At 42.8% G+C, this 112253-nt stretch overlaps 1 protein-coding gene across 2 annotated transcripts; it reads right to left on the minus strand.

Annotated features, from left to right (window-relative positions):
* Window positions 1-1913: 1913 nt before the first annotated feature.
* On the minus strand, window positions 1914-99082 carry SHB (SH2 domain containing adaptor protein B). Of its 2 annotated transcripts, XM_082335851.1 has the most exons (7): window positions 98136-99082; window positions 79184-79301; window positions 54343-54558; window positions 45453-45624; window positions 40925-41044; window positions 15964-16187; window positions 1914-2046 (listed from the first exon to the last, which is right to left on the minus strand). In XM_082335851.1, exons 1-6 carry the CDS (start codon window positions 98715-98717, stop codon window positions 16004-16006), a joined length of 1392 nt encoding a protein of 463 aa, XP_082191977.1. In that variant the 5' UTR covers window positions 98718-99082; the 3' UTR covers window positions 1914-2046; window positions 15964-16003. The 2 variants fall into 2 exon arrangements, with proteins under 2 accessions (XP_082191977.1, XP_082191976.1); XM_082335850.1 differs by lacking the exon at window positions 1914-2046 and having other exon boundaries at window positions 13369-16187.
* Between the last annotated feature and the right edge of the window lie 13171 nt (window positions 99083-112253).

A 112253-nucleotide genomic window follows, 5' to 3' on the forward strand; every position in this document is an offset into this window, starting at 1 on the left:
ATTGCCAATGCATTTTTCTCTGTTCCTTTCGCAGCAGGAATTTTGCTTGAAAACAGTTTTGCTTTTGAAAACAGTTTGCTTTCCTGAAGGGATGTTCAATACACCTGGAATCGACTGCCCCAGGGGTGGAAGCACAGTCCTATGATTTGTCATGGACTAATTCAAGCTGCACTGGAACAGGGTGATCCCACTGAACATCTACCATACATCGATGTGGGGCAACAAAGCAGCGCTAGGTGGGCAGAACAGTCTTGGGGGGGGACTCTGGGATTTGATGTCTAAGGAATTGAGTAGCAGAGTCTCTAGGGGCTGTTCAATACACCTGGAATCAACTGCCCCAGGGGTGGAAGCACAGTCCTACGATTTGTCATGGACTAATTCAAGCTGCACTGGAACAGGGTGATCCTACTGAACATCTACCATACATCGATGTGGGGCAACAAAGCAGTGCTAGGTGGGCAGAACAGTCTGGGGGGGCACTCTGGGATTTGATGTCTAAGGAATTGGGTAGCAGAGTCTCTAGGGGCTGATGAAGAAGCCAAGACACCTGGTTCTTTTGTTATTAAGAAAACAGTTGGGGCTAGCTATTAGATTAGAGCAGGGGTAGTGAGCAGCAGGGCACCTGGACTTCCTGGAAAGCAGCAGGATCTAGTGCTCCTCTCCCCAGCCTCTCGTCTCACAAGATGGGGATCTCCTCCTAGCCATAGCTGTGCTGGTGGTCAAGGCTTATGTCTGCTTCCCTGGTGTTGCAGGTAGTTTTGCATCTAGATCCCATCACTCAGCTGAGCCTGGAGCCTGAAATGGCCCTGCGAATTCTGCCCCATGGGGGAGCTGAGTCCCCATGACAAAGAGATTCTGAGTAGGGTGATCCTCCAGTATATCAGCCCTAGACACCTGGAATGGGGCTGCAGGAATATCTCCCTTCCCTCTTACTGCGCTCCCTGGCCAGGGTGTGTCTCTACACAGTCCCCAGTTGTGCCACATAGAGACGTTGGAGCAGGGAACAGGAGGATTCAGGGCTGTGGGGGACAGGGGCATGTAAGCATAGGGGAACAATGGTCACTGCCTGTGGGAGGGGCTCCACCCCTGGAGGAATTTCCTTATGCTCTGTCCCTGTATCAGTCAGCAGTTCTGGGTAGAGCATGCAGCCCTACCCATTTCAGCCCCTCCAGAGTCCTGGGGGCTGCACTGTCTGACTGGGCCCATCGAGATCAAATGGGCTGGGAGTGGCCACACCAATCCAGGCTGGTCTGGAGAAGATGAAATAAATTAAAAGACAACATTTTCATTCTCACATCAAAACATGTATATTTTTTTAATTTTCCAAAACTGAAGCGAAATTATTTGGCATTTATATTTGAGCTTTTCCTGTGGGTGGCAAAACATGGAGGAATGGGAAATTAAGATGAAGGAAAGGAGAAATGCAGCTGGAGGGACAAACTGCAAAAACTGAAATGACCACAAGCAGGCTAAACGCAGTTTTTGTTTTCCTTGTTGCTCTTGTTGAAATAATCAAAATGCTAGGATTCAGTAACAAGAAAACTCAATAGGAAGAAAAAACTGGAATATGATGAACATTAAGTTAACATTAAGCTTAAATTAAAAAAAAATAATCACAATAGTCCCCACTATAATTGCTCTGGGCTTGGTTATTGGGGCTTTTCTTTAAAAGCAGGAAAACTTTGTTTTGCATGTGAACCAGTCGCTGGGCGGCACACGGCTTTAAATGGAAGAAATGCAAACAGTGAAGAAAGGATGCACACATGAGCAGCCAGCGGCTCCACATTGAAAAAAAACACAGCAGCTCCGCAGCTTTCGTGATCCCAGAATGGCGTCACAATGTGCGTTTTCAGGAAGGCTTTGGGCTTTGCAGAATGTTAGGAAAATGAAGGTAACTAGAGCTGCGTCTACGAACTCCATGAACCAGTTTGCAGCATGTCTGATGGTGTGAGGAACTGCTTTTTCCTGCAGCTGAGATGGTGATTGATGCTGTTGGTTGCTCTGTGTGTTCTGTCTCTCGGATAACACCTTCAGTGCTATGTAGTTCTGGAAACAACAACAGTGCAGTGAAATTAAAAAGGACAAGCACAACTCAACAGGGACTCAACAGACACGAAAGGAGCCAAAGGTCAAGTTTCAAGGTCAACAGTTTTGTCTTGAGCCTCTCACTGGCTGAATGCTTTCTTCTGCATTCAGAATTTGACCTTAAACGACCTCCATGTACAGACAGACATGGACAGAATATAGTTAGCCATTTGATATAATTGCACAGGGAAGCTCTCTTTAAAAAAGCAAACAAGCAAGCAAACAAAACCCAACCAACCAACCTAAACAACTTTCATCATTGTAATTCTTTTTCTCAACCTTGTAAAATTAAACTTAAGAAATATTATAACAGGGAAAATAACACTGCATATAGTCCTTCTTGAGCAGAATTTCTCCCTGCCTAGTTCTCCACTTACCCAGAATCAGTGATGTAAAAAAAAAAAAAAAAAGTCAAACAGATCAAAGATGCCAGTTTACTAGAATTGTTATAGACTAACTGAGGACACCCAAAAATATTGTTTCTGGTGCCACCAGATAAATTACAGTAGTTTTCATGAAGCCTTATGTGCAAACAGGAAGGAAGAACAAGGCAAAGTTGGAAGGATGCTGCTACTTCCAGCTGCATGTTCAAGGGCTGTTTCAAAAAGTGTATTATTCTTTACTGAAATGTAATCACATGTCCAGGAAAAGCAGCTCTACAACTGACCTTGTTCAGGCCACAGTTACAGTCCCATAAATGAGAAGTGAGTTTCTGAGTTAGTGAATTTGAACTGGATCCAGCTCTAGAATTACAAGGTACAGCACTGTAGATTCTGTGAGTGTGGTTGGGCTCAAACCATTGAAAACAGAGAAGAAACATAGCTGGCAGGAGAAAAAGGTAAAAAAAAGTACAGAACCACTGAACTAGTTAATGGTAACGATGGCTGCCTGAACACCTCTTTCCTGCTCAGCAGAGTGTGCTTACTGCAATCGAGGGTTCCAATAGGGTGTTGAGACTTGTGACATATTTTCCGGCTCCCACAGTTGCCTTTTTAGAGAAGACTTCCTGTTTTCATGGCTGAGGGCAGCCCTGCTACCCCACCATGGCAGAGGATTGCAGTGACCAAGGGGGAGAACATCCACAGGCCTGTCATTTCTCTTGCTCTTTCACAACACTCTTTCTTCCACCTCTGCTACAGCAGCATGTGGTGTGTGTCACGCATCACACTGCTGTGACAAGCAGCAAGCCCAGGTGCCTTTTAACTCACTGTCTTGACACTCTTTCCTTCACCTTCTTTCTGCTCCTCTGGTCCTGGTTTTATTGACACCCCCGCCAGCTGAAGCAAGCATAGTAAACACAGACTGTGCCAACTCTGCCAAATTGTTCCTTTCTCACTGAACAAAAAGGATAAGGATTAGTCCCAGTGCAATGGGGAGGGCTACAGTGCTGTAATCTTCTCTGTCAGTGCACAAAGAACCCTTTGTTGAACATGGATGGAAGATAGGGCATTGTGTGGAATTAACAATGAGATTTTCCATCAGAAGTTCTTCCTTTCTCGTATGGCTAGATTAACTCTTCAAGTGCTGCCAGGAAAAATGTGGGGAAAGCACTATGGCAAAATCAAAGCCTTTTGGATTTAGAGTAAGAAAGACAACTTTCTTGTCTCGTTCTCAGGGAATACATCCTTCAATACAGCCAAAATCCAGAAGTTGCTTTGGACCAGATATTTTGGGAAGACTGGCAGTTGTCTCAGCTGCCCTGGAGCTGTATTTTCATTTATGGGTAGGGGGCTGCTGCCATCTGATGAGGCCTGTGGAAGAACAGGACTCTACTCATCATAAAGTGTCTGACCTCAGATAGATAGTTCTTCCTCCTGAAAACTTCCAGGTAGCCATAATCTGCAGCCACTCACTTAGGACGTAGGGCAGTGTCTGGCTCTGAGTTTTGTTGTTCAGAATAAATTATGTCTTCCTTGGGATTTTACTGCAAATCCTGGCAGATGGAAGGAAGGTGCCTTCAATCCAGACAAATGGGAAGGGTTTATCCTTGACTCTGGGGCTTGGAGGACATTCCATCCATCCTACCCTAAGTCCTATGAGAATGCTAATTGCCTTTTGGAAAGCAGACTCTTTCTTCTTTATAACTCACAATTGCAGTTCAAAAGATTTTTTCTTATTGTTACAGTGAAAGTTTTCCCCAAATATTCAGCTAGGGTTTTGCCTTTTCCAAGTGTAGGGTAGTTTTTGTTTTCCTACCAAAAACATTCCTTGGTGGAAGAGTTTCAATGCCCCTTTTGCACTTCCTCATGTCTCCTTCTCATACATCTCTGTGGAAAATCCACATGTATCCAAACGCAACAGTGTTATTTCAGCAACCTCTTCTCTAGACTATTTGTAACCTCCAGGCTCCATGGGGACAGGCCCAGAAGAGACTACACCTCCCATACTGGTCTCCTGGAGCTTAGCAAGGCAAGGACACAGCTCCATACTTCAGCATTTCTCTTCCCTAGGACTTGGCCAAATGCAGATCTCCCTCCTCGAGCATGTTGAGTATGGAGATAACACTGGCCTGAAAGATTGTTCCAGAGTTGTGACAAAATTTGCGCTTCCCGAAAGGGGTGTGCCTAGCTGTGAGCTCAAGGATACTCCATCCCGTAAGGTGTCACAGCTCAGCTCTTCATTTAAGCTTTTCTTTCACTGCTATCATTGGAGAAGGTCTTCCAGCTCACGCTCTTCCCACATGGGTGGTAGAAATGGAAGAATTGGGCCAAGAAATGGAAATCAAATATTCTCTAGCAAAGCAGGCCTGGGCATACTGGGGAAGCCCAGGACCCAGGTAAGAATGATCCCAAACATCTGCCCTGCTGAGGTAGAACTACAGCCTCTGCCTGTGACAGGAGATAAAAAAAACTCAAACTCTGGGCTGCTTACATGTTAATATGTTCACCTGTCACACTGTCACCCCACTCCAGGAGAGCGGGGGCTTTCATCAGGTGCTGCTTAGCTGTGCAGCTCTTTCCTAGGCTGCCTGAGCATGAGATCCCAAAGCCCCTGCAGGCAGCTGCCAGGGAAGGGCAAATGGGCTCTGCCCTCTTTCTGTGGAAGAGGTCCCCTGCCCATGGGCAATGTCACTCCTTCCAGCAGGGTGCAGGGCAGGAGAATTTCTGTCTACTGCTCCTTGATCTGGTGGGAGTCAAGAAGACAGCATTGCTGGGATGGGGCCTAGCTCTTGCTCTTATCATTTCCCTGTCTTGAACGCACCCTCCTCCTGCCAGGGGTAGCCAATAGTTCTTCGCTTCACCTATGTCTCCTCAGGGGATTTTTTTCATCCATGTCTCTTCAGGGGATTTTTTTTGCATGCTCAAGATGTTGTGCTGAGCACACTAATGGATGCTAGCAACATGCTTTACAATGCTGCCATGGAGTGAAGTTCACTGTGCTCAGTGTGGTGAACATTCTTAGGGCCACCGTTTATGTCCACCAGCGGTGTCGGGTGCAAAGCAGCTCTGCTATCCTCTCCCAGGGCATGAGAATGGCTACTAAAACTTGAGTCCTCTCCCAGGAAGGGACACCATTGCTGACAAGCTCCGACCTCATCATTTTCACATGACCTCTAGAGAAACATGGCCTATGGCTGAAACAGGATGCAGGGTTTTTTTTCAGGCATGATTCTGAGTCAGCAAGTCAGTAAGTCAGTCTCAGTCCAGTGGAAAACAACAGGTCCATAGCAACATGGCAGGCCTGAGGTTAAGCCACGCAGCCAAGGCAATAGGTCAGGATTAGAGTCCGTATCAAGGAGGTACAAGGCAAGAAAGTACATAGGTATAGACACTACAAAGCTGTGATATGTAGCACAGGTGGGGGCCAGCAGTAAAGTCTCAGCTTAAAAGCAGCTTCCAAGCAGAGAGGCACGCTCTCACTTTTAGCTTTCTTTACAACAGCTCTTATCAGTGAAAGAACAGACCCTGGCCTCTGCAAGTCAAACTCTTCAACTCAGCCTGTACTCAGCACCTTGAAATCAGAATAATGCAGGCAGTCATGTGGTGACAACATAAAAGAAAAGTAGGGGAAGGGGCTGCTTAATTTGGTTTACAGAGGTGAAGAACAGCCTTAATAGCAGCAGAACTGGTGCAACTGATGGTTGGAGGATGTCTGGGGCATAGCAATCATTAAATGATAGTTTTTGATTCTTCGAGAATTAAAGAATGTGGTTAGTGGAACTGCTACCTTGGACTTCTGGAGGGCAGACTTTGGCCTCATTGGTAGAGTCCCTTGGGAGGCAGTCCTGAAGGGCAAAGGAGTCCAGGAAGGCTGGACATTCTTCCAGAATGATATCTTAAAGGTGCAGGAGCAGGCCATCCCTATGTGCCAAAAGACAAGCTGGCGAGGAAGAAGGCCAAGCCGGCTGAACAGAGACCTTTGGCTGGAAGTCCGAAAAAAAGGGGAGTTTATGACCTTTGGAAGAAGGGGCAGGCAACTCAGGAGGACTACAAAGATGTTATGAGCTTATATGGGGAGAAAATTAGAAGGGCCAAAGCCCAACTAGAACTTGACTACTGCAGTAAAAGACAATAAAAAATGTTTCTATAAATGCGTCTGCTGAGCTGGAAGACAGAGACAGGGAGCAGAAGTAAGCCTGCATAATTCAATGGGAAAGCGTTAGCGACCTGCTACACCACTTAGACACACACAACTCTATGGGGCCAGATGGGATCCACCCAAGGGTACTGAGGGAGCTGGTGGAAGTGCTCACCAAACCACTTTCAATCATTTATCAGCAGGCCTGGCTAACCAGGAGGTCCCAGTTGACTGGAGGTTAGCAAACGTGACACCGATCTACAAGAAGGGCCAGAAGGAGGATCTGCGGAACTACAGGCTTGTCAATCTGACCTTAGTGCTGGGGAAGGTTATGGAGCAGATCAGCCTGAGTGCCATCATGTGGCACATATGGGACAATCAGAGGACAGGGCCCAGTCAGCATGGGTTTATGAAAGGCAGGTCCCGCTTGACTGACCTGATCTCCTTCTATGACAAGGTGACCTGCTTAGTGGATGAGGGAAAGGCTTGTTATCTACCTGGACTTTAGTAAAGCCTTTGACACTGTTTCCTACTGCATTCTCGTGGAGAAATTGGCTGCTCATGGCTTGGACAGGCGTACTCTTCACTGGGTAAAAAACTTGCTGAATGGCCAGGCCCAAAGAGTTGTGGTGAATGGATTCAAATCCAGTTGGTGGCCAGTCACAAGTGGTGTTCCCCAGTGCTCAGTATTGGGGCCAGTTCTGTTTAATATCTTTATCAATGATCTGGATGAGGGGATCGAGTGCACCCTCAATCAGTTTGCAGAGAACACTGAGTTGGGAGGGAGTGTTGATCTGCTGGAGGGTAGGAAGGCTCTACGGAGGGATCTGGACAGGCTGGATCAATAGGCCGAGGCCAACTGTATGAGGTTCAACAAGGCTAAGTGCCAGGTCCTGCACTTTGGTCACAACAACCCCATGCAATGCCATGGGCTTGGGGAAGAGTGGCTGGAAGGCTGCCTGGAGGAAAGGACCTGGGGGTGCTGGTCAACAGCTGCCTGAATATGAGCCAGCAGTGTGCCCACGTAGCCAAGAAGGCCAATAGCATCCTGACTTGTGTCAGGAATAGTATGGCCAGCAGGACTAGGGAAGTGATTGTCCCCCTGTACTCAGCACTGGTGAGGCCGCGCCTCAAATACTGTGTTCAGTTTTGGGAACCTCACTACAAGACATTGAGGTGCTGGAGCGTGTCCAAAGAAGGGCAACGAGGCTGGTGAAGGGTCTAGAGAACAATTCTTATGAGGAGCAGCTGAGGGAACTGGGGTTGCTTAGTCTGGAGAAGAGGAGGCTGAGGGGAGACCTTGTTGCTCTCTACAACTACCTGGATGGAGGTTGTAACAAGGTGGTTGTCAGTCTCTTTTCCCAAGTAGCAAGTGATAGGACAAGAAGAAATGTCCCCAAGTTGCACCAGGGGAGGTTTAGATTGGATATTAGGAAAAATTTCTTCACTGAAAGGGTAGTCAGGCACTGGAACAGGCTGCCCAGGGAAGTAGTTGAGTCCCCATCCCTGGAGGTACTTAAAAGATGTGTAGGTGTGCTGCTTAGGGACATGGTTTAGTGGTGGACTTGGCAGTGCTGGGTTAACAGTTGGACTTGATGATCTTAAATGTCTTTTCCAACCTAAATGATTCTATGATTCTGTGAAAATAAGAATATTCTCCATCTGTGTACACAACAGACAGGTCGCAAAATCTTACAGGCCATTTTCTCCATTAATAGATCTAATGAATAAGATGATTTCAGAGGCAAGTTTACTTCACTTGTGCTGAAAGGAGGTTATGAATTAACAGCAAAAATCAAAGACGCTGTTTAAATGGCCCTTACTTTCACAGAACTGATGATACCCAGATTGAAAACATGGAGGCAGCAGAACAGGTAGCTTCTTCCAGGGCTTTAACTCTGAGTCCTTCCTGGCCATATGAAGTCACTATCCAGAATCCTTTTTATTGTAATGATTTAATACAATTATATCACATACATTTTTATTTGGAAATAATTGACAACAACAAGGAACAGAACATTAATTATTAATTAATAAGGAACAGGGAGCTCAGGGCTTGTTGCAGTTTAAGACCAAATTGACAGTGCAGAGAATAAATGGAGTCAGATACCAAAACACTCTAGTCGTGGATATGTGTGATGTTAACAATGAGTAACATGACTTCCCTGTTCCACAGGACAGATTGTGCAGTCCAGGAGAGAAGTTGGGTTGGTCACTATAGCAGTGCCTGACATAACTTCCTTGGCCTGTGTGGGAGACCACATGGTCTGGGAGAGAAGTCAGGTGAGTCAGTGTAGCAGTTCCAGTCCTGCTGTGTGTTGTCTGGGTTTAAGGACATGGGGTCCCCTCTGTTTCTCCCAAGGTATTCCTGTAATCTCCCCATTTTCTCTTCAGGGTTTTGCTTGTGGTGTCTTCCGAGTCTCTCTGGATTCTTCCCAGGTTTTTGTAGTCTCTTCCCATATTATCTCTCTCTGGGCTCTCCTTTGGAAGTCTCTTCCAGGTCTCTCTTCAGTGACTCCGGACAATACCAGTTATAGACTGGTAGAGAATGCCTGGTTCCTGATCGACTCATCCAAATTCTCCCAGTGTCTCACACTTGGCTCTTGCCTCACTGGCATTCACAGTCTGCCCATTCTAAAAGTATCTCCACACTTTCCCCATGACGTATTTGCAATTTTCATAGCAATTAACAGGTTGTTTATTCTTAAGTTGTTCCCTTATTCTTCTTTATTCATTTATAGCTAAATTTCAACCCATAACACCTGCCCTTATTCTATACACTATCCTGTAACTCTTCCTACAGATTCATTCCATGTAATCAGCAGCAGGTTCCAGTCATCCCCACGGCTTGCGCAACTAAGTAGGTTTCCAATCATCCTATCGATATTTCTACCATGGCTAGGACCATTGTTCCTTGGAAGCAGACTTGGGTAGTGGGTTAATATAGTCAACTTGCCAACAAGCTTCACCAAATTTCCACACATTCTTTCAGGTGTAGGCAATAAGCAATTTCCTCTGCCAGGCTTGCTGGGACATACTTCACAGTCCCAAATGACCTGGGTAGTCATTGCTCGTGGAAGATCTGTCCCTTATTCTCTCGTGCACTGATGGGAATGCTTGAGCTTCCATTTCGTTGGTGGCTTTGGGAAACATACTAATCTTTTCTACCACTTCACTGGATATGTCATCTTCCATCCATCCATCCATCCATCTATCCATCCATCCATCCATCCACTCTAGTAATTGTATTTCTATATTGGACTTCAGACTTCTTGATGGCACACCTTGCGTTCAGCAGGATTTTAATGACAGCTTAACCTTTTTTTCAAATATTTTGTCTTTTGTTTGTCCCCAGAGTATGATGTCATCAGTGTACCGCTGGTGTTCAAGGACGCTGCCCGTCTCTAAGGTTTCTTGAATCAGTCCAGTCCGCAGCAAATGGTAAGACTATGCTTTCACCTCTCGGGTAATCGATTCCAGGTGCACTGGATTCCTTCCCAGCTGAAAGCAACTGGAAGTCTATGTCCTTCCATTATGGGAACAGGGAAGAATATGTCGGCTATGTCAGTGCTGGCATACTATTGCACTAATTCTGCCTCCAACTCTTACTGCAGCTGGAGCATGTGTCTTAAACTAAACCCTGAAGTTATTCTCCTATTCTTGTCTACTTCCTTGTAACTAAAGCTTAGCCAAGTCCAAGCCAGGTCAACTGCCACACTGGCCAAAACAACAAAGCTTATTTTCAAGCCTGCATTGTGTCTGGGTCTGTGTAGTGTTCCATACGCTCCCCAATGCTAAACAGAGTGCCTTGCTCAAAACCCACTTTGACAGGCTGGTCCCTGCTGCTGCTTCAAACCAAATGGTAGCGATGACGATGGGGAAGGTGCTGGTAGCAGAAGAGGCCTAAGCAAACTCCTCCCCTCCATCAGATTGACTGACAGCAGAAAGGCTCTGCTAAAATCCCTACAACCCAATCCCGAACACTGAGCTTGCAGCACCAGAACACCATCAGTGGGCTCCAATGATACCTTCCAGAGCTCCCGTGGGGAAACTAGAGAGCAATATGGGAGAGAGAGCCTGAGGCAGCCTGAGGTGGTGCAAAGCACCAGATTAGAAGTAGCAGCAACATTCCTCTCCTTGTAGGCCGGCTACCCAGGCCCTGGAGTACCCTTCTTTTGCCTTGTCTTCTTCCAGCTAAACCAGCTTGATTCCCACTGCCAGTCCTCATACATCATGTGTTCCAACCCCCAGACCATCCTAGAGGTCCTGCTCTAAACTTCTTTCAGTTTGTTGACATCTCTCCTTGTACCCGGAGGCACTCAAACCATATGCAGTATCCAGATGCAGCCTCACCAGTGCTCTGTAGAGGAAATAATCACTTCCTTCCACCTACTGGCTACACTTCCGCTAAAGTTCTGACTGCAGTAGGCCTTCATGACTGCAAAGGCAGACTGCTGACTTCTGTTCAGCTCCTTGTTACTCTTCTCCCACCAGTGACCCCTCCAGTCTGTCCTTTTGCAAGGGGTCAGTACATCACAATGCAGGACTGCCTTTATGGAACTCCAGGACATTCATGCTGGCCTATTCCTTGTGCCAATCAAGATCCCTATCAACAGCTAACAGTCATCTCCAAAATATGGGCTGCGAGATGGAAGCCAGTCCAGGATGTCTGAGACACAGACATAGGAGAGTCATTGGATTTAATCTTGAATAAACACTTGGTCCACAAGCCCTGTATACTTTGAGCTTTAGCTGACAGGTAAACAGTCCCTTTCTGGTGGCAAAATGGCTTGACTCAAAACAGAGGAGATGCTGATATCAGTGCTCCAAAGTTACTTCTCTGAATGGTGTGGCTGGCAGTAGGAACCTTGAGATTTTTCTGTGGCTTGATAGTGCTGTAGGCTATGCTGTAGTAATTGCATAGACCCCAGAAATACAAGTAAATGACAGAAATGCGATATCAGCTTTGCTTATAGGTAGACATTGAGGGCCCTGTGTGCCACTCAGGGCAATACCAGGACCAAGGAAGGCATAGGCCGGCATAGAATGCAACATTTCAATTTTCCTACACTACTACTGCAAGTATCAACACTTAACTGTTACCTGTATCCAGTGCAATGTCACAGCAATACTAATGCCCAAACCAAGCTTAGAAAGAAAACTGAACCCTGCAAAACCTGCAATTAAGCTACTGTATTTGTGTTATGGAACTGTCAGCAGCAATAAATGCAATCCAGGGATCCTCAAAGACAATTGAGAAAGCATGGGCAATGTTTGGATTGATCTTGTCACCGAACTAACTACAAGGTCCAGAGCACTGAGGTCAACACAGCAACTCTGAATTGTGGGTACATGGTTCTCAGAGTAAGCTCAAGGCCTGAGACAGGCAATAACATGCTGCAGAAAATGGGATTATACATGGTCATCCCTTGCAACCTATGAACATCCTTTTTCAGTAGGACTTCTATTTGCTTCATTTCAGACCAACAACTTTGCTCAGCTGCTGCTATTTCCTTCCTTCCTTTCTTCTTCCTTTCTTACTGGGGACTCCAGCAAGAAGGAATAAAAGGAAGCGATTTGCAGTGTTTTATGTGGGATCATTGCAGATCATTAAAAAGGAAAGAATGTATGAAAACCAGTTGACTCTCCACTGTTCATTCCCTTTTCCCCTTGCTCAGACCAGGAGTGCAGACAGGTCTGTTTCATTTCTGTTTTCTTTTTCCACCTCTCCAAGGAGTGTGTTGGATGGGTTTTATTGATTTATTCATTTATTTATTTAAACAAGTGTTAAGACCTTGCTTGTTCTGCTCAGACAGTACCCTAGGTACAACCTGAGGACAGCATGAATAACTAACAGCAGCAGAGGACCAACTGCGTACTTCAGAGTGTAGCTTAGCAGTGCAGCAGGGTGAATATGGAATCACAGCCTGGATGAAAGACAGCATTTGCAGCCTCCACCAACATTGCCACACAGTGTTTGTGTTGCCAGCTTGAGCCATGACAGCAAGAGAAAGGGAAAATCCTGAACCCCATTGTGATGGTGAGGAGCAACACATGAATGTGTCATCCTCCAAGTAGCAACTAGTTTTCCTCAGAGCATAGACGCAGTCCATATTCTTTGAGAAGCTGGAAATGTGTGAGAACCCATGGTGATGACTGTACTTCCACAAAGCTTAATGATTTTTCCAGTTATGGAAAGTAGTGAGATGTAATCTTGGCCACTAAAACTCTCCTACCCATCATACAGATGTTCACAGCTTGGGAGCTTTCACCATTCTGTGAAATACTCATCAAAATAGAAGTCTAATTAACACCTCTTATAAAGTCTGCAAAAAGTGATTCACCAGTGTTACACTGTAAACAGCAATAACTGGATTCTTTGAGCACCTCAAGACATTGGACAGCAATGTCATTCACACACACATGTGTTGTTTTGTTTTGGCACAGCCCTTGCAAAGGTGCATATTGTCAAGAGAATTACTCAGGTCAGAACTGATTTTTCCAGATTATAGCCTAATGATTACTTTCACTACACAGTTAAGACACAAAAACACAAGTTGTTCTGAAAGGCCGCTTCAACTATTAGCTGTTCAAGATAATCCGAGTACACATTGACAATTAGAGGAAGAAAAGGGAGAGGTTCATAGTTTTTTTTTAAATAAACTTTTAATATGCTATATAGGCATGATCGCTATGAGATCTTCCACCTATACGCAACACTACATACTGCAACACACTGTATTTTCACTGTACATTAAAAGTCTGGGAAGAATATTCCTTTACTGGGAAAATATCATACAACCACTTAAATAAACAAAGACAACATTAAAGTGCAAATAAAATCCTGGTTTTTATTTATTCTGCAATTACTGAGTACTTTCTAAAAGTCTTTTTAAAAAATAATCAAAAATACCTTCCCACAGACAACCAACATTTTCTGAGATGATTTCTTCTTGCTGAACCAAGAATCCTGATCTGATCCTTGAAGCTGTAATAAACTGTATACACATTTGTATGATGCATATTGACCTGATTTGTATGAAGCAAGGGATCCCAAATCAAAATCTGCAGACACCAATAAAGTGGAACCTGCTGGCTTCAGCTGACCTTCAATCAGGCCCATGACAAGAAAGATTCAGTACAACAGTCATCTCCATGAGCTAAAGACAATGTGTTTAAGGAAGCCTGGCAAGGCCTTGGTTAGTGATAATGTTGGTTTCTACTGGTAATTGATGTTAGAGAGAGTAGGGGCTTATTTTTCCATTACAGAAGAAGAAAAACAGGCCATAGAGCAGCAACAATGCCAGATTCTCAAAAATGCACTTCAACAAGAAAAAGAAGAAATACAACATATTTCTGTCCCAAGGGGCATAACAGAGTCGCCAGAGCCCACACAGGCACAGACTCAGCAGCAGATGCAATCTGACTCCTAATCTCTGCGAGATCTGCCACCTTCATGAACTCCTACTCTGGTGAGAGAAGAATACGCTATCTTAAAAGTGCCTGTATGCTCTTGTCAATTGGGTGATGTTAAAAGAAGAATGAAGAGTTCTGCAAAGACCTTAGGGAAATAAAAGGTGTCATGTAGGTGAGTACATGAAAAAGGGGATGTTTGGTTTCACTTGGAGAGGAATGTTGTCTCTTTCTACTCCATTGTGCCACCCTTCTCTCAGAAAACCAGTAAGAACCTAGTCCAATGCAGCTTCAAATTATGGGTGAGATAGGGACAGCTTGACCCACTACGCTTGCTGCACAGAACAACACTGGGCTCCTCACATATGTGTGATCCACTCCTGTTCAAACTGTGTTGGATATCATACAAAGAACAAGGCAGGCTTAAAATGATGCAGAACATTCATCACTGATGACATTATATGGGACATCCTTGAGATTCTTAGCAGATTAGAAAATACAATGAAGCACTAATTTTACAGGCAATAAGTGGTTATTCTGTTACAGTTTTCAGATTTGCACTTCTTTCTAAGCATACATAAAAGGGAATAGTAGGTAAGAAATCTGAATTAAGTAACACACAATTTCACAGTCCTATTGCAGTCTGTAAAATACATCAACTGCATATAACCAGTTTGCTACTACAACAGCTGATGGGTTAACGCATAACATTCTAGACATAGGTGGGAAATGGCACAAAGTAAGGACTACCAGGCTATTGATACCCAAGTTCCAATTTCTGCACAATTATATTTTTTCTACTTATCCCATTCACTGAGCACACAGAGCATGTAGAAAATATCTCTCAAGTGGACAGGCACTGAGTTGGCAGGACTGAGGTACAGAGCAGCTTCTGCAGTCCTTCTGGCTGACAGTGACTGAAATACAGCAGGAGGCTTCTGCTCATGGTGAAAATGAACACTGGCCAGAAGGTATGTGTCAAGGGACCACGTTTTAAGAATGCCTTGGTACACCAGAAAAACAAACTCTGCTCTGCTACATACTGCACTTCTCATTTACACAGCTGCAAAAGCCATCTTATGGAAAGGCAGTGTGACACACACTTGTTAGTCTGCTACTTCAGTGGGACAACTGTTTGATCCAGATGAATGAGCAAGTGAAGATTTTGCCTACTAAAGCTTTATAAAAGCCTTTGACCACCCTCATGCATAAATACTAACCCACATATCAAAATGACTCATTCTCAACTACTTAAAATATTATGGTGTAACTGCCCCAAACAGAATTAGCTGCCTGCATCTATGAATAAAACTTGCAAATGAAGACAGAAAGATTATTGTACCAAAAAGGATAAAATATATAACAAACTACTTTTTAATTACATTCCCTATTCATAAATAATTGACCATGATTTGCTCTCACAAAATTATTTTAAGATTGTGTGCCTAATAGGAATTCAACATTTGGCTACCCCAAGAAACTGCATTAAAAAACCAAAGCCCACCAAGCTAAGTGACCAGAGCCACAGGAACTTGCCTGCTAAGCAGCTTCTTCTCAGGTCCACCAAGAACACCCTAGGGTATCTCAGAGTCAGGTTACTCTTTCACACGGATAAGTTTCTCAGGGTAGCAAGAGAATAAAAGTTGCTGCTGTTCTACTGCTGAGAAGAACTTGTTGATTCTGCTCAAAATGTGGAGGAAGAACTTTTGTTGGGAAGTACTTTCATTCATAGAGAACCTATGGGAAGCTTACCTGTTCTCCTTGCACTAAAATAAGATTTCTTTCTCTTATGTAGAAGCACAGTTCTAGAGGCATGCTGCAGCATAAGAGCACAGTCCCATGCACAACTCTGCAGAGCGCCTACGTTCCCAAGACTAAAGGCTGCCCCTCTCCATCACAGACTCAACCACTGAATTCTGGCAATGAATTCCGTGCAACCCAGCTTACCTCTCACCACCCATCCACAGGAAGGGGTGAGACCACGGTATTAGAGGGTCCGCACAGCCACAGGGTAGAGCAGTGACAAGTGTTCTGCTCCTTTAATAGGCAGCTTTTTTGTGGTGTAGTAGTGGATGACTTCAGGAACGCTGTTGAAGGGAGGGCTGTTCTGACCCAGGATGTATTTCTCTTTGGTTTTCATCAGTTTCATGTGCATAAAACCTTGACTGCTCCTGCAAGAGAAGCAAAGCATTAGTTCAGGCATGTGCATAGGGAAGAGGGGAGCAGCACAATCACATGGTCTTCTTCAGGATGTAGGAGAACAAAATGCAAGCAGTTGCTGGGTGACAGGCCAAGACACGGGCCAAACTCTGACAGACAGTGACTGCTAGCTGCAAACCCCCATGCACAGTCCAACACAAAGGCAGCCTAAGCTAGTATTTTGTTTTCACCACCTGTGCTCTCTGGATCCAGGTGCAAGGTTGTCTTACCCTGGAATTGACGCAGATGTATGCCAGAAGACAACCCCTTTCCTGTCCCCCCACAATATTTTCCTGTGAACATTTACTTTTCATTACAGCCAATCATTACTTCTGGAGCAAAAGGTATCATTGGTTTTGGCCTATCAGAGGTCTGAGGCTCTCTTCATAGACATAGGCAGGCCATGAGCCTCACTCAGATGAGGCAAGGCCTGGCCTGCCCTGCCCTGTCCTGCGGAGACCTCAGGACAGACCACACCCATCCCACCCTGGCAGCAACTGCCTAGAACATGGCTATGTGCAGAACCTGATGGCTTCAGCTGAGAAAACTTCCTCAGACGAGTCCATTCCCAAGATTAATGGCAGAAAGACTTTCACCTGCACTGTACTGAGCAAAGGCTGCTATCCTGCAGAATTTTTGCAGGCAGAAACCAGTCTGTGACTTCCACGCCAGAAGTACTTAATTCCTAGATTACCTGCTTGCCTGCACAGCATGCTGCCTCTTTTGAGGTAAGGCTCATGATTACACAGGGAAGAGTGTTGTGGTAACTGCCCTGTCTGCTCCTGCAAAAGCAACCCATCCAACATAATGCCACTCTGACGGGTAGCACCCACACTGCCATATAGTACACGGTAGAGCTGAACTCACCTCTTCCCAGCAATGACCCTTCAGTGTCTGCTGTCTTTAGCATGTCATAGAGATTATTTTAAGAGTGTAGAGTTTAGCCAGAAAAAACCAACAGCAAAGGACAGCTCCTACACTTAAAGATGTTAAATGAGGCCTAGAGGGTTTTTACAGCTTGCTTGATGTCCTACTCCCTAACTTTCTGTCTCCAAACCATTGTTTCTTCCAAGTGTGTCCAGGGACAAAGACAATTCTGTTAAAACTGGAGTTGGTCTATGTCAGCAAAGAAACTCAGTTTAAGATGACACAGAAAGCTACAGCAGGAAAACATATCACGCCATGTTAAAAGCAGCTTCTTTAAGAGCTGCCATTTTCTAGTTAGCAGGTGCAGCATTCCCTCCAGAAGTGCTTGTAGCACAATCATGCTCATATCTTTCAGATCTGTTCAACAATTCTGATGAAATGACTCTTTCTGGTGAGCAGAAACCACCAAATGGACTGTAATTATAGCTCTACACACTTAAAATCTTGCTTTAAATGTCAGTTTCTTAGAGGAAAAAAATATCTTTTGAATCATAATTGCTCTCTAAATTATTTCCTTTAAACAAGGGTGGCATCTTTAAATACTTTATTATGAGGACAGATGTATTGCTCCCTTGCTTCAGTTCACTATGCATCTGCTTTGCTACAAAATACCTTAAAAGTATGCAGATAAATTACTGGAATCACAGGTACATGGTGATTTCAGGAGTTTAGCAAGAACTGGAAAACAATCTGCCAGGTGCACTTTAATGCAGAAAGGGCAAGGACACATGCCCTTTTTAAAACAGAAAGAAAACATATAATGTAAACAAACTGCTACAAGCCATGTATCTATGACAGACAGCTGTTGCTTCCCTAATAAGGACCTATGTAGATACTTAAGTTTGTGCAGTACATAGTCACTGAGCCTACAGTATACAATGTTTATGGCTACCAGAATTCCACAAATTAACAAGAATCATCTCCTCTATATCATGACAGGTCAGCCTTTTGGGAGGCCACAGTGTGAAGGTGAGTAAAAAAGAATGTGACCTAGAAGTTATGGATAGCAGCCTAATGGAATTCAACCAAGGCAAATAGAAAAATTCTGCCCTTGGGATGGAATAAACCCAGGCAGCAGTGCAAGCTGGGGCATGCCTGGCCAGAATGGGAACTATGGTGTACAGGACATAGAACATGATTCAACGGTCTGCCCATGAAGGCCTACTGCGGCCTGGGCTGCATAGCAGAAGTGTAGCCAGCTGCTGGAAGAAAGCGACTGCTTCCTCTACAAAGCATTAGTGAGGTCACATCTGTATCTGTAACTGTAACTGGTGCGAGGGCCCCCCAATAAAAAAGTGAAGCCAACACTGGAGCAAGTCCAGAGCAGGGCCACTAAACATGGTCTGGGAGTGGGAGCACATGATGTACAAAGATAGGCTGAGGGAACTGTGTCTGTTCAGCCTGGAGAAGAAAAGGTGAGATGGAGGGTGTCATGTTGCAGTCATCCATTGCTTAAATGGGAGAGCTACAGAGAAGACAGAAGTTTCTCAGAGGTGCACAGTGAGTCAACAAGCACAAGCTGCAACAAAGAGAGTTCCCACTAGACACAGGGAAAAGCTTCTTCCTCATGAGAGTGGTGCAGCCCTGGGACCAGGCTCAGACAGGTTAGGAGGTCTCCATCCTCACAAGTTTTCCAAATTTGCCTGTACAAAGCACTCAGTAACCTGATGGGTGTGTCCCGCTTGGAGCAGGGCATTGGACTAGACACCTCCAGAAGTCCATTCCCAACTAGATCTCTCCAGGAGTCTACGATTAATCTTTACCATTTGTATATTTTCAGAAACTGCTAAGTAGAGCTTGTTCAACAACAATTTTGATTTGAAACATTTGTAAAAATCTACTATTAAAGAAAAAAGATCAAAGAATCAAAGAAAACTTCGAAATTAAATTTCAGGACTCCTAAGTAAAACTCTCCTAAAATTGAAAGTGTGTTTTTTCTGCAAGTACTTCACAAGAAATCACAATAAAATCCACCTCCATTTCAAGCTACGCACAAAACGCTGTTAAGGGAAGACCTGCAAAGGGAACAAGTTTTGACACCTGAGAGGTTCAAGAAAGTGAGAAGTCAAACCAGTGTGATGGCAGAGACTACAATGTGCAGGCTGCACAGCAGATTGTCACCTCCTGCTATTTGGATTTGCCCTTTGCTGACCAGCCAGCAGGGATGACATCACCTTGCAACTGTCTGTAGAGAAATCTTGCAGTTAATGGGGACAGAACTGTAGACAAGGTATTGTCCTGCACACAGGTCTATCCTAGTCTGACACAAATGCTGAGGAGCCAGCTATCCTAAACTGTGCAGAAGAGCAATTACTGACTCCTGGAAGCAGGGAATATGGCACTTTCCTGTGCACTTGTGCATTTTAGAATAACAAAGTTTTTTTTTATTTATTTGTTTTTATTTAGACCTGGGAAAGCAAAATCTGATTGCATGGAGAAAGGATGAAAACACTTTAGCATAATGGGCTTGCCAGACAAACACAGTGGGGACCATCTCTATCAATAAGCTAAAGCCAAGGCCAGCTGAGAGCCAGCTCCTTTGGGGTAAGTAACCTACTTCTATTCTATTCTATTCTATTCTATTCTATTCTATTCTATTCTATTCTATTCTATTCTGTTCTGTTCTGTTCTGTTCTGTTCTGTTCTGTTCTATTCTATTCTATTCGCCACTTCAGCTCCTTTTGGAACAGTGTTCTGGCTTGGCAGTCAGAGCTTCAGACTATTTGCTTACAAACAAGGGAATATTTCTGCTACTGTTTTTTCCCTTCACTGCAAAGCTGCTGAAGTATGGCATGAACTAATAGTTCTGTGATCATATTGTTTCACCAAAGCAATGTCTATGGCTCATAGTGATGCTGCACAAGGCAGCTCCAGCAGCCCTACTTCTTATCAAAAGAAGAATCTTGTCAATTTCTCTTCCTTTGATAAAGCATGTTTGAAGAGCAAGCTACAATCACGAACTCCCCAGCAGGTAACACATCTCATTAATGTATGCAATCTTTAATACAATTCACACCAATGCTGGATATTACTCCTTATCATAACAAAAAGAAATTTTTAATCAAGAAGACTATGAAATACTTCTAATGAAATTGACTCTCATAACAAAATCACATTTGTGATTACATTATGTGATTTTGCAGCTGCTGGTGCGTATTGCCGGCAGCAAACATGCACTTCTTACACCTCTTACTTTTCCTGGTAATCGCTCAATGAATTTTTCATGAAGAATATAGGGCAACACTTATACTAAATCAATTCCTTTCATGATAGAGGACTTAAAAACACTTGTATACAAAACTGATATGACTGGAGGTAGAGGAGTCACCCTTATCTCTCACAAACAGTAGTATGCAATCCACATAAAGTTTGCATTTTGAGGACCAAAACTCCATCACTGTTTTCTGAGATTTCTATCTTATTTCACAGCAATGGGATGTCACCTCACATCCCTTCTTTTCAGGCAGTTTGCATTACAATTTTTAAGGGGCATAGTCCTGCAATGTTAATATCAATAACAAAGCAAACTAACTTGTGGGGTAGAAGGATGAATGAAGGACCTCTCCCTGCATTCAGTGAATCATCATTTTATCATCACAGCCCTCTGTGACATTTGGCTCATCTAGTCATTGAAAGCTGACTGCCTAAGACTAACAAACCTGGAGGTTTTATTTGCACATATCTTTTCTGTTAAAATCAACTGCTAACCAGGATCCTTATGGAACATCACAGATGATTCAACTGTCAACTGGCTATGTGCAGATGAAAACATGTGAGGCTATCTTCATTCAGTTATGAGCAATCTTCAGTCACCTTCATTCTCAACTGTATCATTTGATTGTTCAGTGACATCTCTAACAGCCCTCAGTCAAGCACTACCTCCCATTTTCTTTTCAAGGCAGTATGTTGGAAGACTGGGAGGAAATGGATGGCCACCTAGCCTAGCATTTTGACTGTTGAAAAGCAGTTATTTCCCACCTCCATACTATCTCATGTCCTACCTTCTTTGTAACTTCTCCCCTTCAGCAAATGTGGTGTTTCTTCAGCTTTTAGAGTTAAAGCAGGTCACAACCTATAGTCTCCCTTTTGCAGGTCTTCCCCTTAGTAGTGTTTTGTGGCTGGTTTGAAATGGACGTGGGTTTTATTGTGGTTTCTTATAAAATTATTCCACAAAAATCACATCCTAATCTATTTCTTCCCATGTATTTCTATGGGTTTTTTTGGTTCTTCTAAAAAAAACAGATTGACTTTCATTAAGTAAAACCCAGTCTGAATGGAAATCCCTCAGAAATGGATTTCAGAGGTCATTTTGTGTGAAGGCTGAGGAAGAATAGAGGTGGCAACTGGGAGCTCTGTGAAATTGACCTTAAAGTTTTGCAATGTCAAGTATGCATATTTTCTGTTCACAAAGGAGAAGAACTGAGAGGCAAGAACATTTAGTCAATGAACTGATTTTACTGATTGCTAGTGTTTATAACCAATAGTTATCATGTTATAATGATGGGCTGAGTTCTAATTTCTATCCCAGCTACTTTTCTGGATGTCCAGAACTCTTTAAATTGAGCATTATTCCAGCTTACTGGTGGATAAAATCATAACATAAAAGATTATGTTTTCAAATAGTTTCCTCCTTCCTGCCTCCTTTTAGTTTCCAGAAACTACAGTGCAAATCTGTTATCTGCTTTCCTTGTTCCAAGTAGACCAACTGAGCTGGCACTAGTTGCAGCTGGAAATATCAAACCAGACATTTCTAATCTAGAACAAAGAGCAAATTAAGTTGGAAGAAAGCCAGCTTAGCATCTTGAAACCCTGCCCTTTAATTAAGCACTTCCAGGTGTACAGGATTTGAAACTGTTCACATCTACACTAAGGATCTTTCCTTGCTACCTCCCCTTCCCCATTTGTTCTTGAAATCTGTCTTACAGACTCCTCTCTTCTGGTATGTCTGGACTTATAGGGAATCAGTGCCTACTAGTAACTGGCAAGGGCAGAATGCATCTACACTTGTTTAACAGTACTGTTGCTGCTAGACCAATGACTAGGATTATAGGGACACGGTTCAGAAAGGAACCTGGAAGTTGTGCTGCTCCCTCTTCCTCCTCCAAACCCTTTTGATCCAAGCTCTGGTTTTAGTATGCAGAGAGATTACTGAAATTTCAGGTAGCAATGAGGAAAAAGCCTCATGGTTGAACTGGCTGTAAATCAGTTTCTGCTTAGTTTTCTAAGCACAGTTGGGGTCTACCTGAACAAGTACAAACAGAACATGTGCCTGATAGTGAGTAGTCCTGGTTTGGGAATATGGATTTCTCAGCTCTTTCAAAAGCAATAACTATTAGAACTTGCCAGGCCCAAGGTTTTCAAAGAGTAGAACCTAAATGGCAATCCCAAATTCACATATGTGAACACTGATGAAAGCTAGTGCCTTGAACAGATGAGACAGAAGTGTTCAAGGCCACGTTGGATGCGGCTTTGCGCAACCTGGTCTAGTGGAAAGTGTCTCAGCCCACGGCAGGGGGGTTGGAACCATATGATCTTTAAGGTGCCTTCCAACCCAAATGGTTCTATGATTCTATGATACATATTTTGCAAGACAAGATGCTAGGACCTGACCTAAGTCATGTGATATTTTTACTATGCGAATTCTGAATGTCACTATGGTTTCTCAAATGTTACAATAATTCTTTCCCAAGTTTTTGTTCAGCTGAGGGAAAACAGTGACAAAACAGTGCCACCACAGACAATACTCATTCCTTCCTTCCCTTATTGCAACCATTCCCATGAGTTTCAAATACAGAACAGGAGAATTCCTAGTTGCTAATCCCTGCAACAAATTGCTTTGGAACTTTCAAGCACAGATGTTTACACAAACACAATACTTGATATATGACTAATAGTCACACCTTGCTTAAAATGTTTTACAACACAACCATAAAACGAAGTAACTTTGAGTTACAGCTTTCCTACACATTTTCCTTCAGTTTTCAAAACCCCGTAAGGGTGGGAAAGGAATTGTGCAGACAGCCCATCAGACTATGCTTTTTTTGATCTTATGTCTGAAGTGTGATACAAGAATGTTCAACAAGTATTAATTAGATATTAAACCTAGTATTTTTTCCAGAAAATGTTAATGGCTTTGAAACATTATTCATATTCACAATCAGAAAAATTAGCCAAGCCTTCTGATCACTGTTTTTTGCTGAAGAAAGTGCTGTTTTGTCAGAACAGATTTTCTGCATTCATTTTGATGAAATGTCACTTGGACAAGGAAAAAAGCAACAACTTTGCAGTAACATCAGAAAAAAATATTCTAGCAATGTAGGAAACACATATTGTGTTGGTTTGTTTTTCCATTCTGAAATACCTTTCTATTTCAAAATTTTATTTTATATTATATGCTGTTACTTTGAACAAAACCTATAACTTTTCATGCCAACTTACAGCAACAAAGAAATAAATTAAAATCTCCTCTGAAAATAAAAACTCTTTTTTCTTTTTTTTCCCCAGGTGAGTGATTACTTCAAAAAATCCTTTACTGGAGACATTCAGAGGCTGACCTGTCCACTGCTTTTCCTGTCACAGCTCTCTTTTTCAAGCACAGAATACACAACACTGTCATTCTATATCTGACGGCCACTGTCTCCATGGTACAATACATGATGTCTCTTCCCTACCAGCAAGGGCTAGCAGTGTCCCTTTCCTACTGCATCCAACACATGTGAAGACCACCCTATTGAGCCCAGGCTCCATTCTCTATATCCAGTTCCCATCTGCTGCTTTGAAGGTAGTAAGGATGTTTAGCTTGTTTGAGTTCTGTAGAAGTGACAGAATCCTTGCTGTTTGCTAACAGCAGACTGTTTAGGCCAACAGCAGACTAGTAATACACTTTTAAATACTTTTATTCAACTGCTGATTTAGAGAACCATCAAAAATTCCACTACCTCTGTATAAATTATATTGACAGGAAGAAACTTGTATTTTTTTTTACAATATCACAACAGTTACATTCCAAGAATATATGACGTGTTTTAAATCAACTAAAATGTAGCAAGTCCAGCATTAATCCAAAACTCAGAACCTACCCAAAGTCTATATTCTCCACTTTGGAAAAAAGGACCTCTTCTACAGATCAATCCTGCATTTTCATGAAGATGAAAAACTTTGCTTGCAGTCCTCTTTGCTCTTTAGGGAAAACCACATGCCTGTCCACAGGATCAGGATGTCAGTAGACACCATACTTTCTGAATTCAGCTCTGTTCTCCCTCCAGTGGCAATGACTATGCAGAAATTATCTGACAGAGCACAAAGCAAAGCCCATTACTGTTTTTACTCACAGTTTGCACATTTAGCTGACTTGTGAAATAATCCTAATCTAAAATTGAGAATAGCCACATTTCCTGAAATTGAAATGTGAGTCAGGAAATGAAGTGGTGCACACTGCTGCAAAAAGCCTTGGGAAGGGGAAATCCTGATTGAAATAATAAGCTATTAGAGCCCAGCCGGTGGCTGGCCTTCATTGAGCAAGATTGAAACATAATGTCCTATACCAAGATGTTGTTCTATTGTTACATTAGGAAGGCACCTCTATGAGCTTGATGTGCAGTGAAGTCATTGCTGAACACCTAAAACACACTTATAAGTGAGATGGCTCTCTTCTTCCCTTTGCACATCTACTTCCACTTCTTTCACCAGCCTTCTTGCTAGTAAAGAACAAACCTAATACAAGGAGCTTGCAACTAAGCATTTCAATGGCAGCCAGAAACTGGGAGCCCTGGTCACAACACAATTACCAGGAGTATGGATCTCCAGTTTTTAACCAACCTTATACGATTAAAATGGGTTTAAGGAACGAGTGGGAGGGTATGCGTGAGCCAAATACCTACAACCCTGAAGGAATACAGAGAAGAGGAAACACAAGTAACAGTGCAGGGCTGCTGGAGGAGGTACAAAAGAATGCATAGCTGCCCCTCAGGCCTTTGGGATCATTTTGTTCTGGGAAGGTAGATCATATGCCTTCCCTCTTCTGCTGTTGAGAATGCTGACAAGGAGGCCCAGCTCTCTGGATCACAGTCCATAGAAAGATGCTTTTTGCCTCAAACACTTCTCATCAACAGTAACAATTCCTTGTTTCTAACTGAGATGAATCTGTACATCATAAAGACCTTCTCTGATGCCCCTAGAGGTAGCCAATTCACATGCAATTAGTTTTCCCTGGGTAAACTATGGTTTCTCAAAATAACTGACATTGACATGAGCCGCTTAAACTACCCTGATGAATGTTTTATCTACAGATGCATTTTAATTTGATAACGAAGCAACTTTGATGCTTGTTTCATACATTTGGAATGGTCATTTTTGGAATTTGAATCAGATAAATACCTCATATGCAAATTCCCCATGCCACTTAACCCTGTCTGGCCCTCTCAAAGTCTACAGAACACAGAAAGCTTTCCTGCTATTGGAAAAGATCGTCTTCAGAGACATCTCTATTGTGCAATATTCAATTATATTAACTGAAATTGAGTAAGTGATACCACCTTTTAACTTTTCAAATACAGGTAATATTTGTGTAGATTCTCATTGTCACACATTGCTGTGTTTTGGGAAACCTAAAGTTAGTCTTTTGTTACTAGAGAAAAGAAAACCATAAACTAGAGTAAAAGGTTTTTTGTTTTTTGTTTTTTTTTTTAAATAGCTTGCCACATGAAACTAAAGAATAGACTTTAAATCACTGTCACTTAATCTCAATAAAAAATCAGGGTGTCATTCTTCCTTTTCCCCTGAATCAGAAAAGTATGATATTTAACTGAAAAAAATGCTGACTCACACATGATGGTGAAGGTCCCTGAGAAGCACAAACACACCTAAAAGACAGTGGTGAATATGAATGCTTGGAGGATGCGTGCAACATTTAGATAGGAACAGATGCTGCAATTTCTGCCCAAGAATGATCTTAGAGACACCGAGCTACACAATTATCAGAGCTTACCTCACCCCACAAAGCAATTCCACATCCCATTGACCTACAGATCAGCTACTTTCGCATTTCTATGACTAAGTAGAATCATTTTGGCCTAAACAACAACAATAATAAAGAAAACACAGGGTCATCGATCAAGCAATGCAACCACAGATGACAAAATTAACTCACTGGATTTCAGCATCAACCCAATCAGATATCAGAACCCTTACTTTAATGAACCAAAATGGAAAAAGGTAGTGCTCCTACATATTGAAACACAAGTGCCTTTGGCTGCTTTAGCACTCAGGTAGGCTTGGAACTGCATTTTAGAAAAGTCTGTTTCAGCTGTCTAATTTTGTCCAATTGTAGCCATCATTCTCTCAGTCTCTTGACAACCTATTTCAACAGGTTGATTTTTTTTTTTAAACCCAAATTAAATCCCTATCTTTCTACTCTTTAATGTGATTGATTTATGCAGTTACACAACAAAGACCATTTTATTATTTGTCCCAGAATGTGCCAACAATTTTTACACATTTTGCAGTGAGAGCACTAGTAGTACAGTGCTAGAAACTTAATATTGGAGTTCACTGCCTTTTTCCAGTCAACCTTCATATATATAAACATATAAATAATCCACATTCATAGCAGAATTTGCTCTCAACACAGATTAAATAATTTGCCAGCAGATGACAATTTACAGTCAAGTGCTTCACACAAAACAAGGGGGAACTGTGAGTTCATTCCTGTGTATGTGTGTGGGTTTGTGTAAATTCAGCTTTTCCAAATATTTTCCCTAGATGACATCTTTCCCTCACAGATACTTCAATATGTGTGCCCCTTTATTTCATGTGGTCATTCATACAGATATTCTGCCTGCCCCTTACCTGTCCCTATCATAGGCTGAGATATATCTGTCAACTATCCCATTTGCTATAAGAGCCAGCTGGAGACTGCCTATCCTTTCTTATCTCATGGATCATGGATTGTCCATAAAAACATCATATTGCTTCTGTTCCTGTTGCTGATCCACTACCTGATCCCGAGGAGGTCATCACCTCTCTGCCCTCATCCTCCTGGTCATACAACATACCTGTGCCACTTCTGGAGCTCTCCTGTTGTGCCTGCCTACATATTATGATGGTAAAGATGCAAAAGCATCAGTCCAAGCATACAATATAAACAGCAGGTTTCGTCAGTTATTGGGGGGAGGGGAAGAGACCAGACCCCACACCACCAAAAAAACACCAAACAGGGGGCTTGCACTCACTAGAGTTTTCCCACCAGTGAGTTTAGCTTGTCCCCTGCTCACGAATTGCTATGAAAAGCTCATATACTGCACAAAACACTGCAAGAGCAACATAGTTGCTGTTATTAAACACAGGTTCTCAGGCCTGCCACACTTCTATCAGCTAAACCAATGTAAAAAAGTAGAAAAAACCTACAGCCTGATGGAAGGATGCAGGCAACAGACAGTCAAGTGCTTTTCAGAACACAATAGCCAACAAGTGAAAGGTGACTGCAGTCATTTGAAAGTACTTCATTAAGGCTTCTGCAGCCAGTCATAATTTTTAATCAATGTCTCTAAACAGTGAAGTAATCTCTCCTCAAAGTTATTACACTTAAAGAAAGTAACAGCAAGACATCACACTTGATTAGATAACCAAGAACATATTCAATAATCACTTTAGGAATCTAGTTCAATACACTGTCAGAGCAAGCCTGAACGGCTCATCGCTGTAGCCTCACAGCATAATCTTCAGCACTGCTTTCCCATGTTCAAAGTACAGTCACAGCAGACGCATATCCATTGCTTCACCATATGCATTGCTTCAGGCATCTGTTGCTGCCTGAATTTCCATTTCGACATAGCTGAATTGGGAAACAGACCTTAAGGGGACACCCAGAAGCAGCTCTAGTGTTCCTGAAGAAAATACCCAATCAAGCTGGACTCCAGGAGATGCAAATCTAGTATACATCCTAGTTCCCTGTTGTAACATGAACGCCTTCAACTTGGCTGGTGAAAATTTGCCTTACACCAACAGGTTTTACTTTGTTTACTGTGCCCAGCTGTGGGGTAGTACTCTTTTCTCTCCTAAACATCAGAGAGTCTTCCAGACCATCATGTGGAAGGTCCTAGCTAAAGACAACTCCATTTGCTTTTACCAGTTTGACAACATTCTTTTTCGGAGGGGTTGGTTTTCACATAACCAACATACATACAGGCCTTAAGGTCACATTCAGTCTGCCATGAAACCACACAGCTGATAGAGGACTTTGTGCTCTACCCTGGCAATTCCCCTACCTAATAAGTAGGGGGAATGCTCTTAGGAACAACATAGGAAGAAAAGCAGAAAGTCACAAGGAGATTTGACAGAGGTGGGGAAGATGAGAGATGTTGCGGTTGAGATCCAGTAAATCTTTTTATTTCAGATGTTCCTAGGAAGCCTTTGTTCTCCTCCGCTCTCTTGCTTCTGGCAAGGAACGCAGCCAAGCATGTGCTCTTGTGAATCACAGGTAACTTACTATTTGAACAAACACATCAGCTCAAGGACATACAACAGCAGCAGTGGTCCAAACCCCAGCCCCCTCCCTTTGGTTCCAACAAGCCAACAGAAGGAGCTATGTACTTTAATGGAAATCAAGCAGAACCCAAATGAGTTTGTCCCAGGCAAGGGGTTTTAGGACAACCTTGCTCCATAGGGCTTTCATAGCACTGTGCAACAGCCCATGGACATTGCGTCTAGTTTCCATTGCACCAGCACATCTCCTGGCACTGGCAGAAAGCACCAAGCATGCAGATGCAAGAGAAAGACAGGCTTCAAGTAGAGGGGGAACTGGAAATAGCTAAGGATAGTAGCCCTTCAGTTCTGTCAGAGAGTAAAAGCCTATGCTGCTCTTACGCCTCCCCAGACTACTTAAGATCTGCTGTGTGGCACACAGTGGTCTCTGGCTAAGTAGTGTGGAGACCCTGAGGATAGGCATGCTTGGGCCTTTTATCATTTGGAGGGGATCAGGCTGCCCAGCACTTGATCTAGAGATCTTTAGGGTCCCATGAGATAACAGGCAGCCTTAACACATTGCTGAGATCATTCTGGCATTTCAGTTCACAAGGTCAGAGCTCAGTCACAGCCTGCCTGTGTTAAGTCATTCTATATGGTTTTTGAATCAATGCACTGAGGAGGTGGGATTAAATTATTAGATGAAGGCATAAGGGAAGTGTCCAAATATGCAAAGCCTGCTGGGGCTAAACTTAGAGGGTAGCCATGGGGCACAAGGAGCCCTACTGGCTGTGACAAGTACCTGTTATGCTTGTGGACCTAGCAGCAAGCCAAATTGAGATTCACTGATCCATTCTGGGAGACAGAGCTATAACTATAGCTAGTCTTTCCTGCAAAACATACCACCATGTGTGGCGGTGTGCTCCACCCCACCCAACCTTTTCCTATGGCAGTTGTGATGGATGTGTCTGGTCATGAGGGATGCATCCAGCTCAAAGTGGATTCGGGGGAGACAGAAAACAACGTAATAGCCAAAGGCTAATTTATGGCAATGCGTCCACCTAACCACACTGCTGGTCAATGTCCAATTCAAGCCAAATTCGGATGAAACTAACATCTGCAGTCAGTATGTAAATATGGCTACAGGTCAATCATCTTACCCCCATAAATAATGGAACAGCCCAAGAGCCCTTTGAGCTCTCCTGCACAGCAGCAGGCTGCATGCCAGGACCTCTCCTTGAGTAGGGGCATCTCTGAAGGTTACTCCTAGAGGTTGAGAGATTAGTTGCTGCAACAAATCCTCGGTAAGTGACTAACAGCATACTAAACTTTGAAATCTCAGCTAATTGATATAAAGGATTGATTGTGCATACATAATACTTTATACATAAACTGTTGACCAAGTCTGGGACTAGGATTGGGTCCAGCTGCACGTAGACTCCTCTCTGAGAAGGAGTTTAGAAAACAATGGGGTCGTCTCTGAACTTCATGACTCAATGGGAGGGTCTCCCTGACAGTTTTGTCTGACCCTGTCCTCTATGCAGTAAATAATCAAGTGTACCTTGCCATTGAATTTTGTTAAACCACTGTTGCATTTACCATTGAACCTTGTTAACTCACTGGTTAATATCAATAAAGTATATTTTTGCTTCTTTCTCACTCCATCCATGACACCATGGGGCTGGCAATCAGGATGCCCCTTAATTTTCAAGATAAGGAAAATGTACTAACAGGAAGAGAGAAAAAATAGTAAGGTGTGGAGAGTAAGGTGTTATCCAGCAAGCAGCTTATGCAGAAAAAAATCAAATAGAAGTTACTGTAATTCTGCCACAAGCATGGACACTTGCACAGTTTTTGGGAAACAGGGGCAGTATACCTCTAATCAAAAGGCCTCTAAGAAAAACATATCAAACATCTGGCAGCCACTCCCACAGGCCACAATGACTAGAAGAGAGTCACAAAATGTGGGCCTTGAGGCCCCTGCCTATATTCCCTACAACCTCTTATCATCAGCTTCAATTTGCATAGCAAAGAATTTGCTGAAATCATGGCAAGAAACAATTAAAACTACAGTCAGCTTCCAAGCCAGTAGTTGCATATTAGCATATGCCTGCACTCTAACATTAGTGTCACAGAGTTCTTTCTGAGATGTCATTCCATGGAAACACAAGCCATACAGTATGTGCTAAGCAGGGACACTGTACAGACCATATCAAAGCAGGACATAGGACAAGGCCCTAGGGCAAGTATCAGCAGAAGCACGGAGTCCAACCAGCATGGACATTCAGAAATTCCTCACACAGAACAGCTGCTCATTTTTCCCACTGTAGCATCTATGAACTCCAGAGCTGGGATCCGAGAACCATATCCTAATGCAGTTATTGTAGGTTAATGAAATAACTGTCAAGGTTGCAAGTTTATAACAAGTAAATTACACATAGCTGGTCAGACTTAATTTTGTGCTACAGCTTTATTAACAAGTATCCCCCATAAGTACCATGTGTCTTTATGGTGTGCTGCCAGATGCTCTGCAGCCAGTGCTTTTCATGTCACACACCATAAATGCACCAGTAAAATGAAACAGAAGTTTGATGCTGAAAGGGTCTGTTCTGAACATCATTTGACTATGCACATTCAACAGCAACATTCAAAAGCCTCCATCTTTTGTAGGTATCTCACACCCACAGAAGACCTCAAGTACCCTCAAGCCTGCCTCTTAAATGAAAAGTGAGCAAAGCCTGTTTTTATACCATCCTATGATTCCAATCCTGATGTTAGCCCCATGATGCAAGGGGGTCACTGGATTGGTATGGCAACACATAGACAGGTGCTCTGCAGCCGTTGTAGGACAAGTACATTATTCCAAAGAGTGTCTTATTCAGTTGGCATTATCAAAACCAATGAGGCACCTACACACAACCCCAACCATGCTCATAGCAGCAGCCCAATGCCTGCAGCTTCTTTACATTTTTTTTAAAAGCAAAGTCCAGTTGCATACCCTACTCATATCCTAGTGATCATAATGGAAATTAACTGCCTGCCAGTGACATCAGCCAGCAATTAAAGTCTACAATTGAATGTTTCAGGGGATTTTTTCTATAAATAGAAGTAATTTTATTTCCAGCAGTGGGATCACCACCATGAACTAGGCTATACACATCCTCAGTACAATCTGAGGAGGGGATGGCTGGTTGCTGCTGTGTTTATGGTTAACTCTGCCAACTACCCCATGCACACCTTGTTTGAGCACTTCTATACAAGCCATACATCTGTCCTGGTGAAAATGGGAGGTGAAACAGAGTGTCTTATATAAACGTCACTGAAAGATGAAGTACTGGGGAGAGTACAAAGTCACCTAAACACTGGCTGCACCACTGGTAGACTTAGCCTATTCACTGAAGTCAACAAAACTGTGAAAGAACACAGAGGCTTGAAGTCTCTCTTACCATCACACACTGCTTATGCTAGAAACCCACTGGGACACAAAGTACATCAGGAATAGAACCACAGAATCATAGAATAGTTTGGGTTGGAAGGGACCTTTAAAGGTCATCTAGTCCAATACCCCCTGCAATGAGCAGGGACATCCTCAACTAGATCAGGTTGCTCAAAGACCCGTCCAACCTGACCATGAATGTTTCCAGGGATGGGGCAACCTTTCTGGGCAACCTCTTCCAGCGTTTCACCACCCTCATCATAAAAAATTTCTTCCTTATATCTAGTCTGAATCTACACTCTTTCAGTTTAAAACCATCACCCCTTGTCCTGCCACTACAGGCCCTACTAAAAAGGCTGTCCCCATCTTTCTTATAAGCCCCCTTACTTACAGTATTGAATGAAAGGCTGCAATAAGGTCGCCCCAAGCCTTCTCTTCTCCAGGCTGAACAACCCCAGGTCTCAGCCTGTACTCATAGGTGAGGTGTTCCGTCCCTCTGATCATTTTTGTGGCCCTCCTCTGGACCTGCTCCGACAGGTCCTTGTCTTTCTTGTACTGAGGACTCCAGACCTGGACGCAGTACTCCAAGTGGCGTCTCACCAGAGCGGCAGAATCACCTCCCTCGACCTGCTGGACATGCTTCTTTTTATGCTGCCCAGGATATGGTTGGCTTTCTGGGCTGCAAGCACACGTTACCAGCTCATAGAATCATAGAATATCCTGAGTTGGAAGGGACCCACAAGGATCATCAAGTCCAACTCCTGTCCCTACATAGGACAACCCCCAAATTCACACCATATGTCTGAGGGTATTGTCCAATTGCTTCTTGAATGTTGTCAGGCTTGGCACCATGACTACCTCCTGGGGGAGCTTGTTTCAATGCTCCACCACCCTTTGGGTGAAGAACCTTTTCCTAATGTCTAACCTAAAACTCCCCTGGCGTATCTTCCTGCCGTGCTCTCGGGTCCTGTCATTGGTCATCAGAGAGAAGAGATCAGCACCTGCCCCTCCTCCTTCACTCGTGAGGAAGCTGTAAAATGCAATGAGGTCTCCCCTCAGTCTCCTCTTCTCCAGGCTGAACAAACCAAGTGACTTCAGCCACTCCTCATACGGCTTCCCCTCTAAACTCTTCACCATGTTTGTGGCTCTCCTCTGGACACTCTCTAGTAGTTTTATATCTTTCTTGTACTGTGGCACCCAAAACTGCACACAGTACTCAAGATGAGGCCACACCAGTGCAGAGTAGAGCAGGACAATCGCCCCCCTCGACCAGCTAGCAATACAGTGCTTGGTGGACCCCAGGACACAGTTGGCCCTCTTGGCTGCCAGGTCACACTATCGGCTCATGTTCAACTTGCCATCAACCAGAACCCCCAGACCCCTCTCCACGAGGCTGGTCTCCAGCTTCTCATTCCCTAGTCTGTATGTACTTCCAGGGTTGCCATGTCCCAGGTGCAAAATCCGGCACTTGCCCTTGTTAAACATCATATGGTTGGTGATTGCCCAGCTCTCTAATTTGTCCAGATCTCTCTGCAGGGCCTCTCTGCCCTCGAGACTGTCAACGGCTCCTCCCAGTTTTGTGTCATCAGCAAACTTTGATAACAAACCTTCAAGTCCTGCATCCAAGTCATTTATGAAGATATTGAAGAGCACTGGCCCTAAGATGGATCGCTGCAGAAGCCCGCTAGTGACTGGTCACCAGGCCGATGTAACCCCATTTACTATAACCCTTTGAGCCCGACCCATCAGCCAATTCTCACTCATCGCATTATGTGTTTATCCAGCTGTATGCTGGATATTTTGTCCAGGAGGATACTGTGAGAGACAGTATCGAAAGCTTTACTGAAGTCCAAAAATATTACATTGACTGGCTTCCCTTGGCCAGCTACGTGGGAAATCAATTTTGTCAAGCAGGACTTTCCCCTCATGAATCCATGCTGGCTGGGACGAATGACTGTGTTGTCTTTCAGGTGTTTTTTCAATAACTCCCAGAATAATCTTCTGCATGATTTTGCCAGGCACAGAGGTGAGACTGACAGGCCTGTAGTTACTGGGGTCATCCCTGTTGCCCTTTTTGAAGACTGGGACAATGTTTGCCAGCTTCCAGTCAACTGGGACCTCTCCAGATTCCCAAGAGCATTGAAAAATCATTGAGAGAGGTCTTGCGATGACATCAGTCAGCTTATTAAGTATGCTCGGATGAATCCCATGGGGTCCCATTGACTTATAGGGATCCAGCTGGAATAGCAAATCCTGCACAAGTTCAGGGTTTGTTGAGAGTTTATCATTCTCACAGTTGTGATTCTCTAGCCCATGGCTCTGAGACCCCCAGAGCCCATCATTGGTGTTGAAGACTGAGGTGAAGAAATCATTAAACGCCTCTGCTTTGTTTATGTCCCTGTTCGTGAGGTGACCATGCTCATCAAGTAAAGGGCCAATGTTATTTCTGGCCTGCTTTTTGCTATTTATATATTTTTAAAAGCTCTTTTTATTGTCCTTCACAGTACGGGCTGGCTTCAGCTCTAGTTGAGCTTTGGCCACGTGTATTTCCTCCCTACAGTGGCGAACACCATCTCTGTAGTCTTCCCATGTCACCTGACCTTGCTTCCACTGGTCATACATTTTCTTTTTTTGTCTTAGTTCTAGCACAAGATCCCTACTCAGCAAAGCCGGCCTTCTACCTTGCCTGCTTGACTTCTGACATTTTGGAATTGCCTGCTCCTGTGCTCTTAGGAGGTGGTACTTAAAAAGTGATCAGCACTGATGGACCTAGCACGTTCAAAAGCTTTTTTCTGTGGGACCTTACTAAGTAGTTTCCTGAGCAGCTTTTCATCCACCAGTACTCCCAAGTCCTTCTCTGTAGGCATGCTTTCAATCCCTTCGTCCCCCAGCCTGTACTGATACCAGGGGTTGCCCAGACCCAGATGCAGGACCTTGCATTTGGCCTTGTTGAACCTCATAAGGTTCACACAGGCCCACTTCTCAAGATTGTCCAGGTCCCTCTGGATGGCATCCCGTCCCTCAAGCATGTCAACTGCACCACTCAGCTTGGTGTCACCTGCAAATCTGCTGAGGGTGCACTTGATCCCCTGTTTATGTCATTGATGAAGACATTAAACAGTACTGGTCCCAGTATGGACCCCTGAGGGACACCACTCGTCACTGATCTCCATCTGGACATTGAGCTGTTGACCACTACTCTCTGGATGTGACCATCCAGCCAATGCCATATCCACCCAACTGTCCACCCATCATATCCATATCCTTCCAATTTAGAGAGAGGGATGTTGTGGGGGACTGTAACAAAAGCCTTACAGAAGTCCAGATAGATGTCATCTGTACCTCTTCCCTTGTCCACTGATGTAGTCACTCCATTGTAGAAGGCCACTAGGTTGGTCAGGGAAGAATTTCCCTTGGTGAAGCTATGCTGGCTGTCCTGAATCACCTCCCTGTCCTCTATGTGCCTTAACATAGCTTCTAGGGGGATCTGTTCCGTGATCTTCCCAGGCACAGAGATGAGGCTGACAGGTCGGTAGTTCCCAGGGTCCTCCTTTCTAACCTCTTGAAAAATGGGTGCAATGTTTCCTTTTTCCAGTCACTGGGGACTTCACCTGACTGCCATGACTTTTCAAATATCATGGGGAGTGGCTTTGCAACTACATCAGCCAGTTCCCTCAGGGGATTCCCACTGGGATGCATCTCGACAGGTCCCATAGACTTAATATGTTCAGGTTTCTCAGGTGGTCTCGAACCTGATCTTCTCTTACAGTGCAACAGACTTTGTTTCCCTAGTCCCTGCCTTGAGGTTCATCCACTTGAGAGGTGTGGGAAGAGAGATTGCCAGAAAAGACTGAAGCAAAAAAGTTGTTGAGTACCGCAGCCTTCTCCTCATCTGCTGTTACCAGTTTGCCAGTCGTGTTCATCAGGAGGGGTACACTTTCTTTGACCTTCCTTTTCTGTCTGACATACCTATAGAAGCCCTTCTTATTATTCTTTGCATCCCTTGCCAAGTTCAGCTCCAGCCACGCCTTGGCCTTCCTGAGCCCATCCCTACACAACCAGGCAGTGTCCCTATACTATTCCTAGGATACCTGTCCCTGCTTCTGCTACCTGTGCATTTCTTTCTTGCTCTTTAGTTTGACCAACAGGTCTTGAGTCATCCATGCCGCTCTCTTCCCTTCCTTACCTGATTTCTGACACATGGGTACTGAGAGCTCTTGCACTCTCTGGAAAGCATCCTTAAAGCTCCGTCAGCTTTGTTTTCCCTTGTCCCTGAGGGCAGTTTCCCAGGGGGTCCTATGGACTAACTCCTTGAACAGCTGGAATTTTGCTTTACTAAAATTCAGGGTCCTGACTTCACACTTCACCTAAACCATATCCCTCAGGACTGTGAACTCCACCATGGCATGATCACTGCAGCCCAGGCTGCCTCCCATCTTGATGTCTCTGCTTAGCTCACTTGCGTTAATGACCATCAGGTACAGTATTCCATCCCCTCTGGTAGGGCTGTCTATTATTTGGCTTAAGAAGTTATCCTAAATGCACTCCAGGAGTCTCCTGCGTTGCCTACAGCTCGCCAAGCTACTTTTCCAGCAGGTGTCAGGGTGGTTGAAGTCCCCCAGCAGGATGAGAGCCTGCGAGCACAATGCCTCCTGTGGCTGGAGTAAGAAGGCTTCGTCAATAGGCTCTCCTTGATCAGGTGGCCTGTGGTAAACACCAACTACAAGGTTCCCTTTGTTGCCTCAGTCTCGAATTCTTACCCATAAGCTTTCAGCCTGCTCATGGCTATTCTTCAGAGAGAGCTCTTCACAATCTATTAATTTCTTGATGTAGAGGGAAACCCCTTCGCCCCTCCTTCCTTGTCTGTCCCTTCTGAACAGCCTGTAGCCATCGATAGCCACATCCCAGTCATGGGATTCATCCCACCAAGTTTCAGTAATGGCAACTAGGTCGTAGCTTTCTAGCAGCACAGTGGCTTCCAGCTCCTCCTGTTTGTTGCCCATGCTGGCTGTGTTGGTGCAGGGGCACTTCAGCTGGGTTGTTGGCCATGTCACCTTCTTAGAAAACATACCTTAATTCCTTTGAGGTATTTCACTGGTGTTCCCTGTTGGCTTCTATTACCTCAGGAGCCCCTGGCTCATCTCCATAAGCCTTCAGGTGAGCTCCAGTATACCCAGCATGTCTCAGAGCAACAGGCTAAGGGCCCTCACTAGCACCCCATCCCTCTAACCTTGGCTTGTCATCCCACAGCTTGTCATGGGAAAGCCTGAAATTATCCCCCTCCCCTTTCAAGTCTAAAGTTCTGTCAGTGAGCCCCACTAGCTTGTGAGCAAAGATCCTCTTCCCCCTTTGAGAAAGGTGAATTCCATCTGATGCCAACAGGCCTGCTGCTGTGTAGACCATCCCTCTATCGAAAAAGCTGAAATTGTGGCGGTGACACCAGCCACAGAGTCATTATTAACAGACTGAGTGCATCTGTTTCTTCCAGTGTTGCTGTGCGCATCTGGAAGGATAGAGGAAAAAATTACCTGTGCTCCAGACTCCCTTGCCAACTGTCCCAAGGCCCTGAAGTCTCTTTTGATCGCCCTTGGGCTAGATGTTGCGGCTTCATTGCCACCCACATGGAAGAGTAATAATGGGTAACATTCTGAGGGCCGTACAAGGCTAGGAAGCCTCCTGGTGATATCCTTAACCCAGGCCCCAGGGAGGCAGCAGACTTCCCTAAGAAGTGGGTCTGTCCAGCATATTGGACCCTCTGTTCCCCTCAGAAGGGAGTCACCTACAACTATAACCAGTCTTTTCTTCCTCATTGAGGTGGTCATGATACAGGGGGTAGGCTTTTCTGACCTTGGCAACACTTCTGGACCATTATCCACATCATCCATTGACTGACCTTCCACATCCAGAGCCTCATATCTGTTGCATAGAGGCACCTGGGAAGGCAAGGTAGGCAAGGAGGGGGTTTGCCTGCTGGCTTGAGCATGGACTTGCCTGCACTCCTTTCCTTTAAGCTACTGCCTTCTGCCTGGCAGGAAGAAGATACACGATCCCCTTAATCTTGGGGCTTTTCTGGTGGCTGTTCCTGTTTCTGTCTCAGGGAGGGCAGAGCATGTTTCCACTAGCCTGTCTCTTTCTCAGACTCCCTGATGCTCTCTAACCTTTCTACTTCCTCTCGTAGCCCTGCCACCGGGCTGAGCAGATCACCCACTTGGTCACACCTCAAGCAGCTGTTCTCGCTACTGCCATCCATTACTAGTGAAAGGCTCTGTGTTCACATTTAAACAAAAGATGAAGGAAGCAGGAGGTCCTGCAAGTCAAATAGTAATGAGGCTGTAAGATTGCACAGCAATGAATGATTTCTGTTGGATTTCTGGCTGACCTCAAGGTAAGCATGCATATGTGCAAAATAACCTCATCACAGACTGATCAGATGCCTCTAGGCAAGGGAGTCAGAACACGAAATAGTATCATGTGTTTGGCACTTTGAAGGGGTAGCTTCCCACAGCTAAAAGTAGTCATAAACCAGGCTGATTGTGAGGAAGTATTTCAACCAAGGATTGTGAGTATAAGCTGAGCACTGCCCAATAACTCAACTCTTTGAGCTTAAGGAACAAGATCTCCACAGTTACCAAAACTCTTCAAAACCTTACTTTGATTGGAAAACCATCTTCATTAAGGAGAGGATTAGAAAACAATGAATTACAAATTCAGTGTCCTAAATAGGGACAGAAGGGGAAAAGAGCCATATGGCAGTGAGTAAAAATCAGATGTGAACAACAGCATCAAACATAACTTTGTCAGTAGTTTGCAGATGGTAACGGTCAGTGAGATGGCAAGTAAAACAGAAGCAGGTTTCTAGCAAAGGAAGCAGGTTTGCATGATAACTTAAGTGTGGTTAAATGACATGATCCTTTATTCAGCTAGATACTTTGAGAGAAAACACCGATTGTATTTGCAGGCTATCCGGAGAGCTCCTGCAAAAAAAGAAAACTGATCACCACCTAATGGACAGGACATGAATTCCAACTGCAATACCATGGGCTTAAGAGGATTATGTGAGCTTTGGAGGGGCCATAGGAGAATGATCATCATCACAGGGGACTGGTATACAGAATTAAATAGACTGCATCAAGGGGCCAGAGTCAGCACTAGACAAATGTATGGCAGAAGAGCTGAAGAGTACTGAAAAAATCTTATGCTCCAGAAAACACAGATTAGAGGAAGTCAGTCATTTAGCTACCTTACTATAGAGCAAGTTATGGGGAGACTTAAAATAAGTACCACCAGGAAATCTGGTTTAAAAAACTTTGGACTACAACAGGTAAAGGGACTACAACATGCAAAAGGACATTAAAGGCCTGCATCTAGATGTCCAAAATTGCAAAATATAAATTTAACTGTCACCTTTTTCTCTTGAAGTTATGCTCTGGCTGAATAACAAAAATCATTGTGCTGATGCAAGAATTAAGTGAAATACCGAAAAACAGAAGTTATATTCCAAGATTTACATGAATTTAAGGGAAAAATTAAGCCTGCATATATCTGAAGCATGTGTCATTAACACTTCAATGTCTGAAAATATCTAGAGGACTACTATGTCAGAGAATACACAGATCAAATGACAAAAGGGACAACAGGAGCTGAACCACGTTTCTAAAGTGGGTACATTCCAGTTCAAGGTGGACCTCTGTATTACAGAGAGATCCCAACAATAATAGCAAAGGAATCAAGATTTAAAAAATAGTCCTACAAAATATTTTTCTTAAGTCCTAGAAGAGAATCTTAAAAGTAGTTGAACTGATGCACTTCTACTCAACCCAAAGTGGGGATATAAAACCAATCTGAAATTTACTGTTTAGACCATCAGACTAACCCAGGGTAAATGTGGCCCTTTATTTCTAGTCAACCTAAGAACGTAAAAAGGATCAGGTTTCGTGCTGTCTATGGAAGTGTTACCTTGTTACCATCAAATATTACCATCATCCCAGCAGTAAAATGTGTCTCCAGAACAGACCTATGAAGAAATCAAGTAAAAGCCAAACTATCAGGAGTAATGCTAGTAAAAAACGCAAGTAGGCCTGTGTCCCAGACCTACTTGGAAGGGTAGGTTCCACATCAGACCCTATCCTGGAAGAGGGAAAGAAAAGAAACAATTTCTCTTTGCACTTGTACAGCCTATACCAAGGTCAAGGGGCTTCTTGTTCTCCTGCACGGAAAACCTGGAAACTTTTCCTCTGCTGGAAATGTAAGTGAGCTTATGTCCCTGCCCGTGGCAGGAGGTTTGGACTGCATGATCTTTGAAGGTCCCTTCCAGTCCAAACCATTCTATGCTTCTGTTCTATGATGTGTCGAAGCCAATAGCTGTAACATACCCTGATCAGCCTAAGGTAGGTGAGGCAAGTTCAAAGCAGCACTAAGACTGGAACAATGCTCATTTCCTAGTTCTGTAGATCCTTTATCCTTGATCCTGGGCTTTTTATTTTCAAGAATTGTAGCAATACTGTACAGCTCTACCACCGTAAACCACATGAAGCCTTCCTTCCATGTATGAAACAAAAAGAATAAAATCAACAAATGATACAGTTGGTTATTCAGCCTGAAGCAGAAGGAACATTTCAAATCAGAACCAGGAAAAAAAAAAAAATCCAAGTTTATTTATTCAAATGGGCACCAAATGAAGACGAAAAATCTCTTAACATTCCCAGATGGCAAGGTTCCAATTCAGTGACTGTCACTATACATCATGCAGACTGACAGTCTCAAACTCTCTGGGTGCCCTTCTGAGCTTAACCAGTGCAGCAACAGACTGGATCATTTTCTCTTCTTGCACCAGAGAAATTATGGCTTATAAATTACATTTATTATGTTTTACTGACAAGTACTTACTTCAGTGAAAGAGAATAGTCATGCTTGCTCGTTTGACTATTTCTTACAAGGTAGCTACATTCTTTACATAAACGTAACAGGTTTTCTGCATCTGTCCGACTGATTGCTCCATGATACCATCTAGGAAAAAGCAGAGATTAATACACACACATATTCCAACTCATACTCCTTTCACTACTTTGTTTCTTTAAGGTATGAATAATGGTTAATATCACATGAATATCTAAGATCTAGCATATTATGGATTAAAAGCAGATTGCTTGCATTATCTGAAGTTAACTTTACAACTTGTGGAGACCTGTAGTTCCTGCCAGCTGAAGGAAAAAAACTTAGATCAGGAGAACATGCAACAAGATTGGTGTACATATTTCTGTAAGAAATTCCCACTCAGAGCAACACATTATAATCTCTATCTTGCAAGCAGTAGATCCACAATATACACATTTACTCTGTTTCATTCCTGTGATATAACAGTATTTCAACTAATACACACAGGAACAAAAAGAAAACAAACAAAAGCAAACAAAACAAAAATGTCATCTGAAGCATATGAACACTTAATAGCGGAAAAGATTTGCTAAAATAAATCTTTGAGAAAGGAGAAAAGTAATTAAGTGTGAAGATCTATAACAAAGACAGCTAAACACAGCTGTGACAACTCAGAGCACTTTAAGTAAATCTCTGGTGGATCTGTGGAGTGGGTGTGATCAATTCAGGGAAGAAAGGAAATGGGGAGAAGAGCAGTGGGTCCTTTACTAAACTCACCGCTGCAAACAAAGAACCTCCTCAGCACATGCTGCTCTGTATCAGTGATTAAAATCTCACAGTCCAGTAGTAAACACTTTGACCCTTCCGCCAAGTTTCCCGAGCTATGTAATGTGCCTGGCCCTGCACTGGGTCAATCACAGCTCTGAGGAACATCTCTCCCTTCCTGCAATTGCCAGACGCACTTTGAAGCATGATGTGACACAACCATGCCTGCCTAAGCAGGATAATCCATACATCAGAAGTGCTCTCTGTCTGTTATTACCTGGAACTGTCACTGGCCTTGTGCAAAAAAGTTTTCTTCCATTTGTTCTCATTTTATTTCTCTGCTGAACTTAGTCTATGGGACATGTTCCAGCTAAAGGGTAAGTGAATAAAGACCAGAGGGATCCCTTTGCCAGAAGTCATGCTCTTAACTACCTTGTGCTGATGTCAGCTCCTTTGTCAAATCTGATGATTGTGCTAGACAAAAGTTGGTGCTCAAATTAAAAATTCATGTTGTGTCTGGTTACAACCAAAGTCTGCATTAGAGAAAGCTAAAAGGAGGGTTATACTATTGTATATTCAAGACAGACTAGAAAGGGAGGCCCTGACAGCCCCATCACTTCACAAGTAAAACTGAAGCACAGATGTGAATGTTTTCAGGCAGTGTTCTCCCTATCCTCCGTTAGATATTTACCGCTGAAGGATATTTCTCAACAAGCAATTTAAAGACTAGTTCTTCTGAGTGTAAGGGGAGAATATTAACACTAAGTGTAAATCAGAAAATGGATTTGGGAGAGTCTAAAAATTATTCCTATTAGCTATAAATAATTTTTCTTTCTTCTCTCTCCAAAAGGCCAAATGAAACCAAAATAAAATATGGCCTAGCCAAAACCAGGCAGGTACCCCAGACTCTGATATTTAGAGGGGAGTATTTCATGTATTCTTCAGATCTGGTGTTCCCCAGTTGGCAGAGAGGTTCACGGAAAAAGAATGCAGAGCTGATTCCAGGAAGCAAAACCTGCTTTTAAAACACTTAGAAGAAAAGCAGCACAGTATGAAAACAACTGCTGATGGGAGAACATCTGATTCAGCAGCGATGCCTGGAAGCTGTTTTGGCTACAGCTGAGAGTAAACAGCAGTATCCAGAAGTGTAATTGCTTGTGAATCATATGCCCATGTAAACGGGACACTCAGATTGCTCCTGTTCCAGATAGCTAGAGAGATAAGCATAGTGCTATAATCAGCTTGAAGTTCCTGACTAATTTGCTGTTTCAGCTGTATTGGGGCTGTTTGCCCTGGGTGTGTCCATTTTTTAAATGTCAACATATAGGTATTTGTGCTGAAAGGTCAAAGATTCAAATGTCAATGATGTGATCACAAAACAGTGAAATGACAACTTGTGAAAAATACCAATGCAAAAGCATGGGACATAAAAACCTGAAGACATGCATGTCTTCTAAGATATCCTGGAAAACATAGGCACACAATGCAAACCTGAAAGAAAAATTCAAACGCAATCACACACTTTGACCTTTATCAGGATCTCCTGCCACAATTGAAAGCATCCTGACTGTGGTTTATAGAACATTCTTTCTGATGTCCCTTACTTTCTCAATGGTCAGGTTTCAGCCCTTAAGTGACCACAGCTCCACTGAAGACAGGACAGCTGCATCAATTATACAGTAAGTATAATCAGTTCTTACAGCTCACATAATGCACAACACTACTCTGTTTCTGAATTGGTGAGAGCAAAACAGGAAGTCACCAAATCTTGTATACAAGCTGGGAGGGATTCACTGTCAATGAGACAATGGAAACAGCAGAACACACTTTCTTCTTTTCACTGTTATTGAGAAAATGGAACAAATTAATTCAATTCCCCTGGGTCCATGAGTTACTAAGTTCATAGTTACAGATTCCTTAATCACCGGCAACTAGAAATATTTTCTTGATATATTATCACATCTTAGTATTCCTGCCTGCTTGGGAAACTTCCTAACCTACCCATTAGAAATTCACTTGTCAATTTGCATGCTTCCTTTCCTCTAGATCTTTACTCCTCTTTAGAAAAACAGACTCCATTTTTGCAGAGAAAGATGGAATGGCTTGGCCTGTGCTGTGGAGAGGTCTCATGCTACTAAAACTCGAGCAGTTTGATTATGAATAATCTAGTGTACAACAAATGTAAACTCTTCCATTTTCTGACATATTATTGTTAATTGTGAATTCGTTTCAGGTTTGATCCTGCATAATGAAGAATCAAAAAGAATCTAATGTGGTTAAAACTTGAATAATTAAAGAAAGCAAAACTAGCCTGCAGTTTTCAGTTGTTATTATCAATTGCAGTTATATATAACTGCAGTTATATGAAAAGACAGATCTACACAACAATATATTTATGAGTCAAAAGTTAATTAACAGATGCTGAACTTCCTGCAGCATTTTAAGTGTATTTTTGGGGGGTATGGTGGGCTGGAACTACCCAAATATGAGAACCAAATTTTAGAGTCAAATTTATAGCCTTTTAGTCATTTACCTAACAGTACCAGTGAGTGATTTCACAATAGTGGTTGCTGCTTCCTCTGTTGGAGATAAGTGTACAATCTGTCAATGAGCAGAAGGTTCAAAGGTACTTGATTAGATGGAATATGACACCATGCAGATGATATTATTCTCTGTTTCAAGCTTAAGTTTCCAAATATTGCACATAAAAATAGAATGTCAAAGGAAAAGGAATTTCTGGAACTACTTCCTCTCAGACGCAACTGACAGAGGGGATTCTCTTCTACTGAGGATCTGAAGTGCAAAAGGATTGCTAATCCTCCCAGTACCACTACCATTGAGGAACAAAGTAGTCTCACAAAGACCACACTCACATCTATGCTAAATTATGCCCTCCCTCTCCTGTAAAAATAAATTCTGCATTTAACTTAGAATCACAGTGTCTGGAGTAGGACTGCCTTCAGGGACTCATGACACAGCTTCCTCACTTTACTGTGTGAATCCGTTGGGCTTCTCAGTGCTCACAAGTACCAGTGTAACCTATATAAATTGCTCCACAAGAAGATTTTTCTTTCTTTGTGTAACAGGGGGTTCTGGCCCCTTCTATGAGGCTGTGTCTTTGGTATGATACAGGACAGTGGTTCATTCCATCACACAAGCCAGTCTGTCCAAATAGTTCAAGGAAGGCTAACAATGAGGCAGGACAGAAGGCACCCTTGTGGATACCAGACGTTCACTCCAGGGAATTCCCCCAGAACTTGAGTTTGGGGCTAACAATACTGCCTCTAAATACCACCCTCAAGTTTGACACCACCACAGTAGAAATAACACTCTCTTTTCTGAAAGCTTTGTAAGCGATCTTATCAGTCTCTCCCTGGAGCAGTGTTACAGCCAGATGCAAGGCATGTCTGAGTTACTAGAAACATGCTATGCAGCCACAAAGACATGGAATCTGTGCAACTTTAAAGAACAATTTGTAGATATGTGATATACACTTGTTTTCCCTAATGCAATGTAATCAACATGGTTGAAAGTGGAATAACTGCATGTACTTGGCAGATAAAATTCACTGTTCCTGAGATGAGTTTCCTGTTTAACTCTATTTTGTCCCCCATGAAAGTTACTTACACTTTGCAGGATTAGTAAGAATAGTTTTTTGTGAGCACTAACAGAAGGAACACTGAGGAGGGAAAGCTGGACAGCAGGATCTGGGACACTTGTTGCTGCTGTAAGTGGGGAGGCAAAGAGCTAGAGAGCAATTACTGTGCTTACTTACATCTGCTTTTCCAGTTGAATAGTTGGATCTATTCTCTCTCCCAGGATCCCACAAAATTCTGGACTGCCATGTTTGATGGGTTTAAAGCCTCCTCCGGGTGTTCTTAACTGCCTGTGCTGGTCATTTGAGGGAGAAGGAGACGCTTGCCGTTTCTCACTTCCATTAAATTGGGCTGCAAGATACACAATAATTACCTCTCCAGGCAAGGTTAACAAGGACCAAAATAGTTGTAGCACTTAGAGAGGTTTCACGCTTCCCAGGGAGAATAAACAGGCATCCATTAGCATTAAGATGTGGTGGTTTTTCTACAAAGTTATATGTATCTTGTAAAGGTGTTTCTAACTATGCAAAACAGTCCTAAAACTCACTTGCTTTTCCAGTAACGAAATCCACCCTCTTCTAAACCTTGTTACAATAACTAGTGCTTATCTTAACATTTGATACTTTCTTCCCCAAGAGATGATACTGTTAAACAAGTAACAGTAACAAAGATAGGCTTTCAGTCACGCACCATAATTACAATAACAAACAAGTGAGAACCTCAAGAATCCAGCTTGCTTCAGTTTACGTGGAATCATCCTAACAGTGATCTGGATACAAATCCAGACAGCTAACACCCATCTAGCCACATCAGAAATACTGCAAAGCAGCAATGAATTAAAAGTGTATCCACTTATACAATGCTGGCACAAAGCTTTTGTCTTGAAACACTAGGGTACAAAGTGATGAAAAGGGAAAAAGGCATTTGTTAGTTTATCTCACAGACTATATTATTCCAAGAAAAGCAATAGGACTTGTTTTGCAAAGCTGTAATTTCTTAGAGCATTGCAACATCTGCAGCAAAGCACATACTAATGATGTCAGCATCCTCATTCTTACTACACTTACAGATTCTACATATCTATAATTTCAAAACATTAAAGGACAGAATATTGACAGAAACAGTGAAAGGTGCTACCCACACCATCTTCCTGACTCTCACCACCCTCTGTGGTTTGCGTCTTCATCAAATCTAATACTTCCAGCTGCAGATGGATTATTGTTTTAAGGTCATCTAGTGGGGACCCGGCAGAGAAAAGTTCACTGTATCAGGAGGCAAACATCACAATGCACACAAGCACACACAGCACAATCAGCTCCTCTGTGAGTTCCAACGGCAATATCAGAGAAAATGTTACAAGGACAATTAAAGGGACTCCCTACCACAGCATGTTGTAGATCTCATGCATTTAGGACTCAACTTATTATAACACACAGCCAGTTAGGCATGTGGCTGGTAGTACTTCCTGTTTTAAAGCAACGCTATTCTACAGGAAGACAGCTGTAATGTTCAAAAAGATAACGCATACAGAATAGAGATGTGTTGGACGTATAAAATATTTTTTTTGTTGTGGTTATTTTTATATGCTTTCCTCATGGGGCTTAGGACACTTCCAAATTTCCCCTCTACTCAGAGAAAGTAGGCACAAATTATTGCAAAAATTGGGCAAATGTATTAAATCATATTCTGAAGTGTGCATGGCAGAAATAGGCTGGTTATTTCTAAAATGGAAACTCAGATTTAACCTCATTACTGGGTAATGAAAGCTGATTAGCATCACAAGGAGAAACATTGCATGTGTGTACTTGCAGTGACATATATGAACAGCACTATTATTTCAACTGTAAGAAAAACACCTGGATTTAATTTGGGAACTCTATGAATACTGGTGAACCTAATGTCAGCCTCTGACCAAGCAACATCTTTCAGACACCAAAAAGTTCAGTTCGCAAAGCAAACATTAAATTCAGTTCTGATTGTAAACAGCAATATCTTTACAACATGATGGTTAGAAGTAGGATCTGTTCTCTGAAAAGAGCACAGACAAAGTTACATTTCAGATGCTTTTGAATGTTTTTTTCTGTCTGAAAAGCCCATACATGTCTCTGGATTCCTGCCCTATTTCTTTTTTTTTATTTTTTTTCAAGAATTAAATTGGCAGGAAGAAGCAGTCTGAAAGGGATATCCAGGCAGATTAAACTGACAAGCATGATGCCCAGTCAGGCACCAGCTCATGTAATGGTGTTATCAGGACTGAGTTTCAGCTGCTATAAGTCCCCTCTTAACCAAAACTGCAGTATATACAGTGAAGGTTCAGAAGCTCAATTCCACGCAGCTGGGAGTGTAAAGTTTTTTTTATTGCTATGGTATTTCTGTTTACACAGTCATTACAGTTATGGAACTGACTGCATACCTGACCCTTCCTTACTCTCCATGCATCCTCTCTTCCTCTGCCCTGTAGCTGGTGCCATAACCCTCTTGTGGTGGCATGCCAAAACTCCCCTGCTTGAAGTTCCCCAGGGTCCTAGGCACCAGCTTTCTGTGCAACAGCAGCTGCAACCAGGAGAGGTGACCAAGTCTGGCATCTACAGATCCTCCTTCAAGGAGTCCATGATCAGTGCTGGAAACTACTACCAGATGGCCTCTTCATAAGAGAGGCCCTATTCTTAACAGAGGGCCGCTTATTTTGTAAAGCAATACTAAGATGGGCTCTACAGACTTAACATACGTTTCCTTTTACCCAGAGGTTTGCCCACATGACAGCCTGGAAAAGCCTGATTTCTCACACACTCAAATGGGAGCCAGTGTCAGCCTGACATTCCTGAATGGGCTCTCTGGTGTTGCTATCTCCTTTTCCAGCCAGACTTATGTACCAGAAAGCTACTTTGCTCCTGTTACTTTGCCAACCTCAGCTCTTCTGGGCAAACCAGTTTGTCCAGCTCGGCAGGACCTCTAACAAGACCTGCCTACTTCCCATAAAAGCCACCAAAACCACATTTCAGCTTCAGCTGTACAGCCTCCAATGAAACAAAATCAAATTTGTTTGTGAAAGAATTCAAGCTGCAGACAGTAAAAATCCTGCACTCCAGCTCTGCTACACAGGGACACACCTTTCAGCACTGCAGTTAACAGCATGAGTCCCTGAGGAAGGCTATACATAGCTTGCTCCACAAGTGTCAGCATGACACCAGCCCCAGAGCCATGCTTAGGAGCCACAGTGCAGACATGCTCCCCTCAACCTGAACAGACTTCATGGCTTGTGCACACTTTCAGTCTGGCACACCTCTAACTCCAGTTTGGAGATAAACAGGTTCTATCCATGCTTCAGCAAAAAATCTTGAAATCATTGCAGAGGAACAAACGTTTTCCTTAAAAGACTTGCATGAGTAATTAACTTCATGATAATTCTACTGTTGCTTGCCATATTGCTTTGTTTCCTAGGTCTATCACCTGGCAAAACAAAAACATTGGTTGCATCAGTCTCTTTGTGTCTGCACTTCACATCACAAACATTTGTTGTTCCCTTCAGATGAACTTCTCAAAATAGGAAAGTTTTAGCAGAAAGTCCCTTCAGATTCACAGCCTCCACAGCTCCAAGTAGTTGGGGGATGGTAGTTGTGGACCTGTAAAGTGGGAATTGTCCATTGCTAGGATTTCTAATACCACTTAGATCAACATTGTGCTCTTCAGCGAAATCAACATCAGCTAAGAACTGAAAAAAACCCCACCTGGTCTAGTTACATTAGCTAGCTACATTACAGAACAACAGTATGCAATAAGCCAGAAAAGCACTTCACACATCTCAGCAGAGGGTCAATACTTTTCCATTGCAAACTTCCCACGGTTTCAAACTCAGAAGTTGGACCTCTTCTTTCCTTATTTTAAACATTTGTAATTCCTAGGAGTTAGATTAAGTATAGAGACACCAGATGAGACAGCAGTTTAAATCTATGCTTGCAGCTAATCCTTATGCATTGCTTTGTAACAAATAACCGGGTACCTAAGACATACTAAGTTATAACGAATGACAGATACAATTAAAAAAATCAAATTAATCTCAAAAAATGTTTACTCTCTTAGCATTTTAAAACAGAACGCTGCATGCTGAACCCATAAGAAATTCAGCCATATCATAATACTTTTTAATTAAACTTCTTTTTAGTCTGTTACTTTTGTAAAGCAATATTTTAATTTAGTATGCTTTCATGAGAGTTAACTACACAATGCTTAGAAGAATATTTACACATAGGGCAATCATAAAATCTCATATTGTATGGATTGTGCCTTATTAATTTACAGTCACATGTAGACAAACTAAAAACTACAGATGAATAAAAAATTTGACAAAACTAAGATTCTTTTCTTTAAAATCAACATTGAAAAAAACTATTTCAGAATTTACCTGATAAAGACCAAAAAGGTGGGTATGCAGACGATTACAGAGCTCAAAGACTTTACAAACACCAAATGAGTTGTGCACAAAAAAGTATGCAGTAGAAACTAATAAATCTGTTCTCTGGATTCAATGAATTAAAAACCAGCCGTTTCATATAATATGCACAATACATGAAGAACAAGGTCTAAGATTTCTCTATGCACGCATATGACTCTCAAAACAATAACTTTTAAAACTAAAAATCCCATTTCTGTGGCTGCTGTATTACTAATTGAGAAATCTGTAAAGCGTACTGGTCCCACAGCTTGTATCTTACTGTTGCTAAACAATGAAGTTTCTGGTTTAGGTATGTTGCATACTTGGAAAGAAAAATTACTTCTGGGTAGCACGCAATCACCATCCTTGTGCAGAAAGCTCACAATAACTCTGATGTTACTTTTTGCCTTTGGAAAATGATCAAAACTAACATGTAAAGAAAAACTGAACTCACAGAATCCCTGTCCTATGCTAAACCACAGAAGCAAGCTACAGAGAGATAAACAGCCCTGAAGAGTTCCACCTTTGAAGACTTAAGTGTCACTGGCTCAAGCTTTTGTTCCTCCCTGACCTTTTATGTAGACCAAGGGCTTTACTTACCCTTTCACTTTCAAAAAAAAATTATTTGCTCAAAAGTAGATCTAACCTCAAACTGTCCAAGAACATATACAAGAATGGCTGAACATGCCTCCAACCAAGCAAACACTGGACATGTTGGCAAAAAATAACTGAAAGCCTTTCAGCTAACACAGTCAGCAAGAATTAATTGTTCAGCTTCCTTTGTAGGAGCTCTTTAACAGCAATCTGTAGTCGCTGTAGCCCAGACATGGCATCTGGCCCAGCTCAGAGGGCTAGAAGGATGGAGATGAATGAGGAAGCACACCATCCTTCTTCCTTGTGGGCAGAAATGCACATACAGCTAATAAGAGAGGGTCTAGAGTGATAGGGAGCAGGTGTTTGAAGGTGGGAGAAGACAAATCTCAAGGATATGTAAGAAGGTAACAGAGTGGGACCAAGTGTCAGGTAGAAGGATGAATGAGCGAGTCTAGACATAGATGCAGTTCTGTAGGACAAAAGAAAGGGGAAAGGATGACTACAAAAAAAGAAGGAAAGATGAGTAAGATGCAGATGTGCTGGCAGAGGGAAAATGATGGAAAACCCTCCTGAATCTGTAATGGAGAACAAAGAAATTCCCTGAAAAACAATGCAGAGAGCAGCCTAAGACCCACTGCAAATGCACTGCACAGCCCCTACATGTGCTGTGGGTAGCTTGTGGATCCTTCCAGGTAGCAGACACCCTACCTCTACAAGAGTTACTGTAGACCATGCTGCTGTGTAGTAAGGCTCACCTGTCAGGAGATGAAGGCTGCACATATGCTCTAGGCAAAGGTAGCATTGCTGCCATCATAAGGTCACATGAAAAGGCATGGAAATATCTACTGAACTGGGACAGACACCAATGCCATAGCATAAACCCAAAGCAGGCGGCTTTACACACATACACCAGAGTGACATTCAGCATCTGCAAGACAGCCATTGTGGCACCAGAAATGTAGTCTCTGTTGATTAGACTGTCTTGACACACAATAGATATCCCAAATCATAGCCAGGATCTCACAGCCAGGCAATCTTCCAGCACAAGTCTTGCAAGCATTTCAATTGGTCCAGCAAAGCCTGAACCAAAGCCTGCTTCCACCACACAGAGCTCAGCAGCAGAACTGTATATCCTACTAGAAGCCACACAAGCAGGTTAGACTTTTGTGTGGAGTTCATGCTCTTTAGGGAGAGAGACTACCCAGCATCCATCTGCACAGCATCCAGCAGAACTGCATGGTGGTTTAGACGCAAGCTTGAAAGAACTATCAGCATAGGCTTAATGAGGAAGAAACTGAGCCTGGAACTCTGCAAGGTTATTAACAGCTCACATGCCAGAGCAAACCATGCTGCCAGGAAGTAGAAATCAGTTTTCTCTGTCCTGCTCTTCTGTTCCATAGGAGCCCAACAAGAGGAAAGGGGATGCTGGGCAAGACATTTCTTTTTAAGCAGCTGTTTTAGGTTCATCCATGTGTCTCTTGCTCCCACCCACATTTCACAGGATGGATAATACAGACATCAGCTTGGCTTGGAAACAAACCCAAATAAACTACAACCTAAAGACATAAGAACAAATGAAGCAGAGAGGCAGAATCACTCTCACAACAGATGGCCAATGCTATACTTCACTGTCCTAGAAGAGAAACACATTTCTGTCACCCACATATGCCTACCTGTTAGAGGATCAGGTCAGAAACACCCAAGAAGTGTATTGTCACAACAGGCTCTGTTTACAGAACAGCAGCCCCCTGTAGCTGTGGAGAGAAGTCACTTCTCATTTGTGCAGTGTGGCGCAGAGAATTGCAAAATCATAGAATAATTCAGGTGGAAAGGGACCATGGCAGGTGTCTAGTACAACCTGCACAAGGCAGGGTCTGCTATGTGATCAGATCAGGTTGTTCAGAATTTTATCCAGTCATCCCTTCACACAAAATGAAAAAATCTAAAGATGGAGACTGCAAAAGCTCACTGGACAATTGGTTCCAATGCTTGACTGTCCTTGCAGAGAAAATAAATTTTCCCCATATAGAGTCAGAACCTCTCCTGATTCAACTTATGTCTCATCTTCCCATCACACACCTGCTCATTTGTGAAGAACCTGGCTCCATCTTCTCAGAGATCTCCTCATAGGCATTGGAAAGTTGCTATTACATGCCCCCAAAGCTTTCTCTTCTCCAGGCTAAGCAAGCCCAATTCTCTCAGTGTCTCCTCACAAGTCATGTGCTGCAGTTTCCTGTCATTTTGGTGGCTCTCTGCTGACATCAACATTTATCGACAGCCTTCTTGCATCATAATACTGGACACGACATTACACACGTTGTGCAAGAAATGCAAAGAGGAACAGTCACTTTGCTTGATCTACTGCCTATGCTCCTGTTCACACAGGCCAGGATGTTGCTAGCCTTCGTCACTGCTGGGGAGCACTGCATTTAGTCCACTTTCCCCCAGGACTCCTTAAGCCCCTTCCAGCAAAGCTGTAACCCAGCAAGTCAGCCAGCCCTTGGTCCACATGATTGCAAGGGGTTAGTCTGCTCCAGGTGCAGGTCGTTGAGTTTGTCCTGGTTGGATTTTGTAAGTTTGTTGTCAGCCCATTTCTCCAGCCTGTTCAGGTCGCTCTCAATGGCTGCTCTGTACACACACAACCCCTCCCCCCCATCTGATATAATTCCTAACTTGATGAGGTGCATTTCCTCTCCTCCTCCTCTGGATTACCGATAAAGTCGTTGAACAGGAAGGGTTCCAGAAGAGATACTCTGAGGAATCAAACTTGTAACCAGACTCCAGGAAGAGTATGAATCACTAAGCCCTACTCTTTGCGTTCAGTGACCCTGACAGGTTTTCATGCATCTGGTAGTCCACTCATCTAGGCTACAGCATTCCAAACCAGGTAACACAGCTGATGCCACAGCATAACATGCTGAAGGCTAAAGTCAACATAGATGACACCTACTGCTCTCCTTCCATTAACAGATCTAGTAGTTTCAACGCAGAGAGCAAACAGGTTTATCAAGCAGGATTTACCCAGCCTAAATGAACATTGACTACTAATCATTGCCCTCAGGCTTCTTCCATACTCCTCCCAGAGCCACATCTGGTTTCTTCCCTTCTCATCCCCACAATCATCACCACACACAGCTCTCCAAGCTTTCTGCCAAGCTGACTCCTAAAACGGAAGGGGAACAACCCTGCTTCTAGACACAGCTTTTCCCTAGAACATGCCACTTGAGGGGAACGTCATAGAGCATGTACGACTCTAGCACCCCACAAGAACATCCTGGAACATGGTCAGACTACCTGATACACCTGGGCCTTGCTGGGCACACAGAAGCTCTATGAAAGAAAAAGCCTTGGCCTCTAGAATCACATCCTTGCTGAATAAAGCCCCCTCAGCCCTTTCCACAAAGTAACAGAAAGGAAAAAAGAGCAGTGTAACCAATGCCAAGCAGAGACATCCACAGAGACAAAAAACAGTTTGTGTCAGATCTCACTAACAAGTGCTGATGTGGGAGAACTTCAGCAGTTCAAAAGGATGAATCCAAAACCAAGTTCTACATATCCATAGAAATGCTTGCAATTACAATGAAAATACTCCAAATAGCAAGAAATTCATCACCGAGTAGAAGCATGTTACTGCATATACGTTACACAGATATTTTTTGTCCTGCCCCTTTAAGAATTGCCCCACAATTTAAGGACCTTGCAAAGCAGCTCCCTCATCATAGAGCCACTCAACAATAAACACTATCTACATCATGTCCATTAAAATGGGGGTAGGGGCAAGGAGCTGGAGAAACAGAAGGTTTACTAACATGAACCAAGTGCTGAGATAGTTGACAACAGGTCAGCTGAAGCACCAAACAAAAAGTGCAATGTTCCACATTTCTGCAGCAGGTAAAGATCTGAGACTACCCACATTTGCTTTTCAGAGATTTCTCCACACACACACACACCAAAAGAGCAGAAATACTTGAATTCTCCTAAAGGCAAGTACCTATGCTATGAGTGTGAGAGACAATTTCCTGGTTAGGATCTAGGAATCCTACCTGCCAGAGCTGGGATGGTGACTTTGTTCCACTCCCATGGCTGATCATACTCATCTGCAGGCCTGTCATCATCCTGTGGCAATTTGCTTTCTCGTAAACGGTGACTCACCACACTTTCAGAATCAGATTCCATACCACTGCCTTCTGGTTCATAGGGTGTGTCATAAAGCTGCATGTTTTTCTGATGGGACTTCATGCCTTCCTGCTTCTGAAACTCTGTTGGCAAGAAAGAAAATTGCATCAGCATCGCTACTAACCATGACTTATCATCACAGTCAATAATTTTAGAGCATTCAGCTTCCATCCGTTCCTTACTAGCCACATAATTATACAGATGGCAAGCTTGTACAAGACTTCAAAATTTTACCTCTACACTTGGTAACTGGCTGGAAGCAAAAGTTTGCTCCAGCTAACAATCACAGCACAAACAGTCTCATGCCTCCACCAACATTCCCCACCTTGCACAGAGCCAGATTACAGGAAGCACACAATCCCTGTCAGCCTGTATAAAGCATACTTACAAGCAACTGTACATAAATCCCCCAAAACACTGAAATTTGTGTATGCAGTCAGCTCCTCAAGAGGAGATCATTCAGAAGTGCAATTTGAAGATACAAAGATCACAAAAAATAAATCCCACAGTATAATTATATATGCTGATAAAAAAATTCTCTGCAATTATCTCTACAGAATATCAGCAGAAAATGAGCTAGGACTAGAGTAAGAACACTAAACAAAAGCATTGGTAATTAGAGCTTAGCTCACATTGTATTAAGGAACATGTATTTCTTTAAACTAACACTGACCTTATAAATTTTTTTAAACATGTTGAAGCTTCACAGAAAGGAACACTGTACTGCCCTCCTGAATACAGCAAACCAAAAACTGGGCTTTGTTAAGAGGAGTACAGGTAGCAAATCAAGGGGCAAGCTGTCATGCCTTCACCCTTGGCCCCAAAGAGGCAACACCCACCAACAGGTGGGTCCTACTGTGTCCAGTCTGCACACTCCCTATGAGGAGTGTGGAAGGAGTGAGCTAGTTCATAAAACTACAAAGGAGCCAGTGCAGAGCTACCAAGATAGTAGGGTCCTGGGGCCTATGATAAGGAGAGATGATTTTGGTTAATGTGATGAAGAGAAGGTCAAGGGGGATGTAACAGCAGCTTTCAGCTGCCTGAAAGGCAGTCAGAGCCAAATCCTTCTCCAGCAGTGTCAGAAGATGCAATAAGGAGAAACAGACACAAGATGTAGCTTGAGAGATCCAAGTGGGACATTGGGGGAACTGTCTTCCCCTGGTGTGCAGTGCAGCCCTGGGATAGGTCACCAGGTAGGTCATGGGAGGTGCCTTCAGTCTTTGGAGTTTGCAGAGCCTTGGCTAGACAAAGCCAGAGTTGCTCCATCTACTGATACAAAACTGGATGGAGCAGGTGATAGACCAGATGGTTGTGCTGCCATTTAGAGGGACCTGGAGATGCTGGAAAACTGCAAGCTAACTGGCTGGAAAGCAGCTCAGCAGAGAAGGACTTTGGGGTCCTGTATGACAGCAAGTTGAACATGACCCAGCAATGCACCCTCATGGTAAAGAGGGCCAGTACTAACCTGGGCTGCACTAGGAGGAGTGTTGAAAGCACGTGAGGGAAGGTGATTCTTCCCCTTTATACAGCACTGGTGAAGCCACATCTGGACGGCTGGGTCGAGTTCTCACCTCCCCAGTGCAAGAAAGACATACTGGAGTAAGTCCAGCAAAGGGCCATGAAGTTGATAATGGAACTGCAGCATTTTTCATATGAGGAGAGGCTGAGAGAGCTGGGACTGATCAGCATGGAGAAGATATGTTTCAGTGGGGATTTTACCAATGCATATAAATACCTGATGGAAGAGAGTGAAGATGGAGCCAGAATTTTATTGGCAGTGCCCAGTGACAGGACAAGAGGCAACAGGCACAAATGAAAATACATCAAACTCCATCTGAACACAAGAAAACACCTTTTTACTGTGATAATGGTCAAACACTGAAACAGCTTGCCCAGAGAGGCTGTGGAGTCTCCATCTGTGGAGATATTCAAGACCTGACTGGCCATAGCCATGGACAACCTGTTCTAGCTGACCCTGCTGAAACAGGGGTTTTTATTAGATAACATCAAGATGTCCCTCCCAACCTCAGCTGTTCTGTGATTATCCTGACTGCTGCAAGGAAAACAAGAATTTCATTAATTGTAGCAAATTGCAAAGTTAGTAAAAAAAAAATAAAAGGACTCAGGGAGAATGGGGAAAACTTTTTAACCTAAAAATGAAGTAAAGATTTAGAGCAGTTCTCTCCATTACTGTAATGAAGCCATTCATCAATTCATATATCAACAAGAACAGTATAACCAAGTAGTTGCTCTAAACCATTTCAAAAGTACTGTGAAATGTCTACAATACAATGCCGTTATTGCTTGAAAAAAAATATTAAGTTTATACATTACAAATACAGTAAACCTGAAGAAATATACACTAAAACCAATGATGTAAATACAAGCAAGGTAGGTTACAATAATTCCTAGTTATAAATTATAACCACATTATCACCTTTCCATACAAGCAAAACCTAAAAAAATGGTATCTTAAAGGACAGCTTATTTGAAAAGAGTGCTTTAAACCTTTTCAGTTAAAACACAGTCTTTGTCTTCCAGCTATCTTTTGAAAATAATCTTGCTCAAGGAAAAATGCTGCATTAAGAAAAAGCTGTATTAGAAAGAACACACAGCTGATACTCTCTTGAACGCTCCTGGATCAAAAAGATAAACATTTTATTTCTTCTAAAGTCAGAAATGTGGTATGTATCTGTCTGTCTTTCAGTACTGTGAAGCCAGCCACTGCTACACCAGGAAGTGTGCATTTCTGAGGAATAGAAGCCATGATCCTACCAAATCAAAGACTTTACAAAAAAAACCAAAAAAACCAAAAAAACACAAAACAAACTAAACTATTAATTTTAAGTGCCAAACACAGCTACACCACTGGCTCCTGGTGTGTGAGTATATTTCAATGCAGGAGCCCATGACCAACATTTTTCTTTTACCCACAGGACCAAAGCATCAGGCTGCACAGAAAAGATTACCTGTAAATAGAAGGCAGTATGTTACTGATTCATGGTTCATGTTCAGGGACCACAATTAGAAAAATTACAAATATTTGATCCTAAGGCAGAAGAGTTTTTCTAGGAAAAACTAAAACCTAGGGAGAGCAAAGAAGTGGAAGAAGGAGAATATATTATACATGCATATATAAAAATATATGTGTGTATACACATACACACTTATACACACATACTTACATACAGCCTCTTTTATAAAGCTTCCTATAATTTTTCTTGAAACTCCATCTTTTACTTATATATTGGAAGAGTATGTGTAAATAAAAGTCATTTTACTAAAAGTTAAATCAGAAACAGTTCCTTTCAATAACAGGCAGTAAAGCTGTATCTGTACCACAAGCAGTATTAGCATTATACACACTGATAGCTCAGTGCAGATTTGATATTCAAAAATTAGGTAGTTGAAGACAACAGAACATCTGTGATGAAGCATTTCTCATGTTTTTCACTCAATCTCTAACAATGACAGCTCCAAGTGCTAAAATAGTTACTGGAATGACCAGTGAGTCCAAAAATGTAAATTTCACTTTCTTGGATTTTTCACTTTTATTAATTTTATCCTTTGAACTCTTGCTGCTGATAAAGAAGAGTGCATTTTTATAGAATTATGCTCATGAAGTTAATTAGCTACTAGAATAAGAAATAACTGAAGTTTTTAAAGAACTCATTTTGCTAGGAGGCTGGAAGACCCCCACAATTAATTCTTATTCTCGCAGATTAGCAGTTATAACAGAATTGGACTCCAGGAGTCTGGACTCCCGTGTAAAACCAAGAGCCTGACCAGCAAGGTACAGAAACTGAGATATCTGGAAACACAAGATTATGATATACAAGACTGAACTTAACATTCTTCTTCCCATTTGGTGAACAATTCTAACAAACACTCACATACAGAACAGACAAAGCTCCACAGGACAAGCAGATAACATCATGGTAACCTTTCCAGCAGCCACACTAAACCTCTTAATAGTCTTAAATAATTCAACAGCATTACTCATAGATGCACTGTGTTCCTGAGGTGAGTTTGGAGAGAATTAGGGGATATATCATGAAGAAATCAATTGAAAAGATATATCATCAGCTGTGAAACCAACAAAAAGAAACTCTGAAGACAATACTACTTGCTTACAGAACCCAATAGGTGAGCTTCTACAGCTTTCCTTCCAAGAGGATGCAACAGACAACAACCAGATTCTTCTGCAATGAACAGATGCCAATAGATATTTCCTTCATCTCAAACTAAAGCATGCAGTTATAAGAGGTCAAACAATGTAGTTGCACCCTTAAAAAAAAGTTTTGACACACCAGTAGGTGTACTGACCCACACATATTAGGTGCAACTGCAATAAAACAGATCCATCTCCACTTCAGCTATAGATTTCAGGATTGGTGCAGGATTTAAAATGACAGTCCTACCAGCTCCTCAGCTGCTTTCTCTACCACCAAAGCCCTATCCTAGTGAGCCAAAACTGACTATGAAGGTAACATGCCAGAAACAGTATTGCGATGCAAACCCAACTTTTGAAAAGCTAGTGCTGAAATTGACTTTTAAGCAAAATACAAAGGCTACCAACACCCTTTGTACCTGAGAAGCTTAAAAGTAGAACTCAGGACAGATAACAGAATTCTACTGCTGGGACTTTACACAGCACACTTAGTTGCACCCATCTCCATTCAACGGTACAGAGCTCAATGTAGAGTTGGTCATACTGGTGGATAAAGCTTCACCCTATTTCCTAAGGCATGGGACAAAATACTTGGCAATGCTCCTAACCCCAACAAATAGCTGTTGACAGAAGCCTAAAAAAAAAAAAAAAAAAAAAGGTACCTGAGAACATGACTCAAGAACAAGGCCCATTTGTGGACAACAGCTACTTATATTCCTTGTTTTCTCACCTGTCTCTGAAAACCTGAAGTTATCAGTGGGCATAGAAAGAAACTTGGGAAGGCTCAGGCTCACATTGACAGGTGCTGGTGAATACCTGACACATCTCCCCAGACATTATCCTGACAGCCTGGCAGTCTCTAGCAGGTGAAGGCCGCATCAGAGCTAGGTCTGAACACAGAAAGCCAAGTCTCCTCTGAACTTCTTCTTGTTCTCTATCAGGGAACAGGTCTTGCTGAATTGGCCCAAACCTCTGCTCTCCACATGCTCTGCTCTTGAGTCTTCCAATGCAGAGCCACTGAACCAGCATGTAACCGCATTAAAGGGGAGTGAGCTGTTTGCACCAGGTGTATGGGTAGGCTGCACATCAACCAATAACTTGCCAGAGGCATAAGACAGATGCTAATGCAAAGATCACCCTGACACAAGAACACTTGCTCCCATTGAATCCATTTCCTTTCCCTCTCCATAAACAGGTCAGAAATAGTCAACTGCTTGCTTATTCCAAGCCTCGCATTAATGTTTCTTTTCATGCCCATCTTGGCAAGATACTATGCAACCATTTTAGAACTCATGCTGCAGAATTCTCATTGTATTAGTGCAAAGTCTATTCACCACAGAAGCTAAGTTTTACCGCTGCTCACATTTCACCTCAGGCCACCAGAAGTCAAACTGCTTTCTGCTCTGCTTCCAGGTCCAGCTGGATGCCTCCAGGTGCTGGGACACAAGAGAACACCAATAACATTCCAATAGCAGAGAGGGATGTTTTGCTTTGAGGCTGCAGCAACTGCCTCCCAATGCTCATGATTCCAGATTTTGCTGCAGGAAAAGCTGGATATGAGAAGATCTTCCCTCAATTTTCCTTCTGAACAGAAGCCAAGTGACTCAGAAGTGAGCCACTTTCAAGGAATGACCAACAGACATTTGTTCCCCTGCCTTGGTGTGAGAGCCTGGCATAACCTCTTGATGTGAAAAGCAATGTCTTGAAACAGCCTGCATCATGATGGAAATCCTACTGAAGTCCATGTATAGCTCATTACCCCAGGAAGAAACATTCAAGGCAATTTTACCTTCCATCAGTCCTGGTAAAGAAAGACTATTAGGCCAGTCAGAGCAAGGGCAGGAGGGGAGAAGTCTGTTTATGATAAGTATCAATAAACCAGCAACAAAAAACATTAATAACTTCCACATAAAATATGTACTGAAATAAAACAAACAAGCAAGCATACCCTGCCCAAGAAGACAGGAACTACACGTTTTTTCTTCAGGGGTAGGGAGGGGCAGGGAACAGGAAGGGTGGGCGTTGGTGGAGTTGAGGGAAGCTGATTAAAAAAACAAAACACATTGGAAGAAAACCTAAATCCTCGTGGACTGGAAGAACAACAGTACTGCTTCCAAAGGACATGAAAACTGTCCTTGGAGACGTATTTCTTTTATGGCAGAGACAAAGAAATAAAAAATTAAATTTCTTCAAGTCCCTGAAGGCAGAAGTTTATTCTACAAAGTCTTCCCCCTCAACACCTAATTTTTGGTTAAATAAGCAATGATTAAACATTATAACTGCCATCTTAAAATTCATAATTTCTGCAGACTTTAGCTCTTCAGAGGTGCTTTGGTGCTGCTTATCTACTTACTCCTTACACATTTCTCAGAAAGACATAGAAGAGGAGTAGGGATGTCCTTTTTATTTAGGGGAGGGGAAAAAGAATCCAGAAAAACCTCCACAAGATTCTGTACATTTACTGCAGCTTGGCCAATAGTCAACTCCAGATGTCGCTACAGCCAGTTGCATCATAATACTATATCTATGGTTTGCTTGTAGGTTTTATTGACATTTCTGATCAGGAGCACTGACCTTTGGGATTCAAGGATCATTGTTCCATGGGCTAAATGGAGCAATTCAAGTGGTAACAATGCAAAACAGATTTTGGCTCAAATAAAATTTGTGATTCTCATTCTATACTCCAAAGTTTCTAAGCCGTGTAAAAGAGGATTCATTCCTCATGGTAAATGAGAATGGAAGCCCTCTTGGAAACAGAGTGCAGCACAGGTATTTTCATGTATACCTGTTCGCACAATGGTTCTTACTAGCCCATGACACAAACTACAGTGTCCCAAGAAATTTGTTCTAAGATTAGCACAAGCAGAATCAATTCTCCTCAAAAGACATTCTAATATCAATGCCGTGGCTATTTTAAACAAGCTAGCACTCTCCAGTGTCAGGACAGGGAAGCTTGCAGCTATGACTACTATTTCCTGCAGTTAGATCAGTCTTGCTACTCATGGCTGCTACTGATGCTCACAATGCCCTTGCCAGCTCTCTTCAGGCACACAATCTCACCCCTTCACAGGAATCACCTTGAGAGGGGAAAGGAGTGGAAGAACCCATTCATAATGTAAATGCATTCAATGCTTACACAGAAGGAAGATATTTTCTTCAATCTTGTCTGCCTGTGAGAGTCTGTGCTTATGGAAAACTTACTCAAAAGCATGGACGAGATAAGCACTGATCAAAAAGATTTTTAGTGAGTATAAATATTTATCTATATTTATTCATTCGAGATGATATTGCAAGGGATATCTAGATGTAAGCAAAAGTGAGTCTATTAAAACCAAGACAAATTATGTAACCATTTCCCTGATAGCTGGATGTTTAAGTTCAATAAGAATTACCCGTTATCTTCTCTGCATGTAACTAACTTTCAACATGGCCTTACTTGGGACAGGGGAAGAGGCAGAGAAGAAGAGGAAGTGGCTAGAGGCCTCCCTCCAGACTTAATTGCCCTGTGATACACAGTGGGAAGAAGTTGCCTACAGGAACAAAATACATGGCAGACTGAGACCGTAGACTCATGTAGCCAGAAGAGCTGACATATCTGATTTAACAAAACCAGATGAGATGTCCTCTCAGCCAGATGAGATGTGCTCTTATCTTCTTTTAGCCACCTGCTAGCATTCCCCATAAAGAGTGCAAGGCAGGGAGAAGGACTGCTGTTTAAAAACTCCTAGAATAGATTTCTTCCATAGACATGGTATCTACATGGTGAAAAGCAGCACAGAAATGTGAATTGCACACTATTTCTAAAGAAATATCTGGTCTGTGAATGATTAAAAACCAAAACAAAACTGAGAGCTCAAAACATAGCCTGAAGTTTCCCTGATGACCAATGACCATTGTTTTATCTTTGTCAGTAATTTTTCAGAAAAACGCCATGAAAACAAAGAGAAGTCAAAGTTTTGGAAGTGATATCTATCTGATGCATCTACAAGAGATCTTTCCCTCTACCCAGGATTCCAGCAAGATCAAGCACTATCAGTACTCTGTTTCCTCTTTTGGCAGGACTTAAAAGCCACACAGCATCTGCATACTAAACCATCTGGTTTTTTTACTGTTCACTGCAAGGAACAGCCACAGTGATTATTTGCCACAGTGATCATTTGCAATTTTGCAAGTGGCAAGTTGCAAGAAACAGTGATCAGCCACAGTGATTGTTCGCAATTTTGCCCACTTCAACTTGCCTTCCCAAGGAAAGTGTTGCCTTAGTTGCAATCTTTCTGTTCTGTCACTCAAGTTCAGCTACTGGCACAATCTAGGAACTCTGATCAGTACCTAAGCAGCTAATGAAGATGAATCACCATCTGTTGGACATAAAAGCCTTCAGATATGACTCCAAATGTTAGGACAGGAAATTCAGTAAACTCAAAGTCCAGCACAGTCCTGCACATGCATACTGCAAGGATCATTAGTGTAAACATGAAAGATGTCTACATTTGTTGTTCAGCTCTGGAGACAAAATGATTTAATTTACAATTCTGCCTCCACATGAGCAGACCAAGCTACTCAGTTGTCACCACATCCAGCCATAGATTTTTGCTTTTCACAATCCAAGGCCTTGCATGCAGTAAAAGACAGCTGACTTGCTAGCACAGAAAAAATGACAGGGATATGAACATTGAAATTACTGGGAAAATGTTTCAGCTCATCCCCTTTGGCCTATGATCCCTTTGCTCATTGAGTCAGCTCAACAAGTGATTGATGGAAGGAGCAACTAGCACCTAGCATTTGTAAGACTTCAAATACTCTATGCCGAGCTGTGCAGCTGCTAATATTCAGTACCTTGCCGTTGTTTGCAGATTTGTCTGTAGTTATTATACCACTCAGGCAAACCCTGACTACATGCCAATTCTTAGTTGAAAGCCCACTTACAGAGTAATCTGTTAGTAATGCAGTGTTGTTTTATTCCCCTTGGACAACACTTTTATATAACAGTACAGAACATTAAGCAGTATTTGAACGTATGCAGCTATTGATAAAATGCCCTAAAGCATACAGTCTACCACGTCATCACTCAAGAGCATTTGTGCTTACACAGATATCTAGCCACAGCAAATAAATCTGGTTAGCATTCAGCAGAACTTCATTAAGAACAGACCCTACTGTTAAGGAAAGCAAACCACAGTAATGCGAACACCATAGATCAGTCCTCTTCCTCCCTTCTTGCAACAGAAGCATCACAAATCATGAAGAGTAACATTTGATATTTTCCACTTAGGTCGTCAGAAAATGTCATGTTATGAAAATTCATTCCAGTCATGATCTAGATGCATACAACTGAGTCAACATTTTTTGGTAATTTTTTCAGCTACACTCTTATTTTCCAATATGTGTCTCTAAACCACTAACCAATGTGCATGCAAACATTTTCAATGCACAAAGCCACATGCAAAGAGACAATTGTGGAAAGCTGGATTTTTTGCTGGGTGTTTTGTTCTTTGTCTCTAAAGGAAAAAACAAAAAGATCCTTAAAAAAAGTGATTAGGAGAGGCTGTCTGTTAATATGCCCTACATTCTACCATGATGCCAAGTTTTCTCAGTGAGAGCGCATCTCACAACCAAAGGAAAGGGCAGTAATAAGTGCTACTCAGCTTAATATACAAAAGCAATGGTATATCTGAAAGACACCACTTTTTTTTCCATTGTCTCCCTCTTCCCTTTCTATTTCAGCTGAGACAGTAGCACAGATACCTTCTAGCCCACGTCAGGCCGCATTACAGCCATAACAGCTGCTGCAGGACTTGCTTAGGAAAAGCTCAAGAGGGTTCAGCTATGCCACCACACTTTTCTGCCTTGCAGACCACACCAGCCAAGTGCAACTTTTTGACAGACCATACAAGAGCTACAACAGCACAAAAGCCACAAAACCCACTGCTTCTTCACACAGCTTTCCAAATTACCCACTCCAAAGAAAATGAATGCAGAACTCAAAGGAAGCCCAGAGTTCCTCTAGGCCAGGCTCATTTCCCCCCAGTTTGTCTGCTTTGTTCTTAATTGCTAGTCTGACCTACAAGAGCATCAGTTTTGTATTCCTCCATCCTGCTTCATAAAACCAAGCTGTATTTGAACTCTCTCACTCCAAGCCACTAACACATGAAACTGAACAAGGCAGAACTAACAGCAAGCTCAGATGAAGACTGAGTATTTGCATCTTCGTTTTGCACACGTTGATGTTGCTCAAGAAATTTAGTCACAGTAGCACAACACGGTCCAGCAGCAAGCAGAAACACACTGCAGGCTTCCTAGATCTTTGCTTGGGTAGGCATGACAGAAAGAAATGCACATATCAGCGCTACAACATACACCAAAACAAGACAAGGCTTACCTGACCGCATCCAGAAAGGGCATGCTGCTCCTGCAGAAAATAGCCTCTAATAATTTTAGCAACCAGAATGGTAATGAACAGCTGAGTTTGCATAGGTACTTGAGATCCTCCAAAAGAGTGCTTTCAAGCAGAGTTCATCATAGCCAGAAACCTTCTCTAGGAGAGAAGCTGTATGTCGTTGCCAGCCTACACAAAATGCACAGTGCACAAAATAAGTTGTATTTCTGGCCGCTTCCCACTGAAGTTTTAAGGTCATTTTGTGACACTGCTGGGAAGTCACATTAAAATGTTGGCAAACTGATATGGCAAAGATATTCAGTCTCTGTGGCAAGCAGATACAGAACTGGCTGAATCTTCAACCCTCACTTACTCTTAGGGATAAGAAATATCTCCTCTGTTTTGGGTTACAAAACCAAAAAAGATGCAGGAGAAACTGTAGCTACCACATTACAGCTGATGTCAGAAACAGACTCCATTTACTTGAGGTTTCACTCATGTTTTGACACTAGATACTTTCAGAGTTTGGATGCAAAGCTATCAGGCAAAAATTCTGTCCCTTTACCAGCAAGCTAAGCACAACAAGGATGACAAAATATCACAGCTGAAAGGGTATTCTTGTTTCTTCCAGGAAGTATTACGTTTACCTCATCATGTGCTTAAGTAATACTTCCTGTACCATCTTGTTTGAGCTTACTTAACTTTCTGTACAGTATAGGGAAAAAAATAAAGTGATTAGAGTAAGACTGAGTGTAATATGAAGGGATGTTTGAGAAAGTATTTCTGAGGAAAAAAATCCTCACTAGTTTAAAAAAAAAAAAAAAATACCCCAGCAGGACTTTTGACTTGAGCACAGCTAGCTGGGAAAAGGATAGAAATTCCTTCTGACTTCATAGCATGTGTAGTGTCTACTAGTTTTCTTTTAAAAAAATTAAATCTGGGTTAGAGTAGAAACATTTATTGCCAGGGTTGTAATCCTGATACTAGCTTGGTTATTAAAATGCTGCTCTTAAACATTTTCACATGGGCTTCAAACACTTCCTTTGGCTAAAAGCCTCTTTGCAAAAGAACAAGATGAAAGAGAAGAGGAAAGCAAAGCATAACATTGAAGAAGAGGCATATGAGTGCAACAGGGGACTTTTGTCTCGCTTTTTGTCCCAAGTGCTGCCAGTCTCATTTTTTCTTTTAGCATCACTGTTCCAGCTCCAATTAGCAAATCCCTGTAAAGCTTACCAGCAACAGTCCACACTTCTTCCAGGCTGCTGACTCTTCATGTAACAAATTCTCTCCATTCTGCTTTTGAGCAATGTTGCAGAAGAACAACAGAACTGGGACCAGTTTGGGAAGATTGAGGGCTGAACCAATAACTCAGTTAACTGGTCAGATGGACCACTGATGTCCCCCACCGAATAAAGTAACACTCCTTCCAGTCAGAGCCAACAGCAAGTTTACAGTGCTCCCTTCCTTTTCCATGCAGACCACAGTCGTATCAGTTACCCACACTTCCATCACATTTCCAGCTGGAAAGCACCCAGAATTCCTGCCAACAGAGTCCAGGCATGCATGTACAGGACCAGTCAAGGCTGCAAGCCCATCTGTCCAGCCTCAGCTCCTTCATCCCAAGAAGGGATAGTGAACAGCTCTTAGGAATGATACTGCTGCAACAGCAGCAGCATGCTTTCAACATGCATATCCCCAATCAAGTGTTACGTCCAGAAAACTGGAACATTTATAGATGAGCTCCTGCTCAAGCTATATTTCAGCAGGTTGCTTCTTTGTGCCTCACAAGCACCTGTCTGGTCTTTCCACTGATTCAGTTTAAAAAGACCAGTACTGGGAGCATACTGACACAGTGGCAAAGCTGGAAACGGACTGAGACCAAACAAACATGGATTCCCACAAGCTAGCCTGGGATATTCTGATTCTCACAGTCATTTCTCACCTTCACAGAACAGCTACAGATTAGTTGCAGGTTCATAGGATAAGTTAGGTTAAACAGATATGAGATATGTTCAATCTCCTACTCAAAGCAGAGTCAGCTATGAGGTCAGACGAGGTTACTCAGGTTCTGGTTCCTCAGCCCAGTCTTGAAAAACTCCAAAGATGGAGACTACACAATCCTACTGGGCAATCTTCTCCGCTATTTCACTGTCCTCATAGTGAGAATTTTTTTTCATTACATTCAGTTGGAACCTCTCATTTCAGTTTATGTTCACTGCCTCTCACCCTTTCCAGGCATGGAAAGGACAGATGGAACACTGATGAAATCAGAAGGAATTGCAGTCTACAGAACTCTGCTTTCAAGTGAAAATGTAAACCAGCTTCATTTTTAATTTACTTGATCCTGTCTAAGGGTTTACACAACTCACACAAATCTTTACTGGACAGGGAGAAGCTCCCTTGGCTGCCATATGTCCTCATGCACAGGCATGTCCTACATAAGAGAATCCTTTGCAGCAAGCTGACATTCATGTTTTCTATCTCTCTCGATGGCCAGAGCAGTGAGACATCTTCAAATTCAACATACCTTGTTCTAAGGGTAGGGGTGGGGAGAAGAGGGTGGAAGCCAGATGGGAGGGACACTAAAATGACCTTGAACAGAGTGGCAGCAAGGTGCTTAATCGAGCAAGATATGAAATGAGAAAACAAGGAGCTCTTTCACCTTTGTAGCCAGAAGATTTCCAAGATTTCAACCAAATTCAGACTTCACTGAATTCTTCTCACTCTAGGGTCATAGTTCTTTTTTTTGTATTTCTCAAGAGACAGCTGCTAGAGTTCTAAAATGGCAGATCCTCTTGGACCACGCAGACCTCAGTGCTCCTCAAGCTGCTGCTGGTAGCATCCCTGTCTTGAAAGGACAGGCAATTCATATCCAATATTAAAAGGATCACTGCTCTTACGAAAAGCAGCCCAAAAACTTGAAACTTGTCTGGGGGCAAGAGGGATGGGGTAGAGGGAGAGGGAAGACCTTTGGTAACTGGCAGGCTAAAAGAGACACGGAATCAAAGCAGCATGTTAAGAAACTTAAATATAACCCTCTATGCCAAAGGCAATGCTGTGTTCAAACCACATACAGGCACCAAGGAATAGGCAACATCATATGTTACAGATCATAGAATCATCAAGGTTGGAAAAGACCCTTAAGATCATTGAGTCCAACCGTTAACCTATCACTGCCAAGTCCATCTATACCATGTCCTCGAGCACCACATCTCTCCATTCTTTAAATACCTCCAGGGATGATGACTCAACCACTTCCCTGGGTAGCCTGTTCCAATGCTTGACCACCCTTTTGGTGAAGAAGTTTTTCCTAATGTCTAACCTAAACTTCCCCTGGCGCAGCTTGAGGCCGTTTCCTCTCGTCCTATCACTCGTTACTAGGGAGAAGAGATCAACCTCCACCTCACTACAACCTCCTTGCAGGTAGTTGTAGAGAGCAATAAGGTCTCCCCTCAGCCTCCTCTTCTCCAGACTAAACAACCCCAGTTCCCTCAGCCTATCCTCATAAGACTTGTGCTCTAGACCCCTCACCAACTTCGTTGCCCTTCTCTGGACATGCTCCAGCACCTCGATGTCGTTCTTGTAGTGAGGGACCCAAAACTGAACACAGTACTCGAGGTGCGGCCTCACCAGTGCCGAGTACAGGGGCACTATCACCTCCCTGGTCCTGCTGGCCACGCTATTCTTGATACAGGCCAGGATGCCATTGGCCCTCTTGGCCACCTGAGCACACTGCTGGCTCATGTTCAGGTGGCTGTCAACCAACACCCCCAGGTCCTTTTCTGCCAGGCAGCTATCCAGCCACTCCTCCCCCAGCCTGTAGCGTTGCATGGGGTTATTGTGACCAAAGTGCAGGACCTGGCACTTAGCCTTGTTGAACCTCATACAGTTGGCCCTGGCCCAACGATCCAGCCTGTCCAGGTCCCTCTGCAGGGCCTTCCTGCCCTCCAGCAGATTGACACTTCCACCCAGCTTGGTGTCATGAGGGTGCACTCAATCCCCTCATCCAGATCATCAGTGAAGGTGTTGAACAGGACCAGCCCCAGTACTGAGCCCTGGGGAACACCACTCGTGACCGGCCGCCAACTGGATTTGACTCCATTTACCACCACTCTCTGGGCTCCGCCGTCCAGCCAGTTTTTAACCCATCGTAGAGTGCACCCATCCAAGCCTTGTGCAGCCAGCTTCTCCAGGAGAATGCTGTGGGAGACAGTGTCAAAGGCCTTACTAAAGTCCAAGTAGACAACATCCACAGCCTTCCCTTCATCCACTAAGTGGGTCACCTTGTCATAGAAGGAGATCAGGTTAGTGAAGCAGGACCTCCCTTTCATAAACCCATGCTGGCTGTGCCTGATCCCTCGGTTGTCCCGCACTTGCTGCATAATGACACTCAAGATGATCTGCTCCATGACCTTCCCCGGCACCGAGGTCAGGCTGACAGGCCTGTAGTTCCCCGGATCCTACTTCCGACCCTTCTTGTAGAGGGGCGTCACGTTTGCTAGCTTCCAGTCATCTGGGACCTCCCCGGTTGACCAGGACTGCTGATAAATAATGGAGAGTGGCTTGGCCAGCTCCTCTGCCAGCTCCCTCAGTATCCTCGGGTGGATCCCATCTGGTCCCATGGACTTGTGTGCATCCAGGTGGAGGAGCAGGTCAGTGACTGCCACCTCATCAACAACTGGGACTTCACTCTGCGTCCTATCTCCATCTCCCAGCTCAGGGGCCTGAAAAACCCGAGGATGACTAGCTTGACTATTAAAGACTGAGGCAAAGAAAGCATTAAGTACCTCAGCCTTCTCCTCATCCTTTGTGGCAAGGTTACCTTCTGCATCCAACAAAGGAGGGAGATTCTCCCTGGCCCTCCTTTTGTCACTGATATATTTATAAAAACTTTTTTTGTTGTCTTTAACAGCGGTGGCCAGTTTAAGTTCCAGCTGCGCCTTTGTCTTTCTGATCTTCTCCCTACATATCCTCACAACATCCTTGTTGCTTGTATTAGGAAAGCAGATAGGTTTTGCCTAAGTAACCCTCTTGATCAAAGTGGCTTGAAACTACTGCTCCTTTACCAACATGATGCAGGGAGTCTCCCAAACTGTGGGCAAGGGTTTAATAGCATTTTGAGCTCAATGGTTTCTCTTTCCCAACTATCCAAGCATCCATTCCTTCACTTCACTTTTTGTAGAAGAACATAGGTCAGATTCATCAGACACTGAGCAAGTAAATTGCATGAATGAAGTTAAGTTCCTTCCACATGCACTCTCACCTAGTCTATTATGATGCTGACCTACCTTTCCAAAGTTCTGGACATCTTGTTCTCATTATTTTGGGCATAAGTTTTGTTTTAAGGAGAAGAAGTGGCAAGAAACTGAAAAAAACCTCAATTTATATTCAGGCTTGTGATTCAAGTTTCACCATTTAGTCCATTTGCAGACTACATCAAGTCATAAGAGCAAGATGAGGGTGTTGAAACAAGAAAAAAAAAATATATCCTGGCTTAAACCCATTCTGGACAATATGTTTGTACACTGAAACTAAGCAACAAAATTCTGTGCATGCAACTGGTGCATTGAGAGGCAAGACACAGCGTCTCTCTCTTTCCAACTCCTATTCCAGACCAAGGTCAGAGGATGGTTACTCTTTCAGGAAAAGGCCAATTTTACAGTTATCCAGCTGTAAGCTGGTATGCATTATCTAGAGCAGCAAGCACTGCTGTAATTTTAAACATTAGAGAGAATGCCTTAAATTATTTTAGGGGAGGAGACAGATTGAAACATAGAGAAATGCTATTAATTTTATGCACAGCTGATTTCCACCCCCAGTTATGCATGTAGTTATAGCAACCACATCACACCACAGTCTCTCCCATCATGAGAAATAAGACTCTATACATTCTGGCCTTATCTCCTCACACTCACTGATAGAGTCTGAAGTGCTCCATGAAGACAGGCAGAGAAGTACTGATCATTGTGGCAACTGGCCATGGATCTAAAGTGATACAGTTTCCCAGCACATGTGAGATCTATTGCTTTGCTCAGAGAGAAGGTAAGGACTTGTGTTGAAGTGGATCCAGCATTAATTCAAGCATGCCTCAATTCATGCACACCCGACCTAATGCAAAGGAAGAAGTCCTCTTCTATAATTGTCCCTAGACAATTTCTTTCCTTCAAATCATTGCTGAATGAAATCTCTGTCCAAATTTCTAACAAAGTAAGAAAAAACTTAAAATAGATGCTGAAGTCCAGGAGGTTTCTAACTAACATTAATTCTAACATATTTTAAAGAAGGAGCACAGCTTTTCAGCGCATATGTACAATCAGGCTAGCAGCAGGTGAGGGCCAAGCTCTAAAAACATATACAGTAACACTAGCACTATGCACCAAATGATGGGTATGCTCAGGACACATAAGACATCCCCTTCTTTGTCAGCTCTAGGAAGAGCTCCCCAAAATTTCCAGTGCAGCACTTTAGAAAACTCCCAACATGTAAATAAAGCCATCTTGTTACCAGTCACAAGCTTACTTCTGTGTACTATTATAGATCTTCAAATCTCACCCAGTGGCTCTCCACATTGCAAACGATGAGTTGAGAGCACATACACGTTAAATTTAAAGAGTGAAGAGTTACCTTGCACTTTTCCCCACTTTTTTTTTTTTTAAGAAAAAAAGCTTAAAACTTGTGTAGAGAACCGGTACCAAATGCGGTTTTGTCTCGACATTGCCGCTGTAGCGCCATCCAGCGTCGCGCTTCGAAAAGACCATCTTCTCCACAGTTTTGAGGAAAACAAGCTCGTGCGCCTGTGCAGGGACTAAAGGCGCGAAAAGAGCCGAGGTGGGGACAAAAAGGCGCGAAAAGAGCAGAGGCGGGGGCAGCGCGTCCGTGGCAAACCGCCACGGTGATCTGCGCATGCGTGGGAGCCCCTATATAAAGAGCACACGTGGCCCGCGGCGGCGCGCGCGAGACCACTCCTTCCGTTCCTGAACCCTCAAGGTTCCCCTCCCCCCCCCCCCCCCCCCCCCGCTTCGGTCCCCGACGAAGCCTGAGGCCACCGAAGACCTTGCAGAAGATCATCGGACTCGAAGTGGTGGTGATAAACTCCTCCTTCTCTTTCTCTCTCTCTCCCCCCTATTCTTTTCCTCTCCTCCCTTGCCCTCCCTCCTCCCTCCGTTCTTTTCTCCCCTCAAATAAAAGTGAAAGGTTGTACGACATCTGACCGATTCCAGCATCTTAATCTCGTCCTTGGGATCGTATCGAAACCTGCCCCGACATTGGATCAGGACAACTTGTTCTGATAGAATGCCCAGCATGTAGTGTTATTAACACCATCTGGCAACAGGACAATGAACATAAAGAGTTCTAGTGAGGAATCCACGGTACCATATGAGATGGGTTGATGATAGATAAATTCTCATTTTGGGCTGATTTCTAGTCATCGCTATCCTAGTGGTAGATCCTCAAATAGAATATAGAATTGGAACACACACAAATGTAGGAACAAGAGAGGAAGCTTAAAGTCTTTTAAAAACTATGCCAGCTGTTGAGCTTAGTGGGCAAACACACTGCCTCTTCTGTGTTGGCTACAGCTGTTTGCCATGTTCAAATACAAGCAGATAGTAAATCTTTAACAGAGCCACTAGAGTGCTTAAAGATCACAGGTTGACTTGGTAGGCTCAGTGACCTTCAATAGGCCAGAAATGTTCTTTCTAAACATCCTATGCTGTATGTGCTAATCTCTGCGGCCTAATATTTATCAAAGTAATTATCACTGCTCTTTTTACATTATTTGCAATGTTAAACTTGGCCCCAACAAGCAAGATGCCAGAGATCACCCGGTAAAGGATTTTACAAGAACTGACTCACCACCATTTTGCTGTAGTGACTATTCAGATGAAATTACATGTCTGAACAAAAAGAACGGCCTCTCCAGTTACAAGGGAAACTGACACCCAAGACCTTTTGAAGTAGGTGCAGGTTCATGGGAATGCTGTTTTCCCCACACTCCCAGCATTTCTGTGATAGCTTGCAGCAAGACAGAGCTACTGCTCCCAGCATGTCCATTGGGAGCTCCCAGTTAAGGCAGGTGCACTGCTTTTGCTAGGCTGCCTGTCATGCATTGGAGATTCCATTGTGATTCACGCATAGACTCTTACTGAAGTCCCTAGAAAGAAGTAGTGAAGTACAGGAAGACATTTGCTCTTCTAGCACTGTCTGCACCTAGAGAGGAGGCTCAGCTTTCTGCACCCATGGGGAGGGAGGCAAAGCACAAAATCCCCAAGTGTGAGCTAGTTAAACTTGCTCATTGCTGTTATGCTGCATAGCCAGGATGATGTATATAGAGACAGGATCATAAATACACAGAAAAAGAAGAAAGGAATGAGGATGCTAAAGTTGTGAGCCTGTGAAAAAAGCTGTGAATTTTCCTTTGGAATTCTTTCCAAAATCCCCCTTGTTTAACCTCAAAAAAGATCCTGTTGACAGAATCCTCACATTTATTAAGGTCCCTCTGGATGGAGGCTCTGCCCTTCCTCATCAAGCGCTTCCCTTAGTTTATGTTCACCTTTGCTGACAGTGCAGATGTGTCATCACCCAGGTTGATGAACGCATTGAAGAACACAGGCAAGACAACAGGTATCTCTGTGCCGTGATCCAGAATGCTCTAGAGCATCCCTAGAAATACATTCCAGCTCTTCAGGTCCAGCACGTCAATCCTTCTCCTGTACCAGTCACCCACCCCTGGAGCACATACACAACCTTACCTGTTCAGTCTGCCATGTACAGACCAGGCTTGTATGGGAGAGGACATGTTCTTTTCAGATTTAACTACATCTGGGAGACCTGAATTCAGCTTTCCATTTATGGCCAGAAGCCCTTTTGTGATTTACTTAGATCTTCCAGTCTTAAAGGGTACTGGCAGCATGCTGCTGTATTGATTCGGGACTGACTTAACGCACATCGAGCACTTCCCCTGATCTCATAGGTCAGCATATCCCACGCACAAGACCTAACATGCTCAGGTCCCAGGACAACTATGTGAGAAATGCATCAATAACAAAACTGAATTCCTGCTTCCTCAAACACTTGCCTTTGACTGTCTGGAAGGAGATTTTTTTATGCCCTGAGTAGCCTCTAAAGTTACTCCGAACAGAAGAGAGGCACAGTACATACTTTATCAATAGTGTTATGACAGCCTTCTGAAGACTGTTCACAACATAGCATTTGCTCCATGAGGAATAGCACACGGCATGTTACATCTCAGGGAAAGTAACTATTTTCAGAAATGCTACCCATTGAAGTCTACAGAATTCTGAAAGACAAGGAGAGGGGTTTCTCCCTGTCTACCATATTTCTGAGGCAGATGCATGATACAGAGGCCAAAACCCCATGCAGGGGCTGATGCCCCTGGCACAGTGCTAGGTGATGCCTAAAAAAGCAAAGCAAAAACATGGTGTACATTCAAACTTCCAGGCAGGGCACAGACCTGGGGCACTTCTAGGCCCCTAAGAAATCAAGGCACTGATGTACCATATGCTTACCTCAACTTTCAAACCATTGTCCTAACTCAAGGGCCTAGCCTGCCCCAACTCTCCTTCACTACCCATTCTAGAGCACAGAAAACACAGTTCCTGATCTGGAAATGACAGGAATGTTTTTGCCAACACACACCCCTCAAGGTAGGCATGCCCCTCAGATAATGCTTTTTAATTCCCCTCTCACAGAATACCTGCTCTCCCTGCCCCCCCCCCCCCCCCCGCATTTTTGATAATGTAGTTCCAAATTAGTTTGAGACTTGAACTGATGTTAATTTCAGTACTGTTCAAGTAAACTGATTTTTATATTCTAGCCTGTATCATGCTAGACACCTGGTACTCAAAAAATTGTGAGTTGGCATTAGGGGCTCCCTTCAAAGCCAAGCAGCAAGTTAAGAAGGGCAACAGATGCAGTCTATTGTCTCATTCCTGTAGCCAGTATTCTTTATCATACCTTAAAAGAATACAGTTCTTTGTGTGACAACTTGGCTGACAGCGTATTTCCATCTGGGTGATGATCCAAAATTGGATCTTCCTCCAAGGGTGAGTTTTAGATGCACTCTATGATCCAGCACACAGATGTCTATGGTATAGACTGTCTTGATTCGGCATCTGATTGCAAATGTTTCATGTAGTCTGAGGGCTTGGTTTAATTGTTTCTGAGAGGCAGAGATACCTGGAAGAGCTGTGTCAACACGCGCAGTTGTCAGAAGCAAGTGGAAAGGCGGTATCCCTTCCAGTTCACAGGGTACAGCTGGGGTAGGGCCTTCTGACTTTAAGGGGATTTTAAAGGGAAAAAAAGATACCACATTTTTCCCCAACATAGCCATGTCCATGAATTGAGGGCACCTTTCCTCCTCTCAGGTAAGGGATTACCACAGAAAACACACATACCGCTCTCCAGCATTTGACATCCAGTGGAGGTTGATGGGAGTAAATACTCAGATGGAATCTAACTTCTCTTCCCCTAGTATTCCCTGAGAAGAATGGATGATGCAACAGCCTGGATGTTATGGGCACCACCACTCTGGCCTGACACTGTCTCAACTATTCACTTCTGTTCAAATGCAGCATCTCCAGCCACTGCTCCTCTGGGGAACTCTCTCTCAAGCATGACGTACCTCCTACACCTGATCCAAGCAATGATGCTTGTTTACAGGCTTGGTAAGGCAGCACAGGCCTGCTTCTGTGACAGGCCACATGTTATTGCAGCAGCTATTGCAGCAGCTACAGACTGATGCGAGGGGAAAAATAAGAATTGAAAGCTTGCATAAGAAAACAGTGGAAACACCATACTTAAAACACACTTGGATAGACAGTCTAGCCCTTGCAAGGGAACAATGAGGATCTATACTGCTGTTCCAAGAGAGAACAGAGTTCTTTCAGCTGTTAGACAGCTCAGATGTAAATCAGCACATGGGGTTGCAGCTTTATGAGGAACCCCAGTGACAGTAATGTTATCTTGCATTGTTTCTTCTTTCCTCTTCTTTTTGCCTCCAATCCTACCTCATCCATTTCTTGCTAGGATGTGGTTATCCAGGCAGTATCAGCAATGCCAGTATCTTCTTAGCAGGTTATTTTTCTCTCTCTGGTCCACCAACTTCTCAAGATCCTTAGAAATCAGGATCTTCTTAGCTATCTCTACTTGTTTTCATGCATGCATACATGCATGATAGCAGCCAGGCCAGGATCTCACTCCGTGCATAGTCCAGGATACAGTATGCCAGATATTAAGATCACAGAGAACTTCCTTCATACATCTGAATTTACTCTGGGACATCCAATCCCCAAACAGGTTGCGGATAAGACAAAGATGCAACACTGTTCCTGTAGCTTTGGGTGCACACCCACCCAAGCTAAGACTCACACCGCACAGCACATCAGCAACTGGATTCCCAGGACAGACGCTTATGAATATCAGCACAGGCCAGCAGATGTGTTTGGCTGCGAGATGACAGCTTCTTATAAACATGCATTCATTCCCAACATGCTCTACTTTAGCCTCAGATCAAGCCTTTCCTCACCTTGGCATGAAGGTTGCTTTCTTTTAATCAACATAACCATAAATCTGGGAAGACAGTATTTTTGGGGGACACTATCAGCAGAAGAAACTTCAAGCCTGATTAAACCCAGTTCTACCCACAGACACCATGGAATCAGATAGACCACTCAATAGTTTATTGAAATCATCAACTTCAAGGTTTTTTTTCTTTTTTTTTTTTTTTAATTAAACATCATCTGAGAACCAACTGTATCACAACTGCGAGCCCACAGAGCTTTCAGGGAGGAAGAATAAGTTTTGAATGAGCACGTTAGTTATTTCAGACATCACACGTTTCTATTCAGGTGTAAGCTTAGCTTCTCAAATTGAAGTAATAGGGTCTTATTTCATATCAACATTTGCTTTTGCCTAATCCTCTACTAACTCAAGGAGCATACAGCACACACAAAAACTTTAGGCTCCTATTTCAAACTCACCCTTACATCTGGTTTCCAGAGCTGATCAAGAGTTCGGGTACATCCGTAAACAAGCAATAATTGACAAAAAGATGTTTTGTTTTCCGTCTCTCCTAAACTGCATTCTGCTGGTGTATGCAGATTCCCCCTCTCTGGGATTAACCCATGTTAAATACAGTCAGAAGGACTTCACCAGATTAGTTAAGCTAAATGGATACCCATATAACATTCTTTTGTTCATCAGACAGCACAGCCAACAAACCAACATAACAAACAAAGCAGTAAGCATTTTGAGGCCAACCAAACTGCCATCCAAAACTCTTCTTTAGAAGTAGTAGATACATAATAGAACTCACCTGGGAAATATAAACTGAATCTTTAAAAACTCTCCAAAGAGATGCCTTTGGATTTTCATTTGTCCAGTAAAAAGCAAAGGCAACATCTGTGCAATAAAAAAATCCAGACATAAACCCACATGCCTGAATATAGTGGAATATAACCTGACCTCACCGAGGTTTATGGGAAGACTTTCTCTATTTCTACCAGCATTAGGACAAGATGACTGGAAACCAAATACCCAGATCTCAAAACACTAAAAATCTTCAGGGAGATATCAAGCTGCTTCTACTGGTTCAATCGAATGTATATTCAGAACACTTGCTATATCATTATACTCAATTAAACTCCAGTTTTGAAAGTGCCTTTAGCATCTTTGAGATCTCCTCATGTTTGCTTTATAATAACATACGGAGCAGATATAACAGCTTATCAGCTGCACCAAACACCAATTTGGCAAAAGGGTGTCTTGCAGTTGCAAGGGTACACAACTTTACTGTCCCTTACTTCAGCTAAGCCATCCAGTATTGCCACTAAACCATCCTATTCATTATGGCTGATCTGGAAAAGGAAATAGAATAAGCTCCTGTCCTAAACATAGGAAGAAAGAAATCAAAGCACTATAAACTTCATAGTTAAAATCACAAATACTCATCACCGCTGTATAAAGAGCAAGAACTTACTGGGATTAATTTGTGTTTCTGAGAAATTACTCAACTAGAATGAATAGATTTACACAGATGAGAAATAAAATCACCCAGCCCCTCTATAAAATACTGAAAACTTCCAAACAATATAGTCTACATGTCATTTCCTGTGTCAGAAATGCTATTTAAGAAAAGAAAAATAGGAACACTTGCATGAAAAAAGGATCTTTGTATCCAACAGCCTCATCTTCCCCCACTGATTAATCTTTCCTGAGGGCCCAAAACAGGAGCTGCCAATAGAAAAGGAAAGCATACAATCAACTTAACTGGGCACAAGAGTGACTTTTACCTCATAACGAGAAAAAGAGGACCTGCTGTACAAATCCAAGAAATGCACAACTGATCTGCACAAAGATGCATGTTGACTGAGTCAAATCATCATAAATTAAAAACATATGGACCCATACTTCAGAAAATTTACAGGCTGCACAGCCAACAAGTAGGAAATGGATGAAGATAATATGAGGAAAATACGTGGACAATACAGTCGCATAATGCCAGGATAAGGAGTTCAAACAGTCCAAACTCCTACAAGAATACCACCATTAACCACCTCCCTACATGACAGAAAAGGAAGGACACTACCAAAAATAGCAGTTAAAGGTCCACAGGCATCCTAGTGTCTCATTTTGATCATTGGTACAAAAAACCATCAGAGAAACAACAAAGGAAGGAAGGAAGTTACAGAAAGATGTAGCTTTGCAGCCCTTCTCCAACAGAGGGGAGACCAAGAAGTCTGAATATGACTGAGGAAAAAAAGGCCATAAGCAAATTGATCAACTGTTTTTAAGTGAACTAACACAATGTCATGTTTTGGCCATCCCTACTACGTACACAGATGACAGCCTTGACATTGCCAAGCTGAGCAATACACACTCCAGCTCCCACTGTTCATCTTTTCATCTTCCCACATGACAGCACAAACCATCTATATTCAATAGTGAGGTCCAGAGCAATATTGTAGATATCAACACATGTGCTGGCACATGAAAAGCCTCCATGGCATTTACTGGTGACTACCTAAGCATCTTCAGAAACACTGTTTTGCATGCCGAAGCACAGTTCTGTTTCAAAGCAGCTGTAATAACCATGTGAACTGCCATGCAATTAAAGCTCACATGTGCAATTTTTTCTTACCAGTCATTATTCTCTGGGCTTCATATGGTTCCATATAGCCAGTGTTCTCCCCTTTTCCCATTCTGTTCAACTCACTTTTGGCATCAAACGGATCTGAGTAGTCATCAGCTATCAATACCTGAAAGACAGGAAAGTAACTATTACTAGAATCTCCAGTCAGATGTGCAAACTAGAAGGCAATAACACCCTACCAGCAAAAAAATAAGTTTCACACAGCTGCATCCCATGCCATCTTCAAAGTACAGTCTGAGTTCAGAGGACAAATACACCATTGCCACAAATCAGTTACTAAACGGTGCTGAAATAGAAGTATGCTCCTGTTCATACCAGAAACCTCACAAAGGCAGACTCTGTGTCAAAAGATTTCTGACTAGCACAAAATATGGAATAATTGGGATCAACAAATTAGAAAGGTCCAATCAGCACATTCGACCTGGTGCAATTCTTATCAGAGAAGTTTGCTAATATTCAGCAAAAAAGCACACTTTCACTTGCACTTACTTCACCCCCTCTGCTTTTTAGGTTTATCAGCTGCAACTGAAAAATATTGCTAAAAATTTTTCAAAGAAATACTCAAAGGCTATTCTTTTCACTGCATTACTAAGAAGCTTTGTAATTTTAGTTCTCAGTTGAAAAGGATACAAAACAAGCTTCTTGTTTAAACTTAGTTCCTTGAACACATCTGTGCCAATCTTCCTCTCAAAGGAACATTATATTTACCTCTATTTTGTGAACTAGGACAAAAGGCAACAAAAAGAAATTATCTGCCAGAAGAACAAGTTTTCTTCCTCTCTTAGAAAAGTAGAAAAACCTGAAGGTTAGAAAATCTCACCCCTCACTTTACATTACCACACTCCTCTGACCCCTGCAAAATAATTGTATGCTGTGTAAGTCCCATTGGTTATATAGGGGTTTTAATCAGCTGATTAAAGTAACAGGGATCATTCCTCCCTGTTACTGAAGGGGTAGAGTTAATCTTGGTTTCTAGAACCTGACAAGGGTACCAGGGCAAAGAAAAAAATCCTCATATGAGAATTACTGCAGAGCACGGGTGTAATGTAGGACAAGCAAGAGTCTGAAGCAGAGAAAGTAGAGACAGGCCTCAGCATCAGAATCCCCGTAGAATTATAAAATAATTCAGGTGAGAAAGAACCCCAGGAAATCACCCTGTCCAAACCATCACTCAAAGCAGGGCAAGCCCAAAGGCTTCTACTCTGAAGGCCTACGCTATTTAAGAAGGACTTTTCAACCAAGACTCTTCCTGTCCCACCAGTTACTTTACATCTTTAAGACCAGCACCAGTAAGGCTGACAGCATACTGCTATTCCAACAGCTTCAATCTTTTCAACAAAGCACCAGGAGTACATTGCCAGCTATAAGACTGAAGCTGCATCTGCTTCTGTCTCCTGCTGCCAGCATACCCTACCAGACAGAGAAAAAACAGCACACACAAGAATTTCCAGATCAAACACCTGCACAAATGCCATGGAGTAAATGAACGCTGTATTACAAAAGGCATAGATCTCCTTTAAGGTTAGGGAACAAAACATCTAACACACTTCAGAGTCACTACTCAGGCCCTGCAACACTGCCACACTGCAATTTTATGCTACTTATTTTGCTTACTAAAAAAAAAACCCCAAAACAAAACAAAAAAAACAGTCAATCCAAAAAACCTAACCACATTCCTCAGCATAAGCGCCCAACCCTGGACTACAGATCACTCACAAACACATCCCAAAGAAGGGTCATTTTAGAAGATGTATTTGTTACCACTGAGCACACAGATAGGAGTGTCAGAGCAAGACTTAGCTGTCCTACTGTCACAGGTTAACAGCTGGGATACCAAAGTATCTGGGATTGACGTTTTAATTATAAATTAATTGTGTTTTCCTTGACTCAAAGTTTAAAGTGACTGGAAGTTTCTGTTTGACCAGAAACCATCAGACTGATGTGGATAATAGAAGGGGGAAAAAATAATTCTTTCTGTCACTTAATGTCCAAAATTACTGCCTCATTGTTGCAAAAAACAGTTAACCCAAAGGAAAAAAGTACCCTCCCCCATGTCTGGCAACATATGCTCAAGCAACAAATCAAGTGACAGCAGCTGCACACACTTAAGACAAAGACAACAACGTGTATCACGCAGCAGTAATTTCTCCTAGTTACAAGGACAGGTTTATCTCCTGAAGTGCTGCAGTTGAAATGCCATCCATTTAGTCTTCTGATGCAATCCTGTCAAGAGCTGCTGGATGGTAGCATGGGCTGTGTGCTGCTTTCCTATTACAAATATTGACAAGTAATACTTACCAATCCTTAGCATAACTGTACTAAAGCATGAAACAGAAAGCAGTCTAACACAGTTATTTGATATTTCTTCTTCTCCATTTGCCAAAAATATACGAGGAGGAAATTTATACACATAAAATGCTGTCAAACAAGATAAAAGTCAAGACTGATTTGCTTTAAGCATAATAGTAACATATTCAAGAGCTTACTGTACCGAACATGAACAGAAGAACTAAAGCAACTAACTGGTTATTCAGAACAGGTCTAACAAAGCAAAAGCTGCTTTCTAACAAGGAAATTTAGGAAAAAAAAAAAAAAGTAAGGAGGTCCAAACCCACATTATTTCATTATTGTATTCATTACTGTTATCATATTTATTATCTGTAAATCTGTACCAGATCAGATTGAGGCTGGAAATATATCCACTACAGTAACCCCTGGAGTGAAAACCTCCCCTAGCTTGGACAGTGGACGTAAACTCCTCCCCGTCAGATGCATAATAGTGTCACAAGCACTATGAGATTCCATACAGCTCTATACAGCTCACCATAACTATGTTTTCAGTCAGGTCACCTATCAAATTTGTCAGATTGGGCAAACTGGCTTCCGTAAATGACACCCACCCCCAAAAAAAAACCCCAAACCAAAAAAAAAAAAAAAAAAACACCAAACAAAAACCCCCAAACAAGTCCCAAACTCGCTTTTCAGCACTTAGTCAGGCAGAAAGAGCAATCTGCTTCACCTTCCTGGAGCTGTATATCTGTATTTCCTTATTAAAATTAGCTTTAGAGCTCTGAGCTGTCAGAGGGCTTCCCGGGTGACTTTTACTTACTGTTTCCATATATATTAAAATTTACTAATTCTCAGCCTAGATATAGCAGCTGGCCAGTGCCAACATTTGATTTCTTCTACACTTGCTAACAGCTATAAATTCTCCACTTCTAGGAAGGCTCAAGTTTTTCTACTTCTTTCAAAAAGAAGCCTTCATTCAAAAAGGCTTGAAAACCTCAAATGAACATACTTGTTAGTTCTATTAGAACATACCTACTGTAAATGTCTAAACTCCTTTTCACAACCCCATTACAGAAGATTATTTCTCCTGTTCTCAGAGATCCCAGCCAGAGAAAGGGTTCCTACTCTGCAAGTCTTTGTGCCATCTCCCCAGAAATTACTTTTACCTTAGCAAGCTCAGCTTGCAAGCCTTTGACAATGCAAAACCGTAGCTCTAGGTAAAAAGTCAGTTAGCAGATACAATGATCAAATAAAACCACCAACACCAACCCTCCTCTGAAAATTAAATACAACTTGAGATTCTGGTTTACTCCTCTAATATATATCAACTAAGGTGCAAGCTTCACCGTTGATGCATAGTCTTTGTTCTTCTACAGTCTTAAAAAATGCCATGTAAGACCTATGTATATAATTGTATTAAATACAAGTTTAAATGAGTATTTGCATATGCAAAAGCATGGTTTGCATATGCAGCCACAGGAAGAACATACCTAAATGCATAATTTTGCAGATATCTCTATCTGACTAAAAAACACTTTTTAAAGGGAACAAACAAAAGAGAAACCAGTGAGAACTTACTACACTGAAATAAACTGAGTCTTTAGCGAAAATCCCTCTTTGAACTGAAAGGAAATACAAAAGACTTATCCTTGAAACAGCAGCTTCAGCACAGAACTGTTCATTATTTGACTGGTTTAGTGGCTATCATGATTAAGGACACACTATTCTGGAAGAATCCAAGTGGAATTATGGTAAATAACATGAAGCAAAAAACTGGAAGACCTCTCCTGCCAGCCAAACCTTTGGGAGACTTATTATGAGAGACTATTTTGGAAGGAGATTTATTATTAAATATTATATGTTATTAACACATACTTCAATTTAAAAAAAGGTAGACCACATAGTCCTCTCTTGGCTTTTGTGACTGGCAATTAAGTCCATCAATATCACAGACAAGAACATGTGACTGTCAGCAGAGATACAGAAAACAAGAGCACTTAGAAACTGTAAATTTGTCAGAGAATGCTATGATTAACACATTTAACAGAATGTAATGAAAATTCCTCGTCCTCTCTGAGAATTTATAGTCACAAGAGACCAGTCACTAGCTACAGTAGAATTCACTCTATATTGAGTGGTTTTTTGCTTTGTTTTGATTTTTTTTTACAACAACCATGTGAAATTTTTGACAAACACCAAATTTCTCTCCTTGTCCTCAAGTGATCTCCAGGTCTCACATTCCAAACACGCCCTAGGCAGATGTTTTCTTAAAAATAATATTTTCATTTAATACTCAGACAACTACACATCAGAAAGGTCTCTGATGATGAAGCCTGGACAAAGCTTAGCCTGTATACAGACGGACTGCGAAGTTTGGTCTGGATTTGTTTTCCAAATGAATAAAGACTTGCACTTATGCTTTCTTCCATGAAACACTGAATTCAAGAACCTGTTGAGTAGTCCTCCCCATAGCCTCAGTATCACCTTTTTTCAAAATAAAATTCACAGCCTTGGAAAACCTGCAAATACAGTGATCTGTACATGGTTTAATTCCTAAAAGGGTCATCAGAAGGATCAGGAAGAGTAAAAGAAGGATTTTTAATATCTTGCTAGTGAGTCAGAAATTTAGGTCATGCTTCTAGAGGACTTCTCTACAGATGGAGCTGTGTATAGAGCCTTTTCTTCTGCTCCTAAATTTGAGTGTTGGAAAGACCTGCATCAGCTGTGCCCCTGGAAGAAATCACAGGCCTCATTCATAGCTTTGATTTCTGGAAAGGAACACACTCCTTGTCTAAAATGCAATTGAAGAACAAATCGGGAAAGGTAGCTCCTAAACTTCTGAGACAGATGTGGACTGGTAGCAAGGTGATGGAAAAAAAAAAAAGGCCAGTATTTAGTAATAGGGTTTGAAGAGCTACTCCCCCATACACAAGCCTTAGTTTTCAGAGAAGATTAATTGCTCTTTGAAGTTTCTCCAAGTCCACCCACTCACAGTGACAGGACCCAACTGCTAACAAGCTGATTTATAAACAACAGTTATTGTCTTCTTGCCTCCCCGTTTCTCTCCTCTATGACCTTGATTCCCCAGGCAGTAATTGCAGTTCCTCGCTATCTCAATGTGTGTCCCTGCTTCACATAGGGCAATGCAGTTCACACAACTGATGCTGCTGAAAGTTTAAAAACAGAGTTCTACCTGCTTTCCCATCATTAAGGAAAGGATCCTTCCTTGACCCATCCACTCAACTATTTTAAATTTGAAAATACACCTTCCAGCATCTGCCAATAGATCCAAGATTTATGTAAGGATGGACAGACAGAGCAGTTAATAGGCATTGTTCCCATCAAACCAGGTCAAAAAAAAAAAAAAAAAAAAGGTCCAACAAAAAAAATTTGTATTCCATGCACTGCCATTAGCAGAATATGTTTTGTAAAACAATTTTCTACAGTTCATGCACAATGCACAACTGCTCCAAAACCACACCTCATGTCTATTTCCTTGTCAATGGGCTGTCTTACAGTAACATTCACAGAACCAGTGACATATCCAGTACATAACCTGTACCACAGTCCCTTTCCTATCTATCACCATATGCTCTTTCAACTGCCAGATCTGAAATTACTTCCTCCACTTCAACACAGTGCCTAGCATACTGTTAGTCACAGATAAATCACACTGACACAGGGCAGCAAAGGAATGATAAGTCAAACCATATTCTTTGCCATGGGGCAAAGAGACACTATAACAAACTGCTGGTAGGCAAGAACATATACAAAGATGTTTAGAGAGACAAACATCTCTCCAATACCAATCAGTGTCAGAGAGCTTCGGGAGCAAAGGAGTTTGTAAAAAAATATATAACAGGCATTTCTTCAGTGATCCAAGCAAATACCATAGACAAACTGGCCACCACAAGATCAGACTGCAAACCAGAAATTTACTAGCAAACTTGATGGTTAAAAAGAAAAACAGATTCACCTTTTTCCTTTCTAGATCCTTTCTCCTCATTAACCAGGCTAAAAGCCATTTATGTAAGTTCCAATACATGTTCTTACTGTGCCTAAATTCTCATTTAGAGTTAAAATGCCCTTTAAATCACAATAAACTGCATAACATTATTCTGTCTATAGAAGGTTTCACTTCCACATATACATTATATTAGAACAGTCCTAATGCTAACAGTTTGCTTGCAAGTTTGCCTTCAGTTGGATGTGTAAAAAAGTGTAATACGGACCTCTTTCCTTATCTGAGCAGTTTTGAAGGAAAGGCTGCAGACAATATCTGTGCTATCATGCAGTAGTAAGAAAGCTGGATTTACGGTGGCCCAACTGTTGAAATAGAATTGTGTAATGCTGTTTTAGCTATGCTCAGTACTTCTGTGTTCACATGCAGACTTAACTAACGCAGCTCCTGCACACATCCATGTGAAAATTCAAAGGACAATCTATAGGAGCAAGCATAATTCATTCCTTGCTGAGCAGCATCAGTATTCAGCCCTGCTTTAGTGTCCTTACAATATTATTCTCTCCCATTGACTCACCCAGCCATGCCCAACTGTATACACATACACTTGATCTAAACAAAGCCCTACTCATTCTTTTATGCTTTTGCAGAAGATGGTATGCTTGTATGCTTTAGAGACTATTGTCAGACTAACTCCATACTGCACAGATTCATCTACAGAATGGGGAAAAGCACTCCAGCTTGACAGAGCTGTACCTTAGATCCTGCACTACTGTCCTTACAGGACTACACTATATTAATATAATATAAGGCTGCCAGCAACACCCAGGCACCAGGGAAGTTTTTGAACATCAGAGTTACATTAAGACTTAGGTTCCATGGGACCTCTGAAGACAATTAAACCACTCTTCTGCTCAAAGCAGGGGTAATATGAAAGCTAGACCAGGTTGTTCAGGGTCTTGCCTACAGAAGTTCTGAAAGTCTCCAAAGACAGAAGGTCCACAACTTCTTTCTCAGCAATGTGCATGTTTATGTATATAAAATGACACGTAAAAATTATAACTATATATTTATCACATTTTTGTATATGTATGTTTATGTTTATATATATAACATAGATTTCAGAACTTTACAAATCATTTCAACATATATAACAACAAAACATAAATTTACTTAAATAAAACTGGTAGACTACAGCAACAGTTTGAGATCAGACAGAAGATGTGTAGACCAGAGGATGTGATTAAGTAGGCATTTGGATTCCATTCACAGATACCATGGTTCCCATGAAGACGGAAGACATGCAAGTGCTACACTGATGGACTGCTCTGGACTCAGCTCAACAATTCAGAAAAATCCTTCCACAGGCAATACGTGCTATCCACCAGGTAGTTTTGACTTGTATTTAAAGTCAGAACCTGTAAGGCAATAAATCTGCTGTTGATAATTTTGACTCTTTTCACACGCCTTCTTTTGCCACCCATGTAACCTCCAAGACTGAATTCATTTTTAGGTAGATTTTTTTTTTTATTTCACTATCCAATTTAGCCTTATCCAACATTTAGCCATATGCAGGTTGTTACAACCATTTCAGGTTAAACAATATACCTCCTCCTTGCCTCGTACAGTTACGGGCTTTAAAGTCTGAAGACTTTAATTAGAATTGCTGGCTGAACATAGAAACACAATTACAAAAGAACATGTAATCATACAGACATATCTTTCTACTACTATTAATATTATTTTTTCCTCTAATACTTTGGTAAGCTAATGATTGTTCACAGATGCAAATTTAACTTTTACAAGGCATGCTCCAGGGTCTTCATATGTGACATAGCAATCTACATATATTGCACGAACATGAATTGCATCTACAGCATGTAGCTTTCTCTTCTGTCTCCATGAAGTTGTCAGCTGCTAGAACCAGGTCAAAGTCATGACTACTAAACCAACAAAGGCTTGTAAAAGCAATGGCAATGGATTACTTCCCTCTCTCCCACAGCTGGCTTTTTTGAGTATAGATCCTGATAGCAATCAACAGATAGAAAGATTAAGTGGTGAACTTATGCAGAAGCACTGAGAGCTAAACCAACTGTGAAACACACAAGGCAAGCTTGTAATGGGCATGCTAGAGCTAGGACCTGGAAGGCTACCGCATGCAGTGATATCCTTCCAGGGGCATCCACGCAGCCCACCTGACCTCTCAAAGATAAGACATCAATGTGCTGAGCAGCAGTAGGGCCACATGGCTCCTCTCTGCACCAGAAAGCTGCAGGGAGGAGAGAAAGAGGTGCATCCTTCTGCTGGCTCAGAGAGGCCCAGCCGTGTAGCTCCAGCCTATCAACCCTGTAAAAAGAAACACAGCCAGTATCCTGCTGTTCTGCACAGAGGTCTGCACACAGCTGGCCACTTCTGAAGTCAGGGTGTTTCAGTCTCACCTCCAGCTGCCATTGGAAACTCTTTGTGCCCCGTTTCACCTTCCCTTCAGCAACAGGAGCATGTTGACTCCTCCAGCACACTAAATGCTCTAACTTAAGAGTGGTAGAAGCCCCTCTGTGCAGGCTTTCCAGCTGCAAGAGAGCCACTCTACAATACTATACTACAGCTGCAAGATCAGTACAGCAACCTGGATATATCAAGCCAGCAACAGCTGCCTATTACCACAAGGCTTTTCTAGACTTAGTGCCGAAGATTGACCAACCACAGCTCGCAACGACAATTTTCGTAACAAGGCAATGGTGGTGGAAAACTCTGTATTATTAGCTTGTACCCCCATACAGCTCAGGACTCACTGAGCTGCATTATCAAAGTCACTCCAGAACTCCCCACTCTCCAGTCTGGTGTTCAGCTTTACTCAAGCCTGTTTCATGGAGCAGACAGACATTATAGGCCAGCACTCAGTCCACACTGGACCAGGAAAAAACAATGCTAAGACAAACCTCACTCCCTGATGAGCCAGGATCCCTACATCACAGCTCAGGACCCCAGCTGAAATTCCCCCTGGACTTGACATCTCCTCCCTGTATGCCACAATTCAACATCTCTTCCCCCATGCCAGATCAGCAGTTAAAATGACTTCAGTATTTAGCAGGCACATATACCACCAAGCACCCTCAGAGATATGGTGACAGCAAGCCCAACGCAACAAGCACCCATGTTCCCTCCAATACTTTCCATCATCCTTGAAAGCCAGCTGGAAACCTGTCAGCAACACCTGTGCAGTTCAGTGAACCCAGACTATACAGGTCATCCATTTCAATACACATAGCACCACAATCATGTACAGGCCAAATCAACCGTCCATTGATTCACCAAGTGTAGTGTTACACATAACAGTTGGGAGCTGCACCCCACAGCCAAAGACCTCTCCGAGTCCCCCACTGGAACTTTCCCTGTGTGAGCTTCAAAACAACAGTGCAGGGGGTGGAGGGGCGGGGAAAGGCAGGCATTTGTCTGCAGCCTTAGGGACACTTGTTCTTCCCAAAAGAGAATGCAATGAGAATTATAGGCAGCTCTCAACTTTCCTACTATAATCTTGGAGCATCTGGTAGTTTTCAGTTTCTCCTAGGTTGCAGGGTTCTGATCCTTATCTATTTTTGAGTAATTTGTCTAATCCTTGCAGTAGAAAAATCGCTCCCAGGATTTACCAAATCACCCAGCTCACCTTCTTCATTGCTGCTGCAATCTCAGTAACTTTGCACTGCCTTTACCAGAGACACATGTCTGTCAGCCACAGCAGAGCTTCTCAAATGAATTTCAGGTCTTAAACTGCCTGCAGTGGCTTTTCAGTCTTCAACATCCCCTGCAGATCTCTGGCAGTGCAATCATACCAATCACTATGGCTACCCAGCTTATTTCTTCAATGCAGACATGTCAGGGTATGGGAGACAAGAGAGGAGCACTAGCAGTGGAGGCAAAGGAACGTCTCTCTAATCTGAAACAGAAATTAATCACAGATCACAAAAGCCGCAGCAAGCTGGACCAATGGTTTCTCACTGACTGGCGGGATATTCTGACAGTTTAACACTAACCAAGCATTTACTCCTTTCTACACCCACCACAGGCAGAGTTACACAGAAGACGCGAAATCTGACAAGCATAAAATTTGGCATGAAATTTAACAAGTCCAAATGCCAGATTCTGCACCTGGGATGCAGTAATGCCAGCCACAAGTATAAATTGGAGAGGAGGAGCTGGAGAGCAGCCCTGCAGAAAGGGATCTGGGAGAGCTCGTTGACAGCAGGCTCAGTATGAGTCAGCAGTGTGCCCTGGCAGCAAAGAGGGCAAACCGCATCCTGGGGTGCATCAAATGCAACATAATCAGTCCATCAAAAGAGACGATTATCCCACTATATTCAGCATTGGTGTGGCCTCACCTTGCATATTGTGTGCAGTTCTGGGCCCCACAATTTAAGAAGGATGTTAAGGTACATGTGACCAGAGGAAAGCAACAAAGCTGGTGAAAGGGCTGGAATGCATGTCCTGTGAGGACCGGCTAAGGACATGGAGAAAGGAGGCTGAGGGGAGACCTCATTACTCTCTACAGCTTCCTGAGGAGGGAAAGTGGAGAGGGAGGTGCCGATCTCTTCTCCCTGGTATCCAGTGACAGGACATGTGGTTCAAAGCTGCATCAGAGGACGTTCAGACTTGACATCACAAAACATTTCTTTACAGAGAGTGTGGTCAAACACTGGAACAGGCTTCCTAGAGAGGTGGTCAATGCCCCATGCCTGTCAGTGTCTAAGAAGCATTTGGACAATGCCCTTAATAACATGCTTTAACTTTTGGTCAGCTGAAGTGGTCAAGCAGTTGGACTAGATGATCATTCTAAGTCCCTTCCAACTGTAAATATTCTATTCTAGTCTAAGACGGGCCATAAATCTGTTTGCTGGAACAATAGTGGTTGAAACTAGGGAGGAAAGGTTGTATCTGAAAAGTAGCACTTTCTTTAAAGAAAAAGACCGTCGTAAAACTTCACTTAGAGACAATCCATTGGATGTAACATCTTCCATAACAAACTTCCTCTGCAGTCCCACTTTACCGAACTACAATCTTTGTAAGGTCCCTATGCAGAAACTACCCACAGAATATATAGCATAGCTGTAGGCCATTTGTATGTCATTCAGACTTTACATACAGACCTTTACAACTACATTTGGGAGAACACTTGTGACTTTTCTTTGAAGATTTAAGACTATCCTTTGTTGCTTTGGATTTTATGTTTTTTTAAACCTTGCAAGATTAAAATATGTCTTTAAACATCTCAGAAGAGCAGAGATCTGAATTCCAGGAGGGTAGTCTGTTCACACACACTCCTCCTGTATTTCCCTTCAGCAGCCTTTAGTCCACAGACACAAGGAAATATCACGTTATAAATTTTAAGTGGCTGAAGTCCCCCAGTGGTCACTATCACTCTCACACATAAAAGCTGTGAAATGCTTTGAAATCCTTTGGGAATATAGCCACTGATAATCCAGTATCTAGTATTTTTGCAACACCACATGGAAACAACACAAGAATTCAAGCATTGCTGTTTGATATCCATGTATGGAATTCAGCTACAGAAACAAAGCAGCTCTGCAGGTTTTTTTTAATCCAGACCAAACAGACTGTAGCTATTTTTCAGAGTCAAATACTAACAAGCAATTAACTGGCCTTCCATCCCTCCAATGGAAAACATCCCAAGTACTTGCAGTCCACTGCAGCCATGAGTGGTTCTGCTAGTTTTTCAGCTAGAACTGAAAACTATGGTCAGGAAGTCCTAATGTCTGGCCTGGTAGATAAGGGGAGAGCAGTGGATATTGTCTACCTGGACTTCAGTAAGGCCTTTAACACTGCCTCCCATAAGACTCTCGTGTACCAGCTGTTGATGTATAGGCTGCATGAGCAGACATTGACATGGACTGAAATCTGGCTAAACAGTGAGGTCCAAAGGGTGGTGATCAGTGGCACAAAGTGTAGTTGGAGTCCAGTGAGTAGTGGTGTACCCCAGGGGCCAATACTGGGTCCAGCCCTGTTTAACACCATTAATGATCCAGATGATGAGGGAAGAGTATATCCTCAGCGAGTTTGCAGACAACACCAAACTGTGAGGAGTGGCTGAGATACTAGTGCATTGTATCACCATCCAGAGCGACCTCTACAGCCTGGAGAAATGGGACGACATGAACCTCATGAAGTTCAACAAGAAGAGGTGCAAAGTCCTGCGCCTGGGGAGCAGCAACCCCATGCACCAGCACATGCTGGGGATCACCCAGCTGGAAAGCAGCTTGGCAGAAAAGGACCTGGGGGTCCTGGGAGACACCGAGTTGAATATGAGTCAGCGATGTGCCCTTGCTGCAAAGAAGGTGAATGGCATCCTGGGCTGCATTAGACAAAGCGTTGCCAGCAGGTCAAGCGAGGGGATCCCTGCCCTCTCCTCAGCACTGGTGAGGCCACACCTGGAGTGCTGGGTCCAGTTCTGGGATCACCAGTACAAAAGAGACATGGACATACCGGAGAGAGTGCAGCAACGGGCCACAGAGATGATTAAGGGAATGGAGCACCTCATGTATGAGGAAAGGCTGAGTGAGCTGGGACTGTTCAGCCTAGACAAAAGAAAGCTCAGGGGGAATCTTACCAATGTGTATAAATATCTGTAGGGAGGGTGCAAAGAGGGCAGAGCCAGGCTCTTTTCAGTGGTACATAGTGACAGAACAAGAAGCAATGGGCACAGACTAAAACACAGGAGCTTCCATCTGAAGCTCAGGAAACACTTTTTCTACTGTGAAGGTGACTGAACACTGGCACAAGTTGCCCAGGGAGGTTGCGGAGTCTCCATCCATGCAGATATTCAAAAGCTGTCTGGACATGGTCCTGGGCAAGAAGTTCTATGTGGCCCTGCTTGAGCAGGGGGTGCTGGACAAGGCAATCTCCAGAGGTCCCTTCCAACCTCAATTCTGCAATTTTGTGATTCTATCCTTGCACTAAAGGCTAAGCCCCTGGTGCCAATTTCAGCCATCAACAAATGTCTTCTAGCAACCGTTTAAAAATGTGGCTTTGAATACAGATGGGAAGACAAAAGTTAAAGCACCAAGCTCAGACTAACTCTGCTCCAGAACACATACTAGGCACCTCTCGCTCAGAATACAGGCTGAAGAGACAGAAAAGCACACATGCTAACTCTTTTTGTCCAGGAATAGAAAAGGGACACAACATCAAGACTGAAGTGTCTATGATTACAGATGCAACCAAACAGATTACAGCTGGACAATGCAAGGAAAGACAAACACAGGCACTTTTAAAAAGAAAAATGTGTCCCTTCTGAGTTTTTGCTTAGAACTTCTAACCTCATACCTAACATCCTGTATCACTCACCCTCTCAGTCCAAAAGGAATGAGCACTTTGTACCATGCAATGAGCCCAGAAATGAAGCACATGACAGCTCGGAACCTGTGTTCCTAGGAGCAGTGTGGATCTCTTGGGAAGATAGCCCAGCACAGAAACAAGTTCATCTTGCATGCTCTCCTGTGAAGCAAGACAGGATAGATATGAAAGAGTGGTGTAAGCATGTGTTCTTGCTCATTGGAGGCCAAGACAGCATGGTTCATAGACATTAGATACACAGGTTGCATGGAAAGGGGTGGAAACAGGACAAAGGCCCACCACCCTGCCTGTTTGTCTTACAGGCATTTGTACTGCAGTATTAGCCTTTTTCAGAATAAGGCCATGTGAAACACGTTCAGTTACAGTCTCCCAGTAAATAGTTCAATAAGCACATCTTAGTTCAGAAGGGACAAGTTAGTCTTCTCGCTTGAATCCAGTAACTGAGGTACTTTCTTTCAATAGTTTGGATCTGCTTGCTGCAAGGGTATATATGTGATACACTCTTCCAGAAGACTACCACTGTCTCCCTCAATCTCCATGTGTCCAATTGCTTCATACTCCTTCCTGATAGCCTTTCTCTGCTTGGATCTCTCTGTGTCTGACAGTCTGAAAATTTGGATGGTTCCCAGAGCCAAGACTGTTCCAAGATGTGCAATACACTGCAGATGCCAGCCATACCTCTAACTAAGCAGCCTACCACATCACTTCAAACAGCCCTAAAGTCACTAAGACTCCACAGGCTCAGGTAATAACTGAATAGCTTCCCATTCTTAAGACTGTGATAGTCCCTTAATCATGAGACTGACATATGCGGAAAAATGGATTTCTAGATGCATTATAGCTGCACTATAGCAACATGAGATACATGGAAAAAATGCAGTTTGCTGCCTTTATGTGTGGCCTTGCCCAAGCCATTCATGCAGGTTCACAAGACCAGTGGCTACCAGCATCTTCTTCTTGAGACCTTTGACTCAAAGGCAGAGCCATATTCCAATGGGAACCACATGCAGAGAGGAAGACTGTTTCAGAGCAGAACCAATTGTAAAGAGTGGCAGCCTGACACCTTGCTGCAATGGATTAAACATGGGAATAAGACAGAGTTACATTTGTAGTTTAGGATCTCTAGGAACTATATACTTTGATACAAATAACCCCAACACTGCTTAGATATCTTTGAAGTGTTTTCTCAGTGCACCTCGAAATACCAGCTGCAAAATTCTATTATACACCTGACTTGTTCTCACTTGCAAGATCAAATAAAACTTAGACCTTCCATATACAGAAATAAGACAAACATCTTCTCAATGTTTACTAAAAGGTTTTAATTATATACAGATATTAATAATGTTCCATGGAGCCTAAGCACTTTTATGCAAGACCTTAAAAGTTCAAACAACATTTCGATAGTCTACTGCAATGTCAGAAATGTACTTGTTTCTTACATAACAGGGGGAAAGCTTTCAAAGCAAACAAGTTTAGCCCTCATGCTTAGCTAGCAGCCAGATCTCTGCATCACACACTTCTGAGGTGGATCCTATGGAAATAAAGGTGGTTTTTTTTTTTTCTTACACAAGTGTGGAATTCACACATAGACATTGTTTTCAGACCTTTGTAAATCAAGTGAACGACTATATTGCCCTGAGCAGTTTCCTGCCCAATTGCTGCTGCCACATAACATTTATGTGCTTTTGTACTGGATCAGCTCTGCCTGTGAAGAACTGAGCTATTTTCTACAGCATCAGATACGTCCTGTCCTGCGGAAAAGGATCTTGCAACTTACAGTATCATCTGCATTCAATGTCCAGAACTGCTGCACAGTTCTACCTCCACTGCACAGAGGGAGTGCAAAATGTTGCTTGTTATTAAATAATTATCCTTTAAAGGACAAGTACTCTACAATTCCAGCTTTTAAATCCTAAGAACTTCCAGCAATGGAGTATAATACAGTTGGTCTTTGAATAGTATTCCAGGTTCTTCAGCTGCAAAGCTGGGCAGAGAGATGTTTAAGTTCAAAAAAGTGTAATAGGTGAGAAAATACACAAAGTATCCTTTCACACAGACACTTTCCCCTCAACTATTACTACTTACATGGATTTACACACACCACACAATGCCAGATAGAGGACAGTCACTCAGGAAGATTTCAGCTCATTCTTTTAGATCCCCATTTCACCATGCGGTTTGTCTAGGGAGTTGATTTTAAGCCAAGTCTTGCATTTATTCTTACACAAATACATTAGCCGCCAGGTTGTTCTGGCTGCCTACACTCATTCGTCTGCCACAGGAGAGTGAAGCAGTTAACATCTCCCAGGTCAGCACTAAAGATGGAAGGCAGTAATTTCTTATCCTCCATACTGGAGGAACTGAGCTGCTTCTGCCATGAATTCTAACATAGCCTGCTCTCCCTTGTTTGAAGATGAGCATCACTGTTAAAGCCCCCAAACCTGCCTGACTGTACTACCTAAATAAAAAATCCACCCACCAATTTGAATTCAAAGACATCTGGCAATGGTGACTCTCCCTTGGGCATCTGTTATAAAGGTTAGTCACCTCAATATTAAAGATACATGGCCATTTGGGTTTGTCTGCTTCAACTTTAGTCAGTACTTCTAACTCTACACATCAAAGCTTCCTGAACCCCAGATACATTAAATCTTTATGGTTACTTTTACAACCTATGCCTGGAATCTTGCAAAATACTATCATGCTCTGCCATTGCTTTTAATCTCCATCTTCTTTACTTCCTGAATCAGCTAGTCTATCGTTTTTTCCTGGGAATTTCAACTAACCAGTTGGTCATTATTCATACTTTGCCATTTGTCCTTTATAACTAACCACACCAAACAAGCATCTTCCTGAATCTCCTTCCCATTCAACTAACTCTTTCAAGTTTAACACACAAGTGAGTTCTTTAGCCAACTCTTTACTGATGACCAGTCACAAAAGTTATAAAATTGCTCATTGAATTTGTTGAAAACTATACTTCTCACTTCTCAGTTAACACAAAGTAAAACAGCACTCTGTCCTTGTATGTGAAAAAGAAAAAAACAGAGGTGCTGGAATGAAACATAAGCATTTAGTGAACACTATTGGACTGTTAAACACTACAGGATCATTAAACACATTTCCATGATGACAGACCTATATGGCAACTAGGTCTTTTTTCATTCCTAAGGTACTTACTAGCTTAAGCTATGCTACTTAAAGATCCCCTCCCCCCCCATGTTTTTAACATATCTATCAACTCTTCTGAATGTCAGACCTCTAGGCGGTTTTGATACCATCTTTACTGTCCCCTCTACCATATCCTTCTTACAGAAGTTTATTTCCACTTGCTTTATTTGCCACTGCACTAGACACACTCTGTTAACTAAATTCCTCATTTTTTTCCCTCAGTGAATGACAGGCACAGGCGAGAAGCAGTTCTCTGCCTGCCCACTATGACCACTGTTTATCAGGTTCACCTGTCAAGCTTTACATTTCAGGGCTGTGAAATAAGAGAAATTTCATTTCAATTACTGGGAGAAAATAACACAATTGAACAAAAAGTAAGCTATGTAGCTCCTCACAACCAAATTCTGTTGTGGGTGGAGGCAGGCACACTTACCTTTTGAGGTATAGGGACAATTTTATTTCTCAGACATGTTAAGATTTCCTGCTTGTCACATGTAGTTCTCTCTCTCAAAAACAGAAAGAATGTGACTATGACATGAGTGTTGTGTTTCTTTTTTAAAAAAATTGTAGGCTGTTCATTCAAAACAAGTTTTAGAACCCGCAACAAGGGCTTCGGAGCAGCACACAGATTTATGACCATGCAAGGTAGCAGGTTACCTAGCAACAAATGTAGTTTCTGCTTCAGAAATTGCTTCAGTAGGGTCTAAAATTGAAAGATAATTTAAAAAAAAAAAAATCATGCCCTACTAAAAAAAAAAAAAAATAGCAGTTGCACTTGAAAGCATTTTGCCCCCAAGCAGTTATTTTCTCTCAAGTACAAAGTTGCTGAAAGTATTTGCCTAAGAGCAGATACATGGTATCAACATAGGCAATTGAAAGAAGACCGAATATACTGAGACTGTAACATAGTGAGACACTAATCATTTGCTTCCAGAAAAGAAGTTGCTTCCAGTCAGGAACTACACCTAAAATGACAGACGATGTAATAAATTCTAAATAAATTTAATCTTGTATCATCACCATCACAAGCTGATTTATTTGGAATTCCACCTGGACAGGATATAATTTATCAAGTTGTCATGGAAAGCTGTCACCGCTCAATGCAATCATGTTACATATTTAAACATGTACACACAGATCATTTAAACTGATAACATTCAGCACATACTTAGAATTCCTGTGATGTGACTATTATACTGAAGTTGTAAATCCCAATTTACAAAATGGAGAAATATTTATTTCCAATATATGAGCTATACTCACAGGACCAACAGAGGTGGGGGGATATGTGCTGTGCTTATAAAATAACTAACGCTACTTCTCTCTGCAAAGCTTCACAGCTGTAACCCAAATCCTAAGCCCAGCACTTTCTAGTGCTGTGTCTACAGTATTTTGTTAATATTTGTAGAGAACGACCAGTAACAGATAGGAGAACATTTGCAACTGAGCCAGTAGCTATAGAGTTTGCTTCAAGGACCTGCCAGTTGGAAACACAGTTATCATGGAAGTTGTGATGCTGTTGTAACATAGGACTTTGAACTACTTCACCTTTGGCACTGAACTAGGAGGCAAAAGGGCACCAGCACTGAACACATGACAAACTGTCTCCTTAAAAATAGGCAGTCTGACTCGAGATAGCATCAGATTTTTATTTTTTTTTTAAATTTTTTTATATATATATAAGTGCTCCATATCACGTGCAATTGGGTTGAGGCCAGAACTTTGGGTCACAAGCACAGGGCTCCTCAAGTGACTCAAGGACTCCCCAAACAGCCCCTCAAATACTCACATCTTGTTCTGCAGGAGCACACCAATCCAAGAGCCTTGGTACCAGTCCTGAGGTTGGCAGTGTACTGTGCCCCAGAGCACGGCTAGGCACAGCTGCAAAACTGCTCCGTCAGAAGGGAGGTGAGTTTGAAAGCTCAGACGACAGGACACCACCACTTCATGTGCCAGCCTTGCACACACCCTGTGTGCCCTGAGATATTAAAAGGGGCCAGGCCACCCAATGAAGCATGGTGGAGAGCAGTGGCCACTCCAGGTGCATTCAGACAGGTGCTAATACCCCCACCAAAAACCCTTCCAGGGGCTGATATAGCCCCAGCCCTACTACCTAGTCTATGGGGGCGGGAATAGGAGCACAACACTTACTTTATCTTTCATAGCAGAGGGGACAGAAGTCACCAACTGCTTGGAGCCCTTGTTGAGCTTCTTGCCTGCGCCATCGCTGCCACTGCCGCTCTCGACCTTGATAAGCCGGTGCTTAGGGGAGATGTACTTCATGTCTGGCGGCGTCGCTGGGCGGCGTTCGCTGTGGCTGCGAAAGAGGTGTGGGGAACCGGCTGCGCAGGTGGCGGGGGGCGCGGCGCAGCACGACGAAGAGGAGAAAGCCTTGGGGGCCGCCTCGCCCAGGTCCTCAGGCACAGAGTAGTCCGGGCGGCACATGGCACGCAACTTGCGCAGGGACGAGCCGGGCCCGCTGTAGGGGTCCTCGAAGTCGCGGTCTTTCTGAGCGCGATAGGCACGGAGCAGGTCAGCGGTGTCGTCACGCAGGCGGCGGTGCGGAAAGCCGGGCGAGGTGTGGTGGTGAAGGTGGAGGTGCGGCGGCCCGTCGGGGCGGGGCGCGCTGCCGGCACCGTTGCGTTTCTCTCGGTAGTCGGGCCGCGGAGGCTGTGGGGGACTCTTGGTCTTGTTATTGCCCAGGCTGAAGTACTTATTCAGCCATTTGGCCATCGTCTCTCCTGGCCGCGGCCTCTCAGCACCGTGCGCTGCCCCTGGCGCCCCGTGCGCCAGCCCCGCTCACCGCCGCCGCCCACATGGAGAAGCAGGGCGGCGGGGCGGGCCGGCCGCCCCCCTCCGCGCACACGCCGCTCTTCCGCTGCCAACGGCTGGAAGGGCCCCGTTTAGGCCCCCGACTTCCCGGCGGGACGGAACCGTTCCGTGCCCGAGCCAGGCGCTCACCGTAGCTCCGCACCCTCCCCCGCGGCTCCGGGCCTCTCGCGAGCGCAGCCCCCGCTCCTCCGCCCTTGCAGCACAGCCCAGCCTGACCTCAGCACGCACCGGAGAGGCGGGGGACGTATCTGCATGCAGGCCTCGCTGCCCGGGCCCACCCACCGCCACGGCCGGGGGCGGGGAAAGCCGGGCGGGGCCGGGCCAGGTGCCGGCGGGCGGTGGCTGTGCGGTGCGCCCCTCCCTGGCCGCGGGGCACGAAGGGGGCTGGCCGAGCGTCTCCCTGCAGGGGCCCGCTCCGGGGCTCATCGCTGTCTCCTCGTAAGCCCTGGAAGGGAGAGGACGCGCAGCAGCAGAAGCAAGCGTCTTCGGGGAGTGGGGAAGCGTCGTTACGGCCTTTTTCTGCGCTCCGCGGCAGAAAGGACGCAGCGGGGGCGCGTCAGGCCCCGCCGAGCCGGTGCTGCGACGGGTGGGACCCGCCCAGGCTTTGCTCTGTGTCCATGAAAGGGTGGGAAAGAGGAGCTGCCGTCTTGAGGAGGCAGGAGGCGTAGGTGTCTTTCCTTTCCTCACTGGCTTGAGGTTTAGGAGCTTCTGTCTGTCCTGTCGTCTGGAGCGGCCGAGGCACCTGCAGCCAGGGTGATGTGGCCTCAGCCACTGTCTGCACAGTTTGAGCTCTGACTTTTCTAGTACTGCTACCTGTGTGCCCCCTCCCCCTCAGTGGGGTAAGGGGTTTTAGGCTGGGCTCAGATCGCCCCTATCAAAGGGCATCAAGCCCTGTTGACTAGGGCTGAGGCTAAGCAAATGAGATAGTTTGGTAGGCACCTTTCCCAGGTGCATGGACATGTTCTTAACATGAACAGCAGAGGTCCTGACATGCTTTCTGCTCAGAAGGGTGGCCTGAAATTAGAATTGAAATGTAAGCCCCTTTTGAAGATGAGAAAGGCAATGTTATGCAGTGTTCGGAGAGTGGTGTGAAGATGTCAGGAGCTAGTCACATTTTGCACTGTTGCTTTTAATCATTTGGGAGATGGACCTCTTCTTATCTTCTCTTTAGAATAGGGGAGGGGAGAGAAGAGGAACCGTTTATCTACTTCTCATTAAAAGTCACCTATGTAGTGCCCTGTTGCATTTTGCCAAACATGTGTAGTGCCCTTTTGGCATTGTTGAAGCCCAACACCAGAGTCCTGCCTGTAGTATGTTTTACACACCCACCCCCAGTCATGAATTCTGAGGGCAGAATGGAGTCAGTTATCTTCATGAGTTAAAGATGGATTGGATTTACATGTAAAGTTTTTATCTGGTTTTATGGACAATTTTAACCTTGCTCTTAGCTGCACATTTTCTATAGGAAGCCTCATTCTCTCTTTGAATGCAAAGGAATTTCTTGAGTTTGGTCATTATCATGTGTCTTGCTCAAGGTAACTGTATGCTTTAGTGACCTCCTGGCAACAGAGCTCCTCTGCTATCAACACAGGGTTCAATTATAATTCCTTCCTGGCAGGACTTCCTGCAGCACTGCCATCAGCTTGTGTGGAAAGGAGGGTAGCATGCTCCCTTTACTGGCTTTGGCAACTGGAAACACTTCTGGTTTTACATCCTTAGTGCTGTTCTCCCATCTCTGCTTAGCATACTCATCCTGTCCGCCTTTAGGTTTTTTCTTAACTGGCTAGTACCAGGGTTTTTCAGGGAGTTGCAAGACTCCCAACAGTTGCTGCTTCTAGGAATGGCATGTTCTAGGCCCTTTATATAAGGGCCAGTTTTTGCCCTGAAGCAAGATGAGTTTCAGTTTATTTAAAACTCTCATTACCCAGAAGTCTAGCAGCTCCCTAATTCCTGTTCTGTCAGTCTTTCCACCAAGAATTTGACTCCAGCATGGAGGCAGGAAAGGGGCAGGAAAGCCCCAGAAAGACTCCCAACTCAGACCAATACTGTCCCTTGTGGCTTAATGGGGAACTACATTTTCTCAGCTGCGTTTACAGGCAGCTTGGAGTGACAGGTGAGCGAAACGATGCTAATGCAGGGCAGCTTCTCTAATATTTCAAAGGTTTTCTTCATTTACCTACCATCAAATCTCAGCAATGTGGGAGGATAGGAAAGATGGGGTTACTGAATAACCCCAGGAAAAGCCAAACCTGCATGATACCTGTGAATGAAAATTGAAGAATCTGCAAGACAGGCATAGCAGAGAAATCAGATTAATATTTCTATTGCCTGTGGAACATGCCAATCTCAGAGATTGTTCCAACCTGAGTCTGCAAGGACCACAGCACTCTTGGATGTGCACACGCTGCTTTCCAACCCCAATCTGCTCATGCAGGGTATATCTGCACCTGCGGCACTCCTGGTCCCTGCTCTGAGTCATTTTCACGTGGCTTTTTGGAGGAGCCAGGCTTCATCTTTTCGGAGCTTTGACTGGAGTTATGAGTTCTGGTTGGTTGGTTTCTGGCACATTTTTTACCAAACATAGGGATGGAGGTGTAGTGATGAGACAACTTTCTTAAAACATCTCTGTGAAATAACAAATTCTGAAATGTTACAATCTGAATTGAACATCTGCTTCTGCTTGGCTCTGCATCTCCTAAAGCAGAAGTACCAATTGCAATTTGTCCCAGCTTAGAGAATGAGTAATAAATTCTTGTCTCCACTGAGACCAAATGAAGAGCTGGCATTTGATACATGTATATTATTGCACAGAAGTAATTCATTTGTGCTGACTAAGTGTGCACACTCCTAATCACATTATTTAAATAATGAAGTTAAGTAGCAACTACTCTGGAATTTACAAGACATTTGTTTCCTCTCATGCTTCTGGTTTCCATGTGTAATAAGTGTTGCAGTACATGCAGCATATTTCAAATTAAGACAAGAAGAAAAAATTGCAAATGACATACAGAGTGAAGAACTTTCTGGATTAATAAACACTCAAGCAGTGCTGCCATATCTAACTTTATCCTATAAGAAAACAAGTCCAACAATTTTAGTATTGATCAGCTCTTCATATTGAAATATCCACAACAAAGCTGGAAAGGAAGAAGATCCTTCTGGTTATTATGGCTTTGGGCTAGGCAAAAAATCACAAGCATTCAGCACATTAAGAACTGCCACCACAAAACAGAGAAATGTTCTCTTTCTTGATATGCTTCTTTCTTGGTGACTAATGTCAGATAGTTCAGAAAGGGTGTGTAGCATCTATAATTCATTTGGATTCCTCCTATTTGCACGTACTGCGTCATATTCAGGTAATGATTACAGATCAATTTGTTACCCACAGGCTATCAAAATTCTGAGTATTTTCCTTTTTCTGTATATGTATGACTAAGTGCGGGATTACTAGGAATATCTGATTTTTCTACCCTACTTTCCAAAACGACATCTTCCAGCAACTAGTTTATTCCTGAGTAAGAAGTGCTTATACTGTGATCATAATAGAATCATAGAATACCAGGTTGGAAGGGAGCTCAAGGATCATCTGGTCCAACTTTTCTTGGCAAAGGCACAGTCTAGACAAGATGGCCCAGCACCAGCTGAACCTTAAAAGTGCCCAATGTTGGGGAATCCACCAGTTCCCTGGCGAGATTATTCCCATGGCTGGTTGTTCTCATTGTGAAAAATTTTGCTCTTATGTCCAATTGGAATGTCCCCAGGAGTAACTTCTACCCATTACCCCTTGTCTTTTCCATGTGATTTCTTGTAAAAAGGGAGTCTCCATCTTCTTTGTAGCCATCTTTTAAATACTGAAACATGATGATAAGGTCTCCCCTAAGCCTTTTCTCAAGGCTGAACAAACCCTGTTCTCTCAGCCTTTCCTTATATGGCAGGCTGTGACAGGTACACTCCGCCCCTCCCTTGCCCCTCCCCCCCCCAGGGCGCCGTGCCGCGTCGTCGGCAGGGGGAGTAGGAGGGGCGGGGCCCCCCGGTCACCAGACTGGGCCCACAGCCAATGAGGCGCCTTGGCTCCGAGAAGCTTCTGGGCCACGACCAGTGGTGGCCACAGCTCAGATCCGGGCCAGGGTATAAACGGGGCACCGCTGGAGACCGCCTTTGAGCGGTCTTCTCAGAGCAGTGGGTCTGTGTTTGAAATGTCTCCCCTCAGGTTGGGATGCCACCTGAGAAAATTTCCTGGGATTGAGTGCCCTCACCTCCTTTGTGTGAGTGATTTCTTCTGAATATCCCTGAGTGAACCCTCACCCCCCCTGCCCTTGGTGAGTGGTTGCATCTTCTGGGTACCCACAAGAAAGAGGGTTTCCCCACCTTGTGAGTGAGCGTGTGTGCACTTTGGATCACCATTCTTGTGTGTATTGACATGCAGTAATAATACCCTGACTGACACCTCGAACCTGTTACGTGTCATGTGTTGTTGGAGTGTTGATTGAATTTGGTTTACCCCTGTTTCTCATTGTTTTCTGTGGTGTGGTTTTGGCTGTTTTGTGAAATAAAGTTGTTTGAGCCTTGTCCTGCATTTGAGTTAGTTTTAGCATACCTCCATGACAGGCTCTGTCATTGACCTGCTATACAACTTTAGGTCAAATAATTTCTTCATTTGTCTCTCTCCAAGCCCTCCCATCTCCTTCTGCTGAGATTTCACAATCTATTTAGAGTTTTCTCTTGAAGGCTTTCTATGCAATGGTTGTCTAAAATGGACTCTTCTCTCAGTAGTAGCCTGAAAAATTCCCTAAAATTAATAATGTGAGAAACCTGGGAGAAGAGTATACTGTTTTTAACTCTTTTCCTACATGGTAGATTCTTAATTCAGCTTCTCCCCTAGCTGAATGTACAGTGTATTTCCTCCCTTTGTTAATTTAGAATTTTCAAAATAGTTAAAGCACTAACAGGCAAGATAAACAATGTACAGTCTTGCACCCTGTTTCGCCCATTCCCATTTCCCCAGAGTGAGCAGTATGTAAAAGCACAAAAAGGCAGCTGGCTCATTCAAGAGCCCATAGCACAGCATTCTAGAGTGCTTTTATGGGTGTATTGCTTTAAAGGCATTTAGCCAACAGAATACACTATATAAGCAATTCAAATTAGTCAGAAGTTACAATGCTTTGACTCTTAGTTTTAAGATTGCTAGAAATTAATATATTGAGGCTTTTAATAGAAATTTATTCCTGTGAAAGCATACTCTTATGAAGCATACAGCTACCTTACACAATGAAATGCTAAGACTGTTGTCGTGGTTTAACCCCAGCCAGCAACTAAGCACCACGCAGCCGCTCGCTCACTCACTCCCCACCAGTGGGATGGGGGAGAGAATCAGAAGGGTAAAAGGGAGAAAACTCGTGGGTTGAGATAAGAACAGTTTAATAACTAAAGTAAAATAAAAATAGAACAGTAGTAATAATAATAACAAGTAATAATAGTACAATAGTAATACAAAGCAAACGATACACTCTACAATTGCTCACCACCCTCCGACCGATTGCCAGCCCGTCCCCCAAACAGCGATCGTTGCCCCCTCCCCCGGCTAACTCCCCCAGTTTATATATACTGAGCATGACGTCACATGGTATGGAATAGCCCCTTGGCCAGTCTGGGTCAGCTGTCCTGGCTGTGCCCCCCTCCAGCCTCTTGTGCACCCGGCAGAGCATGGGCAGTTGAAAAGTCCTTTACCACTGTGAGCGCCACTTAGCAACTACTTAGCAAGAACAAAACGTCAGTGCATCCTCGACATTGTTCTCATCCTAAACCCAAAACACAGCCCCATACCAGCTACCAAGAAGAAAATTAACTCTATCCCAGCTGAAACCAGGACAACTGTGCAGCTAGGTTTTCAAAATTTTCTTAAGGACTTTACATGCTTCAGTCTAGATGCTCAACTTGAAACACCCTTTTGGCCAAGTCATGAGCACTACAGCACACTCTGGAGTTTCTAGGAGCTGTGAGATGCTGTATCTATCACCTGATCACACTGTTACTCCTAGCTGGTTTTTACATTGTTATATATGGTTCATGATAGGCTTTGGCTAAATGCTTTCCTTCTTTAAGATACTATTTGCCAGTTCATCTGCTTTTAGCTTATCTATCATTTCCAGCATCAGCTGGGAAGAGGTGAGAATCAGCTATCCTTCAGTGTTTGCATGCAATCACAGTCACTCTCTTCTGGTGGAGAAGTGGTCTGCCACTAACAAGTAAAGGTAGGTAGCCAGTACAGAAACTTACAGCCAGTCATAGCTAGTTCTTATTTGTATGCCCTGGAGAAAGAAAATTGCTAACAATTAAGGAGAAGTGAGGAACTGGTCCTTGACAGTATCTGATACCTTGCACTTCCTATGAAGTTCAGGGTCCCAGAGTTTGAGAAATACTACTTACACAGCAATATCTTTCTTTACATTTAATAAAATGAAAATTTTACAGCCAATTAAACCTCCTAATAGTACTTTCTGGGAGGACTAGAAAATATATTACTCACTGTCTGTACAAATAGGCCTGTTGACAGCTGTTCTTTCTGCTTGGCCATTGGGAATTTGGTCTGCCAATTCTGAATGAATACCATTGCCAAAGTGCTTAATGCAGCTCAGGTGCCACATTAGTGCTGTAGAGCTGACTGTCTTGAGGCAGTATGCTGCCACTGTTTCCCAACCCCAGCCTGACTTATTTAGGATCAGCTCAGATTTCTCTGCAGGTAAATGCCTTGCTCTATGTGGGTGTGCCCAGAAGCCTTTGCTATAGAAAGAGCCTGTGTGAGGTAATGCTGTTATTATATACTAGCGTCCTTTGGGAACACACTCATCTTGCACAATTTTTTGTTAAAATATGGAAGCGACACCTTGTCTGTTGCTTATGGAGATGATTTTTCTTTTAGTAGCCTTCTCATGTTAATGTGGCTGGTTTTCTTTGTAGTTTGGCTTCTCACTTGGCAGTCTTAAAGCATTATCTATGCTTGAAACGTACTGCTGTGTATCAGTACTAAGTGAATCAAGGCAGTTGTTGAATGTACAGTTGACTACCTCTGACATTGTTACGTGGTGATTATGTTACATCTTTCTACTATTATATCACCTCACAGCACACTGATGTTTCAAAATACATACTCTGTATTCCAGCCAGACACCCTACCAAGCATTGCTCTGTTCCAATACTGTGTGTGGCTGGTGATACTTATTGTTTTGTAAGATCCCCTCCGGACATGAAAAGTACTTAAAAAGTTTCAGCTACAACATAGTCTTATCAGCCTTCTTTAGACTATACTCTGTTTTCCTTCAAGACAGTGCCATTTTTCAATGCCCAGACAAGGTAGCACTGGTGAGTGCTAAAGTTCTCATAACAGTGAGTACAAATGGGCTGTTGCACACACAACCCAAGTCATGTGAATTCTTCAGAAATAGGATAAGACTCTTAGATGTTATTCACAACCTTACGTTTTATTTTAACTAGATATGCACTTCCTAAGACTGTTGAAGTAACTGTAATGTTCCTGGCATCATGCTATTTGGTCATTGTTGTTGCTGATGTGTCACTGAAGAAGACTAGAGGTTACTGTGGAAAGTGCAAAGCTGTGTGCTTCAGGTGAGTTCTTTTCCATTCCCCATTCTCAGGAGCTTGGTCCAAGGCTTCTGAACTATCCCTTAGGTTCTCTGTCTAGGTTTCTTACACTAACGAGGGTAATGAGGGTGGAGAGAGTAGGATAAAAAGAATGGCATTTTAATTATGATGGGGACTGATGAGTGCCAGACATGCTGTGGGTATTGTGGGAAGCTAGCTAGGATGTTGCAACAACAGGCCAGTAATTGCATATGCATACTTGCAGTTGGTTATTCTGAGAATATTTTTTTCCTCCCCCCCCCCCCCCACCCCGAAAACTGAGTTGGAAATGTGCTGTTGAAGTGGGGTACCCTTGCTCACCAAATCATGACAATTAAAATTACTGTGAAATACAGAGCTCTGTTTCTCTTCTGCCTAGCTGGCAACTGTCATATGTGCTGGAGAGATTTTATTGCATCATAATGGTGATGATTCTACACTCGGATAGAAATCACCAGTGTGAGAACAGAACACATTCTTGCAATTAGTGTGCAGGTATGTGTGTATCATTTCCATGGTTTCATTTCCAGGGAAGATAGCAATTTTTTTTATTTATCCATACCAGTCTATGGGAAAATTAATCTTCAGTCTAGAAACTACGGAGTTAAATCCTTAGCTTTTGGTAATTCATTATAAAACTACTAAAGTCCAATAGAGCTATGTCAGTCTACCCATTCATATCAGCAGGGTGGCCCATTAACACAATATATAGTGTTCAGAGTCTTGAAAATGGGGGGCGATCTAAAAAGTTTTTGAAAATTGGTGCATTTAAAACGTTGCAATAAAAGAATAAAAGTAGACAGAACTGGTTAACTCTGAGCCATTGGGACTGACATTTTATGTTATTTGATTCTCAGATAAGTTATACTTTCTTTCTCTTTGAGTCCTGTGACAATATCTTGTTTCGCTATATGATTCAGTCTTGAAGGAACTACGAGAATGAAAAGTGCCAAGACAAAAATGGAGCATGAGCCATTTTATAGGAGCATGAGATCTTCAGATAAATCCGCTCAGGAAAGCTGAACCACAAAATTACTTGGTTTTTAGTGCAAGGGTTTGTCAATACTTGAAAGCAGTTGCAGATTAAACCTCGTTATTCAGTACTATGTCTTATGTTCACAAACATTTCTTGTGCATTATTGGTGCTTTAATAACTGGTAATTATTCCCTGCTTTTGGAGCCAGAGGTGTGGGGATGATGAATTTCTAATCCATACCAACTTCTGCCATCCAACAGTGCTGGTAACCAGGACCATAGGTTGTCAGTCCAGCCATTCCAGGTTTGAACGGGGACGTGGGCCAGTTTTCTAATGTCTTTAGTCAATTAGACGACTACCTCACCCACATCATCTATTTCTAAACAGCAGTTAGAGACATTTAATTTCCCACATACCCCTCCCTCTTCAGCTAATAAATAATCTAAAACCTTATGGTGTTGAAGGATTGCCGTGCGCGTTTGTCGAGACTGTTGAGTTAAAAGATCTATAGCGTTAGCAGTTTTATTGATGATAATTTCCAAAACTGCTTGTAATCGGATTATGCTGTTTAAATTATAGATTGGTTCTCTTGCCCCTGATATTGGCTCGTTGGGGTTCCAGGTAGCAGGTCCGTAGTGCTGAATTATTCTTTCGGGAGACCATTCGTTTTCCCCCCATTTCTGTGTTCTGCCTATGTTAACTTCAACAGCTCATTTGCTGCGGGCAATCTTTGTCTCTCAAGTTATCATACAATCTTATCCCCAATTGAGAACCATTTGTGTCTGGAAGAAGGAAGAATATAGGTCGGATAATCCTCACATAGCAGACCCCTGAGCAATGTGCTGGCAGCTGTTTGTAGGCGGTATGTCCATAGATCCAATAATGGCCCTTTTTGGCTTTAGCACCAGTGGCAAATGACCCCGCTGTGCTCTTTGGGAATTGGAAATACATTGTATTGTCATCACCCAGTGGGCTAAAAAAGGTGGTTGGGTTATTATTTGTTCGGCCAGTGCAATACCAGGCACCAAAATTGTTCTTCCATTCACAGGTTTGATTATAGATGTGGTCCCCCAATTGTCGGAAAATTAATGTTTCTTTCTTGTTTCACCAACACCCTTTAAACCCTCGGCTGTGCCTGGCATTATCCAGCCCCATCCATATGTGGACTCCCCTGTTTTTGTCTACCAACTTATTTGTAAGTGTCCACCGACATTTGCTTTCCCCTACATAAACCCCTCCCCCCGGGTGTGATTTAGACAGTATTGCCCCACAGTAGGAAACTGAACTGGCCATGTTCCACTATCATCCCAAGTGATGTTGGCAGTTTCACTGTAGTTGCTTACAATTTGTGCGGGAGTGAGGGGTGTAGAGGTCCATGGCCAGCTTGGCAGCCCTAGAGGTCCCCCACAAACCCAACAGTGGCTCAGGTTAAAAGCTTGACTCACAGCTTTTGCTAATAATACGAATTCATTATCTTTAAAAGGATCATATGGGTCGGGAGATGGTGGGGGAATCGGTTTCCCGTCGCCCTTATAGATGAGTCCCCAAAATAGTACAATTAAAAATGGCATATACATTGTAAATTATGTTAAAACTGTTGTCTGCTTCACCTCTTCTGGGCGCATGTCTGGGTCGGTCGCTCCCCTCCCCCTGGAAAATAAAACAAAAGACAAACTCACTTCTCGAGTTAGATAGGGGGAGCCATTCATTTAGTGCTGGTCTCATGAGTTTTCCCCTTTTTTGGTTAACATTCAGGGAGCAGAAGCTTCCCCAGGGACTAAGGGCGAGGAGAACGGTTGCCCAAAGCAATTTCTTCGATGGTATGCTATTCACTAAAGAAAATTATTTTGCTACGAAGTATTATTCCCACTGTTTCCTTACAATTTTCTTTTATAATCTTCTTCAGATGATTGCAAGGGGTTTTGCACTCATGAAAGCCTTGTGCAACTGAAATCGAATTTGGGATGTCAACACTGAACATTTCAGAGAAGTATGTGCAATAATATGCATGTGTTCTGTAGCAGTACCCTGACCATTCTACTATGCCTTGTGCTCTATGGAAGACAAAGAACACATCAGCCAGTATAGTACCCTACGGTATTCTGTGCTCTGTAAACATGCCTATCAGAAGCCAAGTTACCTACTTTGGATGATTCAGCAGTCTCATATCTCCTAATTCAATACTTCCATGATTCACATCACTTAACTTTGTGATACTAGCACAAAAATGAATAAATACATGACATTAAGACCCCTGGTGCTAGATTTGCACTGCTTCTGATAAGTGGCTGATAATTTCAGTTCATAGTTCTTTTGCAGTTTTCCAGTTTGCAAAAGGAGAAAATAATACTAATCAGTTGCCTAATGGGGTACTTCAGAGACGACCTGTGAGCATGGGTGACTTCTTAAATTCCACAATGTTATTATGGCTATAAAAATAGTACTTATGCATCCTCTCTATAACTTTACTCATTAAGCACAGTAGTTGAAATTCTCAAAATTCATGACTGTTGCTGTGGCTTTTACTGCTGTTGATGTCATTTAATGTTGACTTCAATAAGAAAAAAGTCCTGCCAACACTGAGTGCTTTTGAAATGCTCAGCATGGATTTATTCTGACTAGATTTCCTACTTTATAAAGCTTCCGCCTCAGCGAATCAGTTTACTACCATTTTTCCCAATACAAGAACAGTTATTTTCAATCCTATAAAGTTTCAATCACTGGTAGATAAGAGGAACTGACTGCTTCTTGAGCTGAGCTGAGCATGGAATCACTGGAAAGAGAGGGCCAAATCCATATATGTAGAACTGAACCCTAAGGACGAGATTGCTGTAGACAGCTCAACACTGGAAACAAAGTAGAATCTTCATTCTCTTCTTTGCCTCTCGCTCTGAGCTGAGGTTGCTTAGCTGCATGTTTATGAGCCCTCCTTTCACTGATATTATCCAGATCCTTTGCAGATTCTGATAAAACTCTGTAACCCAGAATTAAATTATCCATTGTTTTGCTGAATTAGTTTTCTGACAGATTAGGCAGTTGAAGAGTTGAATCACCCTGCAGAGGAATATAACAAGCATCAGAGTTGGTGAAGGTAAGTAGTGAGAGCATGGGGCAAGTGTAGGCAGAGAGGAAGAGCTGAGCAGGGAAAAGGACATTGCCATTTTGGCAGCTTTAGAGCTGTCTAAATCGTTGTGCTTAACTGTATTTTAACTTCATCTAAGGAAAAAGCAACTTTTGATCATGCCCTGTAGCATTCTGACCACAAAAGCTAGCAAGTTACTTCTGTGCTGCCTGGGGGATGTATTAATAGTACATGATAATTTCTAGCTAGTACATGCTTTAAAAAAGGGAAAACAAAAAACAAAACAAAAACAAACAAACAAACAACCCCCCCCCCCAACCCCCCCGCCCCAATTAGATGTGAGTCTTTACAGTCTAGAGATGAGATACAAACATACTAGAAATATTCCAAGGAAAAGAGAAAAATACATTGGTTTGATTTCAGGACCTTACAGCAGTTTATTTATTTTTATAACTTAGACAAAGACAGCAAAGCTGGAAGGGCATTTACAGGCAAAGTGCCTATACTACAAAAAAATGTTCTAATATTCTAACCCTGTCATGTGTCTTCCTCCTTAGAATACATCTGAGCTTGTTTTTTTTATCTGTAATGTAGCACTGTAATCCATCTAGAAGCTCATGTGCCACAGTTGTTTATTTCTATTGTGAATGGGACTGCAGTTGGCATCCTGCCAGATCCTTGTTCTAGTCCATAGAGACTAAAATATTTGCTGAATTCTAAGAAAATACATAGTTAAACAATTAAAGTAAATAATTTTGAGAGCAATGGAGTTAAATGAGACATGGTTGTCTTTGCATATCTTAACTCATTGCAAATTCTTGATAGAAACTTTTCTTGCATTAGCATCCTCAAATGCTCCCTCTCTTATGTATCTCTTCATGCACAAGTGTTCCTATGCAAGGGTTCTCTGGTGCATAGTTCACGTTGGAAATTTTTTTCTTGTTGAGGCACTTATGGTACCTGTCCTCTCAAATCTGTTTTCATTTAACTGGCAGATATTTTATTACCCTTGAGATGTTTTTCCTAAGATAAATGCAAGTGGTCTTGAAGTCTTCTGAAAGACACACAGAGAGGCAAGGTAACAGTGTAAACTTAACTACAATCTATTCACAAAGGAATGTAGATCTAGGAAGTGTTGCTGAAAGATATGTAGTGTGACAACATAAAAAGTCATGACTATTCTGTGGAAGCAGCTGCTTCTCCTAGGTATGGATACACCTGTAGAAACAGACAGATACATAGACAGATAAGGGTATTTATTTTGTAAACACAATGCTATGGATTGCTTGGGATAATACTCTGACCAGAAAGTGGTTACCAACAGCTGTAGTTCCTGCTGTCAGGGGATGAGGGTGTCAGATTTATGCAGAGTAGTATGCACAGCAATGAAACAATTTTAGCTTTAAATACAAAACCTTATATTAAGGAGGAAATTAACATATTAATCAGTAGTATTAACTACTTCAGTCAAGGAATAAAGAGAACTTCTTCATTCCTTATCTCTGCTCAAGCTTTAGGCACAAGTATTTGTTGGGGCAATTTTTTCATCTCCTTTTAAGGTCATTGGCCACATAATTCACCAGTCCCACACCTGATTCTGAGCTACCTCTGACATGTTTTAGCAAGACTGATGAAGTAACTCCCTTGTCTTCAAACCCCTGGAGTCCTGGCAACTTCTCAACTACAAAGCTCTTCATCCTATTACAGTGTAGCTTGTTCTTATCGCTGAAAACAATTGGAG

This window comes from Platalea leucorodia, assembly GCF_965183815.1.
Source record: "Platalea leucorodia genome assembly, chromosome: Z".
Taxonomy (NCBI): domain Eukaryota; kingdom Metazoa; phylum Chordata; class Aves; order Pelecaniformes; family Threskiornithidae; genus Platalea; species Platalea leucorodia.

Coding starts and splice junctions, on each gene's coding strand:
- SHB (XM_082335851.1), bottom strand. CDS start 98,717: ATGGCCAAATGGCTGAATAAGTACTTCAGCCTGGGCAATAACAAGACC. Junction 79,302..98,135: donor CCTCTGCTATGAAAGATAAA/GTAAGTGTTGTG, acceptor CCTGTCTTTCAG/GTATTGATAGCTGATGACTA. Junction 54,559..79,183: donor AGCCCAGAGAATAATGACTG/GTAAGAAAAAAT, acceptor TCTTGCCAACAG/AGTTTCAGAAGCAGGAAGGC.